Source organism: Homalodisca vitripennis, chromosome 1 (genome assembly GCF_021130785.1).
Source record: "Homalodisca vitripennis isolate AUS2020 chromosome 1, UT_GWSS_2.1, whole genome shotgun sequence".
In the NCBI taxonomy this organism is placed as follows: Eukaryota; Metazoa; Arthropoda; class Insecta; order Hemiptera; family Cicadellidae; genus Homalodisca; species Homalodisca vitripennis.
Window position 1 is genome coordinate 153,586,123 of NC_060207.1, and position 119,043 is coordinate 153,705,165.

The 119,043-nt window shown below is 33.2% G+C and overlaps 1 protein-coding gene across 1 annotated transcript; it reads left to right on the plus strand.

Annotated features, from left to right (window-relative positions):
* Nucleotides 1–3,601: 3,601 nt before the first annotated feature.
* LOC124374154 (serine/threonine-protein phosphatase 2A 56 kDa regulatory subunit epsilon isoform) lies at nt 3,602–101,492 on the plus strand. Its single transcript, XM_046832419.1, has 10 exons — nt 3,602–4,749; nt 70,579–70,775; nt 79,352–79,453; nt 89,809–89,901; nt 91,878–92,008; nt 92,399–92,458; nt 94,035–94,248; nt 96,892–97,011; nt 99,058–99,287; nt 99,476–101,492. The coding sequence occupies exons 1-10, from the start codon at nt 4,611–4,613 to the stop codon at nt 99,585–99,587; spliced, it is 1,398 nt and encodes a 465-aa protein (XP_046688375.1). The 5' UTR covers nt 3,602–4,610; the 3' UTR covers nt 99,588–101,492.
* The last annotated feature ends 17,551 nt before the right edge of the window (nt 101,493–119,043 follow it).

Consider the following 119,043-nt stretch of genomic DNA (forward strand, 5'->3'; position numbering starts at 1 on the left):
CCAAGGAAAAGGCTATACATCTTTGGAAGGTACAGGCTTATTGTGTGTAAAGCAATATATTTATACTTATGGTGAGAAGGAATAGCCAGCTGGGTTATACTATGTATATAAAGGGTTTGTATTCCCCTTTATGATGTATTAGATCTTGTCAAATGCAAAATTAAGAAAAATAAGCTGGTAACACGATTCAAAGTCCTTATTGGTTCACATTTTTCTTTTATACTATATGGTTCAATTGACATATACTTCTCTTACTAAATAGAAAGAGACAATGTTTTCTAATATGTTGCTTCAACATATTGGGCATGCAAAGAACTAGAACATGTAACAAAGTGGAGGAAAATCATTTAAAACTTCGAAATTATTACAACTAAAGAACACAAAGGCAAATAATGTCTTCCCAAAGAAATAATACCTAAGAAAATAAAGAGAAGGAAAAAGGAAATATATTATTGGGGGAAAACGCAAAGTAAGAGAGGTGAAAGCACGAAATAAAAAGAAAATTAAAGAAATGAAGGAACCCCATTCCCCCTCAACTTTAAAGAATGTCAAGGAAGATTAATTCCAACAGAAGCCGTGAATGATTCTTGAAGTGACGTCTTGAAATCGTCACGAAGAGAATTCAATTTATAATAGTGAGTACAATAGTCCAGACAGCTTTTCAGATGAGGTATCGTTTCAGCCCGGCTATATTTGTGTCGCTAAAGTTTTTGGTAAAGCTAAAGGTATATTCTGAATTTCCTTTTTTTTCTTTATTCCTACAGCATCTACCAGTTCAATACTACAATAAGATAATGTGAAATAATTTTTTTTAAATGAATAAAATATACTAAACAATAATAACTATACTCATGCAATATTCAATGGCATTTAAGTTATAATACACTAGTAATACATAGACTATGAGAACAATAACAAGAATAGATTAAAACATTCAAAGCAAGCATTTGCAACAGCAACAAAACGATAACAACTGAAAAATATTTATAAATTTCGAATAAATTACAATTATGAAAACAATAACAGAGCTAACAACGAAAATGGTGCATTAATAATTAATAGTGGGAAATGATTATTAGAGTATGCGGTGCATGCATGTGGATGTGCAAGGAGGATCAGTAGACGATTCTTGAAAGGGCCACTTTTCACATGGAAGAGGTCCAGTTCTCGGAGATAGAGTTTGGCCACTCCTCTATGCTTAAAAGAGGACTGTCTCTGGCGTAGTTCGTCGAGACGACTTGCAAAGACATCACATTATCTTGTTCCGGTTGGCACCCTGAATGTGATTCTCTGGAGAAGATCAGGGCAGTAGATCTATGAGTAGATCTAGCGGTTTAAGAACATGATGTCTTTACTCGAGAGATGACAGATTAAGAAGAGTAGCAGTATCAAACAAGGGTGTGTCGAAGTATCTGAACGCAAGATTAGTACACACCCGGCGGAGGAAACAATTTTGAACGTTTTCGATAGGCCTGATAAGGAGATCAGACGATACCAGAGTACTCAAGATGAACAGACAGTGTGACGAGCAAACAATAGAACAGCTTAAAATAATGGGTGGTGTGGAGACGGTGGATAAGACCAAGCATGTGCAGTGCTCTCTTGCAGAAAGTATGAACTTGGCGTTTCCAGTTCTGAGATTTAATAAAAGTTACACTTAGGCCACTCACTTCAGATGTACGTTTGCAGATAGCATCACCAATGGTAAATACGCACAGATAGGGGCTAATATTGCGATTGAAGGTAATGAATAGGCATTTGCCTGTGTTCAGGGACAACGAGTACCACACCATTCCAAAATAAATCCGTTCCAGCTTGAAGAATGTTACTGCCACTGCAGACATTTTCTGATAAGGTTTTGTTATCAGTGAAAAGTAACTACTAGAAACGCAGCTCGTTTGTGACATAATGAATGAAGATGTTAAACAGGTGACGACTCAATATAGAACCTTGTGGAATCCAAGATATGGTGTCGAATGACATAGAGAGAGCTTCATTGAAACGAACTTGTTGTGTTGTACCATGCAAGTAACTTGATATACAGCCGATTAGTTTGCCGGCAAATTCAAATGCTTCAAGCTTTCGTAACAACAGTGTATAACTGACATTATAAAACCTTAGGAAAAATCAAGTTCAATAGCGTCAACTTAAAAGTGTTTAACGAAGGCATGAAATATGTCAGAATGAAAAGTCAGCAAGCTTGTAACTGAAGAGCGTCCCCGCATAAATCCATGTTCACGAAAAGTACAGTGTTAAGAAAAGGAAAAATGTGTCCTATTGAGTAAGATCTTTTGTAATAGTTTGGCGATAACTGAAATTATATAACAATAGGGTGGCAATTATTCTATTGAGAGGATATTCTATCAGTTCACAGTATTTAACAGTCACTGGAGGAATAGAATTAGGTATAAAAACCCTTATGGCCTTTGTAGGGTACTGCACGATTTACGCTGTTTCCTGTCACGTTGGATGGTCAACAATTAGATAGGGTGTCCACCATACAATATTTGGGTGTTACCTTTTGTGCCGATCTTTCTTTCAATGAGCATATTTATGATTTATGCAAACGTGAACACAGGATATTGGAATTCATCGCAAGAACAACTTCTCGCATGAAGAGCCCTGTTGTTTTAAAAACACTCCTTTCATCCTTTTTACGTCATTTACTAGAGTATGCTAGCCTTGTTTGGCCCCCTACCAAATGGACCTGATTAATATTCTTGAAACTATACCGAGGGAGATTTTAACACTAGTGGGTATGCGTCAGGGGCATCGTTTAAGGGTGGTGCCACTTGCTGAACTTCAGGCAGAGCTTCTCCTTCCGGATCTTCGTCAGTCGTGAAGTCACCGATATCTTATGTCTTACCAAACTCATGAACCTGCTCAACGCAACTTTCCCAAGTGGATTTCCGTTCTCTATCAAGGACTCGATTACTTGATCTGTTCGGCAGGCGTCACTACTCACGTGGTTATGTTTTGTATGTTCCACTTGCGAGAATGATGAGGCTGGAAACAGTTTCTGCTATACATTTGATTACTTCATTGAAAGAAATCGAAGAATATTCTCAAATATTTGAAGATGAGTACTGACTGTCTCTCAATATGCTCCTGAATAAACATTTATATTATATTTAAGTATAATAATGTTACATGAAATTCATTGTAGATTGGTGATACCCACTTTATTTTCTTAGTAGGTATGTTTACTTTAATTAATATTGTTAAAACTTGTTACTTTACACACACTGTAAACACTTTTGTAACGTTACATGTTATTGTATATGGTTGTTGGATTGTTATTCATTGTTATATATTTAATTTAACGTATTTAGCGTGTATCGTATGTTAGTGTTTAGCTTTATTGTTAGCTTGTATACCTGATAGTTATCTAGCTATCTCATAATTGTTAATGTATGTAATGGTTTTGCCGTTGGAATGAAATATCTTTTGCCTTTATTAATTAATATGTAAAAAATAGTATTATAGAACACCCATATTGAAACTGTATCCGAATACCTACTTAATTAATATCAAATGTTGCGTATGTGTAAGTCACGTTACCATTTCATATTTAATCTCTTTGGTTCATCTCGTTCTCGTACATTGGGAGATTTTACGAGAAACTATTTTCAGCACAGGGTATAGTCTAGAGCTCGGTATCTTGTGATTTGTGATATTATTTTGTTGTGAAGTGAAATATTTAGTTTTGGGTTATTGCCGGTGGAATTTCCAACTTCGTGAAGTGGAATATCCGCTTTGAACTATGTATAAAGTGCAGTGGTTATTGTGATGAATATCTGTGAAAGCGGCAAGAGTGGTGTATAATGGAGGAAGGCAGAGCAGCACTCCCTTCTCGTGTTTGAGTTTCAATTAATCCTATTATGATCAACTTATTTTCGTATAGTTCGGCTATTTATAATTTGGAGGTTCCCATTTTAAATTAAAGCATAATTTGATATACTTAAAATTGATGTTAGGTGTCTGAAGATTCGTTGAAGCTAATGTAACTTAGTTAAGTCACCGGTGCAAAGGAGCATAATTGTCAAGAGCATAGTCTAAATCTGTCCTTGCAGCTAATAAACCTAATTTCAAATGATAGTAGGTCGTTGTTTGCCATACATTTTCTGGTTCATTTTAGAATTTTGAAGTAAGGTCTTGAGGCTAAAAACTTTTTAATCCAAATTTATTGGATTGATTTTAAAATTGTAGGTGTACAAAAATTGTCACCAACATAAAATAAAAAGGCTATGCCTGAGACATAATAGACATTGTCAAAATCAATTAATCGTAAAACATAAAAAAAATTAGTGGGCCTGGAGGCTTTTAGGAATTAAGATCTAGTCTAATCTGGAATAAGCTTGGTCTGATATATAGTGATTAGGCCTATTAAAGGACAGTTTACTTTACTATCTGGTCCTTTTAAAAATGACTCATTTTATTATCGAGAACATTATTATTTAATACGCAGTGAAGTGTATATATAAATATATATATATGTATAGTGGGTTTATGTGTTGATTATCAAGAGAACAGTACTATTGGCTATTAACCTGTTAATCCTAGATGAAAACAAGATTAATAAGCACGGGTAGGTTGTAAAAAGCGCCACCATGTCTTCTGGCACTTTTGTGGATAGAATAGACCCATTTGCAAAACGTTCCGTAAAAAAGAAGTCTAAAAAGTCCCAAGGATCTTCAAGATATCGCAATGCAGCTGATGCGGAACTCCAACCACTTCCTCTTCTTAAAGGTATGTTCAATTAATCTATAGACTATTTCTTGTAAAACTTTTAAAAAGAAGTTTTTTTTAAATAACTAGGCTTCTTGTCGTGTTTTTGTGTTTTTTAGATTGCAATTCTATGTACTACATCATTTTTTATATTTATTTTGGCTTTAGTTTTGTATTTGGCCCAAAAAGAAAAGCAATAGAGTATCGAAATTTTATCATATCCATATGCTATCTATATGTTGTACCATATACATTTAAACAGGAAATAATATACCTAGATTTTTTCAATTGTAAATAAAATGAAGGATAAACATTAATGTTTATTTTAGCCACATTATCTAATACTATCTAATTCAACTTTTAACTATTATGTACTTTCATTACTAGAAAGAATTTTTTGGGCAGTTGCAAACTGGAGGGTATGCAACAGTGGGTTTGAGAGGGTAAGGTGTGAGAGGAGGAGATAACAGTTTTGTCAACGTTTGTATAAGAATTTTAGGGGGAATAATTAGTCCATCAACTGCATGTGAAGGTATTTTAGGAGTTTCTCTGTTTTTGTCATTTTGACACAGTTTATACCTCGCTGGTGATGTTTATGCATTGTATTAAATCCATGGTGAAGATTATTTATTGTTTCTATCTCCATAGTGAATGGTTTTTTTCATTTTTATTTAAGAATTTTATTTGTTTGCTAATTTGCGCATCTTCTAGACATGGCATATCCTGATTTGTTAGATTTGGTTTTGTTGTAATATAAATAAATAATAATTGTTCTTACTATTTGGTGTGATTTTTCTCCAGGAGTTCCAGAGGTAAACAAATTCATATGTTATACTAGCGCTGGATTATATTTTGTGTGACTATATAATAAGTGCCAGAGGTTTATATAGTATAGTAGTATAGAGGTAATAATAGTAATGTTGGATGAGTTTGGCTTTCAAGCATTAGTGATCAGCCCTTTGGAATTTTATACTTTACTGATTGGTACTGTACTAGGCTTTATCAAGAGATATTTTTCATTCATTGCCATCATCACAGGATGGTACTGCTTTAGCTATGCTTATGGTCATCTAGAATCAATTAGTTCCTTTTGCAAAATATTTTAATTTTTGACTTTTTTGCAAATTTCACAATTTTTTGCTGTTTTATTTTAAATTTACTTTTAAACCTTTTTTGCTTTTCTACAACTAACAAACATTGTGAAGTGGCTAAAGTAACCATTTACCAAAATAAGTTACCTATAGGTACTGTAGATATTTGTTTACATTCTGTTAAGTTGATATAAGTTGTTTATTGAAAATTTGATGACATATTGAATACAATAACTTGGTTAGGTTAGTTATTGTTCTATTTGTGAATAAGATAGTGGTTCCAAAGGAAAATAGGGAAATATAAAGGAGGACATAAAGGCTGCAGTATAATAAGCGGCTGTTATTTATAACTATCGAATCCCTGTTTTTATATGATCCTCGAAGACGATCACATCAATAACAGAGATTCGTTAATCATAATAGTTACGAGGACGATAATGATGAAAAATAAACTATCCAGGCTACGTATATTTATAAGTAAAAGGCTGCAGTATAATAAGCGACCAACACTTGGGTGATCGATAATATCGAATCATCATTATTTATTTATGAAATATTTATAATCCTTGCTGCAACTACTTATACCAATTATGTTGTATTTCAAATTATAGTGTACAAAGTAATAGGTAATGTTATGGTGAATAAAGGACAATCTAAGATATGTATTTATAAAATAAAACAAACAAAACAGTACAACATTTACTTACTTTTTATTATTTTGAAGGATAAACATGTCTGACACAAATAAAACATTTTCTGCCATTACAGATCTGGAGTATTAGTGTCAGTAACGTAGGTTATTCAGGAAATGATTTAGTCTTAGAGAATAGAGGGTCCAGTCCCACCTTTATTACCAGAACTAGACAAGAAGTCCTAGACATAACCCTATCCACAGGACTCAAAAACAAACATTGTAAGGTGGTACACTGTCTCAAAGGAGGTCTCACTAACGGACCACTACCCTCTAGGTACGACATAGAGGAGATAGGGGAGAAAAACGTGAACCACAGGGTCCTTAAATCTACCAACTGGAGGGAATACCGAGTGTCCCTAGCAGAAGAGTTGGAGGAAATAGAACTCTTCCAGAAAAATGAACTTGACTTAGAAAGGTCTGCGAAATTAGTTATAACAAGCTATAACAAAAAAAAGCCTTTGAGAAAAACTGCCCTCTTAGACAAAACAGGCTATAGAAAGATGTGCCTTGATGGACTGGGAGGCCAGAGGCACTAAGAAATAAAACTAGGACATTACTAAAATGGGCAAAAAGGACAGACAATTGGATCTCTTATCTACGCGCCCAAAACGAATATAAAAAAAAGAAAGAACTAAGAGAGAACAAAAGAAGAACCTGGAGAAATTTCTATTAAAATATAAAAAGCCTATGAGAGGTTGCCTGACTTCAAAAACTCTCCAAACTGATCACACTAACCCAATGGGGTCCTTAGTAAAGGCCAACGGAGACCTTACAGTGAACTGGAAGGAGACCTTAGAACTGCTTCTGGAGACGCACTTTCCGGGGGTCACTTGACTTGAAATGAGGAAATTTATTCTCTAGTCGAGGGGAGATCCAATCGAGAAGTTGCAAAAGCTAGACAGCAGTCTAAAAGATTGTTCACATACGAAAGAATTAAATGGGCAATAAAGCTCATTCAAGCCATTTAAATCTTCTGGGGCGGATGGAGTTTTTCCAGCCCTTCTTCAAGAGGGGTTGGACATCCTATTAAATACTCTAATCATTCTGTTCAGAAGCAGTTACGCTGTAGGAAATATTCCAAAAAACTGGAGGACAGCACTGGTGTTGTTCGTGCGGAAAAAAAGACTAGGATCCGACTCAACCCAATTCGTACAGACCCATAAGCTTAACCTCCTTCATGGTGAAAACTATGGACAAAATAATAAATAGACACATTAGGGATGAAACCTTACCAGTTCACCCACTCAGTCTCATTCAACATGCTTATATAGAAGATAAATCAACTACCACAGCTTAGTGGAAGCGGTGGATAACACCTTCAATGAAAAGGAAGCCCTAGTCAGCGTCTTCATGGACATTGAAGGAGCTTTCGACCGAGTTGCATATCAATTTATGAAGACTGCTATGGAACATTTTGGAGTTCCTAAAATGACTAGTTTGGTTAGTCAAATGGACAGTAGCCCTCCTGAAAAGCAGGCAAGTAAAGGCAAAGTACAGAGACGAAATCTGCCGCAATCACGGCCCGGAAAGGCTCCCCCCCAGGAGGGAGTTCTCTCTCCTCTCCTGTCGGCGATGGTGTTAGATGATCTTGTTAGCTAAGCAGAGATGAGGGGAACAAGGCTACTATGCTATGCGGACGACCTAGTGCTTATGGTCAAGGGAAAAAAAACAAAGGCACACTGAAACGCCTAATTCAAGAAGAATTAAACCTCATAAGCAACTGATGTCATGGGGAAGGTCTACGGTTTAACCCATTAAAACAAATATGATAACCTTTACCAGGAAAAGAAAGTTTCAGCTTACACAACCTGTCCTGGAAGGAATCAGAATAAAACAAATATCTGTGTATAATCCTGAATGAGAGGCTTACCTGGAACTCACATATTGAGAACATAATATCCAAAGCGACAATGGTCCTTGGTGCCTGTAAGACACTCTTTGGATTTAAATGGGGATTGAAACCCAAAATGATGTACTGGATCTTTGAAACTATAATAAAACCAATGGTCACATATGCTGCCTTAGTGTGATGGCCGAAAGTAGAACAAACAACAGATGCTAAAAGTCTAGAGAGTCTTCAATGGCTAACTTGCTTAAGCATTACAGGAGCGATGAGCTCCTGTCCAACACTAGCAATTGAAGCGGTCCTGGGATACACTCCTCTGGGGCAGTAGGTGATGAGGACAGCTGCTCTAAGTGCAATGAAGCTTCAAAGAACAAAGGTAATAAAAGAAGATCACATGAAAATTATGCAGGAATTTCCTGGGACTCAAATGCTAACCAATGTGTCAGAAGCAATGGTTAAGAAATACTCCTTTGAAAAACCATATACTGTCTATCGATGGAAGGGAGAAATGGATTAAAAAGGAGGCCTACCCTTCAAAAGGAATTCTGAAGTTTTACACAGATGGTTCATGCCTTGATTCCAGAGCAAGATACGGAATATACAGACCAGGAGTTAACATAGCAGTGCCCCTGGGAAAACATGCCACGGTTTTCCAAGCAGAAGTCATGGCAATAGACTCATGCTCCAGAAGACTCATACAAATGAGGACAAGAGGATTAAAATACTTGATACTTTCTGATAGTCAGGCTGCACTAAACGCACTTCATACCTGTTCGTTTGACTCGAAAGCAGTCTGGGAATGTAAGAATGCTCTACCTGAGCTGGCAACGAATAACAGAGCAATACTCAGTTGGGTGCTGAGTCATGGAAATGAAAAAGCTGACATAATAGCCAAAAAGGGAGTGGAGTCCATAATGGTGGGGCCTGAGTCAGGCTGTGGGATAGCCTTCTTGTTAAAGATTGGCAAAAGAGGATAAGAAACATTAATTGGAGTAGAGCCTCAGTATCCAAAATGTTTATCTCTCCTTACGCTAAAGGGTGAGTAGCTCTCTTAGATCAGAGTAAGGAGGATATTAGACTGATATTAGGGATGTTGACAGGACATGGCCCCCTAAGCAAACATCTTTTGAGGGTGGGCCTTAGCCAGACTGACGAATTTAGACCCTCTGGAGAAGAAGGAGGAATCAGCAGAGCAAATTTGGTTAGATTGTCCTGCCATCTCAAAAATTCGGAAAAGATTCCTCGGAGCATATCTCCTCAGCCCCAAGGATATCAGACAACAGGAGCCCTCAAATCTGATAGGCTTCTGTAAAAGCCCCTGACTTTGAGGATACAAATTTAAGTAAGGGAGGCGCAAAGGTCCTTTTAGGACTAAGCACGAGGACAAACTGTCCTTTTCCCTCAGGACAAAAAAAAAAGGTTATTCAGTACCGGGATGCTGTTGTTTCAGTAACAGCTGGCCTAATGATTTGCTCTAATAATGATTTTTTGATTTTGGTTACTTGGTACCCAATAACAGCCCAGGCCATGTTATGTAAGTAGTGAAACACATATTAGCAATGGAAATATTACTTTGCTATGCAATGTTATTATGCGACGTTATAAGTAGGTCTAGATTAGGTTATCTTAAATATTTTTCTAGTATTACCAAAGTTAAACATAACCTTTACAAGCGCTTACATGATCTGAGCTCTAATCTGGGTACTATCGTGAGAGATGTTATCTTTTTGGCCAGCATTGTGGAGTGAAGGCGCCACCGAAACCCGCACTGATGGCCAGAAGAATTTCCAATCATTACTTTCCTGGTATTGGATCACGTCCTAAACATGATCTGACATCGGAGATGTTGGACGATCTGGGACTTGATCTGAAGTTAGGAAAATACCGATCAGAAATGCCTCTGACTATCAGTGCAGACTTCGGTGCAAACCTGTAGTGTTGGCAAAACAAAAAAAATCTCTCAAGATAGTTCCCAAATTCAAGCTCTGATCACGTGAGCACTTGTTAACTGTAACTTTTTATATTTATTATACTTATTTATTTATAGCCAAATTTGAATTAACCCGTTTATAAATTTATTAGTTTATCACTATGTTACATTGTAGTGAGTTAGTTAAATTTTTGTATACTAACATGCTACTATGGTAACAGGTCACAGGAACGTAATAACTCAGCATGTTACTTTGTAATAGGTATTGACAAACAACAGTATATCCTGCCTATTCGAATGCCACAAACATTGTTTAACTTTGTTTCAATCATTATTGAACAATGTGGAACTGAATTACATTATAGAATTTTAAGGTTGTGAATATAGGTGAAGCTATAGTTTTATTTGTCAAAGAATTATATGTATTTTAGATTATATAAAATAATTCAAGCTTCTTCATACTAAGTTTTTTTTGTTCTCTTAGGTCAAGAAGCTTATAAATTGCACTTAGTCCTATAAGAACCTTAGCGCTGCTTCCGGAGTAACAGGATATTCAGGATGGGTAAGGTTAGAGGGTAGGGACTGCCTCATATCGAGATCCATGAGGAAGAATTAGAGCACTAATCTCAAAGTCATGTCCCCCCGAAAAAGGGGAGGCCAACTCTAAACCAGTCTCTCCAGTCTAAGCAGGCAAAGGTTGGCACACCTTTGTTGAGGCTAGCAAGAACCTCTTATACTTAGAGAACGAACCCTGCCAACTCCAACAGTCATCTCCTGCAATAGACTAGACCTATCGAACTACCGTTGCACCCCAGAATCTCAACATTTGCAGTTAGTAATGTGCTCCTGGACATCCATAAGGTTGCCCAGATTTAAGTGACACATCGGTTTTTGCTGTACCCAGTGGTAGGTTCAACTGGAAGGTATAAACCAGCCAGAAGTGATGTCTGCTGAGTAATTATAATAAGTTTGGGTAGTTTCAATTACGTAAAAGGCTAAACAAACATGTCTTGACAGCATTTAAATCATTCTAATTGATGATTCGATATTATGGATCACTCAATTGTTGGGTGCTTATTACATTGCGGCCAAAAAAGAACATTGTGATATTTAGTTACTTTTTAGTGTTTTGAAGGATAACGTGTTAGATGCCTTGTGACACAGATAACACTTTTACATCGCTATTGTACTTGCGGCCATTACTCAGATACTATAAAGTCATGTGATTTTACTTTGTTTAAATTAATTTAGAAGAAATACGTTGAGCCGAATTACGTTATAGGCTTTTAAGATTGTAATATGGTGAAGCTGTATTTGTATATGTAAAATGAATATAGGCATCCATTTAATATTAAGAGAATAATAATACTTGTATTTTATTTTAATAGTAACTATTAAGAATAAATATAACTGTTATATTTTTTTAACCATATAAAACTAATACAACACAATAATTGGATCAAATAACAAAATACTTAATAATAGCCAAACTGCAACTTGGTATTTCTGCACATACTAATGCTGTCAAAATTACATTAATTTATTAGAAGGTCATAGTTGGTTTGGTTCCAACAAAAATATTACTTGATTTGTAATATATTCATTAAACCAAATTTAGAGTGTTACTCTTCTCAAGTGTGCTTGACTTTTCTTGCAACAAAATATTTGATTTTTACTTTTAGTTCTAGTTTTCATCTCTCACTAAAGACTGGACACTGGATTTATTGTATCATTATCTTGTGTCCTTCTGAAACATTTTTTCAATGTTTAAAAATAGATTTTTACACAAAAGCTCATGTTAATTGCCATTATTCTTGTCAATGTCATTACTCACTATGGAAATGATTTTACTTTGTTTTAATAAAAATTTATTAAAATATAAACAATTGGAAATTATAAATATCTACAGGTCAAATTTGTTTATATTCAATAGTATTAGATATTTTTAATCGATAGTTGATTTTATTGTCCTGATGGCTGCTTATTATAGTGCAGCCGACAAAAGGGTAAAATTAAATGAAAACGATAAGGTGCCATTTAGGTTGAAGAACACAAAAAATCTTTATGTTATTTTAAGTGGAGATAGTATCTAATTTAGTAGACCTTTCTTGACCGAATGAGCTACATAATGGAAGTAACTATCCGGAGAGGATTTGTTTTTTATATTTGAAAACATGGAGGTATAATATTGAATTAACTGACCACGATTTCTATTTATTGTATGGATCCTATCGACAATTTGAGAAACTAATTTTTATTTTCAACAGAGGTGTGTATTTTTTACTGTTTTTAGTTTTTGTTTAAAGAAGATTGACTGTTAAATATATAGGAAATGGTTTAATTTATAGTTTCTTCATTCATTAAAACTATTCAGTTTTTTTTGGCTGCATTATATAATTCCATATTTATTTATTTGTAAATTTACTGACACACTTTCTATTTAATGTTAAATTATAACGCCACAACATATGTTACTATTAAATTTATGGACTAATTTAAAATTAAATATATGTGACATGTTTTATTCGAAATTCGCAGTGATTACTGGAGGATTTTTATAAGAAGAATTTTAATCTGTTACTTGATAGGTACTATCGTGAAGGATGTATTTGGTTCATTACCAACAATTTGGGCAGATTTGATAAAGCCCACCACAATTGGTTAATGTATTGAGAATTTAACTTAAAATGTATAAACATAAAAAGAGCCACTCTTCCCATATTTAGACGATAATTCCTAGCATATTTAACACTTTCAGTATCAACATACAGGTAACCAGATGTTTTATGAACATTTGTAAAATGTTGATGGACAAGTGAGTGGACATTATAATACTCACTCCTTAATAATAATATTAACATATAAACATTAATAATATTCTTTTCTTCATACGTTGAGTTCTAATTAAACTACAGTAGTCATCATTGGTTTGTCATTTAACTCTTTGTGTAGACTGGAATTTTGGCGTACAATATAAATAAATAGAAAATTGAGCAAAAACTATGTTAAGATTGTTTTTGTTTTATTATTGACTGTAAATGTTACATAATCAACATTTAATTGTACATGATGGTTTGCTTATTATTTTGGACCAGTTTGGTACCTTGATATTTATAATATATTCTCACTTAATTGTAAATAGTGTTTTAAATGTAGATAACAAGAAATTGAATTTCAAACAGGATTTTTAGTTGCAGCACACATTTAACTAATCACAGTGATAAAAGTAGGAGAGATACAGACTGCCTGCTACTACAGCCCCTGTAGTAGTACTGAGGGTATCTTTTTATCACAAGATGGCGGTACTAGCTGTGCCCACTGCCGAGCTAGTTTCAAACGATTATTATTTTCTGGACAAACCTCGTATTAGGCTAAATTAGAAAGACCCATAAAGGAACTGAAAAGTTAACTTGAAAATGGCTTCTAGATTGATTAGAGCTCAATTTATCAACAATCAAAATTTATACTCTTTAACTGTAAAAGTTATTGTTTTCAGATTTGTATGTATCTCTAAAATCTTAAGGTTGATTCTGTTGTTGTTGACATCACATTAAAGTAAACATTTGACAGACAACTGAAATATATATTAAGATGTAGGTAATGTTGATTATTAACTTGCTGTGTTGCTTGTTAACATGCTATGTTGCTTCTCATCTTTCCAACCCGAGGAGGGGTTGAGACGTTAACGTTATTTTTATTTTAAGGGATTTAATTTCTTTTGTTAGTTAAAGAAGAGGCCGATCCCCTTTTAAGTCTTTTGTCCCCATTTTTATGGGCCACTGGTCTGTTTGAGGATTTTGTGAAACAGAATAAAGAGCAGAGTCAATACTGTACAAGATTTATGGTACAGTACTGAAAAAAGTACTATGGTCACAGAAAGGATTTGAACCTGCGTTATCTCTAACTCAGATCCAAAGTCTGAAACCTTAGACCATTCGGCCATCAGCTATCCCAGATAATAGATGCTGAATCATCTGCTAGATGTATGAAATGGTGCCGAGAAGACATCGAAGCCGAACCTGATGGCCAAGGAGCATTTTTTATTGGTACTTTCCCATGCTCAGATCACATTAGAAAAAGGAAATATTTTTAAGCTAAGCCCTAGTAATTAGGTTAGGTTAAGTAGGCCAATGTCTGATCCACTGACTGGTTTAGACATAGCTCCCTTGAACTTAGCTGATTCCTCTGACATTGAAAGGATTGAAACAGAATCTGATCATGACAATATTTTTCACTTTGACAAAGTTGGTGATGAGGAAATGTAACCCTAGTTGAGGTCTAGGCTTAGACAAACTTTTGAACTATAGGGACTATAAAAGCTGAAGTGATTTTTCTAGTGGCAGTGGTGAAGCTTATGTACCTGGTGTTGGTGATAGCTCTGAAAGTGATGAGAGATCAACAACACGTAAAAGAGGGTTGCAACGGAGTTGGGATTGATACACCACGTTACACTACATCAAAACATCAGCAACTGTATTCATGTAATCAACCACAATCATCATCTGCACTGGGTTTTCAAGCATCTGAGTCATTAGCGTCATCTTATATACTTGTGTTGCCAGCACCAGCTCCACCTGTGTAGCTGGGACCTGAAACACTTGTCCCAGATGTACCTGTCTTGCCTGCACCGGCTCTACTTGTGCACCTGAATCATGGGCTCCTGTGTAGCCTGGACTTTAGATACCTGCATCAGATGTACAGTATGTCTTGCTTGCATCAACTTTACATGTGTCACCTGAACTAAGGGCTCTGTTTCACCTATAATGTACCAACCTGCATTGCCTTCACACCAGGGATTCTATTTAAAGAGCCAGCAAACCCTCTGAACCATGAAGTGTGGGTAAGGGTGTATGTACCTAAAAGGCCTAGAAATACAAACTGAAAATTTAAGTTGAATTTGACGGTTCGAGAAACAAATGCATACAATCAATATATCTCATAGACTGGGATGATTCGTTCAAAATCTTGCTTGCAAAATTGGATTGATGTAAACGTAAAACCAAAGTAAACAAAATGAAACATTTTTTTGGGGCCTTCTCATCTACATGGAGCTTTCGAATAGAAAAGCAATGAATACTTCGTTCATCATGCCTTTTCAAAAGTCATGCCATTGAAATGGTGTTCGAGCAAATTATGAGCATGTTTCATGTGTCATGAATTTCCTGACAAGGGTCAACTTGGGTATAACCATGGGTCAGCTATCAAGGTTCTAGAGTTAATTGACTACATTAATTATGCTCTTTGTAGATACTTTTTCCTAAAACAAGAGATATGTATTAATGAGAGTATGATCAGTATGAAGAACCAATGTACTTTATTCAGTACATGCCAAACAAACAGCACACTAGCTGTGGAATAAGAACATTTGAATTATGTGACTCTGCCACTGGTTACGCTATGCATTTTGCATTATATTCTGGGCAAGGCATTCTGGAAGAGGGGATTTATCTATAAACGCAGAAAGTCAGCCATGACCCAATGACGAACACAAGAACGTAGTGTGGAGTACATAGGAAAAATCAATGTGGTGGTGTAGTGAGTTTAATGTTGTAATTCACAAAAGGTGCTTTCCTCTACTTGTACTCTTTTCCTGTGGTAATGCTAGGGGAGAAAAGCGCGCCGTGGTAACAACTAACACGGACTGGAGAAATTTAAGTTAAAAGCAACCATTACAGCCAATCTATGTAAATGCATATGTTTTAATCTTTACAAATGGAGCTAATTTTTAAAATAAATTTGGATTTTGTTTAAAAGAAATTATACTGTTATAATTTTTATTATTTCCTAAAAAAAAATCAATCTTCTGATTCTATTGATAACTATTGATTATGGTTGAATATGAAAGTGCATTCGTTTGTGAATAAAAATATATTGAACATGGTGTAAGCATAAAGGTCTATTTTTATCAATTTTTGAAATGTACCCTGCAAAAGCTCTTAAAATGTGCCTTGTCTGTATTGCTGTCCATCATTACCAGTTAAATTGTTAACTTACCATGGATTTTTTTCAACATAAATTAACGTTTGAAATAATTATACCACAATGATGAAGAATTTTAACATCTGTAATTATTAACAAAAAATATTAAAGGGTGTATCTAATGAAATGTCTGGTTCTTACAAAATTATAAATACTATGATATGCAGGATTGGACATCAGTTTAAAATGTACAGTATGACAATTATGGGTTCTTATATAAATTATTATACAAAGGATTATTGAATAGAAAAACAACCTTTTTAACCATTTGAGTGCCAAATATGTATTGAGTGGGTGTACTGAAAAGTGCAAGGTATCTTTCTAGTGGGTGTACCTAAAAGTGTCAGTCCTTTTGAAAGCATTTTGCAAGGTTTCAGTAAAAAATTCACATTTTAATTATTTAATAATTATGATATGAACACTTTTTTTTATTTTTCTCCGAAAACTGCAAAATTAACGTAAAATAACGAAGTTACCATAACATTAAATTTAGGAATACCAAAAATGGACTTACTTAAAAAATTCCAGAATGTATTTAAATTTCATTTTCAACTAAATTATAATTACAAAAAAATTCATATTCTTTTCTTTGCCCATAACTGGAAATAACTGCTTCATAACTGGAAAGGCTATTCAATTCTCTATAAATCGTAAAAAATGTATATTTTTATCTTCAATAATGAGTGAGTTATACAACTTTTAAGAAACTAATGTCACATTGTTTCTGGTAGCCATGTTAACTAAAAATGTTTATATGTGAGTTCTAAAATGATTTTCTTTAAAGTCAATTGATCAAAAGTGTATTATAACAATTTATTTTGAAAAGAACAGTTCTCACAAACAATTTATTATGATATTAGTTTAAAAATACAGTTTTTGATTTTTTGTGATTTTTCTCCTGAATGTCCGGTAAAATTGGACGTCAGTACTTTTCGGCCGACTTTTGACGTTTGGCAGAATCAGATGTTGGCACTTTACAAACAACTTTTTACGTCCTGTAAAATTGGACGTTGGCACTCAAAGGGTTAAACCTTGAAGTATCAATAAGCCCATTTGGTGTCAATCAGGTAACTTTCAAAGTGTTATCAACACAAAACCAGTTGATTTGTATTTTCCCAGTTAAAGCATGTTTACCGACCTTTAAATAATGTATAAACAAATGCTTATGAATTGTATTTCATGTCTTGTGGTCTTTGTTTTTTTTTCATCTTGTATCTTGTCAACCTGTGTTTTTCCAGACCAGCCATTTTGTTAATATTGTCTGTGATTTGTTATACTGTTTGTCAACAGATATTTGTTATCATCGTTTAAGAGTATTTTTACATTAAACCTCTTAGTACTAACGTCAGATTGGTCGTCATGCTAAAAACTGCCATTGTCCTTTCAATCGGTTTATTTTTACTAGTGCTAAATATTTAATACAGCTGAAATCTGTATTATCCTTCTCAATATAAGGGGTTAAATGATAAGGTGCTGAACGATTCAATATCTGCTAAAATTTTATTCCTTTTTGTTATTTCAAAAGACAAAACAGCTGTCTTCTGTTAGTCAGCTATTACCAGCTGTTTCTCAATGTATTTCAATTCGTTGTAAGTTATTGTGCCTGCCTTTTTTTCATTGTTGTCTATATAACTTACTGTCTATATATTGTTAGTGGGTGTTCTATTTAGTAAAAATATCTGTTCACCTATTGATAAAAATACAATACAACGTATAGCAGACAATGGACTTCATAGTAAAAGTATGATTAGTAAATTTTATGATGTGAGTTCTGAAAATACTACTGAGAGTAGCGTTATTGACTATTTGGATGCTGATCGTACATCCAATCCTGGCATAGCCAGTACAGCTGGTCTTCAAAGAAGCTTATTTCTATCTTTAAACAGATCTGTGCTAACCTCTTCTGACGAGGATTGGCTACCAGCAACATTTATCATCTCATGATATTGAAGAAGATAGAGACTCTAGTCATAATCATAGATAGCTCTACATGCTGTGAATCACCAAGCCCCAAACACCGTCTCCCAAGAAACTCATGTCTTGTATTTTATTAAGTCATTTTTGGAAATGTTGGTAACTCATATCAACAACTTTGCAAGACACTTCATTGACATGAATCTAAACAGGTCTGGACTTCATAGAAGTAACAACAAATGGAGATCGGTTAATGTCACTGAAATGAAACATGGGTGTAAAAAACCAATGACTGTTAGTAACTGGTCAAAGTATAATTCTCATCACATTTCTTGATTTGTCAAAATATTTGCAAGAAATAAGATTCAGACTATTCTTAAGTTTTTACATGTGATAGAGAGCAGAAATTTGTGTACTTCATAGTAGCCATGATATGACCGAGTGCTCAATTTTAATCCTTGATTAATTACTCTGATAAAGTTTTCATTCTATTTTTACACACACACCCAGTAAGGAGATTTTAATTAATAAAATACTTGAAGGAACCAAAAATATAATTTTTGGGTGGGCGTAAGATGAGCTGATGAACAAAATTAAATTTATCTCTCTGTAGGCACAGTTTTTGTGTCTGAGGAATACCAGTGAAATCTACTCAAGGATTAGCTAATAGTACAGAGTTCTTTAGAAATAACCTTTTAACCAAAATTTAAGATGGAAAATGTTTTATTTATTAAATACTTCAGATAAAACTGGTCACAATAACATAATTTTATTGGTAATTTTGTTATGTTGCATTGGTTTTTACTTCCATACGCTATTATATGTCCTGATTTTATAATGAATTTGTTACAAAATATAAAATGGCACAATTAAATTTAATTTTTGTTGTTGTAAAGACAAAACAATGTGGTAATTTTTGGGTAATTTGGGTCTGGTACATTTATATTAGAATACACTGATCCGTCAACTTACACTTTATTACAGACCAGTAATCCCCCCCCCTATAAGTGTGCACCAGATTGCAAAATTCCCTAACGTCAGGTGCTAGAATCAAACCCAAGTCCGAGAGTAGCGCCTTAGACCACTCATCCATCCTGATTTCATTGATATCTTGAAAGTGTGCAGATAGCTATATACCCCGATTCTTTTGTACCTACTGGTACTCTTCAATAAAGTTTTAACATAGATACTGTTTTTCCCAAAACATATAAAAATATAATTTAGAACACTTTGATATCTGGGTGTTAGTCTTTTTAAACAGTTACAGGCACATACTTAATAACACGTTAGTATTCAAAAGTTTATATTCCGCGAGTCTGCTGCGTATCTTCCCGGACGACAGTTAATCGGCAATACGTAATTACCGATCGCAAAATCGTGATTTAGTCGTACTTTGTGTATGAAAAGCTGTACATATGTAACCTAACCAACAAATTATCCTAGTTCAGTGGACCTATTTTGCTAGTAAATCTGTATTTATGTACAAAGAACGCCGCGAATCTGTGGCGTATATATGCGGACGACAGCTGATCGGCAGTATGCGAGTTACCTATCGCTTAAACGTGTTTATTGTTGTACATTGTGTATCCAAATCCGTAGACAGATATTAACAAATTATTGTACATTTGTAAATACTTATATTGCAGTTCTATATATATATATATATATATATATATATATATATATATATATATATATATATATAACACGCATCGCAATGAGTATGCTGCGAAATATGCCCTGAGATATTGCTTTGTAAAGATGTTGCTTTTGTACGTTACGTTTGTAAGGGTTGTCAAAACAGGTTACTGATTTTTTCTTCAAAGACTACTGAAATTCACCAAAAGTTAATTCCAAACACCACAAAATACTGCACATTAGGCCTAAATCATGTTAGCTTTGACTAATCTGCGTGTAACTTTGTTCAAGTAAATATTAGCTTTTTACTAACTTGCTATTGTATTTTGATCAGTATTTGTGACAATATTTTGACACTCACATTATTTATAAATAAAACTAACTTTTAAAAACCCCTTTTATTTTATAGGTAGTAACAGGATATGGAATTTTTTTAGGGAAAATTCAGGGAATTTCTTCAAGCAATTTTGCTAGACACCTTCTCCATATATTCTAGCTTGTGGTAGTGTATGACAATCGAGATTGGTTGCCACAATTTGTTATTGGCTTTGTAAGTAATATCATACTTATTTGTTTCTTTTACCGCTAATAACTCTTTTTATTACATTGGCTATTGTGTATTTGTACTGATTAAAAGATGTTAAAGTACAATTAATTCACTTCTTCAAATTCCTCACTTATTCAAAATCAATTTAAATCTATGCAAATTAAAAAAATGTAAAATGCGGGAATTGTACAGGAATTTCATGATTGAAGTGAACTTCCTGTATGTATAGTTTCTTTATCAGTAAAGAGGCAAAACCAGCAATGGACCAAGACTACTAACATCGAAGTAAATTACAATTACCTTAAATATACACTTTTAGCATATTTACTTGATTGTAGGAAGAAGGCAAACTCAACATTAGCGTCGGAATAATAATTCACTTGAACCCGAAGTGCTAATTCATGTGCAAAGCCTACGAAGTTGCGTGCAATGCCGCGGGTAACTGCTTGTTTATATGTAAATCTAGTAAGAAACTTACAAACATAAAACATTCTCCTCACTTGCCTATATTAAAAGCTTTATATATTAAAATACTTAAATGAGTTAGAGTTAAACTATTTTTTTATATTAGAGTTTACAGTTTTAAATGTTATAACTGTAAAAGGATATTTTCGCAATTAAGTTTTTTGTAGTTGATTAAATACACACAAAATGTATACGTTTCATATTTGTAACAGTAAGTCAATACATATTGTTGGGTTTAAAACAACATTTTAGATGTTATTTTAGAAAGGTTACATACAGTGAATAATAATTTGGCTCTTTTAATGTGAGAAATGCCAGCCAATGATATCATTCAATTTGGTTTTGAGTTGAAAAATAGTAAGGTTTTTGCTCTTAACTACATTGTTAAGACTGCTTAAATCAAGTATAAATTATACATTTTACCAAAAAATCCTACTCTTTTAAAAAAATAGCCTGGGTAAATCAAGATTAAAATGTTAGAATTGTTAAAACACTTTCCCTAACACTTTGTTAATCACACAATCCTTAACAATGAATATAAGCTATTAAAAATGTTTTTCCTGTTTAGAGGGACAAAATTCTATATAGATAATGCAAAAAATTAGCCTAAGTTATTTATTAATCTGTGTTAATGGCACTTTGATGTTATTTCTGGCATTAATTTAAATTTCAACGCAAGTTATTCCAAACAAAACAAAAGCGCAAAAAGAGAAAGGAAAAGGTTGAGATTGTGTTGTTGTAGTGGTCTCTTACAAATGTTCACTCCTCCCCCCTCTCCCCCACTCCACACTCGACTCTGAAAGCACCCCTGCCTACTTCTCAGCCATTAAATATAAACACCGCTTTTGTCAGCTGTACTATCTCATTAGCTACCCTTTTATAACAGCCATCACAGTGGGGAATCCTGGTCTTCCTGAACGATTTTCTAAAAAATTGGCTTGGTATTGGCCTTATTCTCCTTCTGGAATAGTTGAATACTGCTATATAATATCTTTACTGCCCATGTTTACTTCAAGGATAAGTACATAGTATTTTAATGAAAAAAGTACGAGTTTATTTTTATATGAAGTACAAGTGTGTATACATCCAAACATACAAACAATCTATTTTTGTAAATAGTAGTAATATCCTCAGCTGTTAGTTTTGCTTTTGAAGTCATCTTAAGCTTTTGGTTAAAAAAGATTAAAAAAAGATTTCTTCACATTCTGCAGCACTTTTTGTGGTAAAAGCATCCCTTTTATGTTTCAAACAATATTTTTTTAATAACTATTTTTTTGCATTCAAAACAATGCGTCCAGAACTGAGTGGATCAATACAAAAGGATGTGTGTAAGTTTATCTAATTTTTTTTACATTAAATAAGTGTATTTCTTTTTTTTAATAATACATAGAACAAAGTGGTATTATGATATACTAAAACATTGATATGAATTTTTCACATAACGTCCAATTAAATATGTTCTTTTATAATAACAACATGAGGATTTTATATTTAACACATGGAAGTACAGGGAGATTAGACTGACATTAAAAATAATTAATTACAAATGATAATTGCAGGCATAAATTTAAACAACACAACTTGTGTTAAATTGAAGTAATCTTGGGTAATCAATTATAACAATGTATGTATTATCACCCTTTTAAATATCTTAAACTTTAATGACTGATAACATAGTTGCAGTCACGGCTCTAAATAACATTACATGTATAAGAATGAATAAATTAACTATAATAACAAGTATTATGAGTAAAAAGTTGCTGACCCAAAATATTTATGACTCCCAACATCTCTGCTACCACGTTTTTGAACAAAATTAAGATGTGCTATTGATAAAGAAAGAGCAATACCCAAAATATGTACGACTTTAAATATCCTTGCTAAGACTTAATCTAAAGAACAGTACTTAAGGAATGTGAAGACATGGGAATCCTGTTACAAGATGTAAACAAGCTGTTATTGAAAAAATAAATACCAAGATCCAACATGGTTATTACTTCAATATCCTTGCTAAGACTTAAATCTAAAGAACAGTACTTAAGGAATGTGAAGACATGGGAATCCTGTTAAAAGATGTAAACAAGCTGTTATTGAAAAAATAAATACCAAGATCCAACATGGTTATTACTTCAATATCCTTGCTAAGACTTAATCTAAAGAACAGTACTTAAGGAATGTGAAGACATGGGAATCCCGTTACAAGATGTAAACAAGCTGTTATTGAAAAAATAAATACCAAGATCCAACATGGTTATTACTTTAATATCCTTGCTAAGACTTAATCTAAAGAACAGTACTTAAGGAATGTGAAGTCATGGGAATCCCGTTACAAGATGTAAACAAGTTGTTATTGAAAAAATAAATACCAAGATCCAACATGGTTATTACTTCAATATCCTTGCTAAGACTTAATCTAAAGAACAGTACTTAAGGAATGTGAAGACATGGGAATCCCGTTACAAGATGTAAACAAGCTGTTATTGATAAATAAATACCAAGATCCAACATGGTTATTACTTCAATGTCCTTGCTAAGACTTAATCTAAAGAACAGTACTTAAGGAATGTGAAGACATGGGAATCCGTTACAAGATGTAAACAAGCTGTTATTGATAAATAAATACCAAGATCCAACATGGTTATTACTTCAATGTCCTTGCTAACACATTTTTAAAGAAAATTATTCTTATGGATGTAGCCATGAGAATCAGCAAGGTGTAGAAAACGTTTGATAGAGAAAGACTGATTGCCAAAATATTTGACAGCATCCGTTGATAACACCGTGAAGAAAATAAAATACTGTTATTGATAAAGAAAGACCAAATTAAACATTTTGATACTTCCTTGATAACACTTGTCATGAAAAAACAAACTCTTACTAACTTCTTGAAATATCGGCCTCGCTATGGAGAGCCATCTTCAGTCAACAGAGCTAAACCGAAACTGCCAGTACCAAAAAATCTTTCTTATTACTTTTCTAAAGAAAATTACTTGAGGCAAATGTAGCTATGCGATTCAGTGACAAGCAGTATTGACAACTCATCATTGCCATTACTAACACTTTTTTTTAGAAAATGAAATTTTAAGTAATATAGAGATCAGAATCAAGGTTTGGCCAAGCTTTTATTGATGAAGGAAGACCCGTACCCAAATTATTTACAACTCTTCAACATCCCAGCGAAAGAAAACTTGCATTTAACCAACCACATCATGGGTAATTTGTTGATCAGTTACTTACGATGAATATCCAAAACATGTAGTGGCCTGCAATATTATCACTAACATATATAGTGTTTTTAACTTTCGTTTATTACAAAAGTAAAAGAGATATAGGCCTAAATACGGATTTGTCAGCAAACATCTCTTCTATGGGAAATTTCTTTACATTAAATGTCAACTCCCCTCCATTCAGTATCACTTCTCCACCCAAAAATTGAAAAATATACATAGTAAAGTTCTCCATTTGACATAATATGAAAGTAAAAACATATTAAGAGAGAAACATTGGTTATACCCAAGGTTTAACGGAAGAACTTTTCTTGAAACCCCGTACTATCTCTAAATCCAGTTATTAATTTTGTTTCCACAAAAAGATTTGTCTTTTAATCCAATTTTATTTTATAAGTTACATGGAGTGCATTGCTAATTCAATGTTTGGGTTATGGGTGCCAAGGGGAGGTCGGCAATGTAGGCAATTTCCTCACGTGAAGTGAATGTTACACCCAAACTGCGTATTTATCTAGTTTTTAAATTCTTTTTAAAAATGCAAGATTAAAAATTAAAAGTCCTGTGTAAAGAACATAGCTTGTATCACAATTACCAATACACCAAATATGTATGACTGTTCAACATCCTTGTATCACAATTACCAATACCCCAAATATGTATGACTGTTCAACATCCTTGTATCACAATTACCAATACACCAAATATGTATGACTGTTCAACATCCTTGTATCACAATTACCAATACCCCAAATATGTATGACTGTTCAACATCCTTGTATCACAATTACCAATACCCCAAATATGTATGACTGTTCAACATCCTTGTATCACAATTACCAATACCCCAAATATGTATGACTGTTCAACATCCTTGTATCAAAATTACCAATACCCCAAATATGTATGACTGTTCAACATCCTTGTATCACAATTACCAATACACCAAATATGTATGACTGTTCAACATCCTTGTATCACAATTACCAATACACCAAATATGTATGACTGTTCAACATCCTTGTATCACAATTACCAATACCCCAAATATGTATGACTGTTCAACATCCTTGTATCACAATTACCAATACACCAAATATGTATGACTGTTCAACATCCTTGTATCACAATTACCAATACACCAAATATGTATGACTGTTCAACATCCTTGTATCACTATTACCAATACCCCAAATATGTATGACTGTTCAACATCCTTGTATCACAATTACCAATACCCCAAATATGTATGACTGTTCAACATCCTTGTATCACAATTACCAATACACCAAATATGTATGACTGTTCAACATCCTTGTATCACAATTACCAATACCCCAAATATGTATGACTGTTCAACATCCTTGCTTACGCCGTTCTAAAAAAAATGACTCCTGCTATGTTAGAATAAACAATGTAACCTTAAAGGCAGTGTGTGCATAAGCTATCTGTAATACAAAAATGCCAATCAATACCCACAATATGTACAACACTTCATTGTTTACACCATTAAAAATATGTGTATTCGAATGGTCAATGTAACCGTGAACATCAGTAGCAATGTGTGGATCAGCGCTGTTTAGGTCGCGGTTTCGTTAGTTAGGCCCTACTCGACAACACAACCAGACAAAACCTAACCTTTGACCTGTTATCTTTTGGCTGCGATTCAATCCAAAACCGCCTAAGGCCGGTGCGCTCCGAGTTCTTCTAGAATTTAACTCATAAATCAAATACACGGAATTTCGGTACACAAAATTTACGAGTCGCTTGGCTTAAATTTTCTCTTTCTGCTTTTTACGGCTTTTCATTCGTTGGCGCAGAAAATTTTTCCGTATAGTATGTACAGTAAGGTAACGTATATCCCGATAGCCAAGCTTTCCTGCCACTTTCTGTCGCGGTTATTTCAGTCCTTGCAGTATTGCCTTTATTTGTAAAGAAAGACCAATGGCCAAATTATGTACGACTCCTCAACACAATTGCCACTTACAACATGGACCTATTTAATGAAAATGGTCCATTGCAATAAACATTGTATTCTTTGGCATTAATGGCAATTTGTTTTTTCACTTGTTATTGATACAGAAAGATAAATACCCACAGTGTGTACGATTATTCTACATTTGTCAATACCTTTCTGAGGAAAATTACCTTTATTAGTATAATTAATGTAGTATCAATGGTAATTTGTTATTATCATCTGTTATTGTTACAGAAAGGCCAATACCCACAATGTTTACTACTCAACCTCATCTTTAGTTTCTTTCATAAAAATAGACTAATCAATTAATTACATTATTATTCATGATTTTAAATACTTTTATAATTAATTGTCAATAAATGTAATTTGTAGAATTATTGTGCTATACAATTTATAAACCTAATTAGCCATTACACTTAAATGCTTTGCAAAGTGTATATCTATAAGCCACTTCCGTAAAAGATAATGATAGTGGTATAATGTCAGACTCTGCACTAAATGTGTTTTAAGACAGTGAGTGCTACCAATCATTCTCTGATTATGAATTAATAGCTTTCTGGCTGCTTTCAAGCTTCATTCTCTTTCATTTTGTTTTTATTGCAGATAAGATATATTGTTACTTCTTTGAATAGATAAGCTCATGCATAAGCCAATTTGCCTTTGTAGATATTCTGGGGCAATCCAACGTCACAGATATATTGCATCACATTCGTCTAATTATAATGCAATAGAATTACTTCTGAACTACTTTACATACAATATTGAATGCTCGGTGGCAATAACTGTCTGAAGCAAAACGTTTATCAGCACAACGTTATTTTGTGTAGTTTAATTGACATGTTAATGATTCCTTGGATTCTCATTAAATGAGTATGAAACTAGAGCTAACTAATAATTCAACCTAAACCTCGGCGCTGACGAGATTGTAGTGATAGCAAATTCCCTAACATAGGCTAATAAGCCATATTAACCTAATTCTAATTCATGTTTAACAATGAAACAATCGTCTAAAATAATTAATTGTTTTCTTATAGGACAGCAATTTATTTAATGAAGCTAATTAATTAATTAAGAGACTGATACCCAGAAAGAACAGTATTTATTTTAAAAATGTAATTTACATTTTCATGAAGTCTTGAAAATGTTCTCTTTTGATGAATTATCAAAAGGTACGTTTATTTTACCACCTGCCCGCCATAGGTGGTGTGGTTAAGAAGGTAATATTTTTAACAGGTTGAACAACACCATGGATATTTGTAATGCTTGTCAAATTATTTTCATAAAAAAAGTAAAAAGTCATGATATGTCCCACAGGGCTGGGCTAAAAAGCACTTATTAAAACTAACGTTGCATAGTTATATCAAATTTGTTAATAATGTATTCGTTATTAACCACATACTAGATGTGTTAGTTCTTAAGGTTAGGCGTCCCGTGTCATGATTTAGAAATAATCAAGAACGTAAATAATTCCAACAGAAAAGATAGTATAAAATTATCAAAATGCTGGCAGCCAGCGATAAAAACGCCTTATTTGATGTCTGGTTGGTCCTTAAACTTGTCTTAATAAGCGGATGTATATTACCAGCAGTTTTGGTTTATCATGTGGTGTAAGCTCTTTTCCTCATTTTATACGATTCATGACAGCTATAACACTCGTTTCGTTAGTATCACTGTATGCATGTTCTGTCTTTAACATCATTATAGGTGTAATTCATTTGATACATGAAAGTATCCTTTAAGATTGGCCTTGAGCTAAACCTCTTATAAGCTCATCTTAATCTAACCCGCATGAATTTGCAAAAACGTCAAAAAGTAAACTCAAGATGTTATTTTACTAGGCGAGGTTAGGGCTAAGAAGTCCTTTCTAACACAACCTTGGAAACAATGGCTTAAAGGTGACTACTGAACCACCACCAACGGCCGGTCAAGCTTGCGAAGACAGGATCGCTCAGCGGTCACCCATCCAAGCAGCAGCCACGCACGACGTTGCTAGATTCGGTTATATTGCTATAACTATTGTACCATGAAAAATTGTGAAATCTTATAATTAATTCTTTGGTTTGTTGTGTTTCATATACAAGTGCAAAGTTTGGGATGAGAAGGTAAAAGGTTTATAGAAAATGCTTCTAAGATATTAGAAATTTCAAAGTTGAATCATATGACTAAATATAACGAATTAATTAAACTATTTTAAAATCTTCACATTAGATTCATCTTTAGTTGAAATGGGCTACTCTCTTTATAAGGTTTGTCAATGCTCCATTTATTGTCGATTGTTCGATAGACAGGTGTAAATTTGACTAGTAGTAATAGAATATACTACCAGTGAACCGTAAACCATCTTAGAGTGTATAGCGACAGAGGCAGTCAGTGTAGGCCTGGTAATGAAGCCTACCTGACAAATATTTAACTGCTTAATAAGCAAGGTCATGCGTTATCTTGTGACACCATTGTATAAACGGTCCGCATAAACGAACGTAACAGCAATAGCAATAGAGAGGTATCACACACTATTTATCGTGACAATTGTGTTATGTTATTGTACAAGTTTAGGAAATAGAAAAATGGACTTCACTTTATCAATAGATAAGAAAATCAAAGGTTGTAGTAGATGTTGTAGTTAAGGTTTCCTCATCTTCTTGTTATAATCGAAAAGTCTTCCTCTACAAATTTAAACATTCATTCACAACTTGGATGCAATAGTTCTGTTGTCATATCTTGTTGGAAATGTCAAAATAAGTTTTTTGGTGAGTGAGTGAGCGAGTGAGAGTGGGAGGGAGGGGTAGACAGCAGAATATTCCAAAGGGCGCATCTCTAGGCACAAGATTACAATTTCTACACGTATCTGGTGTTAAGAGGTGTTAGAAACCCTCACTGTTGCAATCTTTGGTCTTATAGGGCTAGCTAATAAACTAGTGTAGCGGTGTGGTGAAACCATAGTATTTTCGTTTCTTTCGAAAAATGGTTTCATTTGATGTGGTTGATCATTCTGAAATCACACGTTTTTATAAAATATGCTTTATTTCAATGGAGTGAAAAGAAATAATGCATTGTTATTCATTCATAATTTTCAGTGTAAAATTAATGAAACATGAATAATTTTATCATTCAGATGGTATGTATTCAGATTCAGGATGTACGTTCAGTTATTAAATGTCGAGAGTTGTGTGCTGAATGAGTAATTTTATCATTCAGATTGTATGTATTCAGATTCAGGATGTACGTTCAGTTATTAAATGTCGAGAGGTGTGTGCTGAATGAGTAATTTTATCATTCAGATTGTATGTATTCAGATTCAGGATGTACGTTCAGTTATTAAATGTCGAGAGTTGTGTGCTGAATGAGTAATTTTATCATTCAGATTGTATGTATTCAGATTCAGGATGTACGTTCAGTTATTAAATGTCGAGAGGTGTGTGCTGAATGAGTAATTTTATCATTCAGATTGTATGTATTCAGATTCAGGATGTACGTTCAGTTATTAAATGTCGAGAGGTGTGTGCTGAATGAGTAATTTTATCATTCAGATTGTATGTATTCAGATTCAGGATGTACGTTCAGTTATTAAATGTCGAGAGGTGTGTGCTGAATGAGTAATTTTATCATTCAGATTGTATGTATTCAGATTCAGGATGTACGTTCAGTTATTAAATGTCGAGAGATGTGTGCTGAATGAGTAATTTTATCATTCAGATTGTATGTATTCAGATTCAGGATGTACGTTCAGTTATTAAATGTCGAGAGGTGTGTGCTGAATGAGTAATTTTATCATTCAGATTGTATGTATTCAGATTCAGGATGTACGTTCAGTTATTAAATGTCGAGAGTTGTGTGCTGAATGAGTAATTTTATCATTCAGATTGTATGTATTCAGATTCAGGATGTACGTTCAGTTATTAAATGTCGAGAGTTGTGTGCTGAATGAGTAATTTTATCATTCAGATTGTATGTATTCAGATTCAGGATGTACGTTCAGTTATTAAATGTCGAGAGGTGTGTGCTGAATGAGTAATTTTATCATTCAGATTGTATGTATTCAGATTCAGGATGTACGTTCAGTTATTAAATGTCGAGAGTTGTGTGCTGAATGAGTAATTTTATCATTCAGATTGTATGTATTCAGATTCAGGATGTACGTTCAGTTATTAAATGTCGAGAGGTGTGTGCTGAATGAGTAATTTTATCATTCAGATTGTATGTATTCAGATTCAGGATGTACGTTCAGTTATTAAATGTCGAGAGGTGTGTGCTGAATGAGTAATTTTATCATTCAGATTGTATGTATTCAGATTCAGGATGTACGTTCAGTTATTAAATGTCGAGAGGTGTGTGCTGAATGAGTAATTTTATCATTCAGATTGTATGTACTCAGATTCAGGATGTACGTTCAGTTATTAAATGTCGAGAGGTGTGTGCTGAATGGGTAATTTTTTACCAAGAGTTAAAGATTTGTTCTAACTAACCAGACTTGATGAAATTTGTTTGTTGTTGTGTCATGTTTGGAAAAAATTTTTACGAAATGGAACGAGTGGGGATAAAGACACAGTTTTTTTCATAAAACATAAACCAGTTGATAACAGGCCTATTAGTTTCTTAAAAATATGTAGATTATATCATAGTTTTGACAAATTTAGTACAGACCACATTTTTATACGTGCATATGTCGACGTATCGTGGACCCGCGAGCCGCATACAGCGACAGCACCTATCGGCTACGTCATACAGCGGCGCGGCGCCGAGCTGTCGTACGTGTTTTAACCTCTAAATTACCGTTTGTCTCCACTCGCCACTGGTTAAAGCGTAAGTGTGTGGCGTTATTTCTGAAGCATCGTCAATCGACTTTACAGTAGTGTAATTATTTTGACGTCTATCAATCTGAAATGTACATTGGGTTGTTCTAACTGTGAAAAATCTTTAATGGAGAAGGTTTCACTGATCTCGACGAAATGTCGCGTGTCTATTAAAATTTTCGTAGATTTCTTAATTTATTTCTTTGCTATAAACTATTTTAATTCACGCCAATGTATGTGTCGAATGGGTGGTAGCAATAATCGAACTTGTGCTGGTGTGGTGCTAATTGATAGTTATGATAGATGATATCCCAAACAAATTTCACTACATAACTTGGGCAATCGTTTCCATATTCCTAGATTGTTAAGTCAAGATTATGCCTTCTTATCAGCCCAAGCATTTAATAAGATTAACTAGCTCTGCCGAAGCTCTATATCGCCATCGCTGCACCATTGGGAATACACTGCCGTGTTGGAAAACAAAGTTTGGTTATACAAATCAAAACAAACACAATAGGTTACTATAACAATAGGACCTCTATTTTATTTAGGGGCATGATCTCTTCTGATGCTCCGTTACGGAAAGATTTTTTTTTTCTAACCATGACTTCGCTGCTGAAATGGTGTTCTTTCTGTTTACATTTTGGGATTTTGTGTATCCTATCATCTTAGCATCATACCTGGTGCTCTGTTTTTTTAACCGAGTAACTCGGCCAACGTGATGCAGCCTGAACTGAGTGACTGTCCGACCTCACCCGATATTTCTTGTAGTCTCAAATCGGCACTTTCACAAAAAAGCACTAATAGTTCCTTAAATTAAGTTGTAATAATATTTACCTGTTAATGTTGAAAACACATGCAGAGGTCGAAGTCAGATAACCAAATCGTAGATGTACCTCCTCAATCCCGCGTAGTTCCTCGCTCTCTGAACTCAACGGGTCAGAATCACGTTCTCAGGTAATCAGAAATAATTTCAAAATGTTATCTATTTATCATTCCTTAGAATCATATTGTACCTCGAGGTGTTTTGTCTGATTACATTTTGCTGCACATTCTCTTACATATTGGACACGAATCTCCTCTCCAGGTGCAGATTATCCGTCGGTAATATTACAAGTAGTGCTTCTACTCACCATGAACTCTTACTTTTCCCCCTGATTTAGTTCTGTGTGGTTAGGTGGGTCGTGTTCGTCTTTGTTAATATGAACATATAAAACATGGTTTGCAGACCGCGGATTTTGCATTTTAAAATGGTTATAAAGTTCAGAGATAAACATGAAATCTGTTCTCACGACGGAGACTATATTGAAACTCCGCCGTCTCTCCTATCTATACACATAGCCAGATGTTTTGGACTGGTAGTAAAGCGCGCCAGTGTCCTCACATCAAACTTTTCTTACCTCAAAAAAGTTTCCGATTTATTTAAGTTTAAAGTGACACAGATTTTGTATTTTATTTAGAACTTTAATAAATCTTTTTGAATACTCACAATATTCCTAAATTAAGTATTAAGTACTGTTATAATAATATTAACATTGCGATGATAGTGATTCTAAAATATCAGTCATTGTGAAAAATAAATTTATAATTTATATTTAAAACTAATTAAAACATCGTAAATAGCAAATTTGTCTTTTATGAAATACGTGTTCATTAGCATATAAATAAATGGTTCAGATTTTAATTTCTGTAGAACTCTTTACTTTGCAGTATACACATTACTGTATATAGTGGGTGTGACACTACTGAGAATATACATAGTCAGGATGACGTTTCTCAATGGATACTTTCTATGAAATGGGCTTATATAACACTTTCATTTCACATAGAGACATAGAAAACCAGTTAGGAGGTGATTATTTTACAAGTGCAGTAGGCAATTTTACTGTTTACAAAATTAGTGTCTGACCCATAAAAAATATCTATTATCTATAGAAGCCTAATACAAATTATTTCTAAGATATACAATACTTATACTCAAGAAAATTTAGGACACCTAAGGAAATCCCCTGTGTAGGGAGGGACTCCTGCAACACTCATCTAACTTATGCATTTATTTTTCAAATATAATACTTCATATTTAAACTACATACAATGTGTGCCATGGTTTAAGAGGGTAGATTTTAATAAGGCATGTACATTTTCAAAATACGAGTTACAGCACAAAATACTTCATAATAGTGTCGAATGATTTGAATTTTAATAATTTATTATCAACAAAAATTAATATTAGGCCTATATGGAATTTTGAATCTGGGCCATAAAATGAACGATCTTGTGTTGTGTGCAATTGTCAAATTTAAAATTGGCCTTCGCTGTTCTTCATTTCACAATTATTCATATTATGTACCTGCGCTAACAACCATTTCAATATACATGCTATTTTCATCTGACTGTTATTATTAACAAAAAAGGTGGTACGTTAAAAGTATGACATCATTTAAAAATAAACCCGGTAATGCTGGACACCTTAGGTATTTCCATGTCACATCTAATTTCCATTAAACACGACAGATAATTATTTAAATCAACCACATATTGTAAATTATCAGCAATAAATTAAAATCAGTAAATGTTATCTATTTTTATTTGTTCAGAGAGAACAAATTTCAAGAAATAACAAACCATAATTTATGGCTTGAAATATTACTGTGAAGAATATAGTAAATATATATAGCATAAGACATATCATTGCAAGCTTGGCTGTTTGGCTTTACTATTTATTAATAATGTAAAGGGATGTTAATTATTAATTTGAATACTAGTGTTATCTCAAAGACTAATCTTCTATACTCATGAGAAGTTTAAACAATATATCAGGCCTAAAAGCATTAAACAACAGTTTTTTTGCCACACCCCAGGCTTGCAGTGACATGTCCCATACTGTTGTAGTGTTACTTACACTAGTAAACAATTTTCCCAAGTGGATGAAATATCAATTAGTTTTTAAGTTTGGCTAGTTTATTTTTTAACCTTAATTATATTTCTTATCAAAAAATAGGAAAACGAAAAATTAATAAAGAATGGATATGGAACGCAAAAGTTTCGACGTAATAACGATATATATATATATATATATATATATATATATATATATATATATATATATATATATATATATATATATATATATATATATAATAACAACGTCCCGACAACCTTTTTCTACTGATACCACCTCCATACTTGAAACTACAGTCCTTCCTAATTGCTCTCCTTAGCTGTCCTAACGCTCGCTGAATGAGTGAACACGAAGATGTCATCTGAAATGACTGATACTCGTATGTTCGTATGAGCAATATGTTTCTGAACTTTAATTATTTCTTTGTCAGGAAAAGAAATCTGTATTTTACATCTTCTTGAAACTTTTGAGCTATTTAATTTACAAGAAATGTGCTCAGTGACAGATCCATTACTCGATACTGTCGACTTAAAATTCCGGTACTCCTAAGCAAGGCGATGTTCTTTTGTATCGCTGAGATTTGATGGCGTGTACTTTTGGATTGCCGGGATATAAGGAGATGTGGAGCGTAAGTCGTGTTCTGGAATGAATTCGGATTAGTCGTAGGCATTATGGCGCGATATGGTAGCTTGTGTACAGATGGTAATCCTTATATATAAACATATTACATACAGGAGAAACAATATTGGGACAAGAATCCAACATAGAGGAACACCGTGGTTAGGCCTAATTAGCTGAATTTTAGAAAATATATTGTTAATATGTTACTTAAAACTGCTACGTGAAAGTAAGATTAAAATGTACATGAGACCAATTATTTATATAAGATGTAATTTTGGCCTATCGATCTAAAGCATCTCAGTGTTTGAAAAGTTGCTTAAGTAACAGTAAATACCTGGATATGTGAATCCATCACTCAATGAAGTATACAGTGTTGTTACTGGAGGAATTAAAATTTTACTCACGTTTAGAATGTTTATGATGATAATGACGTTGAAGATAATTAATTTCTGATGTCACTAATCATTTTTCAGAAATCCGAAAAGGTTTAGTTGATTTTCACATTTGATCATTCGGTGAAATATATTACTGACTGGATTAGGGTTTGCAGACAACCCATCGTTTACTATATGGTACTTGTACGTGTCGTCAATAGTTACATTTTTAATTATGTAACATCTTATTTTTTTATTGTCGAGCTATATTAATAACGCTTCATTTTAACCGCGTATGTTTTAGGTATTAATTACTATTTTTTATAAATTCAACATTAAATCGGCTTTCCCGTTTTTATTTTTGTTATAAATCCTTGTTATGATAACTACCAGCCTGATAAAAACTCTACAAGTGTTTCCGTTTTCAATATTCCTTTTGTCCGCAGTAAAATATAACACACGCACCTGATGAATGTTGTATCCTCTATCAGAATTTTGGAGGATAATGAAAATACAATATCCATTCGTAGTGTCGATATCAATAAAGACATTTACTTTAGATATATTTTTCACTTTTTAGTTGTTTGTGTGGTTTTGGGAAGCGACTCTTCGGCTATTTTGTGGGTGAAGAATATAAATTGTTAGGTTACAAGGCACGGAACTGAGGAACAACAGTCATAAATTGTATATACCTGTTCCGAGAACAACCGGCTTTAGCTCATCAGCGTTAAGGTCTTTAAACAAATCACTTTTACTGTATTTTTGGCTGCTTAACAACAGCCAAACTTGGAACATACATTGCCTCCTTTGAGTTGCCAAGATGACAGTAATGGCCGCCGCGAGCACTGCATGCTTTCTGCCCTTTTGATTGGCTTGATTCGCTACACGTAACATGGGGATTTTTCATACTGTAAATGGATAACAAAGTTATGTAATGAAAGCTAATACGAAAAAATATTTAAATAATTTAAATTCTATTTTTATTGGTTATTACGTGTCTTTTTGTGTATTTTGAAATGTATATTTTGATAATATAGAAATAATTATTGTAATAAATCCCTCTTTTCCTTATAACATATTTGAAGAAATTAATTATTTTAACGTACCATATCAATGATTTTTTTATGATGCCTGCCTTCAGGAAGAGTTGGAAACGTATGTGTACGAAATTAGTGGAGAATGTGTGCTAACTAGAACTGCTTCTAATTAATTGTCGTGGTGGTGAATAACATTTTACCTTTTCAGCTGAGACGCTTTCATCAAATCTTGAACCCATTCATGTAACTGTGACCAACCTTTTATTCCGTACAGATATTGTATTGAATCGGTTGATGCATCTCTTCTGTCATGGCTATCACTACCTGTTGAAAATATTTTTCATCCAGAAGCTGGTTGTCAATCTGCTTATTTGTTACACACAACTAATAACTTTTACATTTCTCGATATAGTTTTTATCGTAAATATTATATAGGAGTCGATGTGCTATGGATATTTGTATTTACATTCAAATTACTGTATATTAATTTTGGATTTACCATATATAATTGTTTTGTTCGCCTATAATCAACCCTGGATGTGTTAGTTAAAAAGTTTTATGACACGAAGACTTCTTTAGCCTATTTGCAAAGCTTAAAAAATTCATCACAAATACATATATTTGTTGCAAACATACTATTAAGCCTAATGCGTCATTTCGAAGCTAATACAATACATACGTAAATAAGATATATAAATGTTGGAATTTTATTTTGGATTTTAGTTGTAATGTAACGGGCGACTGCTACGGGCGATGTTGCATGAGCCACGCATGCGCATAGCTGCTTCATAATTTAACTATGCACCATTCCAGATAACTTTTCAATTAACTCCGCAAACAATAAATACAGTACAAAAGTTTTGTATTTCGGGTATTTTGGTGGTTATTTTCAAACCAAAGTTTTCAAAAACCTTTGTAGAGCACATATATTTATAACTTTCAGTTATAAATAAAATGTTTTATTTCTATCACTCAACTTTTAATTTATCTCTAAATAATAGTTATATTTATTTTCTCGTATTGTTTCATTGCATAAAAATTTAATGTTAATTATGCCTTAATCAGTTTTGTTTATGGCATGTTTATATAAACAATGCATGTTACAGCAACACAATTTTGCGTGATTGCGTCATTGAGTTGTAATTGAAGGTGAAACATTTCAACAACAATAAAATGGTAGTTTTACAAACAATAAACGTTAAGAAATGGTATGTTTCTTCACAAAGGGTAGACTGTTAACTTGTTTGTAAATGCTTCTTAAAATAACTACAGAGACATTTTGTTACTGTTTACAGGAGTTCTTACTAAAGAATGGCAATTTTGACACAAATTGAAATTTCTCGTTACATATGTTTTCTTACTCTATGGTTTATAAGGAATCGGAACATTACAACATATGACATAATATCTTTTTTGTGCCTCTGATGGAATAATGGTTTGTTTGTTTTTATAAAATGTTCTCAGTTGAACTAATTTTTAGTTAATGAGGTTGTTGAGGTTATTCACTATTTTAGAGAGTAAAATGGTGAGCGTAAAAATATATAAGACAAAAATCTCCAAGAAACAAAGAGAAATCTGACAGACGGTAGCGTGAAAATGTAAGCCTATGTTAATTTATCATATATATTTTAATGCGATAACACTAATGCGATAATACCTTTTCTGTTTCCTGTTAGTGATTTACTAGGCCTAAATATGTGTTCCATATATAAGTATAGCATTCACTGACCAGTAGGGTTTAAGTTATTTTCCTGTACAGCTGCTAAATTACCAGTGTTTCAAACTTCAAACTCTGATTTCTGCAACTATTAAATTTTTATGTGTTTTACACTAAAGTTATTATAATTTTTTTTTACTATTATAACTACAGCAATGAGAATTTTAATTTCAAGACATTTTTAAAACAGTATTTTGTAAAGCTTTTAACTTGTAAACTATTTTTAGAACAAGCTTGAACATGCACAAAAATGTAATTCTTTCATGCACTTCAAAATGATATATCAAGTAATAATTACTTGAGTAGTTTAAAAGTTATAAGAAATTAAATATCCCATGTTAAAAAAAAATATATTTAAAAAAATTTGAATAGTGGTAAACATTATTCTAGGACCAATAGAACCTCAAAAATTATATATCATAATTACTGATAATGTTTTTAAGAAAATCACTAGTTTTAGTAGGAAATCCCGTAATATAAAAATGGATTCTGAATATTCTTAAATTTGGTTGCATAAAAGCCGTTAGAATCCAATTAAGGTTTCAGTCCTTCCTTCTGCTTCTAACAAAAGGTCTTATTCATTTAGGCTTTTAACTTGCAATATTTTATATTTCTTTATATTTTTGTATTTTCATATTGGTTGTCGTTAAATCAAATTGGTGTTTGAAGTTGACTGTTATTTAATTTTAATAAGTGGAATATGAAAAACTGGCCTCAGGGTTTAACAACACAATAATTTTAAATTACAATGCTGTAACAGAAGCTGCTTATGAGCTTTACTCAAATAGGCATATGCCAAGAGAATCGAAATATCAAGTTATTGATAATTTTTTTCTTATTTTGGTGCAAGGCTCAAAGTAATAAATATGTCAGTAGAGTTCAAGGACGCACTCTTTCTCTCTGTATATCACTGTCTGTATCATAGTTTTTGTGTAGGCTTAATTTTAGCCTATTTTAGGGTTATAGTTAGGACTGATGGCAACGACACTTTGTATATCACTGTCTGTGTCATAGTTTGTGTGTAGGCTTAATTTTAGCCTATTTTAGGGTTATAGTTAGGACTGATGGCAACGACACTTTGTATATCACTGTCTGTATCATAGTTTGTGTGTAGGCTTAATTTTAGCCTATTTTAGGGTTATAGTTAGGACTGATGGCAACGACACTTTGTATATCACTGTATCATAGTTTGTGTGAAGGCTTAATTTTAGCCCATTTTAGGGTTATAGTTAGTACTGATGGCAACGACACTTTGTATATCACTGTATCATAGTTTGTGTGAAGGCTTAATTTTAGCCCATTTTAGGGTTATAGTTAGGACTGATGGCAACGACACTAATGTACGAGTATTATAGGTACAAGCATTACTCATTATAGCCCAGGAGACGAGAGCCTATTTACGTTGTATTAGAACACAATTTTCTTGAAATCGATATAGGCATTTCCATGAGGAAGAAAGAAATGGTAGGGCACCAGACAGTTAGAACAAAGAAATATACTGGGCATTCTCTACAAGAATTACAGAAGTTGAAGCCGAATTACACTCCCTTATTAGTATAACTGGCACGCAATTTTAAATCGTGTATTTCACGTAAAGCATACTTACAATAGTAATACGAGATTGTACTCTTGTATATACGAGTAAGTAAACTGGCATGGTGATTTAAGCGTTTTATGAAGTATAGACTACTTACAATTTTTATCAGAATAAAATGATAAACATTAGTAAAGCAACTAAACCTAACTATGAGAAACATAAAAAGTCATGTAAGAAAGGTTTTGTTTATTTGGTCAGGTCACTTGTCAGCGGGAAAGTTGTTGGAAAAGACCTGAATAAAAAGTGAATTGACCATCTCCATGCGTGAGTCGGGCCACCTCCTCGAGTGTCGCAACGCGACCTAAGTACTATACGTTACATGACAAGCATGGGTATAAGTACGTTACGTGACAAGCATGGGTATAAGTACGTTACATGACAAGCACGGGTATAAGTACGTTACATGACAAGCATGGGTAATCAATGAAAAAAGACGTTTTAGTATCCATTTTACAAATTTTAGTCAAGCATAAAGAATTAAAATACATAAAAATTAACAAATCTTTAATTTGTTGCTTACGTAAAATGTTCCAAATTCAACAAACCGCCATTTTGAAAGGTCACACAATATTACCATACTCTTAATAACTTACAGTAGTGAGATTAGTGAAATTGAGAAGTGACGCTCGGTAGTGGATGACTTCACGCATTTCCTCCCCACTCCTGTCACCCCTGTTACTGCTAGGACTGGTTTCACTTGCCGCTTGCGTATGCCGATCCTATTCATTTCTTTTGTCTGTGAGTTAAACATACCAAATAATTACTTATTTAGGTGTAAATTGTTTTTTTATAAATCAAAACACAAATTATAGGCTTTATAGGTAGTATATAACAGTATAGAGCCATACTGTTAGTGCTACGCATTTAAATACGTTTGAATTCATTCTGATACTTTAGGTTTCCTGTTTAGTTCTTTTCATTATTGGTTACTGAAGTAGCCTAATTTCAATTCACGGTTGACTAAGCGGTTGGTCTGCTAATATAATATGTAACCCCCTTATTAATATCCTATTAAAATGATATATCCGACGTTAAAAAGTCTCAATTCATAAGATGATCTCCTGATCAACAATGATGGGGAACTTTTAATTTTTTCCGTATCGAGAGTAATGTATTAAAACGCCCTGGAGCCTTACCCAATACGAACAATGTTAAACCTCACACACTTCCATATCCTTATTTCTAATCGTATAAGTATGAATATGTCGCATTTTAAGCATATAGTTAATACACACCCAACAGTGTGTAGTTTTTTAGTATGTAATCGAGAAAGTACAAAAAGTTGGAAAATCCTTTCGGAATAACTAACAAAACTACACAAAAAAGCAAAGAAAGTTTGGTTGCGTGTTAAATATATTTTAAAAACCACACACATGAACATAGCACACACATAACCACAAATAAGGTACGGACGTGTGCTATGTTCAATATTGTTCATATGGTGCTAGAAGTAAAATGGCCACCAGTGTAGCCGACGGTACGTGTAGCCATGTCTCGTCTATGTATTTCCTGTTACAACTACATTTTATTCTGTAAACACAGACTTTGAAGCCCGGCGTGTTTTTTGTATTTTAGAGCCTTTTTAACTAGAGAGTACTTTTAGCACACTAACTTTTCGTGGTAAGAATAAGGAATCCTTTACCTTTCCTTTCATTTCAAACTGTTTATTTAACTACTCTTATCATTCTCTCCGATAACTATAGCGCATAACGATTGACAAAATGTATTCTTATTTTCCGACTCAGGAACGACCGATTGTACATTTTTAATTTTCTATGTTTATTATTATTTATCTTATTATAATACTTATGTTTGATCAAATAACGAATAGGAATCTTCTTTGATAGTTTTTTATAGAATAACTGATAGTACGTTTCTGGGTGTGTATTATTTCGAAAGTCTTAAGTTTCCCATCTTATTATACACACACACATCCAAAATAAAGATACCTATTTGGAAATTTCACTTATATATAAGTCATTCATTATCCACAAATCTCCGACAAATAATCGCTTTGAACTGAACTAAATCCAATAGTTCATGTCCTACAAGATGAGTAGCGAGAGCTAAATGTTGGTCGGGCAGGGGAAGTTGAGCAAAGCCTCCATTAAATCTCACTAACAAACCAATGAGGCTTGTGATTTATTTCCATCTCTTAACCGAATTCGTTTGATATGACAAGAAAATCAAGTTGTGTTCTGTACAATGGTTCTCGCATATCGAACTACACGGTGCTTAGTCAGAACCAATGTAGCGGGAAGTGACGAACCAGGTTTGCACAACAGCAGACACATTTCGCGCCAACTGCGAGCCGGCAACACGCCCACGTGTACAGCAGAGCAGGGCATGTGTGTGCGTGTGTGACGTACTAGACTTATTCACTCTGGAGCGGCCATTCTAATCAAACACATGGCTGCACAAGGTCATTAGAATCGCCAGCGATTCCGTTTTACCGTACAAGTGTGTTGGGTTGGGTGGTAATAATAAGCTTACAACGTATACAGTAGTACGCGAACTTTCTGTTACGTCATGGATTGGCTACTGCAGGCTGTGTAGTCAGTACCAGACATGTGAGTGCGTGTGTGACGTACTAGAATTGTTCACTCTGGAGCGGCCATTCTAATCAGACACATGGCTGCACAAGGTCATTAGAATCGCCAGCGATTCCGTTTTACCGTACAAGTGTGTTGGGTTGGGTGGTAATAATAAGCTTACAACGTATACAGTAGTACGCGAACTTTCTGTTACGTCATGGATTGGCTACTGCAGGCTGTGTAGTCAGTACCAGACATGTGAGTGCGTGTGTGACGTACTAGAATTGTTCACTCTGGAGCGGCCATTCTAATCAGACACATGGCTGCACAAGGTCATTAGAATCGCCAGCGATTCCGTTTTTACCGTACAAGTGTGTTGGGTTGGGTGGTAATAATAAGCTTACAACGTATACAGTAGTACGCGAACTTTCTGTTACGTCATGGATTGGCTACTGCAGGCTGTGTAGTCAGTACCAGGCATGTGAGTGCGTGTGTGACGTACTAGACTTATTCACTCTGGAGCGGCCATTCTAATCAAACACATGGCTGCACAAGGTCATTAGAATCGCCAGCGATTCCGTTTTACCGTAAGAGTATGTCGGATTGGGTGGTAATAATAAGCTTACAACGTATACAGTACGCGATCTTTCTGTTACGTCATGGATTGGCTACTGCAGGCTGTGTAGTCAGTACCAGGCATGTGAGTGCCTGTGTGACGTACTAGAATTGTTCACTCTGGAGCGGCCATTCTAATCAGACACATGGCTGCACAAGGTCATTAGAATCGCCAGCGATTCCGTTTTACCGTAAGAGTATGTCGGATTGGGTGGTAATAATAAGCTTACAACGTATACAGTACGCGATCTTTCTGTTACGTCATGGATTGGCTACTGCAGGCTGTGTAGTCAGTACCAGGCATGTGAGTGCCTGTGTGACGTACTAGAATTGTTCACTCTGGAGCGGCCATTCTAATCAGACACATGGCTGCACAAGGTCATTAGAATCGCCAGCGATTCCGTTTTACCGTAAGAGTGTGTCGGATTGGGTGGTAATAATAAGCTTACAACGTATACAGTACGCGATCTTTCTGTTACGTCATGGATTGGCTACTGCAGGCTGTGTAGTCAGTACCAGGCATGTGAATAATAGTCTACCTGCGTGACGAACGTAAACGTAAAGATTTGTAGTAATGTCGTGCACATAGCTGTGAAAGCGAGATGAAAAGGAAATCCCACTCTCAAAATACTTCAATTAATTCTGCTTCACTTAATATTTGATTTTGTCACCCGCAAAAGCATGATACAACATTTGATGTATTAGTTTAATAAATATTGTATTAAGTTATGGTAGTTAAATTACTTGCTAATAGTCAGCCCTTTTTAATAATATTTACTTAGAAACAGGAAAATAGAAAAACATTTTTCGGACTCTGAAAAGTTTTAGGCAATTACAGTAGTATTTAGGCCATATATAGAATCCAGTGACGAGCAGCGAGAACGGCTGAATACAATGATGTAAAATTGTAAGTATGTTACGTGAGGGAATGACATGTTGTTTACTTAAAAACGCCAAATTTTCCTAAAATTGTTATTAAAACCCAATATTTAATTGAAAAAAATCAAATTTCTCAGGGCTTTTTTCATTAAAAACTTTTATTTCATGATTATTTGTTAAGAGAACTTGTTATTTCTTTGGAGCTCTTAGTCGTTTTCGCATTGTTATAAAATAGCTCATATATATATATATATATATATATATATATATATATATATATATATATATATATATATTGGTTGTAGGTAGTACTTGTACTTTTTGTGATTTATTGAAATTAAATTAAGCTTGTGGTATTTATACAAATTATATATATATATATATATATATATATATATATATATATATATATATATATAATACTGAAACACGTGTATGGTTATAAAAACATTAAAAAAGGGTTTTAGTTAACTTTTCATTATATTGATATAAAGATAACCCTGTAATTTGCAGTTAATAACTATCGTATATATATATATATATATATATATATATATATATATATATATAATATAATAATAATTCATCGGTCTTCTCAACGGTTATTTTAAATGACTGGGATTGAATCTTTTTTAAATAACTGTACCAAACGTTGATTGCACCTCCGGCAATCTCGAAACACTTGTGGGGGATTAATTGAAGATCGCGGAACCATTTTAAACCGCGTTCTCACATCAACTACTTTCACCTTTAAAAATGTAGAAAACTGAGCTAAAATAATCAAGGCCAAATACAGAAAATGACGTTTTAGAAGGTTGTATTGTAGAATTACGAAGACTAAGTTTAAAAAATGAGTTCTAAGAATCGTTGATGTGCGCGTTCTTACAATATTTATTTGATAAATTTAAAATTACTCTCACCACCGCTAGCTTGCTTTCTCGCTGTCTCACTCTCGTTGGTTAGGAGCGCCACTAACATGAACATTTCTAAACTAACAGTACTTTTCATTCCCACGTGTAGTTACTGAAACATGTTTAAATATTGTATAAAATCATGTTCTAAGTGTCTGCTAGACCTTCTCGCTGTCTCACCTCGTGGTAGGAGCGCCACTAACATGAACATTTCTAAACTAACAGTTTTCATTCCCTCGTGTAGAACTGAAACATGTTTAAATTATTGTATTAAAATTATGTTCAAGTGTCTGCTAGCCTTCTCTCTGATGTCTCACCTTCGTGGTATAGCGCGCCACTATACCATGAACATTTTCTAAACAGTTTTCATTCCCTCGTGTAATACTGAAACATGTGGAGTTAAATATTGTATAAAATATGTTATAAGTGTCTGCTAGCTTTCTCGCTGTCTCACCTCGTGGTAGAGCGCCACTAACATGAACATTTCTAAACTAACTAGTTTTTTCATTCCTCGTGTAAATACTGAAACATGTGTTAAAATTTTGTATAAAATATGTTCAAGTGTCTGCTAGCTTGTCTCGCTGTGATCACCTCGTGGTAGAGCGCCACTAACATGACCATTTCTAAAACTAACAGTTTTCATTCCCACGTGTAATACTGAAACATGTTTGTTTATAAATATTGTATAGAAAATTTGTTCAAGTCGTCTGCTAGCCGTTCTCGCTGTCTCACCTCGTGGTAGAGCGCCACTAACATGAACATTTCTAAACTAACAGTTTTCATTCCCACGTGTAATACTGAAACATGTTTAAATATTGTACTAAATATGTTCAATGTGTATGTTCTGCTAGCCTTCTCGCGTGTTCATCACCTCGTGGTAGAGCGCACACTAACATGAACATGTTTTTAAACTAACAGTTTTCATTCCCTCGTGTAATACTGAAAACATGTTTAAATATTGTGTATAAAATATGTTCAAGTGTCTGCTAGCCTTTTCCTCCGCTGTCTCATCTCGTGGTAGAGCTCCACTAACATGAACATTTCTAAACTAACAGTTTTTCATTTCCCTCGTGTTTAAATACCTGAAACATGTGTTTAAATATTGTATAAAATACTGTTCAAGTGTCTGTAGCTTTCTCGCTGTCTCACCTCTCGGTGGTAGAGCGCCACTAACATGAACATTTTATTAACTAACAGTTTTTCATTCCCTCGTGTAATACTGAAACATGTTTAAAATATTGTATAAAATATGTTCAAGTGTCTGCTAGCTTTCTCGCTGTCTCATCTCGTGGTAGAGCGCCACTAACATGAACATTTCTAAACTAACAGTTTTCATTCCCTCGTGTAATTAACTGAAACATGTTTAAATATTGTATAAAATATGTTCAAGTGTCTGCTAGCCTTCTCGCTGTCTCACCTCGCTTTCCCCCCCTGGTAGAGCGCCACTAAACATGTGAAACATTTCTAAACTAAGTGTTTTTCATTCCCTCGTGTAATACTGAAACATGATTTAAATATTGTATAAAATATGTTCAAGTGTCTGCTAGCTTTCTCGCTGTCTCATCTCGTGGTTGTAGAGCGCCACTAACATGGAAACATTTCTAAACTAACAGGTTTTCATTCCCTCGTGTTAATACTGAATGACATGTTTAAATATTGTATAAAAATATGTTCTATGTGTCTGCTAGCTTCTCGCTGTCTCACCTCGTGGTTTTAGAGCGCCACTAACTATGAACACATTTCTAACTAACAGTTTTCATTCCCTCGTGAGTAATACTGAAAATGTTTAAATATTGTATAAAATATGTTCAAGTGTCTGCTAGCTTCTTTCTCGCTGTCTCACCTCGTGGTAGAGTGCCTACTTAATCATGACACATTTTCTAAACAGTTTTCATTCCCTCGTGTAATACTGAAACATGTTTAAATATTGTATAAAAATATGTTCAAGTGTCTGCTAGCCTTCTCGCTGTCTCACCTCGTGGTAGAAGCGCCACTAACAATGAACATTTCTAAACAGTTGTTTCATTCCCTCGTGTAATACTGAAACATGTTTAAATATTGTATAAAAAAATATGTTTCACAAGTGTCTGCTAGGCTTTCTCGCTGTCTCACCTCGTGGTAGAGCGACACTAACATGAAACATTTCTAAACTACACAGTTTTTCATTCCCTCGTGTAATACTGAAACATGTTTAAATATTGTATAAAATATGTTCAAGTGTCTGCTAGCCTTCTCGCTGATTTTCACCTTGTGGTTTGTTGGAGCGACACTAACATGAACATTTCTAAACTAACAGTTTTCATTCCCTCGTGTAATACTGAAAACATGTTTAAATATTGTATAAAATATGTTCAAGGGGTCTGCTAGCTTTCTCGCTGTCTCACCTCGTGGAAGAGTGCCACTAACATGAACATTTCTAAACTAACAGTTTTCATTCCCTCGTGTAATACTGAAACACTGTTTAAATATTGTATAAAATATGTTCAAGTGTCTGCTAGCTTTCTCGCTGCCTGTCTCACCTCGTGGTAGAGCGACACTAACATGAAACATTTCTAAAACAGTTTTCATTCCCTCGTGTAATACTGAAACATGTTTAAATATTGTATAAAAATATGTTTTTTTTCAAGTGTCTGCTAGCTTTCTCGTCGCTGTCTCACCTCGTGGTTAGAGCGCCACTAACATGAAAAACATTTCTAAACTAACAGTTTTTTCATTCCCTCGTGTTAATACTGAAACATGTTTAAAATATTGTATAAAATATGTTCAAGTGTCTGCTAGCTTTCTCGCTGTCTCACCTCGTGGTAGTAGGAGCGCCACTAACATGAAAATTTCTAAACTAACCAGTTTTCTTGTTCCCACGTGTAATACTGAAACATGTTTAAATATTGTATAAAAATATGTTCAAGTGTCTGCTAGCTTTCTCGCTGTCTCACCTCGTGGGTAGAGCGCCACTAACATGAACATTTCTAAAACTAACAGTTTCATTCCCACGTGTAATACTGAAACATGTTTAAATATCGTATAAAATATGTTCAAGTGTCTGCTAGCTTGCTTTCTCGCTGTCTCACCTCGTGGTAGAGCGCCACTAACATGAACATTTCTAAACTAACACGTTTTTCATTCCCTCGTGGTAATACTGAAACATGTGTAAATATTGTATGAAAATATGTTCAAGTGTCTGCTATAAGCTTTTCTCGCTGACTCTAATCTCGTGGGTTAGAGCGCCAATAACATGATCATTTCCTAAGAACTAACAGTTTTTGCATTTTCCCTCGTGTAATACTGGAATCATGTTTAAAAATATTGTATATAAAATGATGTTCAAGTGTCTGCTAGCTTTTTCGCTGTCTCACCTCGTGGTAGAGCGCCACTAACATGAACATTTCTAAACTAACCAGTTTTTCATTCCCTCGCTGTAATACTGAAACATGTTTAAATATTGTAGTAATATGATGTTCAAGTGTCCCTGCTAAAGCTTTTCTCGCTGTCCTTCATCTAGTGGTAGAGCGCCGACGCGCACTAACATGAAACATTTCTAAACTAAACAGGTTTTCATTCCTCGTGTAATACTAAACATGTTTTTTTAAAATATTGTATAATATATGTTCAAGTGTCTGCTAGTTTTCATTCCCTCGTGGTAGTGCCACTAACATGAACATTTCTAAACTAACAGTTTTAATTCCACTGTGCTAATACTGAAACATGTTTAAATATTGTATAAAATATGTTCAAGTGTCTGCTAGCTTTCTCGCTGTCTCACCTCGTGGTAGAGCGCCACTAACATGAACATTTCTAAACTAACAGTTTTCATTCCCTCGTGTAATACTGAAACATGTTTAAATATTGTATAAAATATGTTCAAGTGTCTGCTAGCTTTCTCGCTGTCTCACCTCGTGGTAGAGCGCCACTAACATGAACATTTCTAAACTAACAGTTTTCATTCCCTCGTGTAATACTGAAACATGTTTAAATATTGTATAAAATATGTTCAAGTGTCTGCTAGCTTTCTCGCTGTCTCACCTCGTGGTAGAGCGCCACTAACATGAACATTTCTAAACTAACAGTTTTCATTCCCTCGTGTAATACTGAAACATGTTTAAATATTGTATAAAATATGTTCAAGTGTCTGCTAGCTTTCTCGCTGTCTCACCTCGTGGTAGAGCGCCACTAACATGAACATTTCTAAACTAACAGTTTTCATTCCCTCGTGTAATACTGAAACATGTTTAAATATTGTATAAAATGTATGCAATTTTAAACTACCATAATGCAGGCAATTTAACTGTGCTGACGAGATTACACCCCCTCCCCTAAGTGAGATAACTTTCAATTATCGATCGCATATATCATACTTGGCCTACTTTCATACGGAGTGAGTGTCTCGTCACTAAACTTGTGTGTAACGTGAAATAGTTTCTAACCCAAATCCAATGTGCCATCATTTTGGTTTAAAGATACAGTGTTTTATGTGGAGTAAATTACCTCACCTCTGTTAACTAGCTAATCACTAAATTACATTACAATTACATTAAATCATCATCATCTTTTAAAACAGGCAGAATTAAAATTGGCCAACAAATTTCCTCAATCTGTACTAATTTATTTTACATAATGTAGAATAAATTACATTATGATTGTGATTGTCAATTGGGATTTGTTTTAAATCTATAAAATTGTATTACAGTACTAAATATTGCATTTTTATAGCAAACATTGCTATGAATTATCCATCTAGAATCTTAGAACTAATCACAGAGTCAAATTTCCAGATTTCCTACACTACATGAAGTCTGCCTAATCGAATTTGGATTTAGGATTGTTGTAACCAATAGTATTGTTGGCAATTAAATTTGATTTGTATATTTCTACATCCTGAAAGAGTTGCTAAGTTTTATCAGCAAAATTAAGAATTTCGTTTTTCTTATTCTCTATTTCGGCCATTGCAACAAGGCTTGCGAATTAAGGGTCCATTAGTTAAGGAAAGTGCCTGAGCATTTCAAGTAGTTTGAGTTAGAAATCAAATTAAAGCTACTAATCTTCAACAACCTAAGGATTTTATTTTATTCAAGCCTGATTGAATAAAATTTTGCTTTTTAAGATTTATACTCCTGTTTAGTTGCATTGTATTTTTAAATGGTATTAGTATATTAACACCTATTGGATTGAAATATTAACAAATTGAACTAGACAGTGACGAGGTATCATACTGTCAATGTACATGCACGTCTACGGTATTGGGCGGTTTAACTTGAATTCTCGCTGGTGGAGCTGTATCTGCGCGGACTGTGAAAGGGCATGACCTTAACGATTTGCCGGTTCATCAATTTTCATTTCGCCGTAAAGGTGAACAAACCTATCCTTCTATCAAACTCGTCTGAGCACTAAAGCCATCACTTCTAACCCCGTGTCCGACTAGTCGAGCAGGGGCCAGGGCCAACGCTATCAACTGTCGAGTGTTATCAGTCATTTTCACACCTCCGCACAGTGCTGCGAGCGGTCGACACCGAGTTAAAGGGGAACACACGATATACCGGCCTTGACAATAATACCACTCAAATCGTGGCAATCTATCTGTAGTGGATACTATATATTTTTATTATAGTTTATATGTTAGTTAGGTACCAGCAGTCCAACGGTCTCAGACACTTAGGTTGTTATCATTACCGTTAATATAAAATGATATTGAATGAGTGATGTAATATTATATGGGCGGGATTCTTAAAACTCCGACATTTGCTTCAAGTTAGGTTCATACATGTATGTACTCCCAAAATACATCTGAAAGGTTGTAGTAATTCCTCAAGAATGTATGTATGGTGACTTGCAAATTATCTAGATTTTGGTAAAGAATTATGTGTTGGAAACAAAATTGTGGAGCACGGTGTTCGCACAGACTAGGAGCGTATGTACGTGGTATGTGGTGGCGCTGCCAAAGTAGGTCAATTAAGTTTGAAGTGACGTGCGGCGTGTCGCGAGAGACCGCTATTCAACAAGTCTTGCCGAGTCCCCGGTGTCCCGTGCCGAGACGTTCGAGTGACCGAGGCCGAAGCGCGGGACGGAAGGCCCGATGGCCGCCTGTTGCTGGATGGGCGGGGCGGGGCCTGTTATTGATTGGGAGCGGCGCTTGCGCGGGACCCGTCTCATCGATTGTGGCCTCCGTCTTGCACCGTGATGCCGATGTCGTTTCGCAAAGATGTCCTAATGAGTGTTTAGAGCAACAATGCAAGCCGTCAAATGCACTGTAGTAATGACAGGTGATAGGGTTTTAATATTGACCGCGGGTGTGCGCTGGCGCCCCCCTCCCAACCCCCTTCAGCGCTCTCCCCGCCCGTGACGCAATTCCGTCTATGTCTACGGACGATCAATAAATCTTACGGTTTACGAGAGTTTACAACCACATAACGTGCTGCTACTGGAGCGATCATTATCGATTGTCAGTAGCGATATAACGCACGTTGTAATCTAATTTCTACCCATTTTTACCTTAAATATTTCTTCTAATCAGTACGGTATGGTCCGAGTTAAAATGTTCCATTAAATTGGTGTCGCTTTTACATGCCTGCAGATACCAAACCGTATAGCTTATCCCATATTTTAGTATGTTTTTGTTTTGGGAACAAAATGGAGTACGAGTCATTGGGAATCCCTTAAAATGTCATAATTCTAAGTCTTGTTATATTTTTTAAATAAACTTAAACCAATCTATGTCTCAAAAGCATCAACGGTTCCGTTTCAATTTTAATAAAATAATTGTACACAACTTTCAATGTCTAATGGATGAGCTAGTGAAAATGTGGTGTTGTATTCATGACAAATGAAATTAAAACAATAATTGACTCCTGAGATTAACTCGCTTTGAGGGACGGACTCTACTGCATCAGGTGGACTGGACTGCATCAGAGCATAACTATTAATTAATTGTCAGCGGAAATTAACCATCAGCTGCCTTCAAAGCTGAAGGTATTATTTTGACCTTTCAGCTTTGTTTGATCTTTTGGCATGGGGTGTGTTATCTCAAAGGCATTGAATTATTTTTCCTTTACAAGCATTTTTCACCTACAAGACAAAACAATGTCTCCAGTTTTGATGTGTGGATATTTTTTTTTAAATATTACATTAAATCTAGTGATATATTTTGTAACTAACTGGAAAATATTCCCTTGATTAAATAAAAATAATCAAATTAATTAAAAGTGAATGTATCATATATTAGTCAGAAAAGTAATACAATTCATAGGGTTATTACAACATTCATCAATTAATTAATCATACATTTGTGACAATTCATTAATTTGAAGTTCATAAATTAAAGATCAGCATTTTATGTTCATAAAAGTCTGCATTGTGTGTGGAATTACCTTTTTCATGCTATTTAGTGCCTCAATTCACAACATAGTAGTTAGAGATCAATACATAGTATAAATCAAAGTAGCTTTTTGTGTTGGTCTGTTTATTCATTTTTTTTTCTAAACTACTCAATGGATTTTGATACAGCTTCGCTATGAACATAAGGTGATGTTGATGTATTCATAGATATGATACATCAACATTTTAATCATAGAAAGTAGATAACAGTTTGTATAATACAAAAACTGATAAATTTTAGGGCTTGCATTGTTAATACTGACTTGACTAAACCTTATGAATGGCTGGACTGATTTGGCTAATTTTGGTTTTGAAATATTTTTAGATGTAAAAAAAAAGGTTTTAAAAGTAAAAAATATTGGAAAAGTTTCTCTGAATATTTAATAATTCAGAAAAATTTGTATACTATTTAATAATATTTACGACACGTAATCCTAAGTTAACGGACCCTAAACAGATGTTACTTTCAGCTGAATTTCACTAAAGTAGTAGAAACATTTGTTTACATTTAAATTTTATTAAATTGCACTAGTAACAGTAAATCATTTTTATTCACTGAAAATAATATTTAAACTGTGTTCTAAAACCCACTTTGGTGAACAAAGCTGTTGCACATAAGGTTATGGAAACTAGTTGTCTCCCTTAATAATTTTACTGCTGTTAAAAGGGAAAGTAAAAGGATGACACACTCTTCCTCGTATATCAGAAGCACAATATAAGCAACGGAAGTAGATGCATTTTGACTAAAGTAGTCTTTTAAGCTTACATATGCATATATTTTTTTGATTGGGGTAAAAATCAATATTACCTATAGCACCAAAAGCATCGCAGACCTCAATACTGTTAAATCTATGTTGAATTCCAAAACCCACATATGTTTATTTTCTTGGTCAGTGCAACAACATAAAATCAACTGTGGAACCGTAAATAAATTGGAGCGGGAGTGAATTTAATCAGTTATGTAACTCTTTTGGATTGCAGTAACTTTTCAGTTGTACTTAAGTTATATAGTTTCTTTATGGCTGCATAAAAGCAAACTATCACCACGGCACTTACAAAATCTTAGACAGAAAGTAAATTAAAAGAGCCCAATTTTCACCCTTTTTAAATGATCTTGGTTTTTGTTGGTATATATATTTTTTTTTTATTGAAAGTCAAACTCGACTCTGGCACTTCAAATACGTTTTTTTTTCCTTCCTTCCTGAGGGAAAAGGACAGTTTGTCCCCGCGCTTAGTCCTACTTCATAAGGTGCTTCCTCAGAGGGCCATGTCCTGTCAACATTCCTAATATCAGTCTTATATCCTCCTTATTCTGGTCTAGGAGAGCTGTCCACCCTTTAGCATAAGGAGAGATAAACAATTTGGATCGTCTTAAACCTGAGGCTCTACTTCAATTCTTGTGTTTTGTCCTCTTTTTCCCGACCAGAGATTTAATGTTGGAGAAGGCTATCCCACAACCTGGCTCAGGCCCCACCAATGTGGATTCTGCTCCCTTTTTGGCGAGGATGTCCGCTTTTTCATTCCCATGAATACCTTCATGACCCGGTACCCAACCGAGTGTTACTCTGTTATTTGTTGCCAGCTCTGCTAGAGCATTCCTGCATTCCCTGACCGCTTTCGAATCAAACGAACAGGTATCCAGTGCCTTCAGTGCAGCCTGACTATCAGAAAGTATTAGGTATGATAATCCTTTTGTCCTCAATTGTGTGAGTCTTCTGGGACATGAGTCTATTGCCATGACCTCCGCCTGAAAAAACCGTGGCATGTCTTTCTAGGGGCACAGCCATGTCGACTCCAGGTCCATGTATTCCGTATCCTGCCCTAGAGTCTAGGAGTGAACCATCAGTGAAAAACTTCAGGACTCCTTTTGTAGGGTAGGCCTCCTTTTTAATCCATTTCTCCCTACTTCCGATAGAGACCGTATATGGTTTTTCAAAGGAGTATTTCTTAACTATAGCATCTGATACGTTGGTTAGCATTTCAGTCTCAGGAAATTTTTGCAATATTTTCATGTGGCCTTCTAAGGAGGTAGCATTTATTACCTTTATTCCTAGAAGCTTCATTGCGCTCATCGCAGCTGTTCTCATCACCTCCTGGCCAAGAGGAGTGTAACCCAGGACCGCTTCGATTGCTAGTGTTGGGCAGGAGCTCATCGCTCCCGTGATGCTTAAGCAAGCTAACCTTTGAAGACTCTGTAGCCTTTTTGCAGCTGTTGTTTGTTTTAACCTTCGGCCACCACACTAAGGCAGCATATGTGACCATTGGTTTTATTATGGTTTCGTAAATCCAATATATCATTTTGGGTTTAAGTCCCCATTTAAATCCAAAAAGTCTCTTACAGGCCCCAAGGGCCATTATTGCTTTGGATATCCTGTTTCTAATATGGGAGTTCCAAGTGAGCTTTTCATCCAGGATTAATCCCAGGTACTTCACTTCCTTTGTTTGGTTAATGCTGATTCCCTCCAGGACAGGTTGTGCTAGCTTGAATTTTCTTTTCCTGGTAAAGGTAATCATATTTGTTTTTGATGGGTTGATCCGCAGACCTTCCCCATGACACCAGTTACTTATGAAGTTAAGTTCTGTTTGTATTAGGCGTTCCAGCATGCCTTTGTTTTTTCCTTTAATCATAAGCACTAGGTCGTCCGCATAACATAGTAGCCTTATTCCCCTCTTCTCTGCTTTGCTTAGGAGATCATCCACTACCATCGCCCACAGGAGAGGAGACAAGACTCCCCCCTGGGGGCAGCCTCTTTGGGCCGTGATCGCGGCAGATTCGTCTCCGTACTTAGCTTTCACCTGTCTGCTTTTAGGAGGGCTACTATCCATTTGACTACATCTGGGGAAACTCCAAAATGTTCCATCGCAGTCCCCATGGATTGATATGCTACTCGGTCGAAAGCTCCTTTAATGTCCATAAAGACGCTGACTAGGGCTTCCTTTTTTTCGAAGGTGTTCTCCACCTCTCTCACTAAGCTGTGGAGAGCAGTGGTGGTTGATTTTCCTTCTATGTAGGCGTGTTGTGTGGGACTAAGTGGGTGAGCCAGTAATATTACGTCCCTTATGTGTCTATTTATAATTTTTTTCATAGTTTTCACCATGAAGGAGGTTAGGCTTATGGGTCTGTACAAACTGGGTTTTGTTGGATCCCTGTCGTTCTTCCACAAAAACACCACTAGTGCTATCCTCCAGTTCTTTGGTATGTATCCTAAGGCGAAACTGCTTCTAAACAGGATGCTAAGAGTATTTAATAGTATATCCAGCCCCTCTTGAAGTAGGGCTGGAAAAACTCCATCCGCCCCAGGAGATTTAAATGGCTTAAACGATCTTATAGCCCATTTAATTCTTTCATGTGTGAATAGTCTGTTAGACTGCTGTCTGGCTTTTGCCACCTCCCGACTGGATCCCCCCCTGATTAGAGAATATGTATCCTCATTTCGAGTTAGGTGACCTCCCGGGAAGTGTGTCTCCAGAAGTAGTTCTAAGGTCTCCTTCCTGTTCATTGTTAGGTCTCCATTGTCCTTTACTAGGGTCCTCATAGGATTGGTATGCTCCGTTTGGGGAGTTTATTGAAGCCTGGATGCCTCGGGAAGACTGTTAATGTTTTTACAAAAATTTCTCCAGGTTCTTCTTTTATTCATTCTAAGTTCTTTTTTATATTCATTTTGGGCCTGTAGATAAGGGAGCCATTCGTCTGTCCTTTTTGCCCATTTTAATAATTCAAATACGTTAGTTACAAAAAGAATGGATGGAAGTTAACACTTTTTTTTAGATTTATTCATACAAGAAATCCTAAATTAGAACCAGCGAACATTTTATTTATGTTTTAAATCTCTTACCCGTAGATACTGAAATAATATGTAGTAGGTACCTGATAAGTCTACTTATATTTAAAACAGTTTTAGGTATCCATCATATTACATCATAAATGCTTTCACTAAGATAGTTATGGCCTTTGATTTTGAAAATTGTGTGTGAAGCCGTGGGTAACTGCTTATGTAATAATGTTACAGTTGGTATTACAATAGTGTCTCTGGTTCTTTTAGTAGGTGATACCCTAAAACAGTGTTTCCCAAACTTTTTGGGCTCAAGGTTCCCTTTAGGTTTGTACTACATTCCGCGGTTGTCCACCTCCTCAGCTCATCACAATAGAGTCAATGAAAAATAACAATAAAATAACAATATTGCAACTTTATAATTCACTTAATAATTTGTTCACATCGGTCAAATATTTACCTTTATGCCTCTATTGTAAATAAGTCATCATAAAAATATTAGGTAAAAACCGTGTTTTAATAAATTATGTTAAACTATTACTATTATTGTTGTTAATTATTATTATTATTATTCACTAATACTAATTTTTAAAGAAGAACACTATTATTATATTGTTGTTACACTTCGAGTAATGCAATAGAGGGAAGGAAGTAAAGTATAAAGCGTTTAACATTTCAAATACTGGTTTTTAATAATTCAATGATTGCTTCATAAATATTACAGTTCAGTTAGTCAGATTATATTGCTCAAATTCATCACAGTTCGTAATATTCGTTTAAAGTTTTGCACAAGCCAATTGGACATTTATATGCAAGAAGTCTATAAGAAGAATGAGATTTTTACCTTTAATCGCTACATAAAAATCTGGACTCATGTTTGAACTGTAATACATACTTCTTTTTCAATTTTTGAGTTTGGTCTATATTTTAATTTGATGATTGCCATAGCTGAGAAACCTGCCTCACAAAGGTGGGAAGTAACAAAGAGCATCAATACAAGCAATGCTTTCCTGGCAATTTGTGGGTTTACTTTTTTGACGTTCCACCAAAATTCTAGCAAATAATTCTTTAACGATAATAACTCTTCAGTTTTTAACGATCTGTTTGGAATTTCACTAGTTGTTTACTCTCTTCAACGTTTATATGCATTTCTTTGTGGATTTGATACCCACATGATAGAGTGGGCATCGCTGGTAGGGAGATATTCATCAAAATACACTCAGTTTGGAAAGATCTTCATTCCATAAACTGCTTCAAAGTGTAAAATCTTGTGTATTCACCTTTAGCCATCATAGTATTCCAAAAATCTAGTTTCTTTTTAAAACCTTCCCCTTTGTCTAACAGGTTTAAGATATTTATGTTCTTTTCTTGCAATTACTTATTTAGCATGTTCACTTAACTTACTTAATGCAGTATGGCTGAAAATGTATCAAAGTCCATTTAAGAGGTGCACTTAAAACCTTTTTATACCTACTTGTGGGATATCATCCTCCTGAGTAAATACAAGGCATCAATTGTTCCTAAGAGTAGCCATAACTATATATACAGGTTATTTTTAACATGATGTTTTATATTATCTTAGATATTATAGTCTGTTAGTGTGTTGGAGCCACATTACAACATTAGTCAGTACCTTGGAATAAGACTATAGTAATAATGTTAACTTGGATGGAAATATAAATTTTGAAGGACTAAGATTAGCCATCAGTACCATGACTGAGTTCAGTGAGGGAGCCACTGTGTACTCCAATGATGGAAGCCATTTGCTGACTATTGCAACATGGAAGCCCCTCACTGTCTGCATACTTTCATTTTACCTCACATACTGCATTTATTAATACTCAATACACCGTATCTCTTACTGAAGTACAGTAGACTTCACAAAAGCATTAGGTGTGGTCTAATATATTTGATTTATTATACATTTTGTTTAAAAAAAATCTTATCATTTATTTGTCTATTATAAAAATAAGAGAAGCTCCCATAATAAGATTCACACACAAGAAACGTCTCTGTAATCCATGTAAAATATTCTGTTGGAATAAAATTGTTATATCAATCACTTTGTATCAATCAATGGAAGGTAGGGTCCATGTAGGGAAGGTAGAGAAGCACTCAGAAGAGATAGTAATTTATTTCTAAGTCATATTACTTCATATAGATTATGTTAATAATAATATTGCATATTAAATATACACTTAACATGTGACTTAATACAGCCTTAAACAGGCTGAAGTATAAATAATTTGAAATCATTTGTCCCTGGAATGAACCCATAAAAATCATTGTTTCAAATTTAATTAAAAAAACTACTAACAAAGCTCACAGAACAGTTTTGTTGCAATGTATTTTGTGCACCCAGTCCTCCAAACTTGTTCATCATTATATTTAGATTAAGACAAAAACCATAGAAAATATATTTCAAATTTGTATAAGATCCATCCAATACCAAAATATCCTGAAGTCACTTGATTCACTATTAGAAATTTCCATCTGGTCATATTTAATTTACACTTATTTTTGAATCAACCTAAAAAATAGGATGTTTATATTTGAGATTGCTTCAATATGAAAAATGTAATTTAATGATTACTATAAACAGTTTTTATCTAAGGCTTCATCCCATTTGGTTATGATTGGGTTGATAAATATATTTTAAGTTTATATTTACAAATGCAGTATTACATGTGGCAAAAATTGGAAAGAAAATGTGGCCTGTGCTTATGTTATCAGACAGACAAACTTTAAAATTGTTCATTGTATGAGGGCTTTACTCAGATGTATAATGTTATTGTTGCCATATAATATTACTAGTACCACCAGCTGCAGGCAGTATGACACACACAGGTACATTATTGTTAACTATACAACTAAGTATGGTAGTTTAACCCTGACCCCTTCCTCCTTGTGGCTACGACCTTGGAAGTAAAGTATTTAAATGTTTATTAGAAAAGTAAAACCGTTTTTATATAATTTCTTACCTAGTCTAAATTATCATAAACCACTTGTTTGTTGCCTTCCTCTTGAAAGTGAAGTAGTGAAGGAAAAAAAGTGAAGGAAAAAACTTAAATGAAGAACACATACTAGCCAAATAGAGCATTTCCTACACCAAATTAAACCCTTGCAAGTTGTATATGTGTTATCTTTGTTCATATCCACTTTTGCATTTACATCTATTGTACATTTGGAATTAATGCATCGCTAATACACTAATACAGTCTTTAAAAAAATCATCTTATTTCAAATGTTTATATTTTTTAAATAGTGGGTGAATAGAGTTAAAACTACGTTCATACAACACGGCTTTCCATTGACATTTTTATACGATCAGTAAAGGCTCTCAAACAAATCTATTTTTAGATTAATAAATAAAAATAACATGTACTAGTACAAAGAATAGGTAGTGTCATTGATTTCATGTCTAAAATAGTTATATAGACAAACCTTTTGTTACAGCTTGTGTCCATTTGACTCATCTTAAAATTTAAGCAACATGTGACCCACTGCTTTAAAACAGCTAATTAATTGAGTTGCACAGTTTTATCAGTGAGAAGGGAAAGGAAGATATTTAAATAAAGTCTTTTATAAACACCCACAAAAAATAAAATCCCAGAATGTGAGGTTCATGAACAATAAACCAGTTGTGCAAAGTCAAGTCATTATATCCCATGCTACCAAATTATCTGATTATTCAAAAATTTTGTGACTTCTATTTTCTAGTGTGCTGGTTCATGTTGTTAGAGAATAAAATTATCTAAATCTGTGTGTAAATGAAGAGACTGCCAGTGGTTTCCACGGTAGGCCTATTCCACAGTCTATTACAGTAAAATGTAATGAATTGTTGGTTATTCATCTTCTTTTCAGTCGTTGCACTCTTGACAGAGTGGTCTTTGTCGATCAGGTACAGCTCGAATGACAAGTTCTGTTATACTTGGCAGTAAACATATTTTATTCATCATCATCGTTATTGATTATTTCTCTTCTTCCTGTTTTCTGGTGCAGGTGGAAGAAGCGTGTGGGTTGGTTCCAATATATTATTGACATGCTTCCACTGCATTGTTCTGGGTCTAGTTCAGTACCAAGGTAATACTCACCTGAACATGGTAATATACTCGATAAAAATGTTGGTGAGCAGAAGCAGCGGTTGGAGGAAGACAAGCTAATTGCACACGTGTTTGTTTTGCAAAAGATAAGTAACGTAATGTGTCTATGGAAGTAATGTTTTTGAAGCTCCATATACAGACAGAAGAAAGCGAATTCCGTTGGTAATTAGAGTTTCTGGTTAAGAGTTGATATCTTCAAAAGTTTGTGCACAAGTAATAACATTTTTTTTAACAATTTAAAAATTGATGTTTTACCCCCTTGAAACATTGCTGATGTTGTATCACAGCCAGTCATAGCATGTACAAAGATTAATATCTTCTTGAATAATTGCTGTCGCAGTTGCTAGGACCTTCAATCGCTCTTCTTTGCCTGTAGGTTTTTTCTTTTCATTGCTTGATTGCTAATATTATAATAATTACTAAGAAAACATACAAATGTTAATTGTCCTTGTTTCTCAGTAATAATGACTATATTGCCATTATTTAATTTCAATCATAATTTAATTGTTCTGTTATCAACACTTACATTTGTACAATGTTTTAATTCCTCTAACGTAAACTGGCAGTCATCATTACTTTCAATATATGAAAATATTTCCTCCATTTCGGATTTGAAAATGAAACAAAGCAATCATTATGGTACTTAGCTTCAGCAGCAACTAAATCGTGTTCAAACCTGATACGAGTAACAATAGTTTTTGCGGTGTCATCAGAAAGAGACTGAACTGCTTTCATAACTGAGTCTTTAAATGAAAGAGTTGTAACTTTACAACTTATACAATGAGATTTCTGTGCTTGCTTCTTTTTGTATTTCTCATTCAACTCATCACAGCAAAATATACAACAATTAAAAATAAAAATATGACACACGTGCTCTAGTACGAGTAGGACTTTTTTTTAAGAGGTACTAGCTGAATCCTCTTCATGTTGCAGTTTTGCTGCTGCAATTGTACTCCTTCTTTTGAGTGTATTGTTTGCGACACAGAACATGAATTGTCACTGAATTTACGTTCTTCAAGAAGTATTGATCCCCCCCTTTGAATACTCGCGTTAATTAACGTCTTCATGCTGCAATCAACAGTAACACATTCACTTGGAGATAAAAGTTTAGTGCAAATAAAACAATTGCGACATTTTTTCTAAAAAAAATTGAATACAACACAAACTTTTGCAGAGAATATTTGAAAAACTATGTGTTTTCACTACAAAGGAAATTTCAAGACTAACGGTGATTTAGGTGCGACCTCAGAAAAGTAGGTAGACGGAACGACTACGCGAACAATGGAATGGCAGGCAGATGATGTTCAAGGGCACATGGTTCCTTAAATTTAGGAACTCCGTTTTTTTAACATCATATTATCAAAATTATCCTTCAATATGAATGTATTAGTCTCGCAGACTTATAGTTTTACTTATATTACAAGCCCAATGATATTATAGGCAAGTCATGTTTATTACGGACAGTACAGCGTTAGAAAGTGATGTAATTGTTCTTTCTCAAAAATGGTTAGTGTTATGAAAAAAAACCGTAAGGACAATTTTTGTAGATAATTGCATTATCTGCAATTTTTGTCTGACATATTTTATCATAAAACTAACAGTTTCGCCGAAAAATTCAAAAAACCCATTTTTACAAAATTTGACCTGGAATGATATTTTTTGCATACATGGGATCGATTGGAACTTTTCACAACTTCATAATAATGGTGTCCCTAACATCTATGCAAATTTTCAGCCTTCTGGGAATTAATGCAAGGTTACCCCTATTTTTGAGCTAAATTGACCGGACTACTGAGCAGTTAATTAGTTTTACAAAAACGATGAAACTCATGTTGAACTTGTGCGGGGCACCATAAACAATGAGGAAAGCATGAAGCTATAATTTAATACTCAAGATTTCAATTTTGAGTTTTTTCTTTCATCTAAATGGTCTATAAGCTAATTATTTATGATTCTTTACTAAAGTGGATAGTTGTTTTTGAAGCTCTGTAAAAGAACTGCTATCAATGAATGAACTAGTTGTATTTCGTACTATTCGGCCTACAGTAAGTAAGGCTTTTTTAAATTCTTAAGTCATAAATGATTATAAATTAAATGTCTTTTAGAAAGAAAATTGTAAGTGGCTGAGACATTTGAAAGACTAATTTAGTGATTTTTAATATTTTAAAATTTAATACTTTATTATAATTTCCGGGTTTACCGATATATTCCCTTACAATTAAGTATGCGTTTAGTTGTGTACTTGGGATGGGATGTAAAAAACTTGGCTTCAGCTATTCCCTATTCAGGTGTTGGGCAAATTCGGGGATAAGCTGAAGTAGGTTATTGTTTGAATTTTAATCCAGGGAATTAAGCTGGTCAAAGTTTATTATTGATCCAAAATAAAGAAACATTTTGGGCATACCAGAGAGTTGTCCTGTGGGGGAATATTACCGGGGCTTACAAGAACAGGGTGTTCTTTCCTGGAGGGTGTTGTGTATGTTATGAGAGTAAGTAGACCATAGAGATAGGTATCTCAGAAGGGCATGTTAGTCATGAAAATAGTGAATGATCATTTTTTTTATAGATTCAAAATGTTAAGTAAACTAAAATCTTTGCCCCTATCTATTTTTTTTATCAGAACTGAATTTTTTATTCTGAAAACATTTCTTTGTTAACAGGAGAATTTCAAATATGCCAGCGTTTGTGGCCTAAGTATAAAAGGGCAGTCACTGGACTTTTTTTGTAGTTCATTTCATTCCCCATTAATGGTTTTTCATCAGATTTCAGTGAGCCATTGATTGCTATCTAGTTTCAAAGTAGGAGCTGTAAGGGTGGACAAAGTGTGAAAATTCATGAAATTTTTGAGGGATTTAAAAGTAAAAATTTCACCTTTTCCAATGGTTACAAAGGAAAAGCTACTAACGTTCCAAACTCCAAGTTTCTAGCACTTCTAGAAGTAGGTTAGAATTTGTATACAGAAATTATCAGTCTGAGTCACATGCAGCTATATAGTATTTGGGATTTAGATGTTGAACTCTCATAACTTAACAATGTAATTTTAAAATGGCAAAAGATTCTTTTTCTGTTTCCATTTTTTTAAAGAAGTGATCAGCATAATTTTTCCACTATTTTACTTTTCGATAAAAAATCAATCTAGCACAAGATTAAAAGTATGTGCAGAACACAACATACACAAACGCGTGCGCGCATGCCAGGTGACATGTACGAAAACAGGACCTTCAGTCTGTGTGTTTATGATAAGCAGTCGGCTTATCAGGCCGTGTCTGTCAACTGGCATTATTATGAAGCGAAACCACCTCTTGCAAAACATGGTATCTCTGGGTGTTGAAACATTATGAATAAAGTCACTTATTCCTTTATTGGCCACTATTTTGTGCGTCAGTGTATAAATACATGGATATAAATGATTGATTTTATCAGCGTGTAAAACATACATTGATTCCAATGAAACCGTATTAAAAACTACTCTGAAGTGTAGAACTCTTGTAAAAACTCAATTTTAACAATAATTTGTAACACTTTTTTAAACACATTTTTAAACATAATGGGTAACCAGTTATTTCACAAACTGGTTTCAAAAAAGAAAAAAATTGAAACGTGTCTAAGATGTCTATTTTACATCTGTCTACATTTGTTAGTCATTAGAAAAGCAGTTTTATTTTAAAACGATTATGACTTAAAATGGTGACAGTTTTCAGTACAAAATTTAATGGAAACTGAACGTTACTAACACACAACACATCACTGAGATATGTGCAGTGTAATCACAAAACTAATGATACCATATTTGGCAAAAGGATTGACTGAGTCATTGTGCCTTTTTTAAAAAATAACCATTTTACTGTGTAGATTATTAGTAGATTTAAATATGGTCCAAATTTTGGCAAACATTTAATCCAATAGCACTATTCTGTAATATAATCAGTAATCATAACACGTATGGGTTTTAATGTATGAATTTTACAACATAGCTTTTTAAATAATTAATTAGTTGTATTACTTTATATTTGTGATTTGAAAGTCTACATGTTTTTCTTCATAAGAGTATGCCAACATTTGAATATAGAACGTATAATGGATTTTACTGTTGCGAGTATAGAGTGAGGCATCCAAACCATTGACAACTATTAAATGAGAGCATTTTTTAGGTTATGTGAAACTGATTAACTGCTGTGGTAAATAAAGAGGTTTGTTTCATTAATTTATTCTATTAAGTTGGAAAATAAAGATGTAATCTTTCTATAAATAAATAGTCCCCCCAGCTCAGTCAGAAAAAGTAGATAGATTCTGTAACATTTGGAATATTCTTCATTTATTTATTCTCATGAGATTTACATGTAATCAATATCATGAAAACCGTGAGGGAAACAAAAATATGTTTATAACAAAAAGTAAATGTTAAATTTTATTTTAAAATGTAAATTTTCAGTTTCAGTTGGTTTCTGTAGAAAAATACAGTGTTTGAAAGATCACTCGGATAGCAGCCTAGGATTTTAACATCACAGTGAAAGTTTATTAACCCTCAAGAACTTTCTTTGATTTTATAACACAAGAACAAATATAATTTAAAAACTTGTTTTAATTCAAAACTATGTTACTGTCTGCAATAATTTTTGAAACATTGGTTATGTAGAGATTAAATAAATTTTATTTTAAAACAATAACATTTTTATTTATTAAATTATTTAGTGTAGTTAATACATTATTGCGAATTAATATTGAAAACCATCAAAAGTATTTTGTTTTCTCTGAGGAATTAAATAAATAATGTTGTTAGTTCTAATTCTTTTGCTTATACAAAACTGTATTTACATTCACATAACACTTAAAATAAAAGCTATTTGTTACGTGACAAAACTACACATAGTGTTACTGAAAAATGTATTACAATGATAATATTATAGTACAAAATACACATAATTATATTAAAGTGTTACATAGACTAAAAATGAATATTACAAATTGAATTCATTGATCAAATTAACCATTTTGGCAGTACCAGAATTCATACTAAATCAGACTCCAGGGTTTTATGAATAGAATTACCACACTGAAAGAAGCCAGTCAAGTAGGGTAGGAGTGGTCGAATCATATTCTAGAAAGGACAGTATTTATTTCTTTACTGTTTCCAGCACATATTATTTTATGGATGTGACAATAAGCAAATGGTAATATTAAAGTATAATATTTAGCATAATGAGGAAAATTAGGTATGGTACAAAAATGGTAGATATAAAATGGTAACAGTGAAATACTGAACTAATAACAATAATATGAATGGTACCATGCAATTTTTCAACATTGTTAGGAAGGTTGAAATCGCCTATTAATTGTCACACATCTTATAGAAGAGAATTTCTAGGGCCACTTCACTACGTGTTCGTCCTTGATTGCAGTTGCTGAGGAGGTATATATATCTCCTTCAGCGGAAAAACTAGTTTTATAAATAAACTTTCCATTGTGATAAAAGAGGAATTTTAGAAAGAGGAATATAAATTGAAGTTGGGGATTCCAAAGGCAATATCAATAAGAACACCTCTACTGTTAGTCTTTTTACTAAATTCAGCAGATCTATCGCATCTGTGGAGTGTGTAGTTTTTAAATCCAAGTTTACCGTCATTAGTGTCACTTTTTAAGATTATATTTAATAAATAATAATGTCATAGACACAAGTGGCTTATGATTGTTTAGTTGAGCAAGACTTGGTATGTAGACTGCTTGTAGTCTTTCTGCTGGATGATCTCTGGAATTCCATTGTGGCATTTAATAATTAGATCAATTTCTCTTCAATGAGAGTTTTAGTTCAGGTCTTAATATTTCAAGAACATGGTTCCAAGCTATGTTTTGTTTCTGGGGAGATTAATGTTCTTCAAGTAGTTATCAGATGTATCAGGAGAGAAGTTCTTTATGATTTTTGTTAAACACAAGTAACTAATCAAAAATACTCTTAAAGACCTTGGAATTGTTTACTGATCTGTAACATGTGACAGCTGGACTTAGTTTTGTCAGGTAGATGGTCGCCTCTATAGTTGTAGAATTTACTTGCATTGCAGTTAGTATGTGTTATAGTATGTTGCAGTTAGCTTCAGTGAGATGCACACTATGATGTTAAGTGCCCAATAAGATTCATTTCAACATTCAGACTAGTACGAGTAGTGACATGCATATTATGATGTTAGATGCCCAGTAAGGTTCGGTTCAGCATTCAGACCAGTACTATTTAAGTAGTTTCGATGAGATGCACAATATGATGTTTAAATGCCCAGTAAGATTCATTTCCGCATTCAGACTAGTACGAGTAGTGAGATGCATATTATGATGTTAGATGCCCAGTAAGGTTCGGTTCAGCATTCAGACCAGTACTATTTAAGTAGTTTCGATGAGATGCACACTATGATGTTTAAATGCCCAGTAAGATTCATTTCCGCATTCAGACAACTTTGTTTGCCAATTTATTCACAATATTATCAAGGCGACTTCCTTTATTGGTGATCCGGGTATGAAATGCTCGATGTTATGTGGTCAGCCTTTTTAAGTAAGTTGCAGAGTTTGTCAATTTTCCCAGTCTGTTGACTCATCTTGTCTGCTAAAGATTTTAATTTTGTAAGTATGGTGTGTCATAGGAGATCTGCTTAGCACAATCAACTTGTAAGGGTATATGTTCCTCATAATATAAACAAAAATTTTAACTTATAACTTCTGTAATGGAGTTCTGGAATGTTAATGATCATTTTACATTAGTAGGCTAGTCATTACAAGGGTTCAAGTGTAAAAGAAGCCTTCTATTTTATATTCACATAATGCAATAAATATGTATTCGTCATGGTCCGTATTGGATTTAGTGATGTCGAATCAACTACTACAAATTTAGTTGCATTGTTTTCATGGATTTTTACCCACATTCCCAATATTCAAAAGTATTGTTGACACTCTTCTATATGAATCAATGATGTTTTTTTTTTTCAGTTAAATGTAATATTGACAAAATTTTTTATAATAATTGTAAGACCATTTGAAATAGTTAATATGCATTATACCATTCAGGATTTTTCCAGACATTTGCCATCGTTCAGTGAAACAAAAAAATCAGTAACACTACGTTTCGAGATCTGCAATTTGATCTCTTCTTCAGGTAAATAACTAACCTAATACATATTACAAACTAGGTTAAAATAAACAAATCATACCAAGCGTTGTGGCACGCCTAAGTCAGGAATCACAACCACCATGTTGTGTTTCAACTTCACTAACTCTATGACTGTCATAAAGTAGGTGGTTGGTAGACGAATGCAGACATGTTGTGACCTGTATTCTGTAGTTCAGTTTTAATGATTAGTGTTGTGTATAGTTTTTTATTAAGTGCATGTTTTAAGAGTTAGTGAAGTTACTTTATTATTTGTTTATTTTAACTTAGTTTATAATTATGTATTAGGTTAGTTTTTTACCTGAAGAAGATATCAGATTGCAGATCTCAAAACGTAGTGTTACTGAGTTTTTGTTTCACTGAACGATGGCAAATATCCGGAAAAATCCTGTTTTCACAATCCCTCCATTGTCAAAAATAAACTTCAAACAAAGAACTATACCATTTACTCAGCAATTATTTTACCGACAGCCAGAGGTGTATTGATGAACCAAACTGAATATTTTGAGTACTGAATAGTTATTGAATAAAAAGTATTCCTTCAAGCGCATTCATAACACAGGTAGACCTCACATGTGGATATAATCTGGAAACATCAATTCTAATGTGGATTAATTATTTCAAAAGTAATTTGTATTTGTAGTTTTATTACTCTTTAGTGTTTGTTAATATGTTGTTTAAAAAATACAGAAGTGTCACAATCTGGAAATCTTGGAAGACATTGAAGTAGTTCTATACATTTGCTGTGCGTGTGATCAGTTAAATAAAATAATGATTGAGTGTAAAATGCGACCATTTCAGATAGTTAAATTAAATTAGATATATAATGAGAAAATTGTTCACAAATTAATAATATAAAGCACTGCCATGCAGAGATCATAAAGAGCTTTGAATGGATGTAGTTTATAGCAGTTTTGATTACCTGTATTAAAATTATATTCCTTTATATTTTTGCTATGTTATCATAAGTTTCACAGTATTCTATGGGTAGGAAACAATTTTTTGTTAATTGTCTAAGAATACTAAAATCTTTTTAAATTTTGTTCTTGGATGATTAATAATTGATGAAAATACTACTAGTGCTATAACAAACTTTAAATGGATGCTATCTTGAAACCTCAAAAGATATCAAAGCATGTACAAAAATTGAAGTTGCTTTTAAATTGATTAATACCTTCACTGCTGGTCTATACTGTATTACACCGATCAGAGCACTCAGGCTCTGTGTCTGCTGAAGTCTGGGGGTAAGGATTACCTGTCAGGAAAAAGGGAAATCTGTGAGAAATTTTCCAAAGTAATATAAGGTTTTATAATAGTTTTTTTATTTTTAAGGTCCAAAAGAAAATTTTCCTTGCAAACCAAAGGTGCTTATTTTTTTAGCGAGTGGTGCTGGAACGCCACTCCAGTGCGTTCTTGCTCGAATCAAGCACTGTTAAGACACTAAGATGTGATCAAACAATTACAGTTTTTATTATTAATCTTATTTGAATTAAAGAAGTCCTAAAAATAAATTAAAAACAAATGTATGCTGAAAGTAATAAATAATGTACTTTATACACATCAAAAGACGATCCGGTACTACATATGTTATTCTATGAATTAAGAAAAAATGAAATAAATCAAAACCAAACAACTACAAAGACACTTTTGTTTGTAAATCTTGAGTTATTGTGTACAAAAAAATACCAATATGGTGTTATTTCAGTGACAGTTTTTCAACTGGCCTAATTTTCCCTATTCTTTGTATTGGGGCCAGATATTTATTTTTAACTAGCTTACATGGAGGTTTGGTATTTGGCTAAAAATAATTCAGCTTCAACTCCTCACAGTTACTCACTGACTGATCATAGCAACATGTTGACTGTACTGTGTTTATAAACTGTGTATAATTGTAGCTATGTCCAGATTTAGATTCATAGTGAGTAATAGCTTTTTGAAATACAATCAGTATTTCTCACATGTAAAGGACAGGTAACGGGAACTAACATTGAGGAGGTCATGTTAAAGGAAACCCCAACCAATGTGCTCTGACCAATTGATAGCGTGGAGGGGATTATATATGCTGCTATTCATAGGATTTGGCAACTTGGTGGAATGTACATTCTCTTCCAAAACCTTTCCTCCTCTCTCCCACTGTCTGTACTTACTCTGTGTTGATAAATCTTCTGCAAAATGGACAGCCCTTGTGTGAATATCGTTAGAAAAACTCAAAATGTTTTATTTGATTATATACTATGATTAAAATTTTAAGTACCTGTGCTAATTTGCTTAAATTATGACTAACGTGGTTATAATTTGTTCTCTTATAGACCAATACAATTATTCTAGATGGGACAAAATGTATTTATATGTTTAGACCTTTTTTATTAAAAATTAAACTGGAAGCTTTTTGTTACTTCTATACAATTCTTTAACACTACGCCTAATAAAATTTAATAATTTTGTGTACTTAAATTATTAGACATATTATTCTGATCTGAACAATCATATTATTCTTGTTTGAGGATTAACCTTAAAACATTTTTCTATTACAAAATCTTCCTATGTACATATATTTTTCACAGAGAAAACCATGAATCAGAACTGTCTGACTCATTTTTATCACAATTAATGTAATGTCAGGAATGAGTCATCACAGAACTTGCTTGGCCTTATGTAATTTAACCTTTAAAATTAATTTTTTTAACTATGAAAATGTAAAACTATTTTTGATTGTACATTTTTAATAACCTTTATTTATTATCTGTCATAAATATAATTAAATAGTAAGCTCAGTTGCTATAAAAACATTATTGTTGAAGAATGTTTTCCATGCCAATGGTTTTTTTTAAGTTTTTTGAAATAGAACTAATCTCAAACCCAGAGATAAATACACTTGAATGGTATAATGAGTGTATATGCCCTGTGAGGGACAGTCTTATGAATGATAATTGTATAATGGCTCCAGTGATCTATTGTTTAACTTGAATTCCATATTTAGTTGATAAATACTTTTATTCAGTTCTCACCCAAGAGACTCTGTTCTCCCACCAACCCTGACTTTTATGGATTGTATGGGAGCAACTATAAATATTTAGCCAATATAAAAATGTTATGGTCAGTCGTAATTACTTCAAATCTTCAACTGATAAATTTCTAATAGAGCTTTAAGACTGGGATAAAGAAGAATGGTTACTGAGAAAGTAAACCATTTATTACACTGTAGTAGAAAAAGCATAAAGGTTTCATCTATGTATATTTTGTGGTAAAGCAGATAGAAATCTAAATGTTTTGTCCTCATTATATAGTACCATTACTTAATTTTTTTATTGGTCCAAAGGAAGGTTTATGTTATTAAGAGTAATTTTCTAAAAAGAGTTGAATTTTATAAATTTAAATTTAGTCTGTATCTACTGATTTTAACAATACAACAATTTGAAAGTTAATTGATTAAAGTTTATTGTTGACAATGGATAATTTGAGAAAATAAAAGGACTTCCGACATTTGCTAACATTATATAAAATCAGTACACTACGTTTGAAGATTGAAATCTGCTCTCTTCCTCAGTTGTCAAAAAGCCCTGGTACATATAATGTTATACATGCACTGAAAACAGAAAAATAAAAAGTGAGCCGATGAATTTGCCACTCACTAAACTAAATTTAACAAGATATTATGTTGTGTGTCCAAAAAAAAGAAAACAAACAACTGACCGCTTGACTGGAACAACACCATTAAGTCCCGACCGGTGAGAATGGACCCAAGCGATATCACTTGGTTCTGTGTACTGACATCGCTTGAGTTCATTCTCACCAGTCTTGACTTAATGCTACTACTAATGTTGTTCCAGTCAGATACATTGCCTGTTTTTTATGCAATATTATATTATTCATCAATTCAAAACTCAAACACTTCAAATTAATTTATTTTTTGAGGCTTTTTGGTTTAAGGAAAACCTAATCAGACCCACATAACTGAAAAAAGTTGTCAAATTTACTTTAGTGTGTAGCAAATTCATTGGCACACTGTTTAGTTTTAATGTAATTTGCATGTATAATGTGCTTAAATTTATTATCTTGTTATGTTTAATGTAATGTTGCCTGGAATAATATGTTTCTCTAGGGTTAAAAAACAATCACTTTTTAATGATAGAACAAGCATATTCCACTGTTGTTGACTGACGATAACTGTTGTTGCAGAAGTGCCGTCATCGGAGCAGGAGGAGCTGTTTATCCGCAAGTTACGCCAATGCTGCGTGGCGTTTGACTTCATGGACCCCATGGCCGACTTGAAGGGCAAGGAAATCAAGCGCGGCACACTCAATGAGCTGGTAGAGTACGTGTCCACCGGTCGGGGCGTGCTCACTGAGCCTGTCTACCCGGAAATCATCAAAATGGTAGGCTTTTATTAAATCGTCTAAATTCTTGCTTAAATTGACAATACAAGTTGTGACATAGTCAGCTGACTATTTATTTTTTGTTGTTGTTGTTTACATTCCAATATTTATTCATTCATTATACAGTCTTCAATAAAGATGTTTTAACTGTTGCATTTAACTTAATTATCTTAGTTGATGTCAGAAGATGTTGAAAGTAAAGCCACCCAAGCCTTTTTCTATATCAGAAGATGGAGATTCCAAAAACTGGGAAATCTGGAAACAAAGCTTTGAGTTCTTTGCCAAGGCAACCGGGTTGAAGGAAAAAGAAGGTGAGGTTAAAGTAGCTACATTCATGACCATATTAGGGTATGAAGCAATACCAGTATTTAACAGTTTCTCACTATCTGGAAAAAGCAAAGTCAGATTTAGGAACAGTAATAAAACATTTTGATGATTATTTTTCTCCTCAGAAGAATATTATTTACATTAGATACATGTTTAATATTGCGGTCCAAAATGAAACTGAGAGCGTGGGTGAATTCATCTCACGACTGAGAAACTTAGCTCAGGACTGTGAGTATGGGGTTCTAAAGGACGAACTTATTAGAGATAGGCTGGTTAGTTGGACTAAGCGACACCTGCCTAAAAGAAAAACTGTTGCTAGAACCAAAACTTACTCTAAGCAGGGCAACAGAAATGGCACGACTAGCTCGAGCAAACTAAGAAACAATTGGGAGCCTTACAAAAATCAACACCAAGTATAGATCAGGTAGCCAGTCAACAGCTTGAACCACTGCATAACCAGCCTGCGATTTGTCAAGTTGTCAATAACAGTTTTAAAAAAGTTTAAACAAGAATAATAGTAATTTAGGTAGAAATCTTATATTCCAATGTAGAAACTGCGGAAACCAGCATGGTCCACGTCAGTGTCCCCGCATTTGGCAAGGAGTGTTTTGAAATGTTCTAAGCTCAACCACTTTGCTAGGTATTGCAGGTCTGAATCAAAAACTTCAATGCCAGGAGTTTCTATGGTCCTCGAACAATCTAACAATGCAAGTAAGAAGGATACCACAGAGGAACAATATTTAGGTGTAATGGAAATTGCTCGTAGTGAGGCAGCGAAACGACCGATGGGTAGTTACAGTAAAACACAAGCAACATAAGCTTCAATGCAAACATTGATTCAGGAGCAGCTTGTAACGTACTGCCAAGAAAAAATTGCAGAGCGCCTCAACGTACCTATGTCTTCATCAGCAACTAAACGTCTTGTTTTCGTATAGCAAACATTTCATTGAAGTCTTAGGTGAGGCTGAAGTAAACTGTTTTATTGGTAAAAGTCGAGAAGAAACCAAGATCAAGTTTTTAGTTGCAAATAGTGATAATGTATCTCCAATATTAGGAGCTGCAACTAGTGAACAGATTGGACTGATAAATAGGGTACAAATAGTATAAAAGAAATGAGTGCAATAAAGGATTTTATTTATGATATAGATTTGGTTGAAAATCCAGTTTTCAGAATACATGCTGCCAGAAGAATACCATTTGCAATTAGGGACGAGGTGAAGAGTGAGTTAGACAAAATGGTTGAGTTGGGGGGTAATCAAGTCGGTTCAAACACCAACCCCAGTTGTTGTCACCTTTAGTTGTGAAACAAAATGGAAAACTAAGAATTTGTTTGGACCCAACTGATGTCAATAAAAACCTACTCAGAAGACATTACCCTCTGAAGACATTGGATGAAATCCTCGCAAAATTAAATGGTGCAAAATATTTTACTAAACTAGATGCCGAGAAAGGTTTCTGGCAAATAAGAGTCAGTGAAAGATCTCAAGATTATTTTGACATTTGCTACACCTTGGGGAAGATTTTCCTTTATACGATTGCCTTTTTGGACTCGCGTTCCGCTCCAGAAATTTTCCAAAAGTTAATTTGCGACATTCTCAAGGATGTGCCAAACACCGAATGTGCTAATGGATGACGAATAATTTATGCAAAAACTGTTGATGAACTTAGAAACGTAACTGAAATCGTTAATGAAGCGGTTTCTCAGAAGCAGGACTGAAACTAAATGACAAGAAATGCGAATACGAGATGACTAAAATAAAAATTTTTAGGTCATATAATTAGTGGAAATGGAATTCAAATTGACGAAGAGAAAATACAAGCCATCGAACAATTGCAGGCCCCTACCAACCTAAAAGAGCTTAGACAACTAATGGGCATGTTAAATTACTTGTCAAGATATTCATTCCAAATTACTCTGATCTACTTCTTCCTCTGAGATCACTTTTGAAGAAAGATCATTACTTCAGTTGGACTGTAGATCAGGAAAAGGCATTTGAAAATGTAAAAAAAGCTATTACTACAGCACCTACACTAGGATTTTATGATGTAAAGAAGCCTGTGAGACTGTCAGTTGATTCAAGCCAACATTCAATTGGGGCTGTTCTATTACAGGACCGTCCCAATTGCCTATGCTACAAGAGCATTATCACCAAAAGAACAAGTAATGCCACAAATAGTAAAAGAAGCTCTTGCGGTACAATTTGGTTGCACAAAATTTCACTGTTTTATTTACGGTAGACCATTGACTATAGAGACTGATCATCAGCCTCTACAAACAATATTTAGAAAAACATTGAATGAAGCACCTGTTCGTCTTCAAAGGATATTTCTAGAGATAATTCCGTACGATCCGAAAATATTGTACATAAAAGGAACAAATATGCACATTGCAGATGTTTTAAGTAGGGACTGTAAAACGGCTGCAAATACTACTATGCAGGAAAAAGACCTTGAAGTGATATCAATCTTCTCAATACATCCATACAATCAGCTTTTAAGAGTCAAAGAGGAACATTGAAAAGTTCCACCTTACAAGAACTAATACAAGTAATACAAAATGGTTGGCCTAAATCAAAAACTGAGTTGCCTAAGAGCTTGCACTTATTTTGGAATTTCAGAGATGAAATGATGGTTGAAGATGGAGTTGTGTTCAAAGGAACCAAAGTTGTAATTCCAAATGGTTATGAAAACGGATATTATCAAAGCTATTCATACTGGACATCAAGGAATTCAATCTTGTTATCAAAGGGCAAGAGAATCCTTGTACTGGCCCAACATGTTTGAAGATTTGAGTGACTTCATACGATCATGCACAGTATGCCAAAGTCAGAGCAGGGCAGAAATAAAAGAACCCATCAAAAGTAAACAAATTCCAATCAGGCCATGGGAGGGTTACAGCAGCTGATTATTTTAAGTTCAAAAACAAAAGTTACCTTGTTCTTGGTGACAGCTACTCTGGTTACTTCGAACTCGCTGAAAGTGTCGTCAAGTAGTTATGCAACTATCAAACAGTTTGAAGTCATGGTTTGCTGTTCATGGTGTACCAGCTGTACTGGAATCAGATAACATGCCTTTCAATTCAGCAGAGTTTAAAACATTTTCAAAACGATGGGGATTTGAACAGTCCATATCCTCTCCAAACTTCCCAAGAGCAAACGGATTGGCAGAGAGGTTTGTTCAGACAGCGAAAAACTTGGTCAGGCAATGTTATCAAGACGGAACAGACTTATTTGAAGCTCTGTTGAATCATAGAAAACACTCCACGATCACCAGATCTAGGTTCTCCAGCACAAAGGCTAATGTCTAGAAGGACACAGACATTGGTTCCAATTGATGATGCGCTTTCTATTGCCATCAATAATTGATCCAAAGAAAGAGAAGTGCATCAACAACTCTCTGAAGCGAGAGAAAAAACAAAACATGTATGGAGATAGAGGTGCAGTTTCAAAGCCAGAGTTTTAAACCTGGAGAGAAACGTAAAGCTAAGAAAGGGTCATCGAAGTTGGGGTGTTAGACGGAGTAATTAAAGACAAAGTAAACCCCAGGTCTTACATAGTGGAAAGCAAAGGAAAACTTTATCGACGCAACTCACAGCATATTGCCAAGAGATATGGTAAACCCAATTACCTGAAGGATTACACTTACAATTCCTGAGGAAGGGAGATGTTGACATAGTCAGCTGACTATTATTTGTTTTTGTTGTTGTTTACATTCCAATATTTATTCATTCATTATACAGTCTTCAATAAAGATGTTTTAACTGTTGCATTTAACTTAATTATCTTAGTCAAGTAAATTGGAGAAACATAGTCTTTGCAGTCCCCTATCTAATTATAAGGCATAAATAGGATTGTAAACATTAGAACAAGCATATTTCATAAAGAGCTTAATATAGGAAATGGAACTTTCTTATGCGATCTTATGTGTGTACTGGCTTGATTCCTTTGTTCTCGTAATATAAGTCCCTAGTGACATACTGGCTGTTGTATGTACCAGACTAAGTGACAAACATTATGTTTGTGTTGTAACTTTACTAGACATTATCTGTTTAAAGTTTCTTTTTGATGATGGAAGGATTGTGAATGAAACAAAGTTTGTTTTTGATGGAATGATTGTTAAGGAAACAGGATTTTTCAGATATTTGCAATTGTTCAGAGAATCAAGAAATCAGTAAAACTATTCTTTGTTTAAAGTAGTTTATTGACAATAGAAGATTTGAAAGGATAACAGGATTTCTGACATTTGCCACCGTTATTGTTACCTTTTGTAATAAAAATAATGGCAAATGTTCGAAGTCAAAACTATTTTTTGAGATCTACAATATGATCTCTTCATCAGGTGGATAACTAATACAACACATAACTACAATCCAAATTAAATAAATAAATCACACCAGAGCGTAGTGAAATGCAAATTTCATTTGTCAGGATCACAACGACCATGTGTGAGTGACTCCATGCACAATATCTCTAAAACATGCATTTTATAAAAACAAAACACTAATTATTAAAACCAAACTAAAGAATACAGGTCACCTAGGTTTGCAATGAACATCCAACCACCTGGTCAGAGGCCAATAGTAAATCACGATTGTCACAGCAAAAATAATATGATGGCAAATCAGAAAACGGGAGTGGGCTTATTTTCTTATTGGTTCATTCTAGATGAACTTATCAAAACAATACTGTGATCTGCAATGGCTTATTAAGAATCTTAAATCCGTTTGAAACTTTAGGTTTCCTTGTTAATGAATTTTTCTGAATTGGCAACCAAAACTGCCTAATTTTGATTGATATGGTTGACTAATTTAATAAACAAAGTGTCGATTAATTTCTTTTTAAAGAAATTAAGTTTTCAAAGTATTTGTTGACTTGATTCCAATTCATGTGATGATCATTGGACCAATAATGAATTATGTGCAATTTTAGACTCCTCTGTTAGCCCCTTTCTTGTGTTTTCGTTATGTTCTTTTATCGTAATATTTCATGGGTTTTTTCTCATCTGTGTATTCCCTGTTACAACTACATTTTATAATGAACACACAGGTATCTTGTGTGTGCAATTTTTTGGTTATGTTTTGAGAGTTTGCCTAAGAATGTTATATGTTTTAAACACGGTTATAATGTAATGTAATCCACTATTTTAATTTTCAATGATAATCTGGGGTCATAGGGGATTGACATAAACACAAATTTATTTTTCTTCAGATTTACTGACTTAGGAATGATCCTTCTGCTTCGTTTGCACTTCTTTGTTATTGACTGAGGGTATCCATTCCATCTAAGATCCAATACAACTTTTGTGATTTCCTCTTTCAATCCATCTTTGTCTAAGCATAAGGTTTTTGCTCTATCAAATGAAGGGGTGAGTGTATGAAGGAGGTAAGTGACATTTTTTAAGAAAATGAATTATCAACATGCAAGAAGGGGGTAAGTGCTAAATTATATTTTCCATTTACTCCCAGCATTCTGTGAGTAAAAACAGCTGAGATAGCTAGTGTATGAAGGAGGTTAGTAACCATGCTGTATTATATCTCTAGTGCATAAATGAGGTAAGTTACTATGTATAGTACTTACCTCCTTCATCTACAACACAGAGAACAAATATTGAACATACCTCCTTCATGCACTTGTCAGCTGCTAAACATCAGATGAGAAGAAGACAACAAAGGTTGTTAAGCTGTGTACAACTGTTGTGTTATTAGTTTATGTAATACCGAAATAAGTAATAACTTTTAATACAATGACTTCTAGAGGGAGGCTTTTAGCAGATTTGGGTTTAAAAGTTAATAGTGATCGTGAGAGTATTGAAAAAACAGCAACTGAACCAGAAGAAGTAGGTGATAATGACACTAACCTAAAAGTGAAGTTGAGAATGACGGAATGATCATCAATGATAAATAAATGAAGAAACCAAGTTTAAAGGTAAATATTATAAAATATAATATATAAATATATAAAAAGGTATATTATACCAATACAATGTGACTAGTAGTGGTAGAGAAACAATAGTATGCAAACAAGCTTTCATTTCGTTGTTTGGAATGAGTATGAAAAAGGTGGACCTGATCCAAAAATCAATGAAATCAGGGAAAAGTGCTCCTGAATCTGACAGAAGAGGAAAACACATGGTCAGACCCAACAAGACACTCGCCGAAGTTGTTGGCTTCGTCATCAACCATATTTCCAGTTTCCCAGCTGAAGAATCACACTACTCCAGGCATTGCAATATACATAAAAAATATCTTTCACCTCTACTTTCGATCTACAACAGACTATGCCACTACCAAGGCTAAGTACCTCAAAAGCTTTTTGTTTGAGACAAATGTGGTTCTACAATTTAGGAATCCACATAATAACAAAAAATGTAGAAAAAACCGTCTTCTGCTCATGGACCAAAAATCAAGCTTCTAGAGGCAGCTCTGAAATTTTTAGCTGTTTTCTCCGAGCTATCAAAGTAGATCCAGCCCTCAAATGGAAAGATCATCTGATTTTGTGGACCGACTCATGTTCTGGACAAAATAAAGACTTTTTGATGGTGTGTTTATTTCAATATCTAGTAGGGAAAGGCATCTTCAAAACTATAGATCACAAGTTCCCAGAGGTGGGGCATTCGTATTTAGATTTGGATTGAGCGTTTGGACTCATTGAGAAAAGGTTGAGGAAGCACCATAACATTTATACTCCTGAGGAGTATCATGACGTTATTGCTTCATCAAGCAAAAGAAATATTGTGATAGACATGCAGTATCACTTTAGAGACACTGAAAATATTATAAAAAACATGAAACTAATGAATAGGGGAAAAGATCATTTTAATGAAAGGGTTCATTTCAAAACAGGAATTAAGTGGATTCGTGTGGAAAAGTTTGGATCGTATCTTTTCAAGGAGTCTTACGATTATTACATACCTTTCAAAATGTTATGTATTCTCAAGCAAAAGAATTCCCCATCAAGCAAAGAATTACCTGAATACTTTTACATCCCAAGATATCTTCAAAACACTGGATCCCTATCCAAAGAAAAGATAGACAATCTAAAAGAACAGATATGGTTCGTTCCAGAGAAGGATAAGTGGTATTATGAAGCCATCATTGGGCAACAAACAACTTAAGAAGATAATCAAACATCCAAAGTCTGCTTAAATGTATTTTCTATGTTTACAACTATTTTTTTAAAACAAAATATAAGTGTTTACCTGATACTCATGTTATTTTATTTTTGTATATAACCCTTGATCAAAGAAATAAATATTTACATTTTAAATATTTATCTTAGATAAAAGAAGTAAGTGCACTTACCTCCTTCAGTTTTGTAAATTTAATTTTTTATTTAAAAAAAGATTTTTGGATTAAGGAGGTAAGTACAATTTAAAATTTTTTTAAACGACCAAAGAAAATTATAATAAGTCCTTGTTGCCATGAAAACATTTTTACACTTTAGTTAGCAGTGTGAATAAAAAAAACCGATCCAAAATTTCAATCAAAGAAAAAGTTCCAGTAATGAAACTTTAAAGACAAATTACTCAAGAACTTACTTTTGTTACTTACCTCCTTCATACACTCACCCCTTCAAATAACAAGTAGTTTTTTTCCTTCTTTGATAGATTTTAGATTGTTTTGATTGATAGTTTAAATCTTTCTTTTGCGTGTTCCTTTGGAAATCTGTATTCTTATAGACATCCCTATCCCTTAATATACACATATCCAAAAATGGAAGCTTGTTTTGGACTCACTTCCATTATGATGAGTATGGAAAGAGTTTGATTGAGTTGGAAAGAGAAAATTCGGAGAGGAGAGGGGTTAACTTGGCTCGGGCATATTACCCTCACCCCTATTGTGTTCGGTAGGCTGCTGTCACTATAGACCTTGCATTATTTTATCCTACAATAGTCTAAAAACAACATATTTAAGTCGTTCATGAATTAATTTCAGCTGTGATAAAAGTAAGGGACACATTTTTAGAAATTACTGTGCTTATGTCAAACAGTTACCCAGGAATAACTAATGTGCAATTCCTCAACTATATAGATATGTATTCAAACTTCAATCTAAATTACTTTAATCACCAAACAAATAGCCCAATTAATCTAACGAAAGACCACATAGTAATAATTATTATCACTGCTAGATGGTGCTGGTATAGTGAGTGTTAATGTATTTACTTTGCATATGCAAAACTCTTAGACTTTTTTAGAGTTTCAAACACAGCATTTAAGGAATATGACATATGCTCTTGTGAATGTTATAGATTTCTGCCAATTTGTTTCGCACTCTACCTCCGAGTGAGAATCCAGACTTTGACCCAGAGGAAGACGACCCAACGTTAGAAGCGTCGTGGCCTCATTTAACGGTATTTTATGCTTCTCCAAGTATAAGAATAAAATAATTTTGTATTTGAGATATTCTGTTTTTTAGCTTCTCACTAAAATAAATATATAATATTTTTTCCAGATCAGCATCAGCATTGGGGTTTTGTGTCTGAATCCTTGTTGAAATTATATACCATAGCAAGAAAGATTTTATATTCACTTTGAGGTCTACCTTATACGATAAAAAAATTATTTTTGAAGAAAATCAAGTTTTGCAGTACGTGTGATTGGCCGTTTCCAGATAGATTTCTTGTTATTTTTACAATTTGGCTTATGTTGATTTATGTTTCTTTTTGACTTTATCAAGTTATATAATTGTTTTACTTTAGTGATCCATTGACGTAAGGAATTAAAATTATGTAATTCAGATTACAGCTCATCATATTGTGTTATAGATCAAAACCTTTATTGTATTAATTAAGAGATTACACCATGTATTTATAGTGATAAGTAACAAAGAGTGGCCATATATTACACTATTGGGGTTGATTCTGAAAGAAAAATTTGGTCCGACTCTTCTCTTTTGCTGTCTCTTAGGTCTATAATTTTTATAAGTCCAAGCAATAAAGGTGCTTTAAGAAAATTGTCACACATTTGTCCATTCATTTTTAGATTCCAAATTGTTAATTTGACCAAGCTGAGTTTGTGTAGTGCAATACTTGATTACAGAAGGAACAGTACAGTGTTTGATCCTGAATTCTAATGTGGTGAATATGAAAATAATTTCTTTATAAGAACAATTTGAGGGTTTAAGCAGTGCTTATCAAAAATAAACAGTCTTCAAAATCAAAGATGCATTGCTATTATTTTTGACCATTTTTGTGACATTTTTACTTTTAAATCTGCAAACTCTCTGTTTCCTTTAATAAAATATATAAAATTGGTTGTATGAGTCTTTGTAACATTCTTGGACTTCTCATTGGATTTTGACTGTAGCCTAAGTTGTTTCTTTAACTATTACAAAAAGTATTTGGTTGGAGTTTTCAGATGTGAACCAAATTTCATTAAATGAAAATATATTTTCATTTAATGAAATACTAAAATACTAAAAATATACTAAAATAATTTTAGTACAAAAGGAATTAAATCAATAAATTTTTGTCAATTTCACCTGAAAGATCCAAGAAACAAATATTTCCTTGAAAATACAAGGGATTTTGTAGACAGCAAGACTTTAAAATACCATTGTTGAGAGCAAAACATGAGGAAAGAGTTTTTCCTGGAAACAAGATGCAAAGACTAATAACCAAGCCTAATGACCCATGGCTTAAACCGACTCAACAAGCCTTCTCTGTAACAACACTGCAGGTGTAATTTTAATCAATTACCATTGTAGGTTGTTTTCTAAACCTAATTTTTAATAAATTAGTTTTCATGCTCAGTTGCAAGCAGCTGAAATGTACTATTTTATCGGACCAGAGACAGTAGACTGTCAGAGAAGTGATTGTAGAGGCCTTAATTGATATGGTATCGAGTGTCAACAGTTTGACCTTGTGTTTGGGGTCATTATCAACGACAGATCGAGGCCATTTTATCATCAGTGATGTCGACTTGTACTAAACTAGGCACAAGAGGAAAAAAAGTGGAAATCTACAAGATATACTAGAAATTGCTGATCAGAACACAGGTCATTTGGTATCTGACATTGATTTATATACTTCACATCTTCTTAATGAGAGCAGACTGATTAAGTGATTACATTAATTACAAACATCTTATTATATTTACTTATTTAATCTTTGGAAGTTAATCACCTCTAAATATCAGAAGTTTTTAGACTTGGTTAGTTTTTTTTTTCTTCGAGTGTAATAAAAATTACATACATTACAAGTTTACAATATCATAACCTACTGTTTTAAAATAACCCAACAGTAATATAAACATGTAGCTGTTTTCTATCTGGGGTCTGCTGTAAGTGTTATATTTGCATTAAAACATAACTTTGCCTTTATGATTTTTTGACGTTCTCTTTATTGTGTCAGAAATTACACTCTTAGCAAAATACTAAATTTATAAATTTTCATGCAGTAAACATATAAAAAGTAGTAATAATTATATTAGTGGACTATTTTTAACTTATAGTAAAATTGATAAAATCTTCCAAGCTCTGAGAATAAACCTCATATTGAAACCACATACTTCTTTTTTTGGCTCAATTCACCCACAGAAATATGTCACAGCAATTACTGGAGAGTAGCAATATTGTTATGTTTAAGCACCATGTGGGCTTTGAGGCTGTAGAGATATGGATCAAACCAATATACATTTAATTATTGTCTAATACTAATTGTCAGTATTTAATAGTGCAGTATTTAATAATTGTTAACAACAACAAAAACCCATATAATAACAATACAACTCCTGTGCTTTGGATGTATTGATGAAGTTATTATCTACATTAATAATTACCTGTGTCAACAGTAATTTTTTAGGTTTATATTTGTATGTTTTAAATATTTTTACAGATTAACTAACTTGTACTTATTATTCATGTCCATATTAGTCTCTGATCTGAAATTATTATAGTTTACTGTATTTGTTATTGAATGGTTGAGTTTTTATCTTCAATATTTAGAATTAGGAACAATTCATATTATGGAGGCACTCTTCCCCACCCACAGATTTACAATCTTCTATGGCTATGAATGTTTGTAATTTTTAAAATGATGTTTCTTAAATTTTTTTAAAATTTGAACTTACATTTGTGTAACTTAAGTTCTGAAGAAAGTGTTTGTAACTGTAGCAAAAAATATTTAACCAAAATAGTGAACTTGAAAATTTTTAACTCAATAAAAATAAATATTCCATTCATATCATGACAATGTTTCTCTTCTGCATAAATAAAGTTTTTGTATTACTACTCCGACCAGTATTTGCAAGAAAAAACAATCCATAACACTGGCAGCTATGTATAAGAACATAAATAATATGAACGGCTAATATTTCCTTTGTTTAAAGGTTTGTTGAGTGCTGAAAAAGAGCATTTTCAATTCTTTTTACAATATACCAGACGTGGGGTAAATAGTGTAAAGTGAAAGAGAAAAACATAATTTTTAAATATTGCATTGCCATATAGATATGAAATACAAACACCTGCGTGTACGCGGATGATACTACTCTTTTAAACTGTAATAAAGACTCACAAATCTTAAAATCTGATTAAGAACGTTCATTTAAATTAGCTCTGGAATGGTTTAAAGCAAATGGGTTGGCAGTGAATCATAATAAAACTGAATATTTAACATTATCTCTACACAATAATACTAAATACAGTAATGATTCTGCTAAGTTATTGGGTGTTATCCTAAATGGTAAATTAAGCTGGCAACATCATGTTCATTATTTAAACTATCTAGAGTTATATACCTATTATGTAAACTAAGGAATACTGTTACTCAAGAGATGTTGATAACTGCTTATTATGCATGTTTCCATTCACACTTGAGGTATGGTGTGACTCTTTGGGGAAACAGTTTCAGTGCCAAAAAAATATTTTTATGGCAAAAAAAAGCTATTAGGATTTAAAAAAATGTTTCTAAGCAAGAATCTTGTTCACCTTTTTTCAAAGAACTTCAAATTATGACCTTGCCAAGTTTATACATCTACTGTTCATTACTTGATGTAAAAGAAAATTTGAATAGTTTCATAAATAGACAAGATGTTCATACACACTGCACAAGAAAAAAGTATTTACTCGATCTACCCCCAGTCAGACTCGAAAAGACCAAAAACAGCCAGATATTTTTCAGTATAAAATTATTTAATAAATTACCAGAGAAAGCATGGAATGTTACACTTAATAATTTTAAAGTTACCATTGCAAAGTGGCTGAAAAATAAAGCTTTTTACACTGTTGAAGATTACCTAGCCTGTGATATTAGCTCATTAAGTTTTTAATCCATTGTTAATTTAAGATTAGGATTGTTAGCACATATTATATAGATTTTTAAATTATTTAATTGTAATTTTATTGTTTTTATTCACATTTATATTATTGTTATTTAGTTCTAGCAATAGGCAATACTGTATTTTGTCCTATAACTGTGCCTAGATTAAAGATTAAAGTAGACTATATAATATGTTGACTTTGTCTATTGCATAATATGTATTGTGCTTAATGACAATAAAATATCTTGAATCTTGAATCTGCTATGAAGATTTTCCGGTTCTGTGGTTCAAGGAAGAGCAATCAGATTTTTTAAATATTATTTAACACAATTATACTAATCCTTCTATAAAATTTAGCCTATATCTAAATGGTATATATATATATATATATATATATATATATATATATATATATATATATGTGAAGAGCAACCAAATAGTATACATTTTATGATATAAGAATTGGTCTGGTTTTTAAAGTTTATTTACTATATCTTATTATTTTCTGGAAGTGAAAGTCCCATATAGCTACAGATTTGCTCCATTGGGATTAGAGATAGTGATTGATTTCCTTATAGTAATTTATGTTTTCTATTATAAAAAAATTATAAGATTTATGGAAGTCTTAAATGTATGTAGCCATGCAGATAAAATGACAAAAATTAGATTACCAGACACTAATGTTATATTATATTATGCATTTGGTTATTATTTTAATTTAAGTTTTACTAAACCAAGATCTTATGGAAACTGCTAACTTAATTTTTTTTACTATTGTAGCATACTAGAGAATATTAATATTTTATATAAATTTGAATTATGTTTTTACTTGATTTTTTATCTTATGTAAGTTTATTTGATATGCTGTAATAATTTAATATAAACAATTTTAATTTGATAATATTTTGTGTTAAGTAATTTGTTTTAAATCATTATTGAGTGGGCAGTGTTTTGCCCTTTTTTATATCACATAAAAATGTTGTACACTGCTTAAAGGTGTGGTGTATTTTGATTTTAGAATAGTAACATATGAGAGTTTTAGAGATATCACTAAATGGCAAGATAATGTTTCCACAACTAATAGAAAGGAAATTAGAATAATCCGCAACAAAACAAGCAAATCGCATGACTGAGAAGTTCCACTGCTGCAGTGGTGTCGTGTGTTTGGACAGAACGACTACGGCTCGGCTCATAGACAGACAGGTTTACTACAGACTTAATTAGGGACATGCGATGCGAAAATAACAAGGGTCGAACAAATATATCCTAGCTATTTTGAAAGAAATGTTTCAAATTGGTTACACGTCAGGGTGAATCAATAAAAATTATTCTGGACACAGTGACTAAGTACTTAGATTTCTTCCTGCCATTCTAGCAGCGTTCCTGGCATGATTCTCTCTGAATATCGAACAACAATACTGAACAAAATAAAAGTGTTTATATAAGAGTGAATTGTACGTTTAAGTATCTTGATTGGACACCTCCCACAATACTACGATAAAAATTTAAAAACAAAAGTATTTTGACATTTAATCTGTAACAATTTTACCATGAGAATTTGTTTTTTTTTTTTTTTTTTAAGTAAAAAATGTGTTGAATCAATTTTATAATTCCATATTTAATTTATAAAATCAAATAGGAGTACTAACACAATTATATTCCCAATTTAAGAAATTAGTAGGATTTGTAACACATTTAACAATATAAGAATACAAACTAATAAACAATACACATAAAAATTTAACTGTCATAAAGATATACTCATAAAATCGACATTTTTTTGGTCTTATATTAATAAGCCACATCGGTAATGTCAATTTAAGTTGTTTACGATGCCAATTAATTCAATCAAATTCAAAATTTAAAGCTATAAATATTTTATTTATTTTTACTACCCCCTAAACACTACATTTGAAGGAAGTGTTATAGTAATTACAAGTTGTATGTGAAATCAGTGAAGAGCCTTGACGATTGTGCAAGTGACATAATTTTGGAACGAAATAACAATAATACGTGTGTGTATGTGTGCGTGCACGCAAATTTATTACTCTCCACTGAAAAAACGAAGAATGTCTCCAAGTATTCAACCTTATTTCTAAAACATTAGTTTTTCTAAATTATTGGAAATTATTCTGCAATATTCCTTCTTCAAGAAATTAATTAAAAGGACAGTGAAGAATAATTAACTATTATATTAGATTTTATATAAACTGAGACTGTGAGTGATGAACTTCAACGGAATAGCCAATGAATTTTTAATTGTGTTTCAATTGACATCAGAACTAACTTATCAATTTATAAACAAAAAGTTAAAATGTATTTCTTAATTATGAATGTATGTTTTATTCATGAATGGTTGCTTGTTAATCCCACAACCTGGGACATAAGAGTTTGCACGTAATCTCTAGGGCTAGACCAAGGGACACATAAAGAAGATTCAGTAATTGTAAATGTAATTGAAATATTGTAAAATTTTATTTTTCATGGGAAAAATTTGTATTCACTAAACATTAATACACTTTATTAAAACATGGGATTTAAAATGATTTATTTATTGATAATTTAAGTTAATATTATTTTAATACTAAAAATAGGGAAGGGAGAAGGTGTTATTGTGGGGGCTAAAATATGGCAGCCAGTGCAACTGACTCTTAAGGTTGAAATGAGAATATTATTGGGCATTGTTTGTCATTGTAGTCTGATGTCAAAATAAAATTACCTAAAAGCAATAGCTTAACATAAATTTCTAAAACTTTAAATAATTTTTTCATCAGCTCTGAATTGCATACCTTTGTAAATCCAAACCTTGTTTAACCAAATCTAATAAAAACCAAAAGAGTTGACAGACTTATTTCGTATATAACTTTTTAAACTTGTTTGAAAACTTTGTCAGCTTCAAACCACTCCACAAACTTATATACAAAATGTTTATACTATCCATCTTATGAGATTAATTGGATTATGCTATGCTTTCCCTCACTTTATCATTAAATGACAATGTTTTGTTTTTAACTCATTAAGCACTTATTATTAACATGTTTAACTACCAATCTGAACCGTTAAGTAATAACAAGATATCATCTATAGAACTGTGGTACAGTGCTATTTTGTTTCTGTGTTTGTTGCAATTTTAGAAGATGTATTTGTATTCACTGTGATTTGTATAAATGTCAGCCAGCATACCTGAGAATGGTGAAACCTTTGCAAGTACATAATGTTATGTATAAAAATAACTCTGAAATAGAAAATAGTATAGAGAAAACCTTCATAAATAATAGTTGTATTGTATTTGTACAATATCCTGCCAGGAACAGGAGATAAGCACCATTTATTTCATTTTATAACTTAGCGGAGTTTATTATATTTTTCAGCACTCTATATGGTAATGTGCTACTTACCAATATAAAAGAAGCTAAATTACATTGTTTACTTTGTAGAAAATTCAGCTAATTTTCTCTCTCCCAAACACTACTTTCCCTATGTAAAAAGTATTTTTCCTATGTAAACATCTCTTTACTTTTATAAACAATTGGATTCCTTTATTGTTTTGACATTTCTACATTCAAACACCTGACAACACCAAAATGAATTATAAAATTATGATGTTTTTTATGGAGGAATAATTACTAGATTATGAAATGTCAGAAAATTTTAAACATATTTCTTGTGCTTGTTTGTATTGTGACAAAAAGTATCATTCAATACTCGTTTAGATAGCATTTCCCACGCTCGGCTCCGCCTCACTCGTGAATGTAATCTCACCCCACAATGGGTTACTTTCAAGACTATTAATGAAAAGCACTATAGTTGTTTATTTATATTTATTTTCTATTTTGAAATCTTTAATATTGTACATTTACGAAAATATATAGTGAAATGGAAATATTAACTATTATAACCTCAGAAAGGACATTTCATTATTCTATCATGCTCATGCATCTTTGAATATTTTAAATTATACTCCAACAAAATGTACTCTGTAATAATATTATTATTTAAATGATTCATAAAATAAAACTGTAGAAAAGTAATAGTATTAAGAAATTTTTAAACTAAGGCTTGGTAGTAGGGATTAAAACAGTCAATATTGTCTAGTATTACTGAATTTTATCCTATTTATGATATAGCAAAACAACAGTGAGTAGATATAGCTGTGGATTGTCATTTACAGATCTTAACTTTTTGGGGTCTACTTGTTTCCCACCGGGTTGACTCACTAGGTTCAATTAATTTCTAGTGAATATGCCTATATTTCAATATTTCTTATGTACGTGTCACTGTAAACTGATAAATTGTAATAAACTCTATTTTTTCAAGGAAGAACCTCGTACCGTACCGTTTTTGTAATAAGTTAGGAATCCAATATAAAATTGGTATTCATGTTGTTTTTTTTTTTTTTTTTTTTAAATAAAGTAAAAATATATTTTTGTTCAGGTTTTTTAACTACATTTTTTCAGACAAAACTGTAAGGAAGTACCCATTATAATTAAGTCATGTTCTAAATACCTGCCTAATTAAATTCATGTCATTTGGAAATAAAAATGTATTTTGTACTAACTACATTGGTAAACTGAGAAGTGGATTAGTTGGTGTGCTCTTTTGAACAAAGTAAGTTACTTGAAACATACTTGGGGCTACATAAATTACTTGGATTCTTTTTCATTTTAAAACTGAATATTATATCAGCACAATAGGAAAAAGAAAACTAAAAATAAAGTAAGTCATTACTACAACAACAGCTTATAAAATTAAAAAAGGACAAAAAGAAAATTTACTGTCTACATATATGTACAAAATATCACCCCACAGTTATGCTTAGGTTAGGCTTACTCTTTGTAGTTTTTTACAGTATAATACATTTCAAAACACACGAGTTGGGATCTCGTCCAGGTTTTTGCGTGGGCCTAGGTCTAACGTTACCTGGTGCTGAAGGTTGTTGTTCTGCCTTGTTGTCATCTAAATCACTATCGCATACTAAACTTTCGTCCTCAGACCCAGAAAATCAAGATTAATATGGTCACTACCAAAATCAAACAGTGCATCCTCAATGTCTTCATCGTGCAAAACATTTGTATCACCACTGCCTCGACTCGTTGACGCCAATTCAATTGAAAATGAAAGCTCACTTTACATGTTTATAACTAAATAATCATATAAAATTTGTATCTATTCGTAAACAAACGAATTCAAAACAAATGTTTAAACAAACAGCAGCAGACGCAACAAGTCGTTGGTCGGTTGAAAATAAACACTATGAAGTTTTCAACTACGCATCGTAATAATACCAAAAGTGAAACCGTAGAGGAAGGTAATTTGAAACAGGTTATTTAAAACCCTTCAACAAGATCTACAGAGACATTACATTGATCAAATATGAGTCCGACTGATTTTTTGTTAGATGTTCACGTTCCAACATATGTTGGACTGAGTCCGGCCTTGGACAGAAACAGCCGAGATAGGGAAGTCGGACTGAGTTCGCCCATGGACTCCAAAAGGTTAACATTATAACTGTAATACCTCTATGTCTATTATAGCAACCCATTTGAAGTCATTCTGTACACATTCTCAAGCCTGTACAATCTGCCTGTTCATCCTTGTAACTCCACCATACTACAATCAATTACCATACTCCTTGAAATTATTCTATACACAGTCTCAAGCCAGACAATACATATACAATGTGCTTATTCGCCCTTGTAAGCTCCACTATATAACGCTTAACCACCAGACTCCTGGAAGTAATTCTTTTCACGTCTCAGGCCAGACAAAAATGTACAATCTGGTATTCACCCCTATATGCTCCACCACACTATGGTCAACTACCAGAATTCTTGCAGTCATTCTAAACACAATCTCAAGTGAGAAAATCATATACAATCTGACTATTCACCGTTATATGCCCCACCACACTATGGTCAACTACCAGAATTCTTGCAGTCATTCTAAACAATCTCAAGTGAGAAAAACATATACAATCTGCCTATTCACCGTTATATGCCCCACCACACTATGGTCAACTACCAGAATTCTTGCAGTCATTCTAAACACAATCTCAAGTGAGAAAAAACATATACAATCTGCCTATTCACCCTTGTACGCTCCACCACACTATGGTCAACTACAAGAATCCTTGTAGTCATTCAAAACACAATCTCAAGTGAGAAAAAACATATACAATCTGCCTATTCACCCTTGTACGCTCCACCATACGATAATTAACTACCAGACTCATTGTAGAATGAAAGTGATCTACAATAAATTCAGACATACAGAATTGATTTTTTGGTTGAAGAAGAGATTCTCTATAAAACATTTATAACATTAATCATGTGTTAGTGCTTTGCTGAACAAAAGTTTGTTCACCCTTAAGGTATACTTCATAGATAGTTATTATATAATAATTTTATCATCAGAGTTAAATACACACTTATGTAATATTTTGTTTCAGCTTGTATACGAGTTATTCCTCAGATTCCTGGAATCTGCAGACTTTCAACCTACGATTGGAAAGAAAGTAATAGACCAAAAATTTGTGTTACAAGTAAGTTTTGCCAAAACTTAGATCAATCTTTTTCTCTAAGTATTTATAAAATAAAGATTGAGGACTAATATTTATTTGTAGGAGAATGAGTTAAGACTCATAAACAAAAAGAATAAACTTTAATTGGCTATTGTTAATACATTTTAAATTAATAACCAACCAAACCTAACATTTTATTTAAGTAACTCAAAAAGAATAGAAAATTTGTTGCCAAGATTAAAATTTTTATTTACAGTGCCTTTTTTAACTTTCAACAAGCTTGATTGTTCTTTGAATATCTGGATACAGCATAACAAAATATATCAGGTAAGCAAAATGAACATTGTTTTTTCTGTACGCATTATAGGTTTTATTGACATTATAAAGCAGCTAGAAGTAAACTTTCTGGGGATGCATTGTTATAATGTTTAAATTAATTAATACATCACAGAACAATGTTCAACAAAAGCAAAAAAGAATATGTAGTTAAATTATGTTGTAAAATGTAAAACAACACTGTTATTAAAATAATACTGTGCCAAAATATTAACACTATATAAATTTTATGAAACTACATTATTTTGCAAAAAAACCTTAGTATTTAAAGACTAAGCCACTCATTCCATGAATGTAACATTTTATTTATTAAAGTTTTTTTTCAATCTGCATTTTAATATGGAGGTCAAAGTAACATGAAGAAGATAAGAAAGTCTAAGATAAGTCTAGAAAATTGATGTATAGGAATATTTTATTTTTATAGTTTTAATTTATAGAGTTGTAATTGTACATATCATATTCCTTTATTGTTTTACAGTTAATTTCCTTATGATGGTTCTGTAATGTTGCGGTGTTATCAGGTATCCATGCATTAACATTTCATTGTAGATTATAATGACAAACAGTACATGTCACACTAATAAGTAACATCACTTATAAATTTGAAATTGGTTGTCAATATTTCTAATTTGTAATCGTCTTTATTTATTTATATATCATTTCATCATGTACTGTATATTTTAAACCATAACTAAACGCCAGTACATGGACACCAGATGATGTCACAGTGTTGATAAACATGTTGCAATGTCACAACATCAAGAAACTATCAAATGGTTATAAATGATAACTTATTATCTTGTGGTCACCATGAGAAAAAAAGCAATAAAAGAAAATGTCTACCTATGGACATTTTTAAATTTAAAAATGTCAGTTTTTAAAGTATTAACCAATTCCACTTTATTCATTATACGGCTATCAGCACGGCCTGTTAGTTTATAATTATAGATGAAATTACACTAATCAGTTCTTATTTTAAAATCTATTGTAAACTTTTAATTAATGAATTCCTCATACGATTATATGTGGGAATCTAAGTGTTGATGAGTAGTAGTGAGCAGTATAATATATTAGGGAATATGAATAACAGAGGTCTGAGAGTGAAGTAGCTTGAGCAAATTCTATCATAAATATACAGGGTGTATCAGACAATCTGAACTGTATCGGCCAAACAAATGGAATTCTGTGTTTCAACTCTTTACATTTTCATCTCCAAAGAATTCAGGAAAATTATTTTCAAGTCTGTTACATGCCCCAAAATTACACTTTATATGGGGTCAGTATGGGAAAATTTTGGAGTTTTGAATAAATATATATTTCATTGTGCTTTTGTAGTTATAGGCTAGCAATGACAAAAACTATTTTAAAACATTAACAACACACATTCTAGTTTGAGAAAATCGTCAGCTACAGCAAATAATGGCAGCTATGAATTATAGATAGAGGTGGGTTATTTGCCATAGTTTCATAAATTAAATGTTATAAAACCAAAATGTGTATGCAATATGATCTTAAAATACAAAAATAGTATGTTTCAGCATTATATTTCAATCACTGTTAGCATCCTTTAACCAAGCACACAAGAAAGAGTGTTGCGTTTTCTACATAGATGGAAATTTGTTTTGTGTTATTATTTACTAATGTTGTATCATGTGTTTCAGCTCTTAGATTTGTTTGATAGTGAAGATCCAAGGGAAAGGGACTTCCTTAAGACTGTTTTACATCGGATATATGGCAAGTTCCTTGGCCTTCGAGCTTTCATCAGAAAACAAATCAACAATATATTTTTAAGGTAACTTAAAGAAGATTATATTTAGAATAAATTGAAGTCCTGTTTGCTTATCAACTCCTGTAAATCAATATCTTTTCTCATTCCTCAATATTCTTGACACTTGTGAATTGTAATGTACAAAATAAACTAAAATAAGATCATACAGATTTTTTAATACACTTGTCATTAGATTGATTATGATGGAGTTTTACACATCTTATGCACTGCTTTAAGGATTAATACTCTATTTGGCTTGACTCAATGCTTGATAATTTGGAGGAAAGTAATTGATAAAATAGGATTTTTTTCTTATTATAACAGGGTTAACATTATTGTAGAATAATTTTGGCTTTGATTAGAAGAGCTTGAAAATTAAGAAAAGTATTCAATTCTTATTGTCTTCTGTTTCAGGTTTGTTTATGAGACAGAACACTTCAATGGTGTTGGAGAGTTGTTGGAAATTTTAGGAAGGTGAGTAATTGTTTTATTGAGGAATACAATTTTAGGTTCTTTATTATATAGTGTGATAGATAGTAATATGTTCTTCATTATTATAGCTATAGAGATTTCTAAATTTAACCTTTTAAATTAGATACAGGAAAACTGAAATGCTTAGAAGTTGGAAGACACGAAATTGTAAGGAGATTCAGGGGTTATGAGAGTTCACAGATTTGTGTGAAATATAGTGTTATAGGCATGGTATAAAAATATTACCTGAACCGGTTGGCATGTATTTCAAGATTTAAATTAACAAAAATTATATATTTTCTATTCAACTCAGATACCTTTTGGTACTTTAATAAAGAATTGAAAACAGTGAAACATTACTGTTGTATTACCCAATCATTGAAAACCTAAGAGTAAACAGTTAAAATAGCAAATGATTTTTAAAGGCAGTAATAGTTTGAATTTGGCTGTAAACCATAATACAGGCACTGTTTGTAAACACCTAATAACAGTTGTTTATATACAAAGGACTGCCTATGTGGCCTATAAATTGTAAATTATCTAATTTATTCAATCCTCTGTCACATTTAGGTTTTTATTGCATAGTGTTCAAACATGTAAACAGCAGTTTTTAAAATGTGATGACCTCTTAAAAAAATACTTTTAACAAATTGTGGTTGAAAGAGAGTGTGCCATGTTGATAAACCCATTCTTTTTAGTCACATAGACCGGTCAGTATAGACAGACATTCAGAAAAGAAAATCTCTTTGAATATAAAGTATAAACCATTGGTATTAATAGATAATCGTATTTTTAATAATTCATTACCAATGAGACACTCAAATTTAGTGATAAATTAATAGAGGCAGCTGACTAGCATTCCCTCAAATTGAATAATTAATACATAAAAATCACCAACTATGTATCCTACTTTTTCAATAATATTTTATCAGCCTATGGCCTTTCTCACAATGAACACCAAATACAAACTGGTCTGCTATGGTCTTTTTAGATCATGAATCTTGGAACTCAAAGTGTTAAAATCGATTACACTATTTGTACTTTTAGACATTTCATGCTGATGACAAGATGTTTGTCGTTTTACTGTAAAAACAGTGTCATCTAATACATCATAATTACAGTCGTATACATATTTGTTATGATATTTTAAGTAAGAGGTAGAGGTGCTGGCTTCATGGTCTAAAGCATCGAACTTTGGATCTAAATTCGAGATAGGGCAGGTTCAAATTTTGTCTGTGACTCGTGCACTTTATGTCAAAACTATCAAACTTACACTCCACCGACTCTCCTTTTAATTCTGTTTTATAAGATACTTACACAGGCCAGCGACCCATAAGGATGAACAGAATAAGGCTAAACAGGGGATCAACCTCTCATTATCAAAAACAACATTCTCAACATTCAAATGCAAACTTCATTTTAAAAGTGAAATTACTGCCACTATTTCAATGATTTCCTTTTGTTGTCTTTTCTTTCTTGTTTCATATCCACAAAACTTGCTGCATTAACCCAGTAACTTACAGATGTTTTATATGTACTAGTTGTATGAATACATTGTTGAGTATGTGGTTTTTTGCAGTATTATAAATGGATTTGCGCTGCCCCTGAAGTCAGAACACAAGCAGTTCCTGGTAAAAGTGCTGATCCCGCTACACAAGGTCAAGTGTCTGTCTCTGTACCACGCCCAGCTGGCCTACTGCGTGGTGCAGTTTCTCGAGAAAGATGCCAGTCTTACCGAGCCAGTCGTCAAGGGGCTGCTCAAGTACTGGCCCAAGACGTGTAGTCAAAAAGAGGTATTTTATCTAGCAATGTAAATCTTAGCTTTTGTTGACTTATTGAAGGAGGAGTGATGTTGTTGAGTAGGACAATTTGGAAATGTACAATGATGATGAAACTTTGGATTGATTGAAACAAAGTAATTCAATTCAATTCAATTTGTTTATTGCCGTTAAATAACATTTATGTTACAATAGGCTTTGTCACAAGTCAATTAAATGGTAGCACAATGATATAAATAAAATAGTAGACATTTGACTTCAGTGTAAATTTGATGTAAGATAATTTGTTGTTTATCAATGTGTTTTAATCTAAATATAACAATGAACAAATATAACAATTAATAAAATTAACAATCAATAAATACAACAAATAATAACAAATTACAAAATATGAGAATAAATTATGATATATAAATATTACACCTAAAATATTATGTCATCTAATGAAATATTGTAGAATTCGTCTAAACTATAAAAAGCTTTTTTTACAAACCATTTCTTAAGAACTAATTCAAATTAAAACTATTTACAGACAAAGACTTTACATTTAGAGGTAGTTTTTAAAAAGCTTTATGCAAATATGTATGTAATTAATTTTGGTCTTACTTAGACGTACAAATTTTGCATCAATAAGGTTTTTATTTCTGGTGTTATATACATGTTTACTGCTTCTTAAATTAAATTCTACATAATGGTCTTTAACATACATAATTGATTGAAACATGAACACACAGGGTAACGTTAGAATACTCAGATCAATAAAATGCGGTCCACATGATTCAGTGTCCCCAATATTCACTATACATCTAATCGCCTTTTTTTGCCATATAAAAACCTGTTGAGCCCCAGATACTTGGCCACATTAAATTATGCTATTTTAGTGACCTCCAGAATAGGTTGATCTAACTTCTTTAAGTTCATTTTTCTGGTAAATACTTGTTTTAGACGTTGATTTTAAAGGAGTTGGCACACAGATCCTGCCCAGCATGTCTGGCTCTATGGTTTTTATTGGATGGATTGCTTTGAAAGCAAATTTTGATGATGTTCAGATGTTCACTCTAAACAAGTGTCAATTCTAGTTAATGAGCTTTCTGTTTTGTTTTTATTAAGTATTTTATTACAAAAATGAACGACGAGACACTGAATTGAAACTATAAAGAAGTAACCTCTCCTCCACGATGTGCGATATAAAAACCAATGTTATCAGCATATGACAAAGAGTACTTGGCAGGCAATAGCAACGTCATTGTACATTATAAATAATAAATTTGACACCTTTTTCCCTTTGTCAAAGATTGATAATCCCTTTAGCATGGGGACTTTCCTCAGTGAAAGAGAATAATTGGGTTTCTCCTTATACACTTCTTTTGTGTTCTTTGGATTTGGAGTAGGTGTTTGACCAGAGCATTATAACACACTTCTATTCCCTCAGTGAGACGTCTCTTGTAGGATATATTGCTCTTTGAGTGAAATTTCGCATTCTCGAAGTTTCTTCAGCTTCTTCTGGGAAAAGCGGCAAGGCTTCTGTTTCCCCTCCTCCTTCCAGTGGACTTTGGACCTTCTTTAATCTTAGTTGGATTTTTCCATATTTGTAGATAATCCCTTGATCCTCTTTCTCAGGTTTGTTTGAAAAAACGTTTTCTGCAAAAGTAAACAGAGCAGACCAACCCTCTTTACTCCCATGGAGGATTTTATTCTTGACTATCAATAATCCCTTGTCCATTGCTTTTATATACCTCAAAGGTTTTTCATTGCATTTCTCTACACTGTTCGGAAAGTAGGAAGTCACAATTTTTTTAAGAAGAATTTCTCCCTCAGGCACAATCCTCAAACTTGTACCGTCACATGGCTTGAAAAACTCCTATCCCCTCTAACCAGTCAGCTGTGTGTTGTTGATTTTCACAGGTGATAATGACATTTTGATAATTGTCTCCTTTAGATACCATGAATGCTTGGAGACTGATTAATGCCTCTTCACCTTCCATGATCTCTACCAGTGTTGTGAATTGTTTCTATGTGTTCAAAATTGAAGAGATTTTCTAGGAAACCCCTTAGCTAGTATACACAACAAGAAATGTTTTTTTGTCTTGTCACGTTGAATTGGACGTGTCACCTGAGTATTAAAGGATTAATACATTAATGATAGAACTATTTTATCAACAAATTTTTGATAAAGAAAGTTCCCGCCAGTTTTTAAGTTAAGAATTAGAAAGTGTGTGAGTATTAATTTTTATTTCTTTATGGAAAATGGTGAATGTACCTCTATAATTGTTTAGAAAAGTTTGTGTCTTAACATCACTGGGTAAGTTTACTGAGTAGGAGGAATATTGCAGCACCATATAAGTGCTTGTGATAGAGAGTGTCCAGTTATTGTCTAAGGCCTAAACAACATTATGGGGATGCTATGCCAGGTAATGCTCACAGTTTGCGGAAATATCTATTAAATAATAATTAAAAACTATGAGAAGGAATTAACCACCACTATACTCTTCTCAAACAGTGACAATACTAATTATATCTGAATAACTACTGATATCGCAGTATTTGTTAAACAAGATCAACAGGATATTCCATATTGATGATTTAATAATTTTCCGTGTATATAATTTTAAGAGTGTATATTGTCTTGCATATTGACACTTTCTTTGTCTGTTACAGGTCATGTTCCTGGGCGAAATTGAGGAAATCTTAGATGTTATTGAACCATCTCAGTTCATTAAAATTCAAGAACCTCTTTTTCGGCAAATAGCAAGATGTGTGTCTAGTCCTCATTTTCAGGTAAAGTTTTACAAAAATCAAACGTTTGCAATATATATAATTGCTGCTCATCTACACATTTAATATAATGTTTTAATCATAGATATAATTCAATACATCAGATATGTATGGTTACTAAATCCATATTCTTCTCTATCCCATTTTTGGAAAATAGATAGAATAACACAAAATACTCAAAATCAAACTTTTAAGTAAAGAGGCTTTGAGGAACCAGGTTTAGTGCTCGTAAGTTTCCATGTGCAGCTTAATGAACTACGATGAAAATTTATCTTTATCTTATGGCAGGGTGACTCACAAAGTCGAATATTAAATATGTTATATTTAAAAAATCATTATATAATATTTACTGAACACAATATATTATTTAAACCAAAATGACAATGATATTTTTTGTCTAGTGGGCAAACATTTTTTTCCATAACCTTTTTAACCCATGATTGTTTCTAAGGATTTACCAATAATTTCAAGGAGAAAATGATTTGTAGGGTAGAGAAAAATTAAGGGTAATTTTCCTATTTGTAAGATAAGTTTGATAAATTTTACTGTGCAGAAATAAGTGTACTTTAAGGTAAAATAATCAAGAAAGTAATTTTACAAAAATATAAATAAAAAATGCACATTTGTCCTTAAAAATTCATGCATTTTGTTGAATATATTACTTACTAAATACAAAACATTTTAAGAACTTATCTGATATATAGAAGATAACAGCCAGCTTAATGTACCGCTGTGTATTGTAGTTTTTTGACATACTTTAATAAACACACACGCGCAAACACACACACACACACAGACATACATACACTACAGTTTACATACCTTTTTGGACTTTTAAAAATGTATTCTTTAAAATAATACTAATGTGGTACTTGTTATATTTTTAAAAAGATGAAAAAAGTAGTGAAGTAATATATTATTTACAATACTTTATAAATAACATGTTAAAATGTTATGAATTGAGATTTATTTTTGCTATTCTATTTGACTAATAAAAAGAAAAAATGACTCAATGAAAAGTAGAAAAATCATGTAAACTCAACAATTGAGGAACAGTTAACATTAACCCTGGAAGCACCTGGCACGTAACTCCCTAAGTGCGATCTACGCCGAAATTGTTGATTCATATTTTACCGCTAAAAGTATTATTACCAATTGAAGTCCTTTAAATTATACATCAATAAAAACTTTATGGGTTGATTTTAATGTTTAATGGCCTTTTCTACTTTTCTTTGATCCTGTTTCTAGTTTAAAATCTGTGTGGTTTTCTAGATTTGATTTTGTTGTGAAACCTCAGTGTAGCAGATATTTTTGTTTGTAAACAAATCATTTGTTCTTTCTTTAGAAGTTTTTTATTCAAATTGAGCAAAGTATTATTATACACTGTTGATTATATAATGCCTCTGAATGGGTGATCCTTGTAAATCAAGTGATATTAATGACATTAAAAATAAATCTGATATGACTGACTTTGTTGTGTCTGAAGTAGAAATGTTGTATCTTTTTTTATTGTTTTTAATTTTGAAATAAAAAACTGAGTTAAACACTGTTCTACATCAGGTAACTTTACAAAAAGTACAAAAACATATTAATTTGCGTGAGTCAATTTTATTGTGGTTATTTTGTTGTGTTGCCTAGTAACTGAAAATGGATAAAAATTTGCCACTTTGTTCTTTTGATTGTAAACAACAATTATTTTTGAATCCAATAACACTATATATTTTTGTGGTCACAACTAAATTTTTTACAATTTGGATTTCAGACTGTTGAACCATTTTATATTTTATTATAGTGCAAATAATTTTATGTAATATATTTGTTTCACATGTCAAAAATTAAATCAATGTGTTAAACAGACTCTGTAAAACCTACAAAAATCAGTGCACACTTAATATCTGATTGCTTCCAGGTTTAAATCACATTGAAGCTGATAAACCATATAGTACATCGTAAGCCAGTTAAATTAAGATAGGAATGGGGGACAGATTTTGTAAATTACATTACAAGCAGTTATACATTTTCGGAATTCAAAGTTTATGTCTCTTACAGGTGGCAGAGCGGGCTCTGTACTTCTGGAACAACGAGTACATCATGAGTCTGATGGAGGAGAATAATCAGGTGATCATGCCTATAATGTTCCCTGCACTCTACCGGATCAGCAAGGAACACTGGAACCAGACCATTGTTGCGCTCGTCTACAACGTTCTCAAAACCTTCATGGAAATGAATAGCAAGCTCTTCGATGACCTCACCGCTAGCTACAAGGCTGAACGCCAGAAGTGAGTGTCTTAACAGTTTTGGTTGCAGGTGTATAACCACCTGATTTATCTTTAACATGACTGTGATTTAAAAATGAATACTTTCCAAATATCGTTTGTAAAGGGTTTGTCAATGAAATGCATATTGTTAAATCTATAGGAAGTTGGATCATTTTATTAGAAATTCTAATTCAACTGTTATGTTTTAGAGAGAAGAAACGAGAAAAGGAACGTGATGAACTTTGGAAAAAACTGTCAGAACTTGAAGTGTCCACAAACAAGGTGAAACAGAACAAAGATTTGTCGGTACAAAAAAAGTGATACGAAACTGTGTACATATAACTGGCTGCCACTCAGTTCGACATGTGAGGATCAAGCACAAAGCTATGACTTCTCAGTGCGCTACAAATATTTAAATACCGTATATTTATAAATATATATATATATATTGCCATAATCAGGTGGGACTGAACAGACGGAGACCGTCCGACTTTCTTTTCATTGTACCTGTGGACGAGTGCAACAAGTATTATTGTTACAATGTGTTAAACCCTTTCACTTGCTTTTAACAGGCCGGTTCGCTTTATTTTACTTCACATAATTTTAGTAATTTTGGTTGTTAGCAGATCTAGGAGGGGGGTCTGTCTTGAACGATGTTATATTTTTATATAAATGGGTGATGTTTGCGGACAAGTGTGGAAGGATTGGCTACCTGATGGAAGCGTATTGTTAACTAGTCTGTTAGCGGACAGATAAGGTTGTGGTGTTAAATTACACGTGTTTCTGTGTTAAAATTAAATCAGTTTATGCTCTGACCCAGACACTTGCATCTTATAGCTGATAAAGTAAACTGCTAGTTATTATTAAACTGCTCTTTTTTTCATAATGTTTTGTTATGAACTAGTGAATAATAAATGAGTGACAGTGTTACCTATCTCGTTATAGGGAAATGGATTTTATATACAATAATTACCAATTGTAGTTATCGCTAATTTAAAGAAAATCAATAAAAATTATTTATTTAAGCCAAATGCATACTGTGGTAAAAAATCAAAAGATATTGAAATATTTATCTCGTACCCAAGGTGCTGACCGCAAATCTAATCTTAATCCGCTGTTTTAACACTATGTTTTTATTTTATGTGCTATTGCAATATTTTGAGTTAATATCGGTCAAAGTACAATTCCAAACCTGACTTTACATTTCAGTTTAGGTTACTTTTTCTTGTTACTGTTCTTTGCAATTTATGTGATAAAGACTCACATTAAAAAAATCTTCCTATATTATTTATGTCGTTTGTATTTCCTTTTTGTGTCCATTTTGGTGAACTAATGTATGTACTTCTTTGTATATGATATTGTTTAAAGTGTAGATAGTATTACCGCTCATGTTTAAAAAGTTGTTGCTAATAAATAGTTGTATTTTATCAGTGCCAACTTTTAAATAAAAATGTTGAGAATAAAACCATTAAATCAGGAGTTAATGTAAAATTAAAAGAAGATTATATAAAGAAATTATGTTATTTTTCATTATTTTGTACATTGTCTGACCCATATTTGAGCACTACCTGCATATATGGTGTAGATTCAATCTTTTTTGGCTCATCCAATGAGTAACAGAAAATACATTCATATTTATTTGTTACGGTTGTTCCTTTATTTTTAAGCATTCCCAATACTCAATCTCCCCAATAGTGGGTGAGTGGATTTTTTTGTTGAAGTATTAGAATTTTAAATGTAATTCTTACCAGTTAAATAATTTTTTATTTAGTTTTTGACAAATCATGACTTGGAGTGTTGTTCAGTGATTACCCAAGTAAAATAGGTTAATTGTGTTCATGTTATAATGTGTTGGACTAATTTATTTGAGTTTTGAATGATATTTTTTAATTCTTATTCAGCTATGCAGATGTGTATCTTGATGGAAATTTTATTTCAGCAATAATAAAATAAGTTAAATGCTACAAAATGGATTACTTGAAGGAAAAATGTTAAAATTTGGGGAAAATGTCAAATTAAGTAAAAAAATAATCGTAAAAATCTATTAAATCCTAAGCATATAATGTGTAACCCAGAAATGGGACAATATTGATTTTTAACAAATTATTTGTAAATTATATGCTTGATTTCATTTCCAAGAAAGTTTAGGAATTGTAATAGGATTTTGGGGACTGTGGGTAGTAACTAATTGTTTAGGATAAATTTCAATAAAATGTTGCAACAAGATAAAGATATTTCAATATTATACCCAATATTAAATGGTAAAAGTATGTCTTTATTTCAGGTATCAAGCTCTGCATGTTTGTTTATTTTTTTCAGATCATTGTGTACATTGCCATGTAATTCAATAACAGAAGAGATTGAGAGGATTTCAGTGAATGGATATTGGTCTTATCAAATGGTCTAAAAATATACATTGTACATCCTTAGGCTTCTGACTTAATTTTAATTGGAAAAATCTTGTATTTTTGTCAGTTCTAAACCAAAGTTAGTATCTGTCCAAACAATGGCCTCTAGGATTAATTAATTATATATTTCCAACCACATTAAAGATATGCAAGACTAAAAGAGGACTATTCAATGTTAATGAGAAATGAGATATACTATTTTTTTAACCATTGATACACCTATGCAGTTCCAGTGTGATTAAATGCTAACAAAGCTGCTGGTCAACTTTCTAACTTGACATTAGATCTCAGATTAATGCCAAAATAAAAATTTAAAATGATTGGTCAGAAAGTCAGCTTAGTTTTTAATGCTCCAAACGGCGTCAGAAATTTCCAGCCTAATGTCAATTTTAATATATTAAATTGAATTCATAAATAAAGTGTGTAAATACCAATAAGTCATTAATCTTCTAATACCAACATATACCTATGTCAATAAATATTAAAAGCAAGGGTTATCCACCTGGCATCATCATAGTTTAAAATTCACAAGCACATATTAAAACACAACGTTGAGGCTGGCAGAAGACATTGTCCTACCCTTATGTAGCAATTGAGGTCATATAGTGTTTCTGGGAGTGGAATTTTATACAATTGGCTATATTGTCAGAGACTCCAGTTTTTATTACATTTGTAGTAATATCTGTTGAGATAATAAAGTCAATATTAGTGCAAATTGAGTCTATTGAAATTTATGAAGAGAATGGTCTGTTATTCTTGTAGGAGGTAGGTTTAATCTACCATCTGTATGTAGGTCTGATGTATTATGGTAGCACCAACCCCTTCATAGTTTCTGACGTAATATTACAGATAGTTATATTGTATGTATTTTCTGTTGACTTAGAAAAGTTTTTTTTAGATAAAAACAATGTACTTTATCCTAAATAATTCAAATTTATTAAAAGGAAGTTGACAACTGAGGCTATTCACAATGTGATTTCATTCATTTCACAAGCTCTTGATATTGGAGAATAATTGGCTCTGGGAGCCTTTTTTTTTTAAATTTCAAAATTCTTTTAATATGGTCACTCACAATTTGCTCTAACAAAAACTTGACTATTTTGAGATAAGGGGAGTTTCCCACTCTTGTATCTTCTTATATCTCAGATGAATAACTCAGGCTGTTCGAACACTCTTCAGGGATTCTACAGGTTGTAAACGAACTGTTTTATGAAATTCGAAGGAGATAAAGTACAGGGTTTCTCAAGGGTCAGTCCAGGTCCTCTATTACTGGCAACAATGCCAAAGTCTCTCTGCGGATGACACTATTTTCATAAAGGCTAAGAGACGAACCGACCTTTGAGATTTTTGCTTCTAGAGAAACCAGTAATTTAATGCTTTAGTTAAAAAAAAAAACCAACTATTGCTGAATGACGCAAAAACTCAAGTACTAGCTTTCTATATCACCCATACGTACAAACCATCGGAGCAGTCAAAATTGGTTTTGGAAGAGTTCGGGTTATTAAGTTTGTATATTGATAGCGTCTTAACTTTTGTATGAAAACATTTTGATTTGTTTCATGAAACAAACAATTCATTATAATCTTAGGCAGCCCAACATGAAATTTCCTAAGCATCGCATAAATTTCTTAGATCGTCATCTCTTTATTAGCAACAATAAGCTTTTTAATGCACTGTTCGACTTCCTCGGCCGAAAGTGGTGTAACAGCTTTTGAAAAAAGCATGAAATACTTCTTTTGTACAGTTGCCCTTAAAGTGTTCAGAATTACTTGAAGTGTACTATTACGGCTACCTGAAAAATGAAACATTTTTAGTAGATTTATATTTTTAATTAGTAATAGTTATTACTTCGTGATACATTTTTGTGGAAACTGAATCTATTGACACTATTGTACAGTCGAACACTGTAATAAGGAATTCTGAGTAAGTTTGGAATCTGTACTAAGGGTGGACAGTCGTTTGTGAACCAAATAGATGTATACAAACAAAACCTTTTACTGGATTAGGTAGTTTTAATTAGTGTTGTGCAGCTTACTGTACGAGGTCTGTCCAAAAAGTATCCGACCAGTAGGCGGCCGCGGCGTAACCGACCGGCTCGAACTGGTTATTGGAGGGGAGGGGCGAGCATACTCCTTCCCATATTAGGCATTGAATACGATCCGGTCACTTAGTGAGTCACAGCGCTCTGTTACGTACAGTACTGCCGTGTGTATGTGTGTCGCATTTCAATATAACTGAACGTGTTGCAGCGCATTTGCATTAAATTTTGCCAAAAACTTGGCCATTCAGCATCAGAGACGATTACTATGATACGGAAAGTTTATGGTGACGAGTCTATGGGCGATTCACAAATAAAAGAGTGGTTTAGGTGGTTTAAAAATGGCCTCATATCAGTGGAGAGTGATGACCGATCTGGCAGGCCTTCAACAGCTAGAAACGCTGAAAATGTTCGTGCAGCAATGAATGAAAACCGTCGATTGACTCCGAGAGCTGGAAGAAGATTTAGGAATACCAAAATCGTCAGTTTGTAACATTTTACACAAAGATTTAAAAATGAACCATGTTTTTGCAAAATTTGTTCCTCGGCTGCTGACAGAAGACCAAAAGAACTGTCGACTTGAAATCACACAGGGCAATCTGGATTTAATAAAAAGTCACCCAGGGTCATTTAAAAAAGTTATTACTAGTGATGAGTCATGGGTTTATAGCTACGACCCTGAAACAAAGGCTCAATCTTCACAGTGGAAAACTCGCAAAGAGCAACGGCCGAAAAAAGTAAAACAAAGTCGAAGCAATGTCAAGACAATGCTGACAGTTTTTTTTGACCAGGTTATTCATCACGAATATGCTCCAAGAGGCCAGACAGTGAATAGGGAGTATTATCTTGAGGTCCTAAGGCGGCTACAAGATGCAGTGCCAAGGAAACAACCTGAACTGTGGACAAGCCGTGACTGGTTCCTGCACCACGACAACGCGCCAGCTCATTCCTCAAATCTTATTCAGCGTTTTTTGGTCAAACACAACGTTAACCAACTACAACAGCCTCCCTACAGCAGTCCTGACATAGCTCCTTGTGACTTCTGGCTATTTCCGAAATTAAAAATTCCTTTGAAAGGAAAAAGATTTGACGATGTTGAAGAAATAAAACAAAATGCGACGAAGGACCTGTTAGCCATTCCGCAAAATGAATTTAAGAAGTGTTTCCGGAAGTGGGAGGAGCTTTGGAATAAGGTAATGGCTTGTGGAGGGGAGTACTTTGAAGGGGACCACATTGCCGTTGCCGCTGAGTAACGTCAGTTCATGCCAGACGTCAAGGTTGGATACTTTTAGGACACACTTTGTATATAAGTTTAACCTTTTGATTGCTAGTGGCCGATTTTTTGTCAGGTAAAGCTAGCTGAAAACTGACAGCGGCTGAAATTATTGGCCTCTTTCTGTTTGCTTATAACACAGCTATTTAACTACTTATTAAATCCTTAAAACATACCAACAAAAGCTAAAGAGTTCTATTTAATAAAATATCAGTTATTATGAAAATATTACTTCATATAATATGTCATTTAGTAGAGCAACACGATTGTTTGACTGTCAGTTTGTTGTGAACTTGCTGCTGACGACAGCTACTCAGCAACAGCACTGATTTGCCCGTTTTCAATTTTGATCTGTGGTTGAAGTCTGTTTGTTTCTAAACTATTGTATGTGAAAACTGAAGTCATGTTGTGTTATTCTCTTTCAATTTACGAATAATGTGTGAATAAAATAGAACTGTGCATGGTTTTTGCAAGGATTGACTTTTCCTTCGCTATACAGTAAAATAGGTTTTAATTTTCTAACTGTTTAGGTTACTGATCTTGTTACTGTAAAAACATCTATTCATTAGCTTACTTCCATCCAGTATGAGAATTTACTGTACGACTACTAATATATACAAATTCAAGCAAATATTGGGAATCAAATTTATAAAATTGTGGAAAGATACATGTGTTGTGGTTTTTAATCATTATTACTTTGATTTCCAATTTTTTTTAATTGTTTCTAAATTGACTCTTAATAACATACTTATTTAAAAAAAAACATTGATTTTCACTCACATCAATATTTAAAAACTGATTTTGCAGTAAAATATATTGACATTTTGTTCATTTATTACATTTTTTTAAATAATCTGAAATAATTTCAAAAGTAATATAATTCTTTATCCATAATCCAAGTAATACAATATATTTTACTATGTTTAAAAAGAATTACCCAAAATAAATTAAAAAAAATTATTTTCTTTGCTCATTATGCAAAATGCTCATTTAAACCTGGCAGTACAGGTATTCATATGCTAGTTTGGCTTGGCAGTCATCAGATACATGTCGCTTAAACTGCCTAGCAGTCTTTCCACATCAAATACATGAATAGCATGGCAGCCAAAGGTCTATTCATATTAATAATAATATATTTATTTTCTCAAACAAGCATTACAATAGTTACAACAGTACATACTTAACTTAATCTAAATGCCAGGTCTGGGCAGTAAAATGTTGCTGAAATATGTCTCAATAATTTCCATCATTTTAATTTTAAATTTTTAAAATGCAAACAATTTTTAAATGTAGAAATGTTTTGGGAACTGAACTTATTTAGTTATTATGTGGAAGGGTTAAGTCCTTGATTATTTTGGGTAACATTTGGAGTTTCATAAGTTGTTCAATAAAGTAAGAATAATAAAACCAATTCAATAGTAAGAATGTTAAAGTTGTTTAACAGATATTTTAACACTGTGTACATTTACAGTGAGATAAATTGAAAAAAAATGTATCTTTGTCAAGAAACCATTAAACCACACACCCCACCTTTACACTGTAAGATTTCCAAAAAAAACCACCCCACTAAAACACCCCTTACAGATTTTTTGGAGAACAAAATAATTTTATCAAATTCTTTGGCTACAAAATGGAGGGGGGTATAGTTAAAACAAAGTTTCTATCTTCACTTGTTATACCACTACAATCAGTGGCCCAAGTGGTCTGATTCACCTTGTATATAAAAATGAACGCTGTCTCAGTGTTTATGGACTAAACTTATATTTTCATCCAATATTAGTGCCAAAACTGTAATAAAGGAATCGCTGTACCAATTTCAAAAGGTGATCAGTCTTTTATACATTAAAGTTGGAGGAAAGAAAGGTTTTATTCTTGGAGCTCTCATTATATGGAAAGTCTCATCAGGTTACTACCAGCCAATTTATCAACAACAACAAATTATATTGACTGGATTAATGACAAATAACAACTAAACGTACAGCTGAAAACAGTTCTTATCATAGAGGCTCCTCATCATAATGTGTAGGTGAAAAACCCCTCCTCTCAGAATCTAACAGTACAAAGATAACATGAAGTTATGATTAAAGAGGAAAGGTATTATGTACTCTGACTCCATGTTAATACCTTAATCAAACAACTGAATTATTTAAAGATCTTGATGTGTTGTTTTTATCCACTTCTAACCCAGACAAATCCTATCAAACTTATTTGGGTACATGGGAACATTTTTGTGCATCATATCTTTTGATTTAAATGAAGTAATGAAGCTATATGAGCAAAACTTCAGTAAAATGGGACCAGCAGAATCAGCACATAAATTAAAACATGTAGAAGCTATTGAGAAGCACTACAGACAACTAGAGCTGAACATCAATGAAATCAAATCATTTGTTAGTGATTATATGACAATTCTTCAGACATTGAAAATCAGCATTACACTCAGCCTATAAACATGTAGGCATATGCATATTTTATATATATATATATATATATATATATATATATATATATATATATATTGCTAGTAAAATATGTTAACACTAATAATTAGTGTTAATTAAAATGGTAATATAAAAGTGGACAGACGGCTAACTGCAAATAAACTAGACTAGATATACAGTTCTAGCTTATACAAGGGTCATCTGAAAGTTTTTTTTGACATCAAAATCATATGAAGAGTTATTGTACTAGACTTTTACCAAACAATAAATGTTTTCAAAGTTATCCCTCTTATACGTTGAGCTGGAAAATAGTTGTTATCGTCTAAATTCTGTATAACCTATGTAAAACAGCTAATACCTATCAAAAGACAAAATGTTTGCTGCTCCCAGCTTGTGCAAGCATACCTTTAAAGTGATTGTGCTCGCTTATGCATTGATGGATTTCATTGAAACAAGCACCATTGGAATTGTAATTAAAATGTTCAAATAGTTGGTATCTAGTTGGTGTTTCATTTTTTAAATTTTCAGCAGATACAATTTTGTTAATATTAAAGAAAATAACACAATTATTTTTATTTTTTTTTTTTCCACTTATGTATTCAAACCTATGTGCCACATTTGGTTTCTTTAGCTTAACCAGTTTTAGAGATAACAATTTTCTATACAAAATGGCGGTTAAACAAGACATTTTTTGTTTAAAAAGATTAGTACTACCACCATTAGAAGTTTGTGAACACCCTACCCTGTTTATTGTATATATATATATATATGGTAGCACATTCACCCGGCAAGTGAGAGATCCGGGTTCGACTCCCGGCGGAGCAAGTACTTTTTGTGATTCAATGTTTATTGAAATTAAATAAGGCTATTGCCATTTATACAATTTAATGTAAATAAAAGTCGTTTGACAGGTATTTGGTCTTCCGATCATATGTTAGTTTGCTTATTTAAACGCATATGTGACAGATATGGCCAAATACAAAATAATTGAATCGGGAAAAGTAAGCGCTCTGTGGTGTAATGGTAGCACATTCACCCGGCAAGTGAGAGATCCGGGTTCGACTCCCGGCGGAGCAAGTGCTTTTTGTGATTCAATGTTTATTGAAATTAAATAAGGCTATTGCCATTTATACAATTTAATGTATATATATTTATTATTTATATGTATATATTATTTATATATACTTTTTTTATGGACTTATACAATATAACACAAGTTTTTGAACATGATAACTGCTGTAATTTTAAATATATCTACCCTAAACTTTGTACAAAGGCAGTACTTGCACATAGCCTGGATTGGTTAGTCAGTCTTAACCAGTAACAAATTTCAAGATTACTGCCTTCAGCATTTAAGCTTTAGGCTTTTTAGATTTTTAGGTTCAAAAAATTTGAAAAATTGTCCCAAATTCAACTAATGTCAGCAACTCAGCTTCGTCTATAGTAAAACACAAAATACGAAATGGAAACACAAATTACTGCACTTACCAAGAAATAAATGTTGATGGCTATAACATTAAAGATCCATCACTAATTTCTAAACATTTCAATAAATCTCTCAGAAATTAGAAAAGCAAGCAATTTTCATTTAGCTTCACTAAACCTCACTATTAATAATAATAATAAATTCGTTTATTTGTCGTAAAACATGTTACATGCATTGACAAAGTCTAATTCAGCTACAGACTAAGTAGCATTGTCTCTAAATAATATTTAATAAGTATAATACATAAATATTATATATATAACAATATAAGACATTAATTGTCTAGTTGATAATTATACTAGTTATATTATGAGTTTATCCTAAAACAATCATTAAAAGTCTATTTTGTTAATAGAAAAAAACTCATCAATATTATATAATGGGTTTTTTAATAGCCATTCATAAAGTTTATTTTTATAAATTTTAAGAGGGTATTTTTCTATCAAATGTTTCAATTTGTTATACACCTTCAAGCCAATTATAACATGACTATTCAAAGATTTGCTCAGTCGACAATATTCAATTAAAATGTTATTTTTGTTTCGTGTGTTATAATTATGTGTTTGTGTATGGTTTATTAAGTCCTTATTATTTAAAATGTAAACAGATAAGTCAAACAAATATAAATTAACTATTGTAAGTATTCCTTGGTTAATGAAAACAGGTTTACAATGATCAAGATATTCAGCTTTACCAACAATTCTAACAGCTTTCTTTTGAAGCACCAGTATTTCCTGAACTCTAGCACTATTTCCCCACAGTATTAATCCGTATCTCAAAATTGACTGAAAGTATCCAAAATATGCAGTCCGAACATAATTTTCACTTATGCAGCAAGATAGACGTCTCAATAAAAAAATAATTCTAGATAATTTAGTAGACAGAAAATCATATTATTTGTACTGTTATTTATCGAAGGTATAAAAAAAAAGTTCTGATTGATTCGGAATCTAACATAGATGACCAGGGCATGTATGCTTAGCAGAAAAGATCTCCGAAATGTATCAATTTGACTTTTCATTTATTTATTTCCAAACAATACATACATACATTTGACTTACAAAAATTGTAAAAAGAAAGCTGGAATAATTCCTGCAGAGACTCCACGTCTGTGTGCAGGATTAGAGTCCAGCAGCACTAATAAACTTAATTATTTGAACATTGTTAGCATACACAGTAAATAATGTAAACGAACATTTGCTGTATTCTACAATATTCTAGTAATAATTGAAACTAAAGAGAATTAATCCAAAAACTAAGAGAAAGTATACATATGTTACTGTTAGAATAACTGGAGCTGGTCAAGCCAATCCTACATTATGTTACAGAACAGATGAAAGGAAGCGCGGAACTTGTTGGTAGTGTGTGCATGTTTGTGTTTGAGTATGCATGTGTAAGTGCTTGTGAGGGAGTGATTGTAACGTGTGAGCAATTTACCATTATGTGTACGGCAACTGAATGAGGGCCTCCGCCGCCGCCCAGCCCAGGCTGAGCAACCACTTGCTCACCCTTCGCTTGTACGCGGCAACACCGCCACCCTCTGCCTGCAGCACATCAGTTGAAAGATTCCTATAAAGTTTATGAGCTAAATAGAACGAATTATTAATTTCCAAAGTGTGTGCCAGTCTGGGAATATCAAATCCAAAATTAACTCTATTTCTTGTTAAATGTGTATGGGTACTTTTTTGAAACATTGTATTTTTATTATTTTATTACTGCGAATATATACTAATAGGGACTTAATAAAAAGCTGTCTTAAATTTAGAACAGAAAACCGCTCGAGTAATAGTTCGGTAGGATATCTTCTATTTTTCTTAAAGATAACTTTCATTATGGATCTCTGAGCAACTGCTAGCGGTTCAAGAGTAGTCAAAGAGGCCACACCCCGCGCCAGAATGCTGTACTGCAGCGTCGACTGTACATAGGAGAAGTAAACTTCCTTACACTGACCAGCAGACAGCACCTGCGCCAGCTGCATGAATGCATAAATCATGGTTCAAAGCTTCTTTTTCACATACTAGACGTGTGGAACCCAACTTAACTTTCTATCGATAATTACACCCAAGTACAGTCCAATTTTTTTAACCGTAGACTTGGCCGCGGACTACTAACCTGCATGAAAAAGTCAGTCTCACTGTGTTAAAACTGTCCCGGCGGAGTATGAAAACAGACTGCAAAAATCAGTGACCTTTAACGCTTCCTCTCGCGATTTAAAAGTAAAGCCAATGTCATACAATTCTGTAAGATGCGTCAAATTAAAGCTCTTAATATTGGCAATCTATTGGTTACATTTTTAAATATTAAAAAAATTTCAAAATAATTTTGATTATTGTTTACATTTTACATAGCGTTTACAATGACAAGAAAAAAGTAGTAAGCGAGGATTTTTTTTATTTTTTGGTCAGACAAAATTTGTTAGCAAGAAAGTTGTATGAAAATAGATGAATATTTTTTTTTGTAATTTATCATTTTTTTTATTGGAAGTTTAGTTTAGCCTGTAGTAGCATATGAAGTGATGAGTGAACGTTTCTGCCGGAACTGTAGTTGGCGCATTGGCTCACTGATACCGTATTAACTCAATAAATTAGTTTATTGTGCAATAAGAATACCTTTACGAAAGAACCAAGTTAATTTAACTAATTTATTAGTCTTAAAAATATTGTGGGTTTAATTGTTATTGCAATTATATACTTTATCCGTAGCAATAACTGTATTATTTACAACGGTGTTAACTCACTTGTATTCTATGTTTAACTAACTATTAATATTGAGCAATTACAACAAGTATAATGATTGCATTAAACTTTTTTGCATTAAAATAATATTCTTTAATACTTGCAGTACTTTTTTACAATGGAGCGGCGAGTTCCTCCACATCACTGGCGTCACTATCCTCTTCACTATCGCTGGTCTCAGAATCACCGATGTTTATTATAAAACTTTCGTTTGCGTCATCTATTACGTTTTCCTTCTCCAAATACTCATTTTCCACTTTTACTGAAGTGAAAACTTCTTTAGGCGCGTTGAGCGTTTTGGTAGAGGGTAAAATCCTCGGTTCGCGTCACCGACATGCTAATGATACTAACCTGCATGAAAAAGTCAGTCTCGCTGTGTTTTTTAACCGTAGACTTGGCCGCGGACTACTAACCTGCATGAAAAAGTCAGTCTCGCTGTGTTAAAACTGTCCCGGCGGAGTATGAAAACAGACTGCGAAAATCAGTGACCTTTACGGCTTCCTCTCGCGATTTAAAAGTGAAGCCAATGTCGTACAATTCTGTAAGATGCGTCAAATTAAAGCTCTTAATATTGGCAATCTATTGGTTACATTTTTAAATATTAAAAAAATTTCAAAATAATTTTGATTATTGTTTACATTTTACATAGCGTTTACAATGACAAGAAAAAAGTAGTAAGCGAGGATTTTTTTTATTTTTTGGTCAGACAAAATTTGTCAGCGAGAAAGTTGTGTGAAAATAGATGAATATTTTTTTTGTAATTTATCATTTTTTTATTGGAAGTTTAGTTTAGCCTGTAGTAGCGTATGAAGTGAAGAGTGAACGTTTCTGCCGGAACTGTAGTTGGCGCATTGGCTCACTGATACCGTATTAACTCAATAAATTAGTTTATTGTGCAATAAAAATACCTTTACGAAAGAACCAAGTTAATTTAACTAATTTATTAGTTTTAAAAATATTGTGGGTTTAATTGTTATTGCAATTATATACTTTATCCGTAGCAATAACTGTATTATTTACAACAGTGTTCAACTCACTGTTGTTCACTCGGTGTTTACTCACTTATAAATGAATAATGAAAACAACGAATATATTTTTAAACATTTTTAATATTTGTACGAATATTTGTATTTAAAATTTAGCATTATTCATTTTAATTATGTTTTTAATATTTAACCTCTTCATCATGAAATGAGTATTATTACGGTATAAGATTTATCTTACTAGCGTGGTAAAATAGATTTCTAGTTATTTGATAATATTTTTTCGTGGATTTAAAAATTGGAAAATTAAAAACGCGTCACATTTACAATTACAGATGTACTGCTACTATAACGTATTGTTAATTACTCTCAACTTAATAGTTCCGTTTTCACTTCTATCGGCAGTCCCACGACTGCTACTGTTTTTACCTTATCACAAACTTTTTTCCACTCTTCTACAGATATAGCATCCATTTTATTTTTACACAACTGAATTGTATCGGCTATTTTATTGGTAACATTTTTCTGGGCTACAAAGTTTTTAACTATTCCCCAAATCATCTCGATTGGATTAAGGTCCGGGTGGTATGGCGGTAATCGAAGAACTGAATGACCGAATTGATGGAGGAGGTTATCAAAAACAAAAATTTTGTATCTGTCCTTATGGAGTTTTATTAGTTCGTACAATTCAGGTTTTAGTAATGAAGAGTCGTATTCAATTTCATGTTCATCCAACCATTTAGTCATATCAGCCTTTTTCGAGTTTGAATTTGGAGCTTTATTTACTTGTACGTTGTGATAAGAAGCATTGTCAATGACAACGACCGAATTTTGTGGAAGGTTGGGAATTAACTGTGTTTTTGTCCAAGTCACAAAGTTTTCATGGTTCATTTGCATGTGATAGTCACCTTCGGTTGTTCCAGCCTTCCAAACTAGACATGCATTGCGAATGAAACCCATGTCCCCTCCTGCGTGGACTATAATCACTCTATCGCCTTTACTTATATTACTTTTGTAACCCTCTAAGCTACCATCACACCAACCTTTTCGAGTAACGTGAGTAGACAAAACATAAGACTCGTCCATATATACGACTGGTTTGTTTTCTTTTCTGATTTCTTTTATTTTTTTCAAATAATCAATCCTCTTAGCTCTTATTTCATTCCGTTCAATTAAGATTTTTCTGTTGTTTTCAATTTTTTTTCCATTTGAATCCTAATTCTTTAATAATTGTTCGAAGACTTGATACACTACCTTTGAAATTTAAATCTTCTGCGAGTGTGTTTTTTAATAACTTTAGCGAAGGAAGTGAACACATTTGTCAAAGTCGTCAATATCTGTGACGATTTTACTTCTTTTCTTTCTCTTGGGTGTAGCAAATGAGCACGTTGTATCATCCGTGGTGTCAAGATCTTTCTTCTCTTTACGAATTTTCTTCACTACTCCAACCGAAACTCTGCAAGCTGCCACTGTTCTTTCTATACCTTTCTTTAACGGTATGAGGTTTGGCTCAATAGTTTCGTTAAGCATGAACACGCTCACTCGCCAAATTATTTCTCTTGCCTGACTGTGAAGTTTTTTCCCTGAAGTTACCTTCGATACGAATGTTTCCATTATATAGAAGCCCGCACTAACCTAAAACACACTCCAGTAAGCAAAACTTAAAATGTTAAAAATAAAATTCGCACTAAGTTATAGGCTAAGCAATTTTCACGAAGCGATCGTCGAGATCGTGGCAAGTGAACTGACTGAACTGGCAGGCAGGCAGTCGATATAGGACAATAAATATACCATAGAGTTCTGTGTAACAGTATATAACTTACTGACAGTCGATGAGAGGTCCGACCGTCTATTCGCATCTATCCCGCTAGTCACAAGCGCGTGACCTTGAGCGTACGTTTGCAGAAAGCCTTTTACAATCCTCCCGCACCGCACCCCTCGCCTACCACAGCTCTCCCAGCTCGAGTCTACGGTTAAAAAAATTGGACTGTACTTGTATTGTTCCACACGCTCAATAGTGCCACAGCCGCAGGCTATCACATGGTGGTCACCGCAGAAGTGTGTCCTCGGTCCTGGATCGTTCTTCATGAAAATTGGAAGGTGTTTTGTTTTGTCAACGTTTACGCTCACCACATTGTGGTCAAACCAATTCTTAATTTTCATGAGATCCAAGGACGCATGGTCATATGCCTCCTCCCAAGTATCACCAGCTAAAACTAAAGTCATATCGTCGGCAAACAAAAATTGTTTTCCTTTTAAATCAATTTTGACAACGTTGTTTATGTAAACACTAAACAGAAGTGGGCCTACAGTACTTCCTTGGACTACACCATAACTCACAGGTATTGTGTCACTATTAATGTTGTTGATTGAAACCATTTTGGTTCTATTGTTAAAATAACTTTTAAACCAATCTAGAGCGTTGTTCTTAACTCCAATAATTTCCAGTTTCCTAATGAGATTTGTTCTATTAACGGAATCAAAAGCCTAAGCTAAGTCTAGGAATGTCACTATAACATGTTTTTTTTCTCCAATTTCATGTTAAATTATCTTAGTAATGTCAATTAAAGCATCAGATGTACTTTTTTCTTCTCTAAAACCATACTATTCGTTAGCTACAATATGAAATTGCTTCAGGTAACTCGTTAACTGACAAGAAACGAGTAAATCCAAATTTTCAGGAAGGTTTGTGTTCTTCAAGAATGCAAAGTCTAAAGAGAATAGATGAGGTCTCACGAAAAAACGGACCAGTATAAACAGACAACCTAACACTTTTCAGTACATTATAAACATGTAAACAAGTGTTTTTTATATTTTGAAAAAAAATACTAGGTACATTTGAGTATTAATAGTAAGTAGTTTTCTGCTATTTAGACTATTATTCGCTTAAGTGCTTTTGTGATACATCCACAATTCAATTCATTTTGGAAAGTTTCGCTAGCATTATTTCTGGCTGTACGAGGTGTGTCCAAAAAGTATCCGACCTTGACGTCTGGCATGAACTGACGTTACTCAGCGGCAACAGCAATCTGGTCCCCTTCAAAGTACTCCCCTCCACAAGCCACTACCTTATTCCAACGCTCCTCCCACTTCCGGAAACACTCCTTAAATTCATTTTGCTGAATGGCTAACAGGTCCTTCGTCGCATTTTGTTTTATTTGCACAACATCATCAAATCTTTTTCCTTTCAAAGGAATTTTTAATTTCAGAAATAGCCAGAAGTCACAAGGAGCTATGTCAGAACTGTAGGGAGGCTGTCGTCGTTGGTTGATGTTGTGTTTGACCAAAAAACGCTGAATAAGATTTGAGGAATGAGCTGGTGTGTTGTCATGGTGCAGGATCCAGTCACGACTTGTCCACAGTTCAGGTTGTTTCCTGCACTGCATCTCGTAGCCGCCTTAGGACCTCAAGATAATACTCCTTATACACTGTTTGGCCTCTTAGAGCATATACGTGATGAACAACGTCGTCCTGGTAAAAAAAAAAACTGTCAGCATTGTCTTGACATTGCTTCGACTTTGTCTTGCTTTTTTCAGCCGTTGCTCTTCGCAAGTTTTCCACCTGTGAAGATTGAACCTTTGTTTCAGGGTCGTAGCCATAAACCCATGAAGTAATAAGTTATTACTGGTGACTCGTCACCAGTAATAACTTTTTTTAAATAGCCCAGGGTCACTTTTTAACAAATCCAGATTTTCCTGTGCGATTTCAAGTCGACAGTTCTTTTGGTCTTCTGTCAGCAGCCGAGGAACAAATTTTGCTGAAACACGGTTCATTTTTAATCCTATAAGTGGCAAGCGCCGTCTGAGACGTATGATTCACGCCGCTGCGAAGTGGCAAGTGCCGTCACAGCCATCGCTTCACATTTAAGGCTGTTGCTCCGCAACCGTCCATTATTTTTAGGCCTAGTTTGAACTATTGTATTCTCCATGAAATTTCCTATACATATCATATAGTATAGTGTGTATTCATGTTACTAATGTTTGCTGGTTTAAATGAATCCAACAGTTTTTTTTCACCTGGCGGCAGACGAGATAACAGCTGTCTACTCGTCTCGTCACTGTTTTGTTTGGTGACTTTGCTTACTGTTATTGTCAGTATATTATTGTTTATCGCGTTGTTTGTGTTACCGGTAAATGTTTAGGTTATTCGTTCGTCATGGAACATGTTGGTTCTAGTAATATACTTGAATTATTGCAAGAGGAAACTCTTAGTTCTGACGAGGAAAGTGATGTGCGCGCTGATGAAATACCGGATAATGTTTTGTTCAGAGATTTTTCGTCAAGCAGTTAATACGAAAACCAACTTAGTGATGAAGATTCAAGTGCATCCAAGTCTGAAACCCCCCTTGTACATAGACTTCCACAACCCCCACAACCTCGTACTTGGATCCATGTTTTTCCACCCAAGCCAGACAGAAATATTGAAGCTGAGTTCAGTGTAAGAAACCCTGGAATCAAAGACTGTCCTGCCAGAAACTCTAGGCCTATAGAATATTTTTACCTTTTCTTTACGAACTATCTATGGAATCTGATAACAAACTAAACTAATTTATATGCTGCAAAAACTATGAGAGACAAAAGGAGTTCTGGTGAGCTTAGACGATTTTCTAGGCTGAAAGAATGGGTTCACCTCATAGTAAGTGAAATAAAAACCTTTATAGCATTGATACTAAATATGGGACTAGTAAGGCAAAAAAAATATAGTTGATTACTGGGGTACCAAAAGTAATAGATACCATCCATTTTTTCCCAAGAACACAACTCTGAGAAAATTTCAACTTATTAGCTGTATGATTCATGTAAGCCGCTCTCAAAATGTACAACGTAGTGATCCAAATTTTAATCCATGGAATAAAATTAGGACATTTTATGATTATTTCAATTTAAAACTAAAAGAGCATTTTGTACCTGGGCAAAACCTTGGCAATAGACGAGTCCCTCATAGCTATGAAAAATCGTTGTGTATCTATAATGTACATGCAGAATAAAAACATGCCCGGTATGGGATAGAAACATTTGAGATGTGTGATAGCAACACAAATTATGTTTTGAATGTGGCATTGTAAACTGGAAAAGACTTTTTAACACAACATCCAGGCTCATTCACACAAAAAGTTTTGATTGACCCGTTAACTTCTTGTACCCTTCTAAATAGAGGTCATCATGTTTTCACAGACAATTACTACACTAAACTCCCACTGGCCCGTGAATTACTAAGTAAGAAAACATTTTTGACTGTAACAATAAATAAAAATTCTAAAGAATTGTGTAAGAATATCATTGCTGCTCAGTTGGGGGAGCAAGAAAGTATTTACTATAGGCAAGGTGAAATTTTGCTTGTAAAATACAAACAAACAAAATCTAGGAAACCTGTATATTTATTAACAACCGGCTGTCACGCTGAAAATAAATTAATTACCAGCAAAAGTGGACTGCAAGCAGTAGAATCAGTTGTTATAAATAAGTACAACTCAAAAATGGGCGGTGTGGACAGCAGTGACAAGAGTATCTATCACCTTTCTTGTGCAAGACAAAGCAAGAAGTATTGGAAAAAGATATTTTTCAATATGCTTGACATCGCGATGTTCAATGCCTACATATTGATTTCCAAAACTCAGACAAGCCTATGGCAAGAGACGATTTTGTAGATTCAGTGGTTCAAGAATTAGTAAGAAAAGAAACCATTTCTGACACTTTGGTTGCAGGTCCACACCAAGTAGGCCCTAGTAAAACACATGTAGTAATTTGTTTAGAATAAAATTGTATATATTCTGTGTATTTGACATTATTTTGTAGCTCCAGTAGTTTCAAAGTGACGGACAGTAGAACTCAAAAATTATTTTTTCTAAAAGAAAATCTTTACACATCTACAATGATATTCATCTGAAAATAAAGGTAAGGAGCCAAATATATTTATTCTTATTCTATAGTTCATAAGAAAAACAAAAATATATAATGTTGCTATGTTATAACTTAGACAATATTTTCTAAAAATAAGCTTAACAATCACGGCAATTTACCTGAAAACGGCCTCCCACTGAGACCACAAATGACCGCCACTTATACGGTTAAATCTTTGTGTAAAATGTTACAAACTGATGATTTTGGTATTCCTAAATTTTCTTCCAGCTCTCGGACAGTCAATCGACGGTTTTCATTAATTGCTGCACGAACACGTTCAACATTTTCAGCGTTGAAGGCCTGCCAGATCGGTCATCACTCTCCACTGATATGGGGCCATAAACTTTCCGTATCATAGTAATCGTCTCTGATGCTGAATGGCCAAGATTTGGCAAAATTTAATGCAAATGCGCTGCTCAACATGTTCAGTCATATTGAAATGGGACGCACACACACGGCTGTACTGTACGGAACAGAGCGCTGTGACTCACTGAGTGACCGGATCGTATTCAA

What these genes read in the sequence shown, in the direction of transcription:
- LOC124374154 (XM_046832419.1), top strand. Translation starts at nt 4,611, where the DNA reads ATGTCTTCTGGCACTTTTGTGGATAGAATAGACCCATTTGCAAAACGT. An exon ending in TTGTTGGAAATTTTAGGAAG is followed by an intron (nt 92,459 to 94,034) that starts GTGAGTAATTGT and finishes GGTTTTTTGCAG; the next exon opens with TATTATAAATGGATTTGCGC. An exon ending in TACAAGGCTGAACGCCAGAA is followed by an intron (nt 99,288 to 99,475) that starts GTGAGTGTCTTA and finishes GTTATGTTTTAG; the next exon opens with AGAGAAGAAACGAGAAAAGG.